Source organism: Miniopterus natalensis, chromosome 13, assembly GCF_054644295.1.
Source record: "Miniopterus natalensis isolate mMinNat1 chromosome 13, mMinNat1.hap1, whole genome shotgun sequence".
Classification (NCBI taxonomy): domain Eukaryota; kingdom Metazoa; phylum Chordata; class Mammalia; order Chiroptera; family Miniopteridae; genus Miniopterus; species Miniopterus natalensis.
In genome coordinates, this window is record NC_142093.1 from 62,031,074 (window position 1) to 62,174,647 (window position 143,574).

At 48.8% G+C, this 143,574-nt stretch overlaps 1 protein-coding gene across 1 annotated transcript; it reads left to right on the forward strand.

Annotated features, from left to right (window-relative positions):
• Window positions 1-40,076: 40,076 nt before the first annotated feature.
• On the forward strand, window positions 40,077-98,273 carry LOC148091739 (protein Daple-like). Its single transcript, XM_087823793.1, is given in 33 exon segments — window positions 40,077-40,136; window positions 40,897-40,997; window positions 43,233-43,341; window positions 46,329-46,398; window positions 51,182-51,240; window positions 52,047-52,130; window positions 53,366-53,506; window positions 53,942-54,126; window positions 54,851-54,932; window positions 55,247-55,405; window positions 63,214-63,360; window positions 64,002-64,146; window positions 67,246-67,424; window positions 71,906-72,043; window positions 73,386-74,035; window positions 75,104-75,229; window positions 76,881-77,024; window positions 78,880-79,050; window positions 79,279-79,474; window positions 79,529-79,696; window positions 80,472-80,611; window positions 82,671-82,760; window positions 91,745-91,812; window positions 93,920-93,991; window positions 94,655-94,792; window positions 94,795-94,874; window positions 94,877-94,945; window positions 97,330-97,453; window positions 97,456-97,567; window positions 97,569-97,960; window positions 97,963-98,055; window positions 98,058-98,196; window positions 98,198-98,273. Coding segments are annotated over 33 exon segments (4,707 nt in total).
• Window positions 98,274-143,574: the final 45,301 nt, after the last annotated feature.

A 143,574-nucleotide genomic window follows, 5' to 3' on the forward strand; every position in this document is an offset into this window, starting at 1 on the left:
AAGGTAGAAGCAACCCAGTTGTCCACTGATAGGTGAATGCATAAACAAAATGTGGTCTCTGCATACAGTGGAATCTTATTCAGCCTTGGAAAGGAAGGGACTTCGATCACATGCTACCATAGGGAGGAAGATGGAAAACATTATGCTAATGAAACCAGCCAGTGACACAGAACACATACTTCATGTGATTTTACTCATGTGAAGTACTTAGAGTGGTCAGATTCACAGAAACAAATTAGAATAGTCGTTGCCACAGGTGAGGGAAAGGGAAATGGGTAGTTATAGTTTAATAAGGACAGAGTTTAACTTGGGGAAGATAAAAGATTCTGGAGATGGATGTGGTGATGGTTGCATAACAGTGTGAATCTACTCATTGCCCCTGGAGTCTACAGCTGATTAACTGGTAAAACTTACATATATTTTTAATTCTTCAATTGTGAGAAAACACACATATTACAAAGAGGAAAATGGTAATGCAGTGTCACCAAAACTTCAGATCTCTGTGTGGACTCCAGCTATTTGCAGGAAGATCCCTGCAGGTATCCATCCCTGCTATCTAAATGGGCTGGATTCTGTGTGTATTAGTAACATAATGATTGATGAAATGACCAATTTATTAACAAAGTCTATCCAATTTACAGAGATATCTGGAACTTATCTCTGAGAAGGTTATTTTACAAACTCTCATTAGGGAAATCATTGTGGAATGGAATTAAAATGGAGCAGGGAGAGACCCATGGTTTCTGATGGGCTCTCTGCTATCTCGCATAATCATACATCCATTAGGTGCGCTGTGCCTGTGGTTACTATCTTATCCCCATCACCCTATCATTATTGCTCAGGAAGAAAAGCTTAACACTGAAATTTGAAGTTTGTTTCTCGATTTTCCTCATGAAATAAGTTCCTGAGTTATTTAAACATAAGCCAAGACCGTCTAAGGATAATTTGAAATACTGAGAAAGAATTCATTTAAATGGAGTTAATCCTCTCGTCAATGGATAGCAACAAGGTATATAATCACCCCCTATCCAGTGGAAGCCCGCTCAGGACCCGCTGGAAGTGGAGACCAGAAAGCTCCCTTCATAATGAGGACAGTGCAGTACTTAAGGCCTTAACCCCTTACTGATAGAAATTGGACTTGGGGCCTTGGCACAATTTTCATGATAAAATCTTGTCCCTTACGGTTTATACATGAGTCAGCACAAGTCATTTGTAAGGCAATTAAATTTCCTTCAATAGTTTTATAGTCTTTTCTTGAAATCTTGACATTTTATATCTGAAGTGATTATTTTTAGTTTAATCTGTTGCTTGGAAACGTATTTTCAAAGTCTGATTTAATTTTAAAAGAAAAGGAGTAGGACCTTTATCATACATATTAGAGCTGCTCAGAGCCTACAATCCTGTGTCTTTGTTTTGAGAGCTAAAGAAAAGAGTATTGTGGCAGTCAAACCAGCACATAGAAACCGTGTGGCTGGGGCCCTTTCACTGGATGGAAAGGGAACAGTAAATTTTGATCTGATATGTTATGTAGAAGTTACATAGTATTCTCCATCAAAAGCTTAGAAAACTAAATTAAAATCATGTATCTTGTCACCATCCCAGTAGGTAATACAGCCTCAGTAATGAAATGAAACTGCATGAACAGATTTCCAATGAAATTCTTCATTGTATGAAAATAAAAATGATACAAATAACACAATTTATCATATGTTTTCTCATCAACACTGCTGGAGTAAAGCTTATATACGCTTGCACAACTTAATAAATCTTTACCCCAAAGTAAACATTTCACAGAATTAAAACTCCTCTGTGAACAGGGTAGGAATTTATTGCATCATGTGACTCCCACATAAGCTGAGTAAGTTACCTTCACATGCCTATAGTCTCTGATGCAGTTTTGGAAAGAAAAAAGAAATTCTTATTTGTAAAGATCAAGTTGGCAAGTATAGCTATAAATATATTTTACCACTTGAGAACATATTAGAGAAAATATAAACAAAGCTACAGCTTGAGAGAGTGCATATTATGTTATTTAAATAACACAGAACTTTCCCATAAACACTGCAGAACTAGCTGTGTGCTTTCCAGTCTTACATGTAGTCAACTTTGGGTATGGCTATCGGCCAACCTTCAGGAACACATGGATGTGACTTGTTTGTTTAGTTTTACTTATGGAACTTTAGATATAGACTGTATTACTTAAGTTATTTTTTTGGACCATGATTCATGACATCCACTTTGACTTGTGATTTAATTCCAAAAGGAAAAGTAGTTCTATTTTTTGTTTGGTTATTAGATACAGTATGCTTATAAAAATCAGCCAACTCGGGGAAGTATAGAGGAAAAAGGGAAAATCAATTATATTCCAAATTTAGTGATCACCACTTCACACTCTGAGGCATATCCTTCCACACTCACTCCTATGCATAACTATTTAACACATACATGCATGCGACATACACTTTCTTACATGGGATTATGCAGTAGCTGTGGCATTATAACCCTGTTTTTTACCCTTATATATTTTTCATATCAATAAAAGATCAGTGTCAAATTTTTGATTAGCTGCTTTATATCCCATTGCAGATGTACATGATTGATTATATCAACATATATGATAAAAATATATGCTACACATGATATGCTTTTAATATAGTGGTATTCATTATAATATGTAATTTAATCATGATTTATTTAAGCAGTCACCCACTGATAGGTATTTTGTTTTATACTTGATAAACTACAATTATAAAGGAGTTGTTAGGTACATGCCATTTGGAAATGAAAATTTTAGCTCAGTGAGACTCGTTTCAGACTTTGGGCCTCCGACTCTGTAAGACAAACTTGTGTTCATCCACCAAGTCTTTGGTAACTTGTGACAGCGGCAATAGGGAGCCAGGGCAGCAGCTCATGTTCAGAGTCAGGCTTCTGTGAGGATTCAATCAGATGCTGTGTGTGAAGTGCTGAGCCCAATGTGTTGCATGGAGTAAGAAAGCAACAAATGGGACTGCTACTAATCTAATTATGTTATAGCATGCATACATCATAACACCAATAAAAGTCAAAAATAAAGACAGCCCTGGCCAGTGTGGATTAGTGGTTAGACCGTCAGCTTTGTGTGAGAGGCAACGCATCAATGTGTTTCTTTCACATTGGTTTTTCTGTGTCCCCCACGCTCCCTTCCACTCTCTCTAAAAATCAATGGCAAAAATATGCTTGGGCAAGTAGTAACAAAACCAATAAAAAAAGAGGACTGAACTGCATTCTGCCAAAAACAATAAGAATTCTTGGACCTACTGGTATGCGACATCCAGGGAGAGATTGAAAACCTTATTGTTTATGGTAGCAGGATATAAACTGTCACAAGCATTAACAATTAGAGAAAACAGAAAACACAGGAGAGACCCAGTATCCTTTCTATGCTATGGAGCACTTTAATGAATATATTTAAACACTTGGAATAAATCTCATTATTTCAACAAAACTTGATGGCATCAACATTCCTCAAGGTGTAAGATACTCAGAATTTTATTTTTCATGCATAGCTGCCCTCCACCGACAGCTGGATATGTCGAGTCTCAGTGGTTTAAGTGTGGAGAGGAGTTGTTCTGCCCCCCAGCCCTGACTATGAGTTCAGTCCATCTTAACAGAACTGTGTTTAAATGACATCCATCATCCACAGTTTCTAAATTGATTATTCAGTGACACAGTTGAGGTTTTCAATTGTTTTAGAGGAAAACATATTTACTTCTATTTATATTTATTTACACAAGAGTATGAACTCAGAGTTCCTGTTGTAGTCTACTGTTCAGTTTCTGTGATGCAGGAGTCAGTATTTTAAGCTTAAAGTGGTCTTTTCTTTCCAGAATTGGGGAAGAGTTTTAAACACTGAGCTTGGTGTTTTTTTGGTGATACACCTCCTTAGAAATATTTTTTTAAAAAAATTAAAATATTGATTTCAGAAAGGAAGGAAGAGGGAGAGAAACATTAATGATGAGCGTCATTGACTGGCTGTCTCCTGCATGCTCCCTACTGGCAATCGAGGCAGAAACAGGGCATATGCCCTAACCGGGAATCAAACCCTGACCTCCTGGTTTATGGGTCAATGCTCAACTGCTGAGCCACCTTGGCCAGGCAGTAAATACATATTCATACCTCGATTCTGGGCAATAAATTCTCTATGGCTCTTTTCCCTTCAAAACTGCAGGGTGAGCACTGCTGTGACCAGCCCCCAGCTGGACTGTGGCGACATGGGCAGCACAGATAATGCCCTGTACTGACTAGAAATTTAAAGGTCAGTTTGCTGTTATTTAGGGACCGTCTTTAGTCTGCTCTTGACTCGGCAGACCACAGAATGTTAAGGACTCACATTGGTCTAAACTGACATAAGCCCTTCATTTATTCATGTATTCACAATAAATGCTACATGAAAACACTTTCCTTGGTAATGTGGGGTTGATCCTAAAGGGAAGAAAGGAGCAGAAACTGAGTGAGTCTACCATGGATAAGGCAGGATAGAGGCAAGCCCGATGCCAGGGTTCATGGTGGAACAGGACGTGGGATACTAGGAATAACTGGAGTCAGGGTGCTGTTTGGTAAGGAGCAGGAAACCCCAGTTCACACTAAAGGTTCTCCAAAGTGTGTTTATGTGCACACATTTTCAGATTCTCAAATTATTGCTGGTCATTAAACATAATTTATAAATATCACAACTACAGTGTCAGGGTAGGTCACAGAGTGTATGAACACCCCTAGTTTTGGACTCCTCTTGGTGGCCCCCTGACAAGGTCAGGTTTTATAAATAACTGTTTACTTCCACAACTCTGTTGTTTACTCACAAGGGTACATTCTTAGCAGCCTTACTTGTGGGATTTCCTTGAACTCATAGCTGTTTAGAATTTTGTATCATACACTTGCTCAATAATGTTCCCAGTCTTCTTAAATGTGAAACGTTTAAACGTCATCGTCTCTGTTCATGGATGCATCTGCTTATTCTATCTGTATAAATATTTTGATGATAGTATTTGCAATTTTCCTCCATCATTTTCTCCCTCACACATTTTTGCTAGTTTCAGATTTCCAATTGTCAATCTGCTCTTCCAGGTTCAGTGGTCTGTCTCGGGGGTCTGGCTGTGCCACCTGTCTCCTCACCTTCTTTCTCCACAGCCTCCAGGTCTTGGGGAGCTGCAGGGGTGGATGGTCACGTTTTTTGTGTCTACTATGTCGGATGATCTCTCTGAGCTGTTTTGTGGTCAATGTCAAAACTCATCTTGCACGTAGAGTTAGGAGTGGAGGCTTTTTTTTTATTCCAATAATATCTTCTTGTTCCAGAATCATTTGTTAATAACAGGCTTTCCTTTCCCATTTTATTGATGTGTCATCTTTGTTGAAAGTCCATTGACTGCATTTGAGTGAGAATGTTTCTGGAGTCTTGATGCTCATCCAGTTTTCCATTTGTCTCTACAAACACTAGGACTACTCTTAGTGAACATGGAGTTTGATATCCCTCCCCACGAGCAGAGGTCATCGCATCCTACCCGATTCAGACCAAGGGGATCTACAGGCAATGAAGACAATGCAGTTTGAGTTTGCACATTGGAGACAGTCTAACGTAGGGATGACATATAAAATACAGAGTAACTGCTGGCAGCAGACCCCATGAGACACATTTCTCATGTCTCACAGTGGAGAGGGTGGTGAGTTTGAGACTGCATTCTGGTAAACACCAGGAGCACATGTACTTTATGTTGATAAGCAGCTTTGGATCCTCAATAATGAAAATGGAGAGCTATGAGTGGAGGTACTCCAAATAGAAATAGTGTACTGTTCCGCAGTGTATCTCAGTGGTTGGGTGTTCTATCAGGCACCAGGAAGTTGCAGGTTTGATTCCCAGTCAGGGCACATGCCTGGGTTATGGGTTTGATCCCCAGCAGGGAATGTGCAGGAAGGAGGCAGCTGATCAATGTTGATGTCTCTCTCTCACTGATGTTTCTCTCCCTCTCTCTCTCCCCGTCTCCTTTCCCCTCTCTCTAAAATAAAAAAAACATTAAAACAAACGAAATACTGTCTTAACAGCATAGGGTGTGGCTAAAGTTTCTTTACTGAAAATCATTGTGGGAAACTTGGACAAAGAAATAAGTTCCTGTGTGCCGGAGCGTGCCGGCAGAGTCGAACGGTCCTGAGGAAGGGGTGAGGATGGAGAAAAGACAGACACAAAAAAGATGGCATCGGGGGGACTGCAGCTCGTGACAGCTGCAGCCCCGAGTTTATTTTCCAAGCTCAATTTATACCAGCACTGTTGTTTTTGCTGAATAGCACCCCGCCCGGCATTCCTTCCCCTTGCCCGATACAAAGTAGTTCTTTCCAGGCTGCACAAACACACTTTCAGCGTAAACATCCTGCCTCTTGCAGGAGCTCAGACCTTGGTAACTATCTTTGACCCGGCTTTTAATGGGAACTTTTTGGGAAGGATTGAGTCCTTGGCTTGGTATGTGTCTTGACTGTCCCTTAACCCTTCAGGCCAGGGCCAGCTTCCTAAGAAGCCTTTCTAGAATTTAAGGCCCCAAACTAAATTAGTATCACCTTGGTGCCTCAAGGTCTGGGTCAGGGAGCAGGAGAGCACTTCTGCAGCTCACCCAGGCAGCTCCTCTATGCCTGGGGCCACAGCAGCTCACCCACATCTCCCAGGGAGCAGGGGAGCACATCTGCAGCTCACTCAGGCACCATGCCTGGGGGCCACAGCAGCTCACCCACATCTCCCAGGGAGCAGGGGAGCACATCCGCAGCTCACCCAGGCAGCTCCTCCATGCCTGGGGCTACAACAGCTCCCCACATCTGTGTAATTATTTAGAATTATTAACTAGGTGACAAGCAAAATGACTAGAGAACAGAGCAGCCAACAACATCCAGCAAGACAAGACTGTGAAAGGAACACCTTCCAGCTATTTTAGTCTTTTTAGAATTACCTAAAACAACGTTAACTTTTCCCCAAATTTTTAAAATTTAAATACTACATTTAGTAATTCGTTTTCTTTTTTGTATTCTAGCTCTAACCTGGCTCTCGCTGATTTATAGAGCCCTTAATATTAAGAAACAGATCCGTACATAAAAGGTAAATTATTATTACCTTTCTCTCTCTTCTCCAGATTCCTATCAATTTATGCCATACACTGTAGAGATTCATTGATCACATAGCTTATCAATTCCTTGTGCAGGGTGATGAAGCCCAGTATACAAATCCATGGCAGTAAATTCTGAGTCTGATCTCTTCATGGGACTTTCCTAGCATCCAGGTTAATGAGGGGCTGTATTGTGCCCGTTTCCAGATACACAGCTGGTTACTGACAGCCGGGCATTGACCAGTGTGTATCCCTTTAAAACTTTGGGTTGCCTGTAGCTGAACAGTTTATGCTTTGGCAGAGTGCACTTTAGCCCCAAGGAGGTCACAGTGGGGAGAAAGCAAGTTGGCTTGTTTTTCTGTTTGTAATACTGGCAAATAAAAACATGTGATTGGATTTTTAAAAGCACATCTGTCCCTTAGATTCAGCCTGTTGCAGTGACGGCTGCCTTATCTGAGTGTCACACTCCCCTAACAGGCCCTTTCAGATTTCAGGTGTTGTCCCAGGAAGACACTGCTTCAACTGTGTACCTGCTGTGTAGACCTCCAGGCCTTGCGCTTAAAATCAAGCCACCTGGTGCTCGGTACCTGGTTTGCCCTGTGCCGCAGCTGCTGCCTGGCCTTGGTTCCCAACGCCCGCCACTCGGAGCTGCAGCTCCAGAGGAGAAATCAATGGTGGAAGTTATAGGGGCCTATTGTGGAGGGGAAGCAATCTAGATGCTTCCCCATATTCCTATAAGTCACGGTTCTGGGAAAGGGAGCCCCCTCTCTTGTATCCTGTGCACAATAGCTGGTGTTTTCTTTCACAGAATTTCAGTTTCAACTGAAAGAGACAGAGGAGAACGTATATATGTGTGTGTGTGTGTGTCTATGAACATTCAAACATATATGGAAAGTATAGTAAAAATAGGTTAAGAAAGCATTCAGATTAAAGAAGAGTCAGGGTTTTCTCCCCATTTTTTTTTCCCACTTGTAAACTACAGACGTAAAGTATAGAGGTATTGTAAATTATAAATATGTTGGAACAAGATATTTAGAGTTAATCTTTCTGTGAAATTGTTTTTTTTAGATTTGCTCTGAGAAAGAAATGCTTTCTTCTAAAGAAATTGAGCTAAGTGATGGACAGGTGTCATTACCGAATGTACTCAGTGGGCCCCTGCACATGAACCTCCACCTTCAAGGTCACTGTTACGAGACCACGAAAAATGGAGCGTGTTAGAAATGGGGCTCCCCAGAGTCTTGGAATTACATGGGGGTGTGGGGGCCTATTTAGGGCAATAGAGATGAGGTTGAGGAAAGGTTTCATTTTCTGGCTGAGCCAAGAAAGCCCAGGAAGGACTCTTTGTTCCCTCAGGAGTTTTGCTCTGTTCCTGTCCTTGGGACCATGAAGGCCACATGTGTCTTTACGATAGTTTTTGTTTGTTTGTTTGTTTGTTTGTTTGTTTGTTTTTAAGTTACATTTATTTAACTGTATTTCATTGTGACCAAAAGTGATTAAGATGACTGCCTCTTTTTCTGAGGCTTAACCTAGTACCAGGAGATACTTTATATAGGAGAAAAAAAAAAAGGAATGTGTATGTTTTAGCTGGATTGTGAATGAGGCAGACAGCGTTTTGGTCAGAGACCAGTTTTCTGTTGAACAGACCCTCAAATCAGCCTCTGGGGGCCACAAGTGTCTTGTGGGCCTGTACTAGACTGTCCGGATGAGTAGTGAGAACACTTAGCCCTATTAAACTTGGTTCTACTTCAACCGCAGTTACTACAGGAGCCTAATGCCTCCCTTTCTTCTGCAGAGGTTATCACTGAGAGATGTTAGATTTTGCAGTCTCGCTAATTAGTTAGTTCATTCTGAGCTTTCAGCGCCAGCCTGTGTTGTGGAGCAGACATACCAGAGCAATAGATTAATTCACATGGTACAGTGGATCTAGAATTATTATTCCCCACAGGATTATTACCACTGAATTCTAAAGAGAGGGTGTTTCCCCACTGAGATGAGAAGATTGTGTTGCCATTTTCAGGGCAATAAAGGTGGGAGGGAAAGGAGGGAAGGAAATAGAAATGTGTATAAATTTTTCAAACAGTAGATTTTTCTGGAACTATTATTTATGTGCTATTTTGCTGACCATTCTGTACAAATAGCTTTTAGTCATGAGGAGTAGAAACCCACCTGAAGGTGTCTTAAATAAAGGGTATGTAGGAATCTTCTAGAAGTGCATGGGGCACAGTAAACCTAGGTGACTTCACTGGAGAAGGCCACCAGGACTGCACAGCTCAAAACCCTGGCAGACCTCCATGCCTGCCTCTTGTGCCCCATCATCTCTTTAAATTTCAGCTCTAGGAAAACTGCTTCTTACAGCACTCACATCTTTGGAAATGGCCTATGATGGCTCTCCCTGTAATGACATCTCAAGGCCCCTCACAGGCAGTGTGGCCATTTCAGCTAGCCGTTGTCCTCCAGCATCTCGGATGAATGGGACTTACTGTGGGTTCAGGAACGCCACAGCTCATTGGCCATACGTGGTCAGGGGAGTGGAGTTGGGGAGTTCACCAGGCCAGATCCTCTCCTTCCCCAGTGACATTCTGTGGGCCAGCATACCCCAAATAGGTCTTTAATATTGATACAAAATGTGTCAGATTTCTGGACCCCAGCTAGAAAAAAAAAGAAAATGCTTCTATAACTGAGTTAACAGCTGGTTTCCATGACAGCAATTAATTCAATTCATAACACCAAGGGAGGGCCTTGGTGCAGAATGCATTTAGACTCTGGATCAGACACTTCTTAAGCTAGTCAGGATGACTAAATCTTCTGATGCTTAGTAATGGCCACCTGTTAACAAGGTGGAAGGAAGACTGGTACAGTGGCAGCCAAATCTTTACATGACACACTAACCCGTGGCCTGGAGCCCCAGACACAAGGAAAAGCCACCTGAGCAAACCTGATTTCTTTCATCCTTCCTCAATCTATAATCTGTAATACAAACATGAATTGACAACGAAAAATTCGGAATGCGATTCAGTTAGAGTTTGTTGGTGTCTTCCCCCACTTCCACATTATCAGCACAACATAGAACCTGGGCATGAAATGGTCCCTGAAGAATTTCTTGTAGATTGAGTTGTTATAGAAGTAAAAACATCAACTGCCTGAGCTGAGGCAAGCCACCGCTTCCTGCCACCCAGATGGTGTCTGTGGCTGCTGTATGTGGTCATTCTCATCTCGCCTCCCCTTTATCAGTCCTCAGCACATTTACCGCATTCCTACCTACAAGTGAAAAAGCAGTAAGTGTTGAAGCTGCTGATAAGCCAGGGCTTACAATTATATACAATTATAGAGAAAAGAAGAAAACAGGGCCAAGCGTAATGCTGTCAAGATCCATACAATTTTACAAAATTTAACTTTGAATAGCTGTGCATATTTCTGTAACTCTTATACTACTTTAGTGGGCATAGGGGTAGCTTAGGAACACCCACACGCTTTGGGCACCAGCATGTTCACGGGAATTTCTGGATGTATTTGCTTCATTTATATCTCTGGTTGTACCAAATATTGAAAGTCCAGGAAAATAGCGTCTTCTTTTCGACAAAATCAGGTTTTGTCATCTCATCTAATTCATCAATTTATAAAATTGTATAAAAAAATTATTAAACACAGATGATAGATCAGCTAGAGAAATAAAATTATGTTTATAGACAAAAATGTGCTTCAATTATCTGGCCATTTGTAATACAAGCTAATTCAGCATCGTATTATTAAGATGATGGATAATTTCCCAGCTTGGTCTATGGCATAAAGCAGAATAAATCAGTGTTTTTCAACCAGAAGAACATGAGACACATTACAGATGTTTGTAGTATATGTAAATAGTGTAGAGAATAAAGAGATTTACAATCACATGCTTATGAAAAATGTTTTCTAATGCCCATATGTTCATCTGTCTTATTTTTTTAAATAAAAATTTTATTGAGATAGACTCCACATAACAGTATGTGCACTTTTAAAGCGTACAATTCCGTTTTCTTTAATAAATTCAAAAAGTTGAACAATTCACTGTCACCACAATCAATTTTAAGGGACTTTTATCACTCTGGGAAGAAGCCCCACCCTCACTCCCCAGTCCCCTCACTGTCCAGCCCCTGGTTGCCCCTGATCTGCTTGCTTCTCTGTTGATCTGCTGATTCTGTATATTTTGTATGAGTGACATCATACAACATGTAGCCTTTTGGTTTGGGACCCTATCACTGAGCATGGTTCAAGATTTATTCACTGAGTGGGGGTTTGCGTGTTCTGCCCATATGTGCTTGGGTTTTCTCCAGGCACCCCAGAGTCCTCCCATGTCCCAGGCATGTGCATGCTAGGTTCAGGAGTGACGGGTGTGTCTGCACTGGCCCCATCTGGTGAGTGTGGGGGTGGGTGTGAGGTTCCGTGCACTGGAGGGCGAGTCCCTCTTGTACCCTGAATGGTCAGGAAGTCTCTGTTACTGATACAGGTCTCAGGAGCAGACAAGGGACATGCCTGGCCACTGAGGCTAGTGGAAGCTTCAAACTTGCAGATGGTCCTCATCTGCCCTTTCTGTCGTCGCACTTGAGATTTCCTGGTAGGAATCACTCTTCATAAAAGGGTGGGATGGGGCAGTGGGTATCTAATACTCTTTATTAATTCCCTTAGAAGGGTTTTTCATTATTCTTTGGTCTCCATTGTCTCAGCATAGCATTAAATAAGATATCAGTGACAGAATAAAATGTTCTTCCACAAAAATTACTTTTAGCTGTTGCATTAACATTTTTTCCATTCCTTCAAGTCCAGTTCCTGATAATTTCTAACTGGCTTCCTAGGAAAGAGCCCATGGACCCCATTTTTTTGGCTACCTTATGAACCTGGATTTGCCTAATGAGGTATTTACTCAGTGTTCTCTGGTCTACAGTTGGTATTTCAAGAGCTGGCATTTTCCTCCCTTGTTTTAGACACTAATATTTAATCTCATAATCACGAGAGCTGGAGATGGATGGGACCTCACTGTTCACTCCCTGTCTGTCTGCCAATCCCGCTGCGTTTTTCCTATCCACCATTATTGATTTTTACAAAACTAATGATGTATCCCCTCACAGCGTTTTAAATGCCATATTTCTGTACACATATCAGGGATATCTACTACCCCAAATTTAATGTTCATTCCATGGCCGTTTCTTTGAGATGGCTTCACCTCTAATGGTAAAAGGTGCTTGTGAGAAGATACATACAAAGAATGCCCAAATCACCAACCAATATGAGCAGTTTAGCACACCTGTTATTTCGAGGAGTAAAACATAAAGCAAGCAAATAGCAAGGATGGAGATGAACAGCCCATTCAGTCGAAATTTCAGAGCCGGGCTCCCAGTTTCACTGTTTTCACCCTATGATTTCTTATTTTTTTTTTTAACAAAAAGCTTTCTCAACATTTAGAAATGCATTACTGGCTTTTATGGCCTCTTCTGAAGAATAGGTTTTCCCGTTTGAAAGCTTCTATCACATTCTGGAGAAACATGGTTCAGAGAGAGGGTTTATTACATTTCAGATGCACAGTGGTAAATGGATTTAAAACATCAAAGCCAATAAGTAGGACATTCATCTCTAAATATTTTTTGCCTGGAATTCCTGCTGTCCTGCCTCGGGCGCTGATCGCACCTCTCAGGCTTCCCATCCACCAAGAAATATCACCTGGGAATATGGCTTTATGAAATGATTCTGATGCTAGAATGTGATTTATATACAGCCCCTTTTTGCAGCTCTTCTCAGGTATTCCTGCAGGTAGAGGACTTTCTGAGCCAGGAAACCAATTCATAGGCTGAAGACTAAGTACCCCCCAGAGCCATCCTCAGCCCAGACCCTAGTCAAGGACTTTGGATGGTGGGTTAAAACGACCCCTTTTCTTCCACACAAATGAGTACTGTTCGGATTTGAAAGCTGGATAATGATGAATCTCTATGAATTCCTTGCTGCTCAGCTGTTAACTGTCCTTGTCACACGCGCACAGACCCCACTGGACTGCGATTCCCTCTGACCTCCCTTGTTCCCCTCAGTGATCTGGGCACCACGCTGTCTCCCCCACTGGATTGTAAGCCACTTTGAGAGCAGGTGCTGTGAAGGGACATGATTTTTCACTTTGGTGGTTCCAGAATTTTTATTAGGAAGAAAAATTGACCTTTCTACTTTATTGTTTTTAATTCTAAGCATTTGTTTCATTTCTGTTCTTCCCCAAAAAGGCTTTATTGAGGTAGAAGACGCACTTATCAAGCATAGACTAGTTACATAATTCTTTAATACAGTTTCTAATACCCAGCGAATATACGACACATTTATATGTTCTGATTTGCAGACATGCTAAAGGGTATAAGTACTTGCTAATAGATAGCTCGGTGATACTGAGCATTAACCACAGACATTCCATTACAGTGTTGCTAATCCTGCTGACCTACTGCCCCTGTGATCTGTTAACCAATAAATATCAGATAACATTTCTGTTTGGAGAAACTCTTACTGAGCCTACTATGTGTCAGCTGCTGCTCCAGGTACTGAGGTCATGCTGTGAGGAAACTGACTGATTCCTGCTCTCCTCCCATATAACCACAGTCTGGTCTAGCAAGTCAGGAAATAAAATAACTAAATAAAAAGTTAGCATCTCAAAGGAAAATGTGAAGAATATATTCCAGGCTAAATTGATAAGAAGGATGTAGGAGGGGTGCTACTGTAGATGGATGTATATTTAGATAAGTATAAATACATATAAATACACATATGCACTTTTATGAAATGTTCTGTATGAAGGAAGGAGGTGGTATTGCAGGGTGAAAGCACACACAGCTACAACTTTAATGGGTGGTGCCAAAGGAGGCCCCTCAGCAGAACTGTCCTTTGTCCTTCACAAACTGACACCAACTTTTAATGTTTGCCCATTTGTAGGCAAAACAATGGATGTAGCATTTCTTTGCTATTTGAATTTAATTTTTCTGATTGTTAGTGAAGTTAAGCATCTTTTTGTTGCTTTAATGACCATTTTTATTTCCTCTTTTGTGACCCTTTGAGTTGTCTGTCTGGATCTTTTGCCCATTACTCTTAGATTTTTATTGATGTGTATGTGCTTGTGTGTATATACATATAGTACAAATACATACTATTTAAATACAAATAATAAACACACCCTAAATACACACACATATATAGTGTTAGTACATACATTGATGTTAACATTGATATAGAATATGTAATCACACAGGGATACATATGCAAAAATACGTATATATATATAGCACCAATATTATCTCCATTGTGGCCTTTAATACTCTTTAATGAGTTTTAGTATACAATTATTTCAATATCTAATTAAATCTATTAATTTCCATGGTGTTTGTGTTACATTATTTGAGTGTGTGTGTATTCTGAAATACTTATTCCTGTTCCGACATTAAATAATGACATGTTTTCTTCTCATTTATTCACAATGTTCCCATTTACATTTCTAAATGTTTATGCCTGCGTGTATTTCCGTCAATTCTGGGGGGAAAGGATCTAATTTATTTTCTCTCTTGAGAGATGATTTACCCACCTAGTTATGGCCAGCACATTGTGTTCCCAGTCCAGATTATGACCTTTCTTGCCCTCCATTCTCCTGGGGTTGTTTTGGGACCATCATCTCTTCATTTCTATGGCAGTATTATATTTTCTTAATCACATTTTATAATGAGTTTTGAAACATGGTAGGCAAATATGTCTTATCCTGTTTATGTTATTTGAATGTTCTTGTGGTGCTTGTGGCCTTTCCCTCCTTTTAAATGAAGCTTTAGGATAATCTTGAGATTCATGAATACCATTAATAGGAGCTTTATTACAGTGCAGTGTATTTACAGAGTAATTTGGAGTTTTTTTATCTGTACAATATGGAATCATCCTATTCAGCATAGGGCATGGATCACCTTTCATTCAAATCTTCTTTTATGTCCTTCAGTAAAACGTTATTATTTTCTTCATATAGACCTTATACTTATTTTTATTAGGGTTAACTTTATGCATTTTATAGTTCTGTGGGTATTGGTAAGCAGATCTTATCATCTGCTATAAATTCTGTTGTTGCCAGCATACAATAAAGCTATGCAAAATTGCCTTGTGGCTATTTTCTGAATATAACAGAATTTTTTCACTCCTTTAGAATATGTATATGACTTATTACTTATTCCCAATATCTATATATTTTATCTTTTTATTTCTTGGCTTGGTGGATTGACCAAGGGCCCCAGTACAATGCTGATTAACAATCTGATAGTGAACTCTCTTCTCTCTTTACTGATTTTGAAGAAATGCTTCCAATATTTCACCACAAATGTGATGCTTTTCTATAGTTTTCTGGTGGATAAAATACATTGAGTCTAGGAAGTTCCTTTTTTACTTCTAGCTCACTTAAATTTTACATATTAAAGTTTTAATCAAAGTTTGGTGGAATATTTTAGAAAACAGCTTTTGGACATAAAATCTTACGTTTTATCATCTGTAATCGTGTAATGTAGCGCATAAGCTTGGTGTGTTTTCTGCTGCTGAACATTCATTGGACAGGACGCACTCGGCGATGCCACATTGCAGTTTTCAGACTCTGCTGTATTAGCTAATATTTTAATTAGGATGTTTATATGCTGTTTATTAGTGGGATTGGCCTAAATATTTATTTGTTCTGTCGTTTCTCATTTTTGACTACTGGTAGATTTTTCTTACTTGTTTCTATAAAATAAACTTTGAATTGTATCTGAATCTTTGATGTGAGCTGTTTATATAATTTGGGGATTTAAACTTGGTTTTTAAAGTATTTTTCATAAATCATAAATCTGACACTACTTTCACGGGTACCTTTCGTGAAAATATATACTTTCATTTTTTTTATTCACTATTGATCAATTTATGTAATGTTTATGTTTCTGAGACATTTTTATAACATAATCAGGTATGTCATCTAAGGTAAGAAATTTGTTATAAATGATGGATTGTCCTGTCTTTGTCACAGATCATATTCTTTTCAAAAATGTTTTTATTGATTTCAGACAGAGAAAGGGAGAGGGAGAGAGAGAAACATCAATGATGAGAGTCATTGATTGGCTGCTTCCTGCATGCCCCCTGCTGGGGATCGAGCCCACAACCCGGGCATGTGCTCTGTCCAGGAATCAAACCGCGATCTCCTAGATCCTAGGTCAATGCTCAACTGCTGGGCTCAGATAATATTCTTTATAATATGTTTTTGGATGCCTCCTCTAATTATGTGTGCCAATTTTTGCATTCATTGTAATGTTTTGTACCTTGTTTCTTTTTATCTTGAAAAAGACTTGTCCAAGTTTTGACTATCTTATAAATCAAGTCAGGAGCAGGCCCTTTGTTTGTTGACATTCCTTCCTTCCTTTGATCGTTTGCTCCTAATTACCCATCTCTGTCTTCATTGAAGTTGCCTTGGAGTAGACAATACAAATTCAGGTTTTTCACTCTGAAGGACTCCAGATGGTTATATTTTCAAGTAATTTTTTGATGGAGTAAGAAGAAAATGTTCACTTTCAAAAGTTTTGTTGTTTTTTTTTCCCCTTTTGTACTTTCAAAAGGCCACATTCAGTCTGAGCTGCGTTTTCTTTCAGTTTCTCACCCTGAGGAGGTGATTTCTGCCTGTACCTACAGCCTCCTTGGGAATATCATTGGTGCCCAGTGTACAAAATGTGATGATTTAACCAAATAGTTGCAGCCACCTGCAACGGTCCTTCAAGTGCCAACTTCAATACAGGGTCTTCAGTGACCTTGATCCAGATAGCTTCACATTTTAGGTTTTTTTTTGACAATACCCCTTTTCTTATATGACTTTTCTACAGCCCCTGTTGAGGACCTTTGCTTCAGATTCAACACGAAGCATTCTGAGCCCTGGGGCATGTTCCTTTCCCTGTATTTAAGGGACTGGAATACAACCCTGGGATGCCCTTGTCTTCCTCACATTGCCTATCTCCTGCCTTCATTCCCCCTCCATCACTCATTGACAATGTTTATAGAAGTCACAGAGGAGGCATGCATGATAGTAACTGGGGAGGGAAGAGAATCCCTCAGTGCATCTCCTGCCCCACCTGGAGCCAAGTGCACTAGCCGGCAGCCCGGAAAGGCTGGCATCTTATCTACAGTAACCTGTGTGAATAATCCCTGCGAAGGAGAATCTAATCCAACCCCCAATATAAAGCAGCATCACTGGAGAGAAACAATGTAAGAGTGAGACACTTAACACCACTGATCCTTGTTCAGACCACTGCAGATGCCTCTTGAGCAACAGTGTATCAATTGTGGCAGGAAGGAGCAGGGCCTCGCTCTGGGGTGTGTCTCCTGCTTACTGCTTGCCTAGACACCAGGAATACTTTGTTGGTTGAAATCATGGCATATTGTGCACCATGAAGAGAAATGAGTAATGTCCCCATGTCACAGCCTGGAGAATGCCTCCTAGTCCCTGAGCTCAGATATGTTCTACCCTGTTGTTAAACTGGAGATAGCCTGTGGGGTCTTCAAATTAATTTTGGATACCTTTAAAGCACGTTCCATATCCAGGTTCAGAAAGTGCAGATGGCGACAACACATGCAGAGTGAAATGATTTGCTTGCCTGTAATTAAATCGTATCTCATATTTCTGGAAAAGCCCTTGTGTATATTAATAACAGGGAATGTTGAATATTTTCTGTTGAGTCACTTCCCTGGGTATTTTAGAGATACTAACGTATTGAAAACTAACAACAATGCAATGATGCCAGCTTTAAAAGTGGGCTTTCGCAGTTTGCAGCAGTCAGAGGATCCTCCACCAAGTCATTGCAGCGCTCAGGTGGGTCCCTGAGACAGCAAGCGTGGAGGGGACGTGCTTGGGTGGGAGTGGCTCTGGTCACTGAGTGTCTCAGGGGTCTCGGCACCAGGAAGGTTGTGGTAGGAATCTTGTTCATGACTGCGGGCCTTGGTACTTGGCACAGAGGTGGTGCTCAACAGATTAAAATGAAGGAGCAGATAATAGGGCTAATGGATAAGGATTATATTTTTATAATGTAGAGTTTAATTAGTGAAGTTGGTTGGATGTATAGCTTCATCCAGATCCTGTTTACCAGAGGAGAATTGGAGAATTCAACTGAGTGACATAAAAGGCACATTTATGAGGTGACTAGATTTAGATCTAATGAATCACTGGGGTTACAAATCCATGTCAGGTTCCTAGAGCTGCCATAAAAATACCACATTCCGGGTGGCTTGAAACAATGGAAATTTGCTGTCTCCGAGTCCTGGAGGCCAGCTTCTGAGCTTGGGGTTGGCAGGGCCGTGCTCCCCATAAAATCTATCAGGAAATCCCTCCCTGCCTCTTTTAGCTTCTCATGGTTTCAGGACAGCCCTTACTGTTTCTTGGCCAGCAGCTGCCTAACTCACATCTCTGCATTAGTTGTCATGTGTGTTCTCCTGTTTATGTCTGCTTCTAAGGACACCTGTCTTGTCGGATCTCATCTTTAATAATTAATCTGCAAAGGCCCTATTTCCAAATAAGGTCACCTTCCGATGTACTAGATTTTGGAGTTAGGGCTTCAGTGCATCTCTCTCTTTCTCTCTCCCTCTTCCTCCCCCTTGCATGCTCTAAAAATCAATGGACAAAATAGTCTTAGGGTTAACAAAAAATTAATTAAAACACATACAAATACAGGTAATTGTGAGAACTGGAAACCTGGTTTCAGCATGTCACTCTCTTCCCTCTCCCAGCCTGTGCTCTGGAGCCAATTCCTCCTTGGTGATAGGGGAAAGGTAAATATCCATCACTGGGCAGTTGTGAGCAACAAAGCTAGATAAATCTGTATACAAAGTTTATATAAAACACAGCATCGTTATATTAAAAGTATTACCATGAATAATTTCTTTTATAGTTGTATGTATTTACAGTAAAAGAAACATCTTCCACATGTCTTCATAGAGTTAGAAGTTACTGTGACTCTCCCTTCACCCCTGGGAGTTCCCAGATCTTTAGAGGAATCACAGATATACACCAGGGGAGGGCTCAGGAGAATTTCCAAATAGGCACCTGCTCTTCTTAGGAGCACAGCCCCCATGACCTGAGCTGTTTGAAGCCCTTTGGAGGAAGGGATTCCATACTTATCTTTTATCCCCTGTGCAGGGTTGTCAGGTACCAAGCCTCCTCTTCCCAAACTCAAATCCAGGGCATTCTTAAGGTACTTCAGAAGGATGGGAAGGCACCAGTCACACACTTTCCAAATCAGACCTTGAAAACAAACGCCCTCCCCCCCCATTTCCATTTTAATGCCCTTTCCTCTTGTTTCTCAGTGTGACAATCATGGGACAATCCCAGTTAAGAAGGGGGATTGTTCTGTGCAGGTAGAATGCACAATCCTCGTTGCCCTCTGAAGTATCTGAGAATGTAGCTTTCTTTCCTTAGTGTTCCTATAATTGCTGCAGCAACACTCTTCAGACTTGCTGTATCCCTGCACAAATTAAACAGAAACCAAATAGGCTCTGAGAAGTAAAGCAGCCCTTCAGAAATGCAAACCCTTCGTGTAGGAATATTAAAAGATTTCCAGTTTTTCCTTCAAAGCAGCATTGCTTTAGATGATAAAAAATAAAAGAGAGGTGGGATTTCTTCAACACTGTCACCTCTAAAAAGAATAGGGGAAAAGGCAACTTGATCTCAACTCCTCTCTACACTTCTGTTAAGCTTTCTTCCCTATGTCAAAAGGAGTGACAGACTCAGGAAGGTATGTAAGTCCCCAGAGAAAAGGTGAACTGCCTGTCTTCGCAGCCAGAGGGATTCTGGGAAAGCAGCACAGACAATGGGGATCCCTTATGGCCAGTGTCCTATCAACCCTGGGATGCCCTGGACCATGGAAAGGACCCCTCAGGCCACAATGGATGTGTCGTGAAGGAAGGGGGGAGGGGACATTGTGGACATGAACAGAAACTGTGGATGGCCACGCTGCCTTCTTCTTGTTCCCGATATAGGTCTTCACTGTCAGTGTTCTGAACTGGTCAGCCTCAGCCAAATTCCCAAGGTTGGGAGGTTTGGGATCAGGTATTTCTTATTCACCTGGGCACTGGAACTGCTGAGTCCTGCAGGGTGCTCATAAGGAAACTGTAAGTATATAACTTTTTTTTATGAGTTTTGTTGTGTTAGTGTATTTCATTCTAGTTCTTCTTTTATAGTCAGTTGGAATAATATAAAGTTTTCATATTTTTATTGTAGGAACCTATATTATATCAAGTTAATATTCTAGTTTTCCCTTTAGTTAGTATAGTCTTATATGGGTTCAAATATTTTATTTGTTGTGACTAGTTTATGTTAAGATTCTTTTTACCTCTAAATTCTCACCAAGTTTAGTATTATTAGTCCTGTATAAGTTCAAGTATATTTTAAAAATGAGGTATATGTTCATGGTTACAAAATGGGGATCTTGTTTCCTCACAGGCTTGCTGTAGAACAGAAAGAATCACAATCCTCCCCAAACTGCTAATAGAATGAAATGAAACTTCAGCAACACCCCAAATGGCAAAGACTAAAACCTGCCTTTTGAAAGGAGTGTGTGCAACAGAACTGGGTATCCCACAGGGCCGGGAGGAACGCTCTCCTTGCAGTTAATTAAAGATTTTAAGATGCTTAAAATGCTATCAAGGTTGCTTTAGCAAAACTGGCATCAGAAAACTAGGGGCGTAACCCCGTGGCCCCACAGTCCTGTGTCCACATGGTGGTATCACGGGAGGTGGGGCTTCGGGCGGGTGGGACTCCCTCGTGTCCACCCCACGCTCTGGGTGAGCCAGTTAGAGGGGACAACGCGCAGGGGGCTGCAAGCTCAGGGCCTGCGGCAGCGGCACAGGGATGCGACAGGTGACCAGGGCCCACATGGTCCCCTGCGCCGCAGGTGCAGCATAGGGCTGTGAGGCAGACACACGACGATGGCGTCCCAGCGTGGCCTCACCTGCCAGCGCCACTGGGGTCGTTTCCTTGGTCACCGGTGACGCACAGCACAGAGTCAAGGAGATGCTGGCAGAGTGTCCTCGCGACCCCCTGCAGTCCCTGCGGCTCAGGCCTGGAGCTGAGGCAGCAGGTCCCTCTGGCTGTTCCTCCAGGCGGGTGGCGGGGAGGCCGGGCTCTGGCAGGGCGAGAGCCGGTGTCCGAGTCCTGGGAGCCATGACCCACGACCTTCCCCGCCCTATCGCGCCCATCCCAGCGTCCCTCAGCCACCCGGGGCTGCCCCTCGTGCCGCCCACTACACGCCGGGGACCCCGCCTCCCGAAATGGTGACTGTGGCCTGAGCCCCTCAACCCGCCGCCCCTCCCAGTCCTGCCTTTTAACCATAACCACTGCCCACCTCACCCGCGTGGGCACCGCTCCGCTCCCGGCCCCATCGCCTTTGCCGTCTGCCCGCGGGGCTGCTGCTGTTCACGGGACCTCTGGCTAAAGGGCCACTCAGAGGGCAGTGCCCGTGTGTGCACGTGAGAGCGAGGGACTCGGACCCCAGCAGGCGCACGGGTAAGTGCGGGGCTTGAGGTAAGTTAGCTTCAGAGATACCCATGCCACTGCAGAGGAAAGGTCTGGGGCATTTTTATTTTATTTACTTATTTTATTTTTATTTTTTTCATTTATGCCACAAAAGTATTTAATTTTAACTTTAAAAAATTATCTCTATTTAGATACTTTTAGAGCAGGCAGTAGAAACCCTCGTATTATCCTTAGGTTTTCTTTTTGTGTGCGTGTGTGTGTGTTTTTAATTTTATTTTTGTTTAAAATATTACAGATGTCCCTTTTTCTCCCCAATGACCCAATTCACCCCGTCCCATCCCCTCCTCAGTCCCAATCCCCACCATTGTCCATGTCCTAGGTTTGGCATATATGCATATAAATTCTTTGGTTACTCTCTCCCCCTCCACCCTCTTCCCTCCTCCATCCCTCTGACATTCGTCACTCTCATCTATGCTTCCACATCATTGAATCTATTCCGTTCATCTGTTTTACTTTTTAAATGTTTCTCTTGGTATTAGAGAGAAAGAGGGATTGAGAAATATAAATTGAATATACAATATTTCAATAATTTTTTTATATATAGGGTGTCCAAAATAAATATACACACACTTTGAATAATTATAAAGGCTGTGTTTATGAAAACACATTTCATTTTCAAAATTGAGCTACCAGCTGTAAAAGTATGTAAACTTTGTTGGAACACCCCATATATGTAGGAAAAAGATAGAAGGAAACCTGCTAGGATGGTAGCTGGTAGCATGGTGATAATTATTACGTTTCTCTCCATTTTGATATTCTCATTATTTTCAATACCAAATATATATTACTTAAAAAGTAAAAGAGTGGGTTATTTTCTGAAATTCCTATTTAACTTTGCTAATTTTACATTTTAAAAAATTGCCAAGTGTTGTTTCCACTAAATAAAATAATTTTATTATCGCTCGCAGAGAAGCGATTTACTGAATGCTCATATTTTATCCAGTTTGGACTCTCATTTAAAAAATACCAACGATTTGATGGATAAATATTTCTTAAGTGACTCTATTGGAATTATAGTGGTGCGACAAAAACAAAATACTCTTCTGGTGGAAATAAAAATAAAACGTGACGAGTCACGGGCTTATGGGGAACTTTGGCTGTATATTGAATATGGTTCTGTATCTGATTGTAGTTTAGTGTGATGTTGGGAGAATAACAGAAATTGTTATTAAAACAACAAGCTGCTAACTACGATTGTCAGCCTGGAGAAGAATTGGCTCAGGAGCCCTTAATGCCGTGCTTCTGGGAATGGCCTTGGATAGTGTGAGCTCATTCCACTCTGTCCCTACAGAGGATGCCTAAAGGAAAACACGGAACAGATTTCCAACTTGGTGTCCAGGGGACAAGAGCCCAGCTCATTCATGACCCTGACAAGATGCGGAATAGCAAGAGCAGAGAAGCTAGAGAACTTTCCTCTTTCTTACACACTTTGACTTCACATCATTTATAGAAAAGAACACAACAGGTATGTGGCTGCTTTGTGAGGACATTGGCAGTGTTCCATGTAGTGTTTGGAAAATACTAAGTCAAGGTGTAAGATGTAAGAATGAGGATGGCCCTGGCTGGTTTGGTTCAGTGGTTAGGGCATTGGCCTTTGGACTGTAGGGTCCTGGGTTTGATTCTGGCCAAGGGCACGTACCTTGGTTTCAGGCTCTATTCCGAACCCTGGTTGGGACACATGCAGGAAGCTACCAATCGAAGTTTCTCTCTCACATCGATGTTTCTCTCTCTCCTTTCCACTCTCTCTGCAAAGCAATGGGAAAAATATCCTCGGGTGTGAATTACAAAGAAAGAGTGAGGACAAGCAAAGGTGTGGTGAGTTCATACAGTGCATACTACTCAGTAATAAGAAGGAATAAATTAATGATACACACAACAAACAATATGGAAGTATCTCAGAAACACTCTGTGAAAGGATCCCACAAAAGAGTCCATACTTCCTGGGAGTGTTCTGGGGTAAAGGGACTTTTCTATAGGTTGATGGGATTTGGTTACACAGGTGCATACAAATGTATATGTAAGATTTGTCCCTTTCATTGTATGTAAATTTTACACTAAATGTTAAACTCTAGTTAGTGATACCATGGTGCATTATTTACAGGGAAATGTATTGACAATTGCAGTTTACTTTGAAATATGTAACTAAATAGGGCTGATGAACGGATGGATCAAATGAGTATAGTATATTAAAATGTTAATGTAGAACCTAGCTGGTGGGTATATGGGTGTTCACTGTAAAATTCTTCCCACATTATTCTATGTGTTCATCCAAAAATATTGGGGAAACTATTACAATTTTATTTTCTAAGGTTACATGGTATTTAAGAAAATGATATTTAAAACAGTCTCTGTTTATTGTAGGTTGATAGTTTGCTTTCAGGGAATCAATTGAAAGGAACTCTAGAAGCCAGTAAAAGGCGAGATATTTACCAAAGGTAAAGCATACGCATTGCAATGAGCTGTGTTTACAGCATTGAAACTGTTTGAGGCATTATTTCTTTCCTTTTTTTTCTTTTTTATTAGTACAGTTAAAAACACTAATAATGAGAAAAATATTGAGGTAACAGTGAAATTTTCAAAATATATTTAAAAAGATTTCTTGCAGTTATCTATATCTTTGTGGTCTAAATTTTGGAATGATAAGATTAGATTAAGGATTACAAATGTAAAAAAGAGGCAACTTAATTTATTTTGTATTCTGTATGTATCAAGTAGTGTGCTCTGCACTGTAAAGCCTTTTGTTTTAATTTTATTTTTGTTTAAAATACTACAGATGTGCCTTTCTCTCCCTAATGACCCATTTCACTCCATCCCTTCCCCCTCCCCAGTCCCTCTCCCCACCATTGTCCATGTCCTTGGGATGTGCATATATGTGTATAAATTCTTTGGTTACTTTCTTCCACTCCACCCACCAACCCTCCTCCATCCCTCTGACATTCATTAGTCTGATGTATGCCTCCATGTCATTGAGTCTATTCTGTTCGTCAGTTTATTAAGTTGTTTAGATTCCACATATAAGTGAGATCATGTGATGTTTGTCTTTCTCTACCTGGCTTATTTCTCTTAGCATAATTTTCTCCAGGTCGATCCACACTGTCCCAAAGGGTACGAGATCCCTCTTCTTTACTGCTGCATAGTATTCCATGGTGTATACATCCTACATCTTTTTTATCCACTCATCTACTGGTGGGCACTTGGGCTGTTTCCAGATCTTAGCTATTGTAAACTGTGCTGCTGTTAACATAGGGATGCATATATTCTCTCTGATTAGTGTTTCAGGATTCTTAGGAAACATTCCTAGGAGTGTAATCACTGGGTCAAAATGCAGCTCCATTTTTAATTTTTTGAGGAACCTCCATACTGTTTTCCATAGTGGTTGCACCAGTCTGCACTCCCATCGGGGTTCCCCTTTCTCCACATCCTCAGCAGCATGAGTCACTTGTTGATTTGTTGATGGAGCCATCCTGACAGGTGCTAAGTGATACCTCATTGTGGTTTTAATTTGCATCTCTGTGATGATTAGCAATGTTGAGCATTTTCTCATGTGTCTCTTGGCCATCTGTGTGTCCTCTCTGGAGAAATGTCTGTTCAGGTCTTTTGCCCATTTCTTAATTGCGTTGTCTGTCTTCCTCTTGCTGAGTAGTATGAGATCTTTGTACACTTTGGAAATTAGCCCCTTCAGATACATCCTTGGCAAATGTTTTCAGACCGTTGGGTTCCTTTGTATTTTGAGGCTGTTTTCTTTTGCTGTGCAGAAGCTTTTTAGTTTGATGTAGTGCTGTATGTTTATTTTTTCTTCTGTTTCTCTTGCCCTAGGAGATGTATCAGTGAAAATTCCACTGTGTGGGATGTCTGTGGCTTACTGCCTATGTTTTCTTCCAGGACTTTTATGGTTTCATGACATACATTTAAGTTTTTGTACATTTTGAGTTTATTTTTGTGTATGGTGAAAGTTGGTGGTCTAGTTTCATTTTTTTTGCATGTATCTATCCAATTTTCCCAGCGTCACTTATTGAAGAGACTGTCTTTACTCCACTGGATGCTCTTGCCTCCTTTGTCAAATATTTACTGACCGTAGTGGCTTGGGTCTATTTCTGGGGTCTCTGTTCTGTTCCATTGACCTATATGCCTGTTGTACCAATACCAGGCCATTTTGATTACAATGGCTTTGCAATACAGTTTGAAGTTCGGTAATGTGATTCCTCCCACTATGTTCTTTTTCCTCAAGATGGCTGCAGCTATCTGGGACCTTTTTTGTTTCCATATAAATTTTCAAAATGTTTGTTCTAGATCTGTGAATTATGCTGTTGGTATTTTAATACAAGTTGCATTGAATTTATGAATTGCTTTGGGTAGTATGGGCATTTTAATGATATTAATTCTTCCAATCCATGAGCATGGTTTCTTCTTCCACTTGTTTAAATCTTCCTCTATTTCTTTTTTCAGTTTCACATAGTTTTCCAAGTACAGGTCTTTTACATCCTTGGTTAAGTTTATTCCTAGGTATCTTATTTTTTTAGTTGCAATGGTAAATGATATTGTTTTTCTCTCTGAAAGTTCATTGTTGGTGTATAAGAATGCCATTGATTTCTGCATGTTTATTTTATATCCAGCTACCTTGCCAAATTCATTTATCAAATCTAATAGTAGGGTTTTCTATGTATAGTATGATGTCATCAGCAAATAATGGCAGTTTTACTTCCTCCTTTCCAATTTGGATACCTTTTATGTTTTCTTCCTGTCTGATGGCTGTGGCTAGGACTTCTAGTACTATATTGAATAAGCGTGGTGAAAGTGGACTTCCCTGTGTTGTTCCTGTTTTTAATAGAAATAGTTTTAGTTTTTGCCCATTGAGTATGATGTTGAGGTGTGATCCCTCTATTCCCACTTTGCTGAGAGTGTTTATCAGATGTGAGTGCTGGATTTTGTCAAATGCTTTGTCTCCATCTATTGATATAATCATATGATTTTTGTCCTTCATTTTGCTTATGTGATGTATCACATTGTTTGATTTGTGGATGTTGTACCAACCATGCGTCCCTGAAATAAATCCCACTTTGTTGTGGTGTATGATCTTTTTAATGTATTGCTGGATCCAGTTTGCTAGTATTTTAGTCAGGATTGTAACATCTATGTTCACCAAGGATATGGGCCTGTAATTTTCTTTCTTTGTAGTGTCTTATCTGATTTTGGGATTAGGATGATGCTTGCCTCATAAAAAGAGTTTAGGAATTTTCCCTCCTCTTGAATTTTCAGCTCAAAATAGGGGACACTCCTATGTATAGGAGATGCTTGATCTGCTCTAAAATACTGTTGCATGTGATCATCATCATAGTTGTTTTTTTGCAGAATTGAGGCACTTAATGAAAGAGAGGAAGGTGATTTTTCTGAAGAAGATGAAGAGGACGATGACAAAGAAAGTGAAGAAAGTGGGTAAGAGGATGAGGAAACAGAAGAGGAAGAGGAAGGGAAAGAGGAACATGACCCTCAGCAACAGGAAGTAAGTAACGAGTGCACTGCTGTTGGAGACTTGACTGCAGCAGGCTGGGGACATTATGTTTAAGGCACGTAACAACAGTGCTGGAGCCTAACCTTGGTATCAACTTGCACACCTAACAGGATGCGGAGACTAACCATTTACCTGCGTTACATATTCCTGATGCCAACCTGTTTAAGTACATTAGTCATATTAATGATTTAAGAGGCCGTAGTCATGTGAAATTCTTATCAAGGTCACATGGTAGTAAAATGGTAAAAGAGTAATACTCTTCTACTTTTTATTTTATATATTTGTTATTCTTTAAGACTTTATGTTTTGAACTGTATTTTTCAATTACAGTTTACATTCAATATTACTTGGTATTAGTTTCAGATGTACCACATAGTGGTTAGACAATCATGTAATTTCAAAGTGGCCACCGCAATATTTCAGGTACCCACCTGGCACTGTACATTATTATCGTACTATTGACTATATTCCCTATGCTGTACCTTACATCCCTGTAACTGTTTGTAACTATCACTTTGACTTCTTAATCCTATTTCACATATTTCACCCATCCCCCAAAACTCCTCCCGCTGGCAAGAATCAGTCTGATCTCTGTGTCTATGAGCCTGTTTCAATTTTGTTTGTTTATTTATTTTATTCTTTATATTCCACATGTAAGTGAAATCATAGGGTATTTGTCTTTCTCTGACTTATTTTGATTAGCACAATACTTTCTAGGTCTATCTACGCTGTCCCAATTGGTAAGATTTTCTTTTTTATGGCAAAGAAATATTCTGTTGTATATATATATATATATATATATGTACTACAGCTTTTTTATCCACTCATGTATTGATGGGCACTTAGGATGCTGCCATACCTTGGCTATTGTAATAAACATAAGGTGCATATATTCTTTTAAATTAGTGTTTTGGGTTTCTTTGGATATATACCCAGAAATGGAATTGCTGGATTATAAGGCAGTTCTATTTTTAATTTTTTGAGGACCCTCCATACTGTTTTCCACAGTGGTTGCACCAATCTGCATTCAGACCACCAGTGCCCTAGGGTTCCCTTTTCTCCACATGTTCACCAACACCTGTTGTTTCTTGATTTCTTGAGGGTAGACATTCAGACAGGTGTGAGGTGATATCTCATTGTGATTTTAATTTGCATTTCTCTGATGATTAGTGACTTTGAGCACCCTTTCATATGTCCATTGTCCATCTGTATGTTCTTTTAGAAGAAGTGTCTATTCAGGGTCTTTGCTCATTTCTTAAGTGGATGGTGTTTTGTTGTTGTGTCATACGATCTTTATAAATTTTGGATATTAACCAATCAGATGTATTGTGAATATATTCTTCCATTAGTGGGTTGTCTTTTTATTTTGTTAATTGTTTCCTTTTCTGTGCAAAAACTTTTTAGTTTGATGTAGTCCCATTTATTTAATTCTTATGTTTCCCTTGCCCACAGAGATATATCAGAAAAGTTATCGCTATGAGAAATGTCCGACATTTTACTACCTATGTTTTCTTCTAGGATTTTTATGGTTTCAGCTTTAACATATAACTCTTGAATGTATTTTCAGTTTATTCTTGTGTATTGTGTAAGAAGGTGTTGTAGTTTCTTTGTGTTTCATGTATCTGTCCAGTATTCCCATCACCATTTATTGAATAGACTATCTTTACCTTCTTGTAAGTTCTTACCTCCTTTGTCATATCTTAATTGACCATGTAGTCATAGGTATGTTTCTGGGCTTTCTACTCTGTTCCAATGAACTATGTGTCTGTTTTTATGCCAATACCATGCTGTTTTGATTAATATAGCCTTGTAGGATATATTCTTTTTTTAAAAAATATATTTTAATGAATTCAGAGAGAGGAGGGGGAGGGGGAGAGAGAGATAGAAACATCAGTGATGAGAGAGTCATTGATTGGCATCCTCCTACATGCCCCCAACTGGGGATCGAGCGTGCAACCCAGGCATGAGCAGTGACCAGGAATAAAACTGCAATCTGGATCATAAGTCAATATTCAACAGCTTAACCACACCAGCCAGGCTTCATTTGGAATTTATTTTTGTGTATGGTATAAGAAGGTGGTCTAATTCCCTTTTTTGCATATATATGTCCAATTTTACCAACACCATTTATTGAATAGACTATCTTTAACTCATTGTATGTTTTTGTCTCCGTTGTCTAATATTAATTGACTATAAAGACGTGGGTTTATTTCTGGGCTCTCTATTCTGTTTCATTGATCTATATGTCTGTTTTTATGCCAGTACCAGGCTGTTTTTATTGCTATGGCTTGAAGTGTAGCTTGATATTAGGTAGCATAATTACTCCAACTGTGTTCTTTTTTTTCTCAAGATTGCTGTTGGCTCTTCTGAGTCTTTTGTGATTCCATATACATTTTGGAATATGTGCTCTAGTTCTGTGAAGTGCACCATTGTTGTCTTGGTAGGAATTCCATGGACCCTATAGATGGCTTTGGGCAGATGGACATGTATATGGTGCCAAGTCCTCCTCTATCATGTAATGAGAACCTTTGCTCTTAAATGAGCACTAGTGTGGTTATTGTTCCCCCTCTTTTGATAAGTTTGTCTATTTCTACACACCTTGTATCCTACCTATAGGGGATTCTCAAGTGTCTGATTGTTTTGTTACTCCTACCTAATGTCCCCAGTTGAAGCTGCCATAATGAAGCACCTTTCATATCCTCTGAGAGCATCAACTATTTTATTATCACTTTCTAAGAAAACCAAGCCCAGGAGTGCATGTACTCTCAGAATGCTCAAGTGTTTATGTGGGTAAGGCTGGGTGAGAATGCAGGATGAAGAACATCTCATCCACACAGCCAGGAGTTTAATCCACTCCCGATATGATATAACATTAAAGGTTTGAGACTTAAGACACTCAATGCAGTTTCTCTGGCATGGCAGCTCTACTATTATTATTTTTTTACAGACCTTAATTTGGAAGGAATCCACACGTAGTGTGTTGAAGGTTTCTGAGCTGGAGTAATCAGGAGCAGAGAGATGGCATGTGGGAAAATGAGAATATTTGTTAGTAACAGCAGTGGCCCAGAATGACTGGAGCAAGTTGTGAGTCAGGGAACAAGAGATGAGACAAGCCCTGGTGAGTGCTCAGTTGATTGGAGCATCATTCCATATCCCCAAAACGTTGCAGGTTCACTTTCTGGTCAGGGCACATGTCTGGCTTGAGAGTTTGATCCTAGTTTGGGGCACATACATGGGCAAATGTCTATGTTTCTCTCTCACATAGATGTTTCCCTATCTCTCTTCCTCTTCCTCTAAAAATCAATAAAAACATATCCTTAGGTGAGGATTTAAAGAATTTTAGAAAAGAGAGAGTGATGAGCTGAGAAAAGAATGATGAAAGCCAGGACTCTGAGTAATGAATTTGAAAAGGCCTGGCAAAGAAGCATCTTTCTGAATTTAAATTTTAAGTTTCAAGATAACCAGTTTTTAAGATTTTATATTATTTTCAATGCCCATCCATATTATGCGTTTGGGTTCATGGTTGTGGGATACAAATACTCCAAACAATAAGTGCCCAAAGGCCTAGTCAGCCTCCTAACAGAGTTCTGAACTGCACTAATATGTGCCAGAGGCACGAAAACAACAGTGTTGGAAACAGCATGCCATCCACAGGCCATCTGGAAAACACCGTTCATGCTTTTATCTTTTTAGTTTATCTAACAGCATCATCCACAGTAAGTTCCTTGAGGTATAAGTGCATTAAAAATCTTCGCCGAGTCACAAGCAGCTCCAAGCCTGCAACTGGTGTAATCATATTGTGATTAGTGACGACACCAGGAAAGATGTCAAGTCAGAGCTGGCAGAGCACACACCACACCTGCGACTGGGACACTCAGGCCTCCTACTCCTCCCAAGACACTGGGATTCCCCTCCTCTTGGTTGGTGAATTGGACAGAAAGGTCAGTCCCCCCCCAACACACACACACACGGGTGCTTCTGCTAAAGACATACAGGAAGGAAAGGAGAAAGCTTCAGGGAACAGGAAGGCCTCATGTCACCCCCACGGCCAGACCCTCAAAATAAGGAACAATCTCTGAGCTTCTGGAAAGGGATGTGCTCAGAAGTGGTGCAGAATTGGTCCTGTCAAACTCCCTCCAGACTTGGAGGTAGAGGAAGATTCCTGACAGTGTTTTGTTCAACTCAGGCTGCTCTAAGAAATTCCACAAAGTATGTGGCTTAAACAGTAGGCCTTCCTTCCTCACAGTGTTGGATGCTGGGGGTCCAAGACCAAGGTGGTGGCAGATGGCGTGTCTGGTGAGAACCTGCTTCCTTGCTTGCAGATGGCCATCTCCTGGTGTTCCTCTGTGGCTAAGACCAGAGGGAGGGCTCTAGTTTTTCCTCTTCTTAAAGGGCCCTAATTCAATCCAGGGGTCACCTTCATGACCTCATATATACCTCAGCACCTTCCATATACTCACCTCCAAGAACCACCACATGGGGATTAAGGATTCAGCAAGTGAATGTTGGGGACACAGGCGTGCCATGTACAGAACAGAGGAACAAGCTGTTCAAGAGGGAGTAGCGGGAAGTGATTCTGTTACCTCCCTTCAGTATCTGCTTGGCAGTTACAGATCCAGCCTGGGTAAGAACAGCCTCCATCTCTGAGAAGTCACGTTTCATCACCCCCTTGGACGGTGCTGGGCAGGAAGCAGAGGTGCACAGAAAGGGGGGCAGCCTTGAGCTCCTTCTCCCAGTCATAGCAGGAAAAAATATCATTTTTGCATTTTCCCATAGTTAAGCTTTCAGTCAGGAAACTGTTTTTTAAATACATGAACATGAAGCTGAAAATCATGAGAGTAGTAGTTAATGAGTATTGGCATCTTAAACAATTTACCAAATTCATAATCATGCTCTTAGGCTCATGGTATCCAGAGGAGAGGAGGGTTGGGGGCTGAGTGAAAGAGGAAGGGATTGAGCGTACAGATTAGTAATTACAGAATAGTCAGTGGCTGTAACCTACAGCACAGGAATGCAGTCAGTTATACTGTCATTATTATGTACGGTGTCAGGTGGGTGCTGGAAGTATCGGGGGCCCACTTTGTAAAGTATACGATTATGTAACCACTGTGCTTTACACCTGAAACTAATAGAAAATAACAAATGTAAACTGTAATTGATCTATAAAATGAAAAAAACACCAATAACACTGCTTCTCTAATCTGTGCCCAGTGTTCAGTAACTTTCAAATTGATCACAGCTTTTTGTGGGCATCAGACTTACAGAGGAAATCATCATTTGTACTTTGCTGTTACTGTTCCTACTGAGCAAAGTTCTGTCTTATAGGTCAGATAAGTAATGGGGCAAATTCATTTAACACGTACATGGACCTATAACATAATTCAGACTCTTCCAGAAGTGCACAGGGTTCTGTCTGGGAGTCCTTTACAAGTGACAGCCAAGGAGTTGACTGCAATGTCTCGAGAAGACACACGCAGTACTGGCACCTGCCTCGGGTACAAGAGAGGGAAAGGTCCCAGGTAGCAGTGCTCTGTCACAGGAGGTAATATTCATAATAAGGAACATCAGCCCTACCCCACTCCTGTCTTAGGGGATCTTACAGAACTGCTTAGAGCATTGCCAGTTGGGTTTCTCATGGTGTCACTAGCTACCGGGATAAAATCAAGCTGTTTAGATTGTGCCATCAGCCAGGGACACTGTCAAACGCCAGCTCTCCATGGTTCCCTGCACAAGGCCCCTGCTTCCCCATCTTCCTTTGGAGCAGGTGAATCTTTTTCTGCTGTGTGATGAACCCTGCCTTTCTCCCCCATCAAGTGGCAGCTGGGTGACCCTGGCCTTCCCTTCACCCCTCATAGAGCTTTCTGATGCTGGCGGACCAAGACAGGGCTCTGGACTGTGGTTGTCCTGAGTGGGGGGGAGCACCCCGCCCAAAGCTGGGCACTGCTTTCTCCAACTCAAACAAAAGTCTCTGCAGCCACTGTGGAAACACTGTGGACTGCCTTATGTTGCAGCCATTCCACTTCTGGGAATACATTAAAGGAACCCAAAACACTAACTTGAAGTAATATGTGACCCCTTTGGTCATTGCAGCGTTATTTACAATGGCTGAGATTTGGAAGCAGTCCCAGTGCCCATCAGTAGACAAGTGGATAGCAGACTCTCTCGGTCCATATGTACAGTGCAACATGACTTGGTCATAAAGAGTAATGAAACCTTACCATTGGTGGCAGCATGAATGGACCTAGAGGGTGTTGTGCTAAGTGAAGTAAGCCAGAAAGAGACAAACGCCATGTGGTGTCACTTATATATGGAATCTAATGAACAAAATAAAATTTGGGGTAAAAGGGTCTCTGGCTCTAAGTGCCCTCCTTCCTAACATTCTTTCTTAGACCCTGCCCAGTACTTTGTCTTCTGAACTGGACTCAGGAGCCCTGAATATCTAGCCTGAGAAACAAGAGCAGTGACCAAGGTGACCAAAGGTTATTTCTCCTTTTGCATCCCTGGTGCCTCTCTCCTTCCTGTTTCCTCTCCAGTTCTCACGTGCTGCCTCTGTGCATGTCCAGGTGTGGGCTCAGTGAAAAGTGAATGAGTTTATCACAGTGTGGTCAGTAATTGCCTAAACATCTGGAACACAGGCAGACAAGTTTTGTGGCAGAAGAGGTTTGGGAGCACAGGGGTCCCAGGGAAGGGCAGGGGTGTGCACTCTTCCTGCTCTCCCAGGACTGCACCAAGGAGCTCTGAGCTCCTCACCCAGTCCCCAGCGGGACCCTGGCCAAACTCTCAAGGGGCCGAACATTAAAGGACTCAGAACTTCAATCTGTGCTCCAGGGAAACTTAGCTCTCCCCAGATCATTTCCTCCTGCAGCCTGATGTCTTCCTTTGTGTTCATGTATTAACATTTCTGATTTATAATTTCCATTCATGTGGAAATAAAATACTTACACCCTTTAAGATTTAATCAGTTATTATTATCAAATTCACCTCTTCTTTTCAGAGTAATAGTTTGATTTAGATATATATTCATATACAGGGGTGGGCAAAAGTAGGTTTACAGCTGAACTAAACAATACAAGGCTAAATAAACAAGAATACACTGTGTTTGGGGTACTCAGAACTGTAAACCTACTCATGGGCCCTGCATATGAATTTGCTATGCTTACATCTTGGTTATTTTGCTTTCATTCTTATCTAGTTCTCTTCCTTCATTTCCTGAATTAATGTTGAGCCTTCTCTTAGTCATTTGTATTTCAGAGTTTAGATAGTGATTTTGAATCCATGAGGCAATATTTGAAAAGACAAATGAACTTGCATCTAATTTTCAGACAGTTAGTCTATAGTTGCATTGCCATGAAACCATTTTCTTTATGCATTTGTTTAAGGAAAAGATTAAATGTCATTTGAGGACACAAACTTGGGATTGTAAATGGTATTATGCACGTTTAAATAGCTCTTTTAATATTTCCAAAATCCTAACTCATTATCACATTATATTTTGATCCCCTGAGAAACAGAGGGGACAGTTGGCATATCATTTCTTTGTGGACAGTAAGGTCCGCATGGGAAGGGAACTGCCTATCCCTAAGTCATATGGTTATATGATGGCAGAGCTGTACTTTCCAAAAACCACTTTGCCTTTGCCTCCCAGGGTCAGGGTTGTTTCACCTGAACCCTCGGGAACTAAAACTCAAGCCTATATGCTCACGAAGAATTCTCTGCCAGTGATGTCTGCCACTTGTGAATTTGCTACTAGATTTCAAATATATGTAAGGTTATGATTGATAAAAATGTGTATATAAAAATAACAAATTCAGAGTAGACTTTTTAAAATCCTCACCCAAGGGTATGTTATTACATATTTTTAGAGAGAGCGGAAAGGAGAGGGAGAGGGAGAGAGAGAGAGAGAATCATCAATGTGAGAGAGAAACATTGATTGGTTGCCTCCCATACACACCCCGACTGGGGATTGAACAAGAAACCTAGGTATGTACCCTGACCAGGAATCAAACCCACAACCTTTCAGTCTATGGAATGATGCTCCAGTCAACTGAGCCACACCAACCAGGGCACAGAACCAATTCTTATGAAAGAAAACCTTATATTACTGTAGAATTTCTGCATACCTGGGTCCAAAAGACAGCTGAGTCATTGGGAGTTCATGGAACAGCTTGACAACTTTGAGGTGACTGGATGAGATATAATGTATGCAGCATGCTCACCACTGTGCCTGACTTGCACTCACTCCTCTGTGGTTTCTGTCTGCCTGGCCCTCTTTTCCACAGCATTGTTATGTATTTTGTCTAACATAGCTCTAGGCTCATCAGTTTTGCATCATTTTTCTGAAATGTTGGCCCTAAAATTTGGAAGCAGGGAGTTTAAAATTTTAGCATCCAGTTAATATCTCATTGGAATGAGTTCATATATTCAACTGTTATTGAAATTTTGATTTGTGTAAGTATAAAAGAAATAATTTTCAATATATCAAGATTCTTTAAATGACATGTGAAAGGTGAATTCGGTGGTGCGGGCAGGGGAAACAATTCATGAACACCCCAATATGTGGTTTACAAACATCTCGATAACTACTGCCAGTTGACTTCCAGAGGGAACTGTTGCTACACGCCTGTCCAGTGTCACTGACAGGATACCTGTTACTCCTGAGAATTTCCTGTTTGAGCTCAGCTCTGAATCTTTGTAAGTTCCTTCTAGAGCAGACTGGAAGTTTTAGAATATTTGTCAAATATATATAATAATTATTATTATCATTATTAATTCTTATTTGGCAAATCTTCCCAGGTAATTTTCAAGCATATTAAATAGGCCTAATTGGTTTAAAAACATAGGAGAGAGGATGAATCCTTGAGGTATTTCAGGGCCCATTGTAATAACTCAAAGTCATTTGTCTGTTTAAGAAAGTCTTTTGAAATTTAAACTTTGGGAAGGCTGTTAAATATACTTAACCAAAAGTTTATATTATAAATCTTTTGGAAATCTAGGTAAAACACAGGTATATATATTATGGTAATAACTTTAAAAGATATGATTAAACTTAAATCGGTTTTGATATTAAACATTTTGTATAGACCAAAGGACCCTATTTAATTTATATAAGTATTTAACCTCTGTAGGCCAATAAAACATTATATCCTAGTGGTGCCATCCAGAGGCAGAAAACACACTACATATCACATACAGACAAATACACGAAGACCATATGCATGATTTAAATTATTAATTTTTGTAGAGAAGACATAAGATCTTCCCCTTGCCTTTGATAACATTTAAGAAGGCTAGAAAAGGGGAGAGAAGTTCCTAAATACCAAGTGGGAAGACCTGTTGAGACTTTCAATGTAAGAGTCAAGGACTGTGAATGAGCAGTGGAAATAAAGAAAGTCTAGGCTTCAATTGAAGGCCTTAAGCAACAGGAGAGAGCCCGGGCAGGGCTGCTTTGGAAACTTACAAGTCAGAGCCCTAGTGACCTAAGATGTGATATTACAAGAGTGGGGCTGTTAGAAATATGAGGAGAGAAGAGGTCCCTTCGATATCAGGGGTGATCAGGTCCTGGCTCACTGGGCCCCGTCACCCAGGTGTCAGTCATGTGGGCTGGTGACTGTGTCCAGAGGACAGATTCCTTTCACTTCCACATTGATGACATGTGTCTCCATAAAGGACTTACTCTGTAGCTGGACAGGTAAGTTTTCCCCACACTGACAAGTGGGAGAGAAAGTGCAATGAAAGCAACTCTAGGTCCACCAGAGAGAAATTAGGTGGAGGAGGGGACTGGGGCCTTCCTGGGGTCTTCCGTCAGACTTCAAACTTTCATAAACTTTTACAATCTTCACAACCTTTTACAAACGTTTTACCCATTCAGAAATAACCATCATTAGAATAACTTAATTTCAATCCTTGTCCTGAAAATATGTGTTTTTATATTTTGTGCCTTCTATTATTAAATTCATATAATGTTTCCCATTTAATTTGAATTCTTAATTTTTAGAAACCTTAATTTCCCAATGATAACCAAAAAGTAAACAACCAGCATTTCTCAGATTGACATGTATGAATACACGTAAACATACTCTTATTTTCAAGCACACCTTTAAAAAAGCACAAGACATTACATCAACAGTTCCAAATCCATTGAGATTTTGTGTGATAAAAGCTAAAAGCAGGTGAATTTAACTTTTGTAGCAATCAATGTTTCAGTATTTCATGTTATTTTAAAATATCTAGATGTTTCATAACTTTTATTATTTAACCCAGCAATGCTCCAAAGCTTTTAAGTTACCAAAGACTTTGGAAAATTAAGAAAAGGCAGGAGGAGGAGCAGACAGGCCTGGCAGGCAGCTTGTCCCCAGAGCTGCAGCTCCCAGGCCTCCTGCACTTTGGATTTAAAGCTGACACTTCTCTCCTTTACCAGGGGAGGGCGGCACTCCTCCCTCTTTGCAGCTTCTGCAGCTTGTGCAACTCCGGTCTTCTGGGAGAGTTTGGAGCATTTCAGAGACTTATTTTTATAAGATTTTCTTTAATGATATTATCTGGAGGCTTAGAAAGACATGACTAAAAGTGAGATTCTTGAGGCTGCAGTTGGGGGGTTGAGTAGCCTTGAGGATCCCCATCCCCCAGGGACCAAACAGGTTTTGGAAGAAAGGGGTCCTGGCGAGTGGGTGAGAGCAGAGCAAGCAGTCTAATAAAAGTGTAATGGGTTTACCTGTCACATCAGGGGTCACCTATGGCTCTGTCCCTTCATAGATGATGTTCTTAGTGGGGGGCCAACTGGATCGTTGGGTCCCGTCAGTTCAAGGCCATGTGTGGTTAGGTTCTCGTCCCGGGGACCCCCAGACCCCAAGACAGTCCACCTTCCAGTGGCCGAACTTGTGACAGTGGGGGAATGGCCCTTGAGGTGACATATGGCTTAAAGCTGAGCTGCCTGTTGCTATAGGATGGCTTTCTTGCTCTTTCTCTGCCCTGTTTCAGTTGTTAAAAACTGGAAGTTATTTCTACCAGTTGGTCAGCGGGAGCCTGGGGTCCTAAGGCTAGTTTATATAATTTTCTTTTGATATCTGGGGCTGTCTGCTGGATAAAATGCATCCCCAAAGTGCTCAGCTCTCATAAAAGACGCAAAGGACTCCTCTAACAGGCTTTCTACTTACTACACCCTTAGGGAGAACATGCTAAGGTTCGGGTGGTAATGAGTCAGTTTCTGATAGTAGCAGGACTGCTAAGTAAGTGTCTCACTCCAGGTGCCTGTGGTTTTGAAGTAAAGAAAGGGATAAACCCAGGCGGCAGGTCTGTGGAGGGGGGTGGTGAGCTCAGAAGAAGGCAGATCAGGGATTTCTGGAGGTTCTAGGGGCCTGGATGTGGAGGCACAGAGGATGTGGCAGGAGGAGCGGAGTTCAGAATAGTGGTGGAGCTCCAGAAAAGGGCTGAACATAGGGAACCTCAGGCCATTTCCCTAGGCGGCATTATTAGCTGTGTGTTCAGTTCACAGCTAATGATTTAACTACATTTATAAATTTGTTTCCCATTTGGATCATATTTTGATGCACATTATTTTAAATCTCATCATGCTTCCTGCAAATAAAGACTGTTAGATTTATGGGATAGGTTTTACAAAAGGAATTGATTTAGGTGGTTATGAAAAAAGAACAACTTAAAGTGGGATTTTTTTCATTTTTGTTCTTTGACTTTAAGTAATTTTATAGTATTTATTGGAGCTGGATAATTAATAAAAATGTTAATCAGTACTTTTTTCACCTCTCTCATAAGTCCAAAGATTTCATTTACTTAATAATTCAAATTTATTTTAAATTAAAATTTAATTAAGCAAAGTAAAACCATTACTGGTTTAGAAAACGATTAAAACACTTTTATCTCATTGATTAATGGCCTAAATGTTTAAATTCTGTTCTGGGGTACCAGCACATTTGTTCTCTAAATGTCTTTCTTGCATGTGCTAATTTAATACTCCTTAAATGGAAAGCTATGTACAAAATCTTTTTGTTAAAACATTTTCCAGCCCTAGCCAGTTAGAGTGGTTAGTGTCAGCTCTCAGACTGGGGGGTCCCAGGTTCAATTGTGGCCAGGGGCATGTGCCCTGGTTGCAGGCTCAATCCCCTGCCCAGGTCTGGGTGCCTTGTGGGAGGTGAGCAATTGATGTGTCTCTCTCACATCAATGTTTCCCTCTCTCTTTCTCTCTCTCTCTCTGTGTGTGTGTGTGTGTCTCCCTTCCACTCTCTGAAAAGCAATGGAAAAAATACATATTCCAAATATACAGGTTTATTTTTTTCATTTTTCTTTCCTATAAATTACATATTAGTTACTATTCTATCACATTGTTCTGCAGGCAGTTGACTGGTGGAGTTTAGCTGTCCTGACGGATGAACTGCTAACCGGAGCATCCCCTTTCCCTGCCGATGGGGAGAATTCCCAAGCTGAGATACTGGGCAAGACTTAGCAAAATAAAGTGAGTGTATTGTTGCCTCAAAGGAACTGATCGCATTTCTGTAATTCGGCTGACGGAAAAAAATAATTTAAAAAAATGGGGATAGACAAAATTAGGTTTCTGTGGTTAATTTCCATTAATAATCATGTAGAAAGTAGATATGTAACCTTTATATTTTATGTGTCCAGATAGGCCTTAAGTTTCATAGGGAGAGTGTCATGATTTTTGCATGTTTCAAAGCACTTGGCATTGGGCCCAAACCGCTGTACATTTGCAATGTGGGGTGAAGGGCAGTTTAGAATGCGGGGCGAAGAGCGGTTTAGAATGTGGGGTGAAAAGCCGTTTAGAATTTGGGGCACGGAGCTCTTCAGAGTTCGAGGCACAGAGCCGGTGGGCACAGAGGTGTGCACAGAGCCGGTGGGCACAGCGACTGGACGCAGCCTCGGGATGGATGTGACCATCTCAGAGCTCATGGAGCTCTTCCTGCAGAGCCCGCTGGTGACCTGGGTGAGTGCCCCTGGCTCCCAGCCCCAGTGTTGGTGCCCGGGCTCCTCTCCCACCCCCCTCGGGTCACTGCAGACCTGACCCGCCGGGGTGGGGGCTGCGGGTGGCAGGCAGTCCGGGGACTCAGGGGTCTTAGCAGGTGTTCCCAGCTGGGGTCCGGACAGTGGCCTGGGGTCCGGAGGTGTTTCCAACTCTGGAGCCGGTGCTCCCTGTGCAGGACCCCTCAGTGCCTCAGCCCTGGCCTGTGGGTACACCTGTCCCTACCGGGGTGCTGGGCTGCCAGTCCAGGAGTGGACAGGGTCGATGTGGTCACCGTGGCCCCTGTGGATTGACCACTCAGGAATAGGACTCTGTCTTCCCAAATATCCTCGTGTAGTTAGTTTTTGAACCCAAGACCAGCCCTTGAATGGCCGTGATGGGTGGGATTGGGGGTCTCAGAGTGGGAATGTGTACAGTCTGGGGTGGGCACAGTGACTTCCAATAGATCAGAGACATGAGACATTTGTTGAAAAGTCCCCTTTACTTTTGTTTTTCCCCTTCTGGGTGCTGGAGAAAAGTGGGGGGAAGGTGTTCCTCCTGCTGCCTCCTGTCTGTCGCCTGGAGAAGGAAGTGAGGGGGCCCTGGGGAAAGGGGGCCTTGCGCCTACTGAAGCATGGGGGGCGTTGGGGGACCCCTTCAGCCCACAGGCCTGTGGTTGTCTGCAGAGCTTTAGGATGTGCTCGGGGTGACTTGTGCTGCCTTTCTCCCCAACCCCTCCTCGCAGGTTCAAACTTGGGACCCATTCCGAAGCGGCAACTGCGACAACTTGAGTTTCTACATGAAACTGGTGGATGGCATCTTTCTGAACCAGGTCATGCTACAAATGTAAGTTGTCTACGAAAGTGTTGCCTTAAGGGTGTAGAAATGGGACCTGCGGTTGCTATGGGAGGGTCTTTCCACTGGCCCAGGGGCGTCTCAGTCCGAGTGCCTTCGCTGCCACTCCTTGGGGCGAGAAGAGCTCCCGGACAGCGGGCTGGCAGCTTGTTTGGTGACGGGGATTTGGAATTGAAGGACTGTCAAGCACTTGGTGTAGGTGGTGCAATTAACTTCCAGCTCGGGTACTGAATGTGGTTTAAGCAATGAAATTAAAACAAAAACCTTTTGGGGATCCAGGAAGAGTAACAGACAGTGTCTGGTTACAGAGGAGTCGGTGGGTCAGGAGCGTCTGTGAGTGACTAAGGTCTCGCTCTCAGAAGCCTGTGATTAGATTCTAAATGACATATCTATTAGCTTTGGCAGCACTGCTCCAAAACCATTGGCGAAAATGAGTTTTCCTGAGGTTGTCCCCTGGATAGTCCAGTTCTGGCTACCCCCCCCCCCATTCTGTTAGACCCTGAAAATTACTGGATTCCATTGGAGCAGTGATGAGTGAAAGTTCAACCTGCCCTTACCCAAGCCCAGGACTGTTTAATTAAGAACATTAGCAGTGTCCCCAGCCTTTCCATTCAGCTTTTACACCCAGGCAGAGGCAGAACAAAGGCCAGGCACTGTTTCTTTCTTCCCTGACATTTTTTTTAAATATATCTTTTATTGATTTCAGAGAGAGGAAAGGAGAAGGAGATAGATAGATAGAAACATCAATGATGAGAGAGTCATTGATCGAGCCCACAACCCGGGCATGTGCCCTGACTGGGAATCGAAACCCGATTGCCAGGATGCCAGGTCGAAGCTCAACCACTTAGCCATGCCCGGCCGGGCTCTTCCCTGACCTTTGGAATTCCTGAAGCTTTTACCACTTGCCTGTAAATCAGGAAAGCCTGTTGGCCGTTCCTTTGAGAAATGCCAGTTCATTGCCAGTTCACACTTGGCCTGAGGCTAAATTCAGTGAAGGGCCTCTCACCCAGTAAATGGCGGGGCTCTTTTGCAGTGTTGTTCCAGTTAGCTGCTGCCTTCAGAACTGATGGGGGAAGCAGAGGCGGTCAGAGCCCGGCCCTACCCTGGGTGCGTGTAGTGTCTTTTAGGTGCAGCCAGCATCCCGGTGTGTGCTGAGGCCCTTTGGCTCCTGGCACAGTTGGGGTGGTCCCATCTGACCTAAAGGAAAGCTGAGGTGACAGTAACAATGAAACAGAAAAGCCCTGCATGTTCTCTAAGTTCTGTTATGTTAAGAAGCACATGTGTCACTTTATGAAATTTCTCAGCACCGTTATCACAGGGCTGGGGACAGATGGAACCGTGAACACAGCCCTCATTTGAATTAGATATCCTTGTCTGTGTCTTGGGACAGTCACGTGGGGGGATGGCTTTGTCATGAAAAGCAGGAGATGTGGCAGCTAAATGGTCCTATTGAGCCCGTTCTCTTCAGATAGGAAACCTTTTGACACAGAATTTTGAGAAATATCCTGCACGTATACAGATGAGTGGAATTATAAGTCACTTGATTCAGATTTCTAGTCTCATCACGACCAGACTAGACTTTTGCCTGGGAGCAGAAAGTAAAAGACACTTTTGGGGCTTCCCACATCAACTACTGTTAGCATTTCTCGTAGGCTGCTCTGGGCACCATAGAGAGCCCAGTTCTGATGATGCCAGTTCTTCCAGGCGACTTGTGTCCCTGGGATGTAAAATCACAGGCAGGACCTGCCTGAGACCCATGCTGGTGACAGAGGAGAGGACTCATGTGAAGTGGAACATTAATGATTTTTACTGATGTAAATCAGAAAATGTTCCTTTTTTCCCTTTTTCTCTCTTGATAGTTCATACATTTTGGTATGTTCAGTTTTTAATCCTTTTAATCTTGAAATATATCTTGGGGTAGGTTATTGATTTTGACACGGTGTAACTTTTGGGGTCTGCACTGGTGGTGGTTTGTGGGTGCTATTAACAGTGGGAATGGCAGTGACTGTGATTAAAGGCCTGAGGAGGTTGAGGGCCTTGTTGTGGGGCGGGAGTGATGGGGCTCATCCAAGTCCATGGCTCAGCAGTGGCAGAATTAGGTTTACTGGAGCCACACTCGTTACAGCCTCACACCCACCTAGACTTGGAGAGGACTATCCGCCGCCAGGCAGGGAGGTGCAGCAAAGCTGGGAGATGCCATTTCCATTCTCCTGTTTCTTCCCCCAGTGATCCCAGGCCTGGAAAGAAGCCCATCCACCGGAATGTCAACAACAATGCGGACCTTCGGATTGAGAACTTGAGCATGCTGGTCAGAAATATCAAGACCTTCTACAAGGTGAGGGCAGCTCTCAGTTCCCCAGGAGTTCTGTGCCCCTGGCAGTGCTGTCACTCACATGATTTCCCCACAGGAAGCCGGGAGGACATTGTGTTCAAGGGCAGACACCTGCGTGCCGACACTTCTTTTGTTTTTTTCACTTGCATGTTGTTTTTTTGCATTGTGAGAAGGGTCGGGTGTTAGGTTGCTTTACTTTGTCCAGGGAATTCTCTTCAAGCGATGTGCAGAGCATTAGTGTCTGGTGCTGACAGAGCCCCAAAGATGAGCCTCAGGTACCACTGTGACCCCAAGCACCAATTGCACTGGGAGTGGTTGCGATGGGCTCTGGGATGGGCACCCTGATGTGGTTCTTGTCCACAGCTCAGTGAGTCTTTGTACAGCAGCAATTCAAGGGGTTGAAGGAGATATGGGAGCACAGAAGGGTTATGTTGGGTTTGGGACTGTAATTGATGAGCCCTGAGCTTGCACACAGGAGCTCTAGAGTTCACCGTGTGGAGTGTCCACTTGTCCAGTGCTCACCATACCTCATTAGCAGGTAGTCAGTGGGTAGGAGGGCCTGATGGGGAAGGGCCTTGGGAAGGCTGGGTGAAATCTTTGATGTTTATGGTGTTTATATGGCCAGCACTGAAGCAATATGGACCTAAACTGTCCCCCAGGACCCTGGTTTTCTTGGCACTGAAACTTTTTCACCCATATGAAGTTTTTTAAGATCAGAGATGAAGTTCAATGATTTTGATTGATGTGAGGGTTGAGGGACCCTAGTGCCTTCTGCTCAGCCCTGTCCTCTCCCTCCAGGGCATCTCTGTGGGTTCCTGGGACCCCAGGAAACATGGTTCAAGAACCACTGAGTGCTCAATAACATGTCCCAGGTTCACCCTGGGGTTCCACTGAGATCTTGGGCCAGACTGTGCCTGGGGCCTGTTCTTAGCGCTCAGCTGTGTTCATTCCATGGCCTGTTGGCAGCACAGCACCGTGATTCCCTGGGCAACCTCTAGGAGGCGTACAACCGGCCCCATCCTTTTAGTTAGAAATGCCAGCTGCACTGAGGAGGCACTGGGGGTCGAGGTGGGTCCTGGGAGAGCTGGGACTGTGGGGCTGAAGTGGCTTCATTTCTTTGGCCAAGGGGAGCCACACTCAGGGCCGGGCATGTTATAGGCTGCTGGGTTTCAGCTAGTGCTGCCCTTGTGCTGGCCACGGGCGGGGGCAGCTGGGTGAAGGGGGTGGTGTTGCCACTGAACTTGGGCCTGGGCATGGAAGGGGCCTGATTCCTGGCTGCAGGACCATTCATGGTGAGTGAGTGCTTTTGATGCTGTGTGCTAAGGGCCAGGAGACGTAAACTGTGCTGACAGGGCCAGAGTCAAGACTCCTAACTCCAGCTGCACGGGGGCAGTCGGGGAAAGCAGCCGAGACCAGACGGGGCTCTGGGTGGTCAAGCATCGGTAACACGTGGACCTTCTGGAAGCTGCGCTGAGCGCTTGAGTTGTGTATAAAGGCAAGAGGGGGGCAGAGCCTCCAGGACTCAGGGCTCATGTGGCAGGAGTCCTTCCTTGTGCTGACTGAGCAGCTGGAAAGTGGATTTTGCTGATTTTGCTCGTGGTGCGTGTTTTGCCCTGGGTGGGACTGTGGAATACTTTCATGAGCCATTCACTTAAGAGTTTTCTCATGTTGAATTTTCCCAAGGCCTGAAGGAGGGCTGAGGCTGTTACACAGCTCAGACTTCTGTCCAAGCCAGGTATTCACCACTGAGACATTTTTAGAAAAACACCAGCCTCTCTGATGCGGCGACATGTGACCCCAGACAATAAAGTGAAACTGCCTCCAACTCCAAATTCAGAGGGGCCCGTTGTGTTGGGGTGAGGTGCACCTCGTGGTAGCATCCCTCCCCCCAAGTTCTGGTGCAGACAGGAGCCACAGAAAGACAGTAAGAGGGGGGATAGAGTCCATGCACAAGCTGTTTGGAGGCTCTGGCATCCCCCGGCCTGCGTGTCCCATGCCGCCATTCTCATCGGATGATCCAGAGAGAGTTCTGGGCTGCTCCACGGGGCGGCTGTGTAATCGGCCCTTTCTTCACCAGTGCTCGCTGGCAGGATGCTGAATGCAGAGATGCAGTGACCTACTCAATAGGGGGACTACTGAGGAAAGTGGGAAACCTTTTAAAATGGCTTAAGAAGAGCTTTTTTAGTGAAGAATTTCTATAGTGACCACTTTCGTAAGGCCAAGAATACTCTGGAACCTCCCCCCTTACTCGTCTCCTATAAAATTAGATTTTTATCTTCTGCTTTGTAAAAACCAAGGCCCATCTGGACAGAAAAGACAACCTGTCCTGGAGGCGCTCTGGGAACGCAGTGGTGGGTCTGGGTGTGAGCCCGCACACTCCAAGGAGGGCTTGTCAGAGACGCCCAGGCATGGGCATGGCTGACGGCCGGTGCCTGGCCCCACTGTCAAAGGCCCTTGGTGTGAGGGCCAGAAGGCAGCTTGTTTCCCACACCACCCTTCTGATGGGTGCAGATTAGCTGTGACCTATCTCTGTCCCAGGGAAGTTGCTGCTGTACAGGATGGAAGTATCCGCATCTATAGCGTGTACCACAGAACTGCTGGGCGCCAGCATCCTGGGTCATCAGGCTATGGAGACCCAGCAGCATCTCTCTCATTTTCACTCTGTATTTTCAGTTGCACAAGCAAACCAAACCATAAAAATAAAGACATCTTTTAAACAGATGCTCACCCCTGCCCCTGCCACCCTGACGTGTAAAGTGTCTTCTCTCCCCAAGGTCTCTGTGCAGAAGCAGACATGAGGCTTGCCTGGTTACGATCGAGGCAGACGTGAATTAGCTTTGACGTTTCACATTTGTTTGTATCCTAAGTAGACCTTCCTCTCTATAGTGTGTTAAAGTCGCCGTGTAGTGGCTGCACGCTCATCCGGTCATCTTAGTCCTTTATTTTTGTTTCCTGTTCTCATTGGTACCTTTTCCTCTTTGTTTCTGTAGGATGTTCTCAGGCAGGTGATCCTCATGAGATTGCCCGATGTCGTGGTGATCGGCAAGGACCCGCTGTCTGGTGAGTGAATGCTGCCTCCGGGGTGCTTGGCAGTGCCATTGGCTCTGGGCAGCTGTTGGACACGGAGCTCCAGCTGCCAGCTTGGAGCCAGCACAGTGAAAACACGGCATCATTTCGATGCGATTTTAAAGGGTGGGGTTGTTACTCTGAGGCATGAAGCCAAGAGCACACTTCTTCCTTAAGACCAAGTCCAAGTGCAGAGGCATGCAAGGCCATTGCTGCGGTGGGCTCTCCAGGGCCTCTCCTCCTTAGTATATGTGGAATCAATGTCACCGTCACGGGATGGGTGCCCTTTGGTAAGAAAGTAAGACTCTGTTGAGGGCCCTGCCAGTGTGGCTCAGTGGTTGGAGTGTCAGTCCTCACACCGAAGGGTCACAAATTCAATTCCCAAGTAAGGGCACCTACCTCGGTTGTGGGTTTGTTTCCTACCCCCAGTTGAGGTGTATGTGGGAGGCAACCAGCCAATGTGACTCTCACATTGATGTTTCTCTCTCTGTCCCCCCTCCCTTCCTTCCACTCTCTCTGAAAAAGCAATGGGAGAAATATCCTCAGGTGAGGATTACCAAAAAAACACGAATCTGTTGAAGGAGCTCACATCTCCCTTCCACGGTCCTTGTGATGCTCTTTCAGTCTGTGGTAGGTCTCACCAGGAATCCTGTCATGTCTCCCACTGCGCCCTGAGGCCTGAGAGGGCAAGGGTTCCAAGTTCTAGCCTCGCACACTCACTGTGACCTTGAAAGACTGAATGAAATGTGCTCCTGGGCATCTTCTAGAAAGTCGGAGCTTAATTTGTACTTGTCAGGTAGCTCCCTGGTGAGTTAAACAGAGCGGCAGATCTCCTCCCTGCCACATTGTGAGCATCTGCCTGCACCACGGCTCCTGGACAAACACCACGTTCTCTTACCTCTGGGCCTTTGCACATACTGTTTCCTGTGCCTGGGATGCTCTCGCTTGCCTGCATCCTAGATCTCTCCTCATCCTTTGGGTCTCAGCTCAGAGGTCAATCCTTTAAGAAACCCTGCCTGATTCTTATTGCAGACTAGATGTCCTCCTTCCAGGTTCCCTTAGCATTTTTCCCCTTTTTTTTTTTTTTTAAAATATATCTTCATTGATTTCAGAGAGAGGAAGGGAGAAGGAGAGAGAGAAAAACATCAGGATGAGAGAATCATTAATCAGCTGCCTCCTGCACGCCCCTGGGCATGGGTCCTGACCGGGAATCGAACTGCAATCTGAATCATAGGTCGATGCTCCACCACTGAGCCATGCCGGCTGGGTTTTGGCTTTTTTTAATTGTTGATTTCCTTGGTCTGAGCTGAGAGGACTGTGTTGATTATGACAAAGCTCCCAGCACCCAGACCACATGGGTGCTTGGAAAGGGAGTTATCAGTAGGTTTGTTTCTTTTCTTTGCCTGCTTAACTGTGTCACTGAGCCAATATCGCTGGCAGGAACCCAGTAGACAGTCTCTTGTATGTTTTGAAACTATTCAAAACCCACAGTCTGGTAGATTTATGAAAATAGCAGTTTTTCTTTCTCCTAAAATCCTGGAGAGAAATTGGGCATCGGCCTCCCATGAGAAATGAGGGAACTTCAGCTTTTCTCTCTCTTTTTATAAGTTTCATAGGAACCTGTAGGGATAAAAATCACAGGATGCGTTTGTGATAAGCGCATGTTTTTACTCACACAGCCTGGTGAGAACAAGCACAGGGCTGCCCCACCCGGAGGAGGCAAAGCGGAATCTCCTAGTGCCCTGCTTATGGCCCAAAAGTTTATTTTGAATAATTTTTGTCCATGAAGATTTTCCTAAAATTAATTCTCTACCTTTAAGCCGTTTCCCCCTCTGCTAACAAAACTCAGCACACAGGAATTCCGTGCTTTTCTAACAGTGCTCTGGGTGGGATTTAGCTTCTCTTGATGCCTAATGGGTGTGAGTGAACGAATGAACTGAATGAATGAATGAATGAATGAATGAATGAATGAATGAATGCGTGGCTCAGGGTTGTCACTGCATGTGACTCAGGTGCTAAGGGAGCAGAACCCTTTGCTCTTTGATTGAGCAGCCTCAGACTGTAACTTTGAGCTTGTGTCTATGTGTGTGTGTCTGTGTGTGTGTCTGTGTTCCTGTGTCTGTGTGTGTGTGTAACTGTGTGTATGCCTGTGTGTGCGCGTCTGTGTACCTGTGTGTGTGTCTGTGTGCCTGTGTATCTGTGTGTGTGACTGTATGTACAGCTTTTCTAGTCTCCTTGCTTACACTCTTGCTATGAGCAGTGGGCCTACCGAACACTTGTTTCCACTTCTAATACGGTTTTCATCAGTTGTGGCTGGGAAAATGGGTCATCAGGGCTGTTTAAGTTATTCTAAAGTATGGTATAATAGGTCCTTTGCGGCCTCTGCTCTGGACAGAATACATAAAGATTTTCTGTGTGAACTCTGCCTTCTTTTTTGGCTGATCCAAGCCCTCCAAACACTTTCTCCCTTATATCAGCTCTGCTGGTTACAGCGCCAAGTTCCTGGCCTGGGAAAGGTGAATCACTGTGGGAGAGGAGCTGGTGATGGCTGGAGGGGACTGTACCTCTAATATCCACCAAGGGCTTAGGGGAGGGGACTGATAGTGCAGGAGGGACCATCACATGGGCATATGGGCTGGGCACTAGCACTGTAGCTGGGAAAGATGTTGGTGAGGCAGACTGGAGGCTTTTAACACTCATGTGTGCATTTCCTTTTCTTTTTATCAAAACTGAAATTGTGACTGATCATCAGCTCAGCACCAATAGAGAAGTGAGTCAGTGTGATGATTATATTTATTAACGACTATGGATTGGAGCCTCCTAGGCCCAATGAAAGCCTCACGGGAAAAGAATTCATAGGAGTCTTTGAGGCTTTTCCATTCCTAACACTGAGGAGGTTCTACACTTAGCAAGGCGAGGGTTTGACTGGAGAGGATGGATCTGCAGCACCCACCCGTATCCAGCATATCCCTAATATGCTAGAGTGGAACCTGGATGGTCCATAGAGACCCTGTGGTCTGGTTCCCGCTCCTCCCGCCCTCCCCAGGCTGGGAGACAGCAAGGAGGGTGCAGTTTAGGTCAGTGAATACCCAGTCCTCAGTTCTGAGACTCAGCCATAGTGTCTCCATCTCAGGAAGGTTGTTCTTAGCGATGTCTCATTTGGGAGGTATTGGGATGAGGCCGCCTGTCACTCCATCCACACTTTACACCCAGGGACCCGAAATGACCCACAGCACTAATCCTCGGGGCACGAGTTTGGGTTTTTCATCCCAGGGTCCGTGGTAATACTTTGGGCCATTTTAGCACAGTGTGAGTGGGTGTGGGTAAGTCTTTCAAGAAGACAATGCCATTTCTGGCACTTTCCTTCTCCCCCAAATAGAGCAGGATATGATTAGAAAGTTAGAAAACTATACTTTTTTTTTTTTTTTTTTTTTTTTACCCCCAACCCCTTCTACACATCACCCAGGCCAGCTGTCTCCATTTCAGAGATGTGGAAACTGAGGATGGGGGCCAGAGTACAGCTTCCTGGGGTCACACTGCTCCTGCTAACCAAGCCAAGTCTAGAGCCCCAGCATCTGACTCTGTTTATCAAGTGTTTGGTTCTCATAAGCACACGAAGATGCATAATCAGATAGACAGTGTAAAATGATGACAGAGGACATGTTTGAGCTATCTGCTTGGCAGAGCTGAGAAAGGGCGTCAAGACAGGGTTGGTCTGGGTCCGGGCAAATGGGACTTATCATAAGCTTGTTGCTTGTGAGACAGTAAAATGGTAAAGCGTTTCTGTGGGGCAATTTGGCAGTAGGAGAAGCTTAAAGGGTGAGTTTCTCCTAAAGAAGTAAATAAGAATCTGCATTAAAAACTTGCCTTTAAGCTCTGGTCAGTGTGGCTCAGTTGGATGGGTGTCATCTCATGCCCCCAAAAGTTGCTGTGTCGATTCCTGGTCAGGGCACATGCCCGGCTTTCCAGCTCTATCTCCAGCAGGGGCATACAGGAGGCAGACGATTGATGTTCTGCTCTCACATCCATGCTCATCTTTTCTTTCTGTCCCTCCTTCTCGCTTTAAAATATATTTTTAAAACTGATTTTCTTCCCTCTTCTTAAAAATTAGCTAGCCGCTAAGGTGTTTAGCATCATTTAGATGAAAACATTGAAAAATTGAGCCTCTGGAAGGGGATTGGTTGAGTAAGTGTGGCCTTTGTACAAAATAAGTGTGAGGCCATCAAAGGTGATGTCTGTATGTTGTCTGGGGTTTTCTTTGGAGCATTCCAGCCAAACATGGAAACGCAGAAGCGGGAGGAGGCCGTGGCAGGGTAGATGTGAGAGTGGGGAGGCCGGAGCAGGATGCCAGGCCTGGGGATGGTCTGTTTGAAGTGGGCAAGGTGAAAGGCAGAGTTGTGCGCTTCCCAGTTCTAGAGTCAGCTTAGTGTTCCCTGCGGAGAGGCCTCTGCCACTGGGCGCTGCTTCCCACACTCACTAAAAAGAGATACTGATGCTGAAGTTCCTGGGTTATCCTGGGACAATATTGATGACGGATTTGAGTAGAAAAGGACCACAGATAGCTATGTACAGAGTTCTCATCTGGCTTAAATAATATACAAACCAATACATGGAAAACAGACGGAATGTGTACACCCAAGTCGAAATCATGGGTAGAGAAATGATTTTTTTAAGTTTATCTGGTCCCCCGCCCCCCGCTCCCCAGCAGACTGGTGTCTCACCAGTGAGATTTTATGAACAGACAAGCCTAATAAAATATGTTGCTCTTTGGATTTAGGCAGAAGCATGGAGGAAGTCAAGAACTTGTTGGTGTTGGTGCTGGGCTCTGCTGTCCAGGTAGGGCTTGGGCAGGGGTGGAGCGGGCCTGCCTTCAGACACCTCGTATTTGGGTTTGTGGGGACAAAGCTCCCCTTAGTGAGGTAGGAATGAAGCTCCCTTCAGCCCAACACGACACATTCCTGGCTTCCTCAGAGAAGGGACCACTCAATAGGTGGCAGTCAATGCTAGTACCAGGGCACCTTTGGCAACAAGCAGGTGGGGGTTCCTCAGCCCAGGGTGCCATTAGCAAATTCTCCCCAGTATAGAGACACCTAGAGCAAAGGTCAGAATCTACACACAGCGGGGGGGCCCAAATGTGACCCACCCTGTTTTTGAAAATAAACTTTCACGGGAACAGAGCCCCACTGGTTTCTTCATGTGTTACCTCTGGCTGCTCTCGCACCACAGTGGTAGAGCTGACACCAAACGACCCCCCCAGACTCCAAGATACTTTTACCAGCCAGCACTTTGAAATAGAAGGTTGCCGCTCCCAGGCTTAAACCCAGTGTTCTTGATCTTTACCAGTTTAAGAATCTCTTGGAGAGCTCGTTTCACGTGCATATTTTAGTGTTTCACCCTATGTCTTCAACCTGATTTTTTTTTTTTTTTAATAAACAAGCAACCCAGGTGATTCGGATGTAGGCGTTCAGAGCAACTTCTAGAGAAACCCCAGTCTCGGGCAGTAGGGAGGACACATTCTTGGAGGAATATAAAGGAGGAAGCCAGGGGCTGGGCAGGCAGTTGGTCTGGAAACTGTGTGCTGGGCTGGGTCCAGGTTGCCTCACTGGCAAAATGCTCCCATTGACACGGGTTACCCTCCACAGTGTGAGAGGAGAGAGGAGTATATAAACCGGATCCAGGAGCTGGACAGTGAGACCCAGGCCGGGATCATGGCCCATATTCAGGAGGTAGGTGTGTCGCTGGCTTCATGGGGCTCAGCTGTGGACCCCACTCCCATGAAGACAGGAGGTAGGCTCTCTCCACCAGGGAAAAGTTTAAAGACTATGTTACTCATTCGTGATTTTACTAGGGGAAAGACACCACAGAAATGTCCATCCTGTTGGGAAGGTTAGTCATCAGCAGGCTAAAATAAAATGGGGGCAAAGATTAAAATATTCTTGAAAACCTCCTCACTCACGTCTTCTGCCTCCTCTTCTTGCCTAATATGGAATCAGACTACTTTTAAGTACTGTCAGGTCATTTGGGGTTCGAATTTGATGTACAGTCCCTCAAAATATATTCTGGCAAATGTCACCCTGCTTCAGATGGTTGATCTTCATGGAGAAAGATGCTCTGTGTCAGTAACGCGGCAGAGAAACAGGCTGGCACCACCTGGGAGGTTAGGAACCACCAGGTCCCAGAAGGGCTGTCAGCATAGACTCTTCTCCTGGGCTGGGGTGAGAAGGGCTCTGCACTGAGGACGGCCCCTCTGCATTGACCTTGGCAGAGGTGGTAACATCAGAGAAGTGGTTTCCCTGGAAACTGGGCCTGTGGGGCAAGCCCCTACCTGAAAATGGGTTTCCCTGACACTCCCACACCCTCCCTTCCAGAAGCAGCCTTGTATGTTTTAAGTATTTTAGGAGATGAGGTTCAGCCTTCAGTCTGATTGGACAGGTGAGATTAAGGCATGAAAAAGACAGGAGCAGGAGCACATAGGAGCAGGTGTGTGACTGGCAGGGGCAGCTGAACACAGCTCCCTATGCCGGTGCCGGGGACAGGCTGGGCTGATGGATCCCCAGCCGCCAGGCACCATGGGTGCTGGGTTCTGGGTTCTGAGTCAGCACTGGAGCAGGAGATGGATGCAGCTTGCTGTAGTCTAGGGGAAAGTCAGCATTGTGGTAAATACACTTAGCCATTCATGTGGGCAAGTGGCCACCTGTCAGCCTAAGAACCATTCTGCCTTTTGATTTTCCTGGTGTGTCCACATGTTTTGAAAATGTATGTACCTGGGGACTAGGTCTGCCACTCATTGTCTTTTCTGCTCAGCCAGCAGGATATTTGTAATAAAAGGGGGTTGCAATGCTGCCCAAAGAGTCCTGAGGGATGATGAAATTCAGGGCTGCCCTTGGGAGGCAGGTGCTCTTGGGCCCTCGCAGCTGCTCCCTGCCCAGCCGCTGAAGCACCGTCCCATGTGTGCCCTCAGGTGACCCAACACCAGAAGAACGTGCTGGACCTGAACATGTTGGAGGTTCCAGACGTGTCCCGGGAGGAGCTGGAGGCCTCCTCGAAGAACATGCTGTCTCACGTGAAGAGGCTCGTAGATGAGCGAGACGAATACAGGGAGGTGTGTTTGCAGGGGGCCCAGCAGCCTGGTGGGACAGGTGGGGAGGGGCCTGGGGTCCTAGTTATGGGCCACTCTCCTCACCCTCACTCTCCCTCTCAATCCCGCACACCACCCCGTCCCCTGACCGAGGTTCCACAGGGACAGGACGTGGGCACTCTCCCTGAAATGAACAGTTACCTCCGAATCACCTGCATCAGGGTAGAGGTTGAACTTGGAGTCGTGCTCCATTCACGCCTCTTTCTGTCTCACTAAATATGTCATCACTTTTTAAAAAATTACATCATTGTTCTCATGTCTCCCTCTTGGTTTTGCAGTGTCGGTGTCGGCTGCCATCTTCTGTTTTACACTTTTTGGTAATTTTTCACCAAGTTCTAGAGCAGGCACTGTGCCGGGCACAGGAGCACGCACTGAGACCCCCTCTCCGCCCTGCTGCAGATAATCGTGGACCTGACTCAGGAGCGGGACCGCCTCCGGGCACAGCAGCTGCCCTGCCCCCTCCAGGCCTCCAGTGCTGAGTCCGCACCCGGCCCAACCAGTGTCCTGTCCAGCGAGCACGGGCATCACCTGGCCCTGGAACTGGCTGACACCAAGGCCAGGGTGTGCCACGTCAGCCAGAAACTGTGAGTCCTCCAATGCCCTGGCCTGTCTGCTCTTCTGTGTGTGTCACCAGCACGTTTCTAGCACATGTGGGTCACTGCCATGCAGTGCAGTGGACAGGAGAGCTCTGTATTGAGCCCAGAGTCGCTGGGTCCTGCTCCCAGCTCAGTCCGTTTGACCAGGGAAGATTTCGCTCCCACCTGGTGCAGCACAGGAGGGGTTCTTCGGGGGCTTTGGGCTCCTGCCAGTCCAGATATTACAGGCTTAGAGAGGCAGCCTGCTGTTTGCCCTCAGGCCCTGTGTGGGGCTACAGTGGCCACACACTGGTATGTGTGTCCTTGGCTGGAGGGGGAAGTGTCTCACCCCTTCTGGTGAGTCTGTTCCCCTTTCCTGCCGCTAGTGATGTCACCTGGCCCGTCGTCTTGGGGGCTGCCAGCCATTACCTCCCTGTCAGTAGGCCTTACTGCCTGCCTGGTGGTGGAGGGGCACAGTGGCTCCTGGGGGCTCCTGACCTGTCCTGCACCCTCAGAGGAAAACTCAGTGTCTGATGTGTGTAGCCCGAGAGCAGGCATTGAAAACCTAAAAGTGACATTTGAGTCGGGAGCTTTTTTGAGCCTCACATGCAAACTCTCTCCTCACCCCCACTAGCAAGGTCCCCTTTCCTTCCCCCTCTGGTCTCTCAAGATGGTGGGCTTTCTGGGTGCTTCTGAGGAAGCCCTCACCAAGCGTCCTCTGAATTGCCCTCAGGGAGCAGAAAACAGAGCAGCTGGTGGCCACCAGGCATGAGGTGGGTCAGCTGGTGCTGGAGCTGCAGCACGTCAGGCAGGAGGTGAGTGGGAGCCTGTCGTGTGTAGAGAGGGTGGGGGCTAGGACACCCCAGTGACTGTGGCCCAAGGTCCAGGAGTGTAACCTCGGGACCTGTTTCCTTCCTGCTCAATGCAACCCTGCCTGAGAGCCAGGTGTCCTGAGAGCTGCTGTGGGGGTGATGTGTTTTAGTGACAGCATGGGGGCCCCCATGGAGCGGCCTGCAGCTGGAGCTCCTTGGCCACCAGGAACTGGCTTCTCTTGGGATTGCAGGGACTTGGCCCTTTCCCTCCCCAGCGTTACCCTGAGTGAGGACCCTTGCCTTTGCCCACCTTCCAGAACTTCCAGCTTGCCGCCAGCGCCCAGTCTGCTCGTGCCCACCTGGGTGAGCCGCATTCCCTGAGGAAGAGGAGGCGCCTCGTGGGGAGGCAAGAGAGACAGCTTGCACACCTCAAGGGGAAGCTGAAAGATAAGGACTTGTACAAGGCCCGCATGGAGGTGAGCCCCAGCCACCTGGGATCCCTGTCATGGACCAGGGAAGGGGAGCCAGCGCCTCTCCAGCTGACCCTTCCCTGCACTCAGCCTGTCTGTGTGACCCCCGAGGGCCTCCCCCTATTAGTGGGAGGAACGGGGTCGGGAGCATGGTCAAAGGGCCCTGGTTCTTTTAGAATTTTCCTTCTCCTGCTTCATGGCCCAGGGACGACCTGTCTATTCACAAATTATTTTTCTAAGACTTCTTGCAATTTCTGTGACTAAACCTTGGCAGGACTGTTTCCTCATCTATAAAGGACAGATAATTGTACTACTTCATGAGGCTCTTACAGTGAAATACCTGGTGTTCGGCAAGCCCCATGTTAAGCTCTCAGTGGTTAGCCTACCCTGACAGCAAGGTCTGGGTCCCTTCAGAGGAGGGTTTCATGGCTGAGGGGGGACAGAGACTGAGACCCAGGCTAGGTTACTTGACACTTTGACCACTCACCCCAACTGCATCATGTCAGCAGCTGGTTCCAGACCCTGGTTTCCAAAGATTTGGGAGTTTTGTTCCCTTTTCAGATCTCAGGGTGTAGAGGCACTGTGAGTGAGCTGGGTGAAGTCAGGGTGCCAGCTCACTGAGTGGGCCTGTTGGATCGGAAGAAATCATCACCATTGCCAGCCAGGAAGCTTTGGAGGGGCCTGAACACAGATCCGGGGAGCACAGGCTGTCCTCCCTGCCCGGCGGCTGCAGGCTGAGACCTCAACATACTCTCCTGCTGCACATAGGCCTTGGGGTCCCTGGGCCAGGTGACAGTGGGTTGGGGATGGCTGTGGTCCGGGCTTGTTTCTCCCGCCTACTCAGAGTGTGTCTGGTCTCCCAGGAATGTTAGTGACACACTTGCCCTTCCCCTGTGAAGAAGGCACCCTGGGTGCTGTGCCAAATCTGCCCTGCCCGAGCAGAGCGGGAGTGGGAGGCCAGCTCTCGGCTTTGTCCTGGAAATGGTCCCCTGGCCCTGCTGGTGGCAAAAGCACAGATCTCAGCACAGACAAGTTCTGGGACATGGCCCACATCATGTCCTGGAAATGCCACAGGTGGGAGAGTCGTAGTGAGCCATGCACAAGCTCCCCACAGCCCTGCAGATGTCAGCAGCCCTCCCTGCATCCCTGCTTGGCCAGATGTCCTGTGTGAACCTCGAGGCCCTGAGGGCAGGGACAGGGTCTCCAACTGTGTGGCTGGGGCATGGCCCACACAAGGCGCCTGGTGGTCACCACACAAGTCAAGTAAAAACCCCTCTCTTGGCAATGAAAAGCCTTGCAGTCTAGCGAGCAGGAAAGGGAAAAGCTATGAGGTTTGGTCTCCTTGGGAATGGTGACAGTGTCCCTGTGACGGGCAGCAGAGCAGAGAGCGAGCATGATTGTCAGTCACGCTGGCTCATGTCTGTGGACACCCGCCATGCAGGGGCCCTCCTCCAGGTTCCGGGAGAGCCACAGATGGCCCGGGGACCTGCTCAAGAGCCTGGCCAGGGTTGCCACTGAGAAACACATGAAAGGGAGAGGGTGTCCATACCACGTGGGAGGAAAAGGACTCGGGGTTCAGGGCCAAGTCAAGGTTAATTTTGGTGAGAAAAATAAGGAGCTCAGATTTCCTTGTTTTGTTTTTAACCTTCAGGCAGCTTCTGTGTGGCTCCTAGTCTGGTTTACATAAGTTTAAAACAACTAGAGCAGCGAGCGACCCAGCCTGGGGAACTCTAGGCGCAGTGGGAAGTGGGGTGCACAGCACGGTCCCTTGACTTCTCTCTGCAAACAGCTGTCCCACCTCTGCTGCCAGGGCACAAGCTGGAGGACACAGGCAGAGAGAGATCCCCTGGGAGGGTCCTCTCATCCCATGTTTTGTCATTGGCTGAAATTCCTGAGAGCAAAGAGCAGACATACAGGTGCCAGGTGCATCCTGAGTAGGGTGAGGGCCAGGGGGCCCTGTCTCAGCCCCCCGGAACAGTTACAGTTTCCTGGGGAGTGCTTGCTTCCAGAGGCGGTGACTTAGCCGGGCACAGTCCCAGCTGTCACCCCTCTTGCTGGGTGTTGGGCAAGCCTTGTCCCCATCTATGAAAGCAGTGGGGTCTAGGTGTCTCTGAGCACCTCGCACCTGGTATCGTGTGGCTTAGGTGGGAGCTTAGGTATCGTTTCTAGTGAGTTTATCCTGGCAAATCCCTGTCCACAGAGGCGGGCCCCTGGATTTGATCCGTGCAGCGAGGGGCTGGGCGGGTTGTTGGCAAGGCAACTAGGAGCTGGGTTAATGATGGGGCCCAGGGTACAGTGGTCACACACTCGTTTTTGTTGTCAATCCACACCTGAGCAGTGAGAATATTTTTTCCATTGATTTTTAGAGAGAGTGGAAGGGGGTGGGGTGGGAAGGAGAGAGAAACATCAATGTGAGAGAGACACATCAATTGGCTGCCTCCCACATGTGCCCCAACTGGGGATTGAACCTGCAACCCAGGTATGTGTTTTTGACTGGGAATTGAACCCAAGACCCTCTGGTGCACAGACCGAAGCTGGAACACTGAACCACACCGGCCAGGGCATGTTCACACACTGTTAAGAAATCCCCCCAGTGCCCAGTGCCGGACCCCACCGGCAGAGTCGAACGGTCCTGAGGAAGGGGTGAGGATGGAGAAAAAACAGACACAAAAACGATGGGATCGGGAGGACTGCAGCTCGTGACTGCTGCAGCCCCGAGTTTATTTTCCAAGCTCAGTTTACACCCGCGCTGTTGATTTTGCTGAATAGCACCCCCCCCCCCCCCACATTCCTTCCCCTTGCCGGATACAGAGTAATTCCTTTAAGGACATATGAATGTTCTTTCAGAGTAAACATCCTGCCTCCTGCAGGAGCTCAGACCATGGTAACTACCTTTGTCTCGGCTTCTAATGGAAACTTTTTGGGGAGGATCGAGTCCTTGGCTTGGTATGTGGCTTGACTGTCCCTTAACCCTTCAGGCCGGGGCCAGCTTCCTCATAAGCCTTTCTAGAATTTATGGCCGCAAGCTAAATTAGTATCACCTTGGTGCCTCAAGGTCTGGGTCAGGGAGCAGGAGAGCACATCTGCGGCTCACCCAGGCAGCACCTCCGTGCCTGGGGCCACAGCGGCTCCCCACAGCCCAGGTTTGGGAGGGAAGATGTTCTGTAGGCTTGGTCTTCCTGCCCATCTAGCCCTAGGAGATGGGGTCCCAGCTCCACTCACCCTCCGGCCAAGGCATAGTCACGCACTGCACCCTGGGCTTCCAACAGCTAAACCCTTCTCTGTCATCTTCAATAGAAGGTGCTCAAGATATATTTATTGATTTCAGTCCCATCCTTAAGATTTCCAAGGCATACCCACCCTTAACTGAAACAAAACAAAACCGTCCCCATTCTGCCCAGTCCCTCCCCAGCTAAATCAGCCCCCCTCTGTCCCTGTTGGGAGGAAGGGATACCACTGCTTCCTGCATTTCCCCGCCCTCTCTGGCTTTCCGCACCCCCCCTCTCAACCACAGCCAGGCTTGAGGATCAGGGCTCACGTCCAGTGAGCGCTTCCAGCCTCCCTTCCCCACCTCTGTGTGGCCTGGACCCCTCCGCCCAAGCTCAGCTGTCGAAATGCACGGTCACCCTCCCCCAAACCTGCCGAGCTGTTGCTAAGCTGCAGTCACCACCCACCCACCCAGGAACTTAATCCGGAGCCTGTGAACCTTGGTTCTTCTTTCTCCCTGTGCCACCCCATGGGTCCAGGTGCTCCCCACCTGCAGAGCCCACCTCCCCATCTCCCAGCATGCCCCTGGCCCGAGGCAGGTGTTGGGAGAGTGAGTGTGGCTGCGGTGCTGGACTCGGGTCCTCTGCTCAGATTGGCCCAGTGCCTGCCCTGGAGCCCTAGTATCGCTAGTGCAGGGGCCCCACAAATACCCGGACTGGCCACTCTGCCTCCATCTCCTCTTGTTCACGCCGGAGCAGCCTTGCTAAGCTCCTCAGGCATCTCTCCAGTGCTCTTAGGTAAACTTCACACTCTGCCCTTGTCTGGCACTCACCCTCCTCCGGTCCCCAGTGGTACTCTGCTCCAGCTACAGTGAGTTCCCGTCAGGTGTCCTGGTGCCCACTGAGGCCTCCTCCGCCCACCCCACCTCCCCCAGTGCAAGGCCAGCTCGGGCGTGTGGGCCAAACTCTGCAGGCTGCATCCCCCAGCCTCCTGCTTCACGCTTCCTGTTCACCCCTTACCTCTGAGCATGGTCACCATGTGGCATTGTCATGATGCATCTTCCTGCCTGTCCCTACCCACACCATGAGCTCCTTGAAGAGAGTGTATTCCTGGCCTTGAGTCTGAGTTCTCAGTGCCAGCATGTGTCTAGCTCAGGGATGGCTGAGCTGCACACTCAGTCCAGGGGTGAAACCCGGCCAGCGCCAGATCTTATGAGTAAAGGCCTATTGGAACCCAGCCATGCCCATTTGTTCACATATTGCCTGGCCGCTTTTGCTACACCTGTAGGGTTGAGTAGTTGTAACAGACTCACAACCTGAAAAGCCAGAAGGATTTACGCCCCGGTCCTTCACAGACGCACGGTCTGGCCCACAGCGGGCACTCAGTGAGGCCTTGAAAATGAGCAGTGATAGCAGCTTATGGAGCTGCTTCCACATGCGGGGACCGTGTGAAGCTCTAACTGCATCATCACATTGAAGCCTCCTGGTGGCTCTATGAGGTTCAGCAGCCACTGTACCTCTCCTTTTCAGATGAGAAAGCTGAGGATTAATAATTTACTCAACATCAGTTGGTAAGGATGTGGCCCTGGCAGTGAAGCCCATCTGACTGCCTCCAGGACTGTGGCCTTGCTGAGTAAGGCAAACATGGGTGGGGTCGTGGAGGCAAAGGTGGTGCAGCGAGAGGAGAAATGAGGGTACTCGTCGAGGGTAGGGGCGGCCACAGCCTCGTTCACACACCTTGATCTTGTGTTCCGCTTGGGACTTTGAGTTTCTCTGTCTCTTGATCACTTCTAAGGCATTTAGGTAAAATTAGGTACACTAAGAAGTGAGAGCAGGATGGGACTGATCTTTGGTTTATGGTTCAGTCCACCACGCTGCTCACAGGTGAAGCTATAAACAGGCCAGTCTTCTATGAAGTTTAATGGATGGCAGCAAACCCGGTGAGCAGGTGGAGCTTAGTGAGGGGCGATCTCCGTCCCCTGAGGACACCTCTGGGTTGGCTTTCGGTTGTCGTGGACACCTTGGACATCCCTGGGTGCTGCGGCCTAGGGCGTGGTGAGGAGAGAGTTGTTTCTTTGATCTCCCCCTGGAAAACGAGGGTCTGTCTGTTGCTTGGTAGATGGTTGCTCGGTGAGTGTTTTATAGGGACAGGAAGTGATTGTAATGGGCAACCCGCCTGTTTGCTGGGCCTCAGGCACCGAGCGCGGGGCATTTCACGTGCATTGTCGCGTCATATCTACACACATCAGCCCCTTTTTCATGTCCATAGTGGAAAGGAGGGATCCACAGTCCAGGGACCTGTACTTGCTTCAGGTCCCACAGCTAACCATGCACATGGCAGACCCAGGAGTCAGAGCCCATCAACCCACGTTCCCAGTCATCACTCCCAGTCACCATCAGAGCTCTGGGCCACTCAGGATCCAACTGTCACGCCTGACCTGTGACTTCCTAAATGTAGCCCCTCAGCTGTTCGCTGGGCTAGGTCAAGCCTAGCATCTGGTTCAGTTGGGGTCAGGCCCTTGGAGGCAGTGGCCGTGGGCAGTTGCCAGAGGTGTGGCTCCTCCCTCCTGCAGGTCTTTAGGACTCAGGCCACTTCTTGGGGTCTAGTCTCTCACTTCTGAGGTGGTGGGGTTTGCGAAGCAAGTTTAGATGTTTCTGTTGCCCAATACATGGTGAAGATTGATGCTGCCAGAAAACTGAGACATATTTGAATAGTAACTATAAATCATTTTGTTCCATGTTGCATTCTGCTTCAGGACACTTGTCCATCCCTGCCTGTCTCCAGATCCTCCAGGGCCCAACTCACTTGCCACCTCTGATTCTCCCTCATGGCGTGATTCAGCTGACAGTGTCATTGAATGCTTCTGGGAGGCCCACGAGAACAGAATAGTCCTGCCCTGTGGGACTAGCTGGCGGGGGGTGGAGGGGTGGCGGACAGGCCCACTCAGTGTTGCCTCATAGTGGGCACTCTGGGAGCCCAAGCATCTGACACAGTGGGTGGGACAGAGAGGAGTTGCAAGCACTTCTCAGAGGGAGCAACTCTGGCTGGGTTTTGAAGGCTGAGTAGGAGTTAGTTGTAAGGCTAAAGGGGCAAGCTGTGCTATGGGAGGTCAGGGCCTGAGAGTATGGTGGTTGGTGCGAGTACTGGTGAGTAGACTGGCTGGAGCACAAGGTGAGAATGCTGGGAGCAGTGGTCAAAGAGGGAAAGCTGGGCCTTCTCCCTGCTTGGAGCCCCTCTATGTGCTCCAGCTCACGTCACTGAGTAGTTGGGGCTTCTTACCCATCTGGGCTTCTTAAAGATGGGTTGCAGGCAGCTGAGGGCAGTGGAGAGTACACAGGTCTTCAGCTCCGCAGCCTGAGTTCAAGCCCCAGCATTATCCCTTGCTGGCTTTGTAACTTGGGGCTTATTCCTTAATTTACCCAAGTCAGCCTCTTCATGTGGAGGAAGTGACTGTCCCTGCCTCCCTCTCAGGGCTGTTGTGAAGAGTGAATGAGGCAGGGACAGAGAGCGCCTAGTGCAGGGCCAGAGACAGGCAGAGAGAGGGTCCTCTGGTGAATCCAGAGTACTAATGACCAAACCCTTCCTGCTGCCAGGGTCTGATCAGAACCATGTCCACTGACGGTGAGGTGCATGGTTTCCCCTCTACCAGGAACCCTGGATTCTGGCCCACGCAGGGAAAATGAACAGGTAGTGGGTAAGCAGGAGCTACCGACCACTCCCAGTTTAGAACCTGTGAGTGGGGCAAGCCTCAGAAAACTGCCCACTGAGAGAAAGGGACAGGATCCCGTGTATGCATGTTTGCAGACTGTGAAGGTGTTCAGGGGAGACTCAGTCCCCCTAATTTCCTGAGTGGTGAAGGCAGTTCTCCGGGGTTAGGGAGCAGAGGTGCAGGAATGAGCTGAATGGTTCCCCCATGTGCTGGGCACCTGGGACAGGAGTGAGTCCAGCAGACACTTCCTGTGAGGGGCCTGCAAGGGACAAGTCTTTGTGTTCCACACCCAGCATGTGCCTGACACATAGTAGGCCCGTAGTACTTATTTGTTGTGTCTTACAGACTCCTCATTTCCAGGAAACTGCGGAGAGCTGTTGGTTTCCCAAGGGCGTGTGTAAAATATTCAAATAGGAACCGTGTATTGAACGAAAGCTTGTCTGAATAGCCTTTTTTTCCCAGGACCCAGATCAGTGGAGTGAATGTTGAATAGAGACCTACACTCAGCCCTGAAACCCGGGAACAACTCAGCCCCACCACTTTGTCGTTAAGGAACCAGGTTCAATGAAGTCCTCTTCTTGTCAGCAGGTGCACTTGTCCAACCACAGAGGTTACACATGCCAGGCACTCTCACACCTCGGCTGGCAAAAAGGGGACACTGAGGAAGTGTTTCCTTCCTGGATTTAAATAGCTTCTTGATTCATGGATTTTTTCAGAGAAAGTCCATTGGCTTGGCCTCGTGGAAAAGGTTCAGGGGCTCAAAAGTGGAGACAGACTTTTCCTGTGGTGGCAGTTGTATCCCTAGGTTGTTGGTTTGGGCCCAGATGCCTGGAAGGATGCTGTCATCACAAAGCAGGGGCTTGAATCTGACAGTTTCGTGTCTGTTTTTGCTGACCAGGGGCTGGTACAAGATAACTTCACGTTGATGGACACCAAGTCCATCATGAAGGAGCAGCTGGCTGTGGCTGAGGCCCAGCTTGACGAACTTTACCAGCTGGGGGAGAAGAACTTGAAGCTGACACAGAAGCTGCGGGACCTGGAATTGGTATTACAAGCTGTTGTGACCCATGTAACACAGATTGGGGCAGTGTCAGGTTATGTGGTGCCCTGCTCTGATTTTCAGCTACTGGGTTGGTGCTGCTGCTGACATGCTGACCCACTGACTGTGGGAGACGCTTCCTAAGTTCAGCGGCTTGAGTGGGCACCACTTTGGGTCCCCCAACCAGATAGGGCTTGACCGCTGTGCTGCTTCTCTGTAAGGATGGATATACATGGGTGTCGCAAAAAGGGTTTCTGCTGGTGTGTGCGATGCGGGCTGAGCTGTGGTTTGTGAGTCCCATGGCCTTTCCGAGTGTGTTAGGCCCAAGGCCTGCTCAGGGGCTTCACAGCTGCCTTCATCACATTACTTGCTTTAAGGCCTGTGCTGTAGCTACTTTGTTCAGACACCACTCAGTTAGAGACCTCAGGTGTCTTCATCACCCAGGTCCCTGGCTCAACATCTCTTAGTGGTTGTAACTCTCACAGCTGGGCCTTGCAGGAGTCATTTCTGTGCAGCTGTGTTTTGGGAAGTGAGCAGGTGCACGGAGGCCCTTCATCTGGGGGAATGAGGGTGGATGCACAGGGGCTGGGGCTTGTCCAGGGGGTGCCCCAGGCTGCATCCTCATGCCACCTCTCTTCCTGCATTAGGCCCAAGATGCACACAACAAGCGCACCGAGGAGCTGCTGGAGGAGAGCACAGTCCTCATGACTGCTCAGCGGGGGAGCTCGAGTGAGTCCGCCCACCTGGGCCGGGCGCTGGAGCAGCTGCCCCAGGACGCACCCCTGTCGGAGGGTAGGCCGGAGCCCCAGGTGCCCAGGAGCCAGCCCAGCTGTGGTGCCTCCCTCATTCAGGGAGCTGAGCCCTTGGCTCTGAGTCTTATGTGTCAGCCCATCCTCACGTCAAGGACATAGGATTCTATTCAAGGGTCGTTTAGAACTGTTTCCTCACAGCTCTCCCCAGGAGAACATGAAGGGTCTGGCATGCAATACAAAGTGTTGCCAGATTTCTCAGTTCCCATATGGACAGTGCCAGGAGCTCACAGACTACAGCAAGCTGACTGCAGAGAATGTCTCAGATCTACCCATGGGTGACTGAAAGCTCTGGAGGGCAGGAGACATCCCAGGGGTGACTAATCTTCACTGTAAATGTCCCCTGGGCATTATTTCCTCTGTTCATTTGCATAATTGGGCAAGATGGATGGTGTCTGTTCTCTGTCTCCCTGGGTAGGGGCTGCTAAGTGGCTGCTTCTCAAGGGACCCAGGCCTCTTCCTCTCCCTCTTGTGTCTGCGCCCTGCCCAACACCCCCGACAGAGGAGGTGTTGAGTTGGCCAGGGGTAGGTGGCTGGGGGGTGCCAGTGCATCAGGAAGCCTCAGCGCCTGGCAAACAATAGCCAGTTCCTGGTTACAAACATAGCAACATGCACCTGAGGGTGCAAGGAATGTTTTTTGAGAACTTTACAGAGCAGGAAGGCTCTTGGCTGGTTTGGGGAGGGGGCTGCTTTTTCAATTCTGATTAACAGTCCTAAGCATAATGGAAAAGCTGGTGAAAACAGCTGGATATTTCTTCTCTTGCAGGGGTCCCATCAGTTCCAAACCTAAAATCAGTTCATCGAACTATCTATTGATCTGTGTGAGATGTTAGTTCTTTCTGTGGTTTATGTGGCTGCAGTCCTGGGGCCGAGGAGTCCCTCAGGAAAACAGGGAGTCCCTCGGGGTCTGGGAGTTCAGGTTCATCCGGGAGGACCCCTGCCCCTTGGAGGAACACAGAGGTGGTGCCAGCTGGCAGGGACCATCTCAGACCCAATGTGTTTTTGTAAGAGACCAGGGTGGCTGGTGGGGCTGGAAAGCCTCACTGACTCAGACTGGTCAAGGTAGTTTGTGAGCCCCTCAGGTCAGTGGCAGTGATTTATTCTCCGTGTTTCCCACTTCTACTGCTTCACTGGAAGCTCATGAACAAAATGGAATGTACTTGTGCGTGGGTGGTATGGTGACTTTTTGAGGCAGAAAGGCCTGGCCTAGAGTCCTGGCTCCTCCACTTGTTAGCTAGGCGACCCCTTTTAAAGCTGTTTTCTTATCTGCAAAGTAGGGGCAATGAAGCTGCCTTACAGGGTTGCTGTGAATATCCTCTGAGAGGAGACAGCAAAGCACACGCTGTGCCTGGCCCACGGGCACCAACAAAAGAAGGCTGCTCTTATCGCCTTGCCTTAGTAGAAGATAACCCATTGCCCTGGTTCTTGGGGTGCTCATGAGCATAGCACCCAGTAAAGAACCATTGATTGTCTTCCCAATAAACTGCTGTCATCATAATAGCCTGAGGCACTGGCTTTTATGGGAGAGGAAATGAGGCTTGCAGTGAATTCCATTGTTGTACCTGAAGAACCTTCACAATGATTTCCATGAGTGCAGAGCTTCGGGTGAGACAATGGAAAAGCTTGGGGTGGGCATTGGTGATGGTTGCAGGACAGTGGGAATGTATCTAATGCCCCAGAACTGCTTGTTTAAAAGTGGTTAAAACGGTGAGCTCTGTGTTGAATGAATATATTTCAGCACAGTTTTAAAAAATGCTATTTTAAAAGTGAATGCTGCAGAGGTACTGTCGAATGACGGAAGTATGTGGATTACAGGTGTTTTAGTCGGTTAACATCATTTGTAGCCTTGTCAGGACGAAGCCCTTCACGTGTCTCCTTGTGTTGATGGTGCGTGTCTGTGTGTGGTCAGCGCTGGGATACAGTCAGGACCATGATGCTCCTTTGCTGCACTGCTGAGCTGCCTGCTGCTGGGGTTTTTAGCATGTTTTGGCTTTTTGGGTCTGCACTGCTCTCCTTGGTGGGAGATGAGAAAACAGGGCAGGATGCAGACACTTTTGTCCTTGTGATGGTCCAGAGTTGCTGGGCACACGCATTTTGTTTCCAGCTTGATGTGCCTGCTGTGAAAGCCGCCCCTGTGTTCTCCCAACCCCTAGGGTGGTGAAGCAGCAGCAGGTGGAGGTGCTGCACTATTAGCAATACAGTGTGATAGGCTCCCAGGGCTGAGCACGTGGCATGGAGGGACAGGCAAGGGAATTACCCTGAGCCCTCCTTCGAGGGCTTTCATATACATTCATTTTTTCTTCATGAAAAAGCCCCGGGACTTACCTAAAGTCACGCACCTGGTGTGGCAGGAAGGGGCCCAGAACCCCCATACTCCTTGGATCTGTGCTTTCTTTTCTATTCTGCATTTAAGCTGTTTAAAAGCAAAGTAAAGTTTTCTATCTTTAACTTATGTTTTTATCTTGCTTCGGACTCTTAAAGCAATTTAGATATACTATGTCATTCCTTTTCCAATGTAATTGTGAAATTACAAAATGAAATCTCTGTCCAAAGGACCTTATATGGGGATGGCAAGTACTGGGCATATGTTCCCCATGGCCTCTACCACCCCTGGCGGACATAATGGTCAATTATTGTGCCCCTCCCCGCCCCAGCTGAGTTACCCAGACTCCCACCACTCAGAGCTGGCACAGAAAATGACATCTGTTTGCCATCTCTGTTAGTCCCTGAAATCCTTGACTTGACAGTCAGGTTAGAACTTGGTAAAAGTGGTTCCAGCAGTTCCATGGCCTTGAACTTTTGCATTGGCTTCTTCACTGTCACCTGCTTTCCGCCTCAGCTCTGGGTCGCCCTCCTGGGAGATATCAGCTGAGCCAGCAGGGGGCCATATTGGTCTGAGGAACCCTCAAGTGCTGATCGCAACAGCACACTGTGAAAAAGAGGGGGTACCCAGATGACCTGTGGGAGACCATCCCAACCCCTCAAGCCTAGGGCTTGGGCTGATGGCTATCTTGAGCCCGGGGGCAGAGAGGGGAAATGGAGGCCCCTGGAATCTGGGTTCTGACACGACTTTGAACTTCAGCCTCCAGGAAGTCTGAATTTGAGCTGAAGGAATGCAGCTCCATCCACATCCTGAAGCTGGAGGAGGGCCAGAGCCTCCAGAGCACCATCCAGGGGCTGCAAGACACGTCCCTGGCACTGCAGAAGAGCAGCCTCAAGTGCAAGGAGCTGGAAAGGGAGAACCAGCAGCTGAGCCAGAAGGTAACCATGGGTGGTGTCTGGAACCCACGGGCAAGCAGGTGGCCAGGTGGAGCCCCCAGGTGCTGGTGAGGCTGCGCAGCTGTGAGAAATGAAGAATCCAGGGCAGCCACAGGGGTAGCAGAGGGACAAGGGCAATTAATCACTGAGAAGAGTCAGGAGGCATCATGATGTGTCCCTGCAGCAAGTGACCAGACAAGATGGACCTCTGTGTGCCTTGTTGCCTTCATCTGTGAAATGGGGTTGACTATGGACCCACCTAATAGGTGGTGTGAGGGTCGTGTGAGTTAGTGTAGATGAAGGGTCCAGCACATGGTAAGCGGTTAATGGAAAGAGAGCAGCGCCCTGTTGGAGAGCCCCGGGTGGGCGTTGGATAGGAGTAGTGATGGGAGACGCGCACCTGAGTGTGGGATCATTGATGGGCCATTTCGGGGCACTGCTGCGGGTGAACAAGGTCCGTGCTCACTCTCCTTCCCATCGGTGGGATGAGGGGGGAGGTGGCTTAACTGCATTTCTTTTCTGGACAGCCCCCGGGTCTCCCCAGCAGTACAGTGCAACACGGACATCTGGGGAACAGGCTTGGTCCTACAGTCAGGAGGACCCCATTCCCACAGCAAGGAGGGCTGGGAGAGGCTAGGATGGCCTCCTGTGCTGGCCACTCTGGGTCAGGGGATCAGTTCCTACAGCCACACCGGGGATGGCAGGGCGGCACTGTGGGCTCTGCACACAGCTTGACCACATTCTGGATGAGGGAAGGGCAAGGGAATTCTTGCTGACCACCTTGTGGGACTGGTGCTTTCAGGTGTCTGGGTGTCTGCCCCAACCTACCCATGAGTCCCGCCAGTGTCATTTGCTGAAGCTGCGTCGGCAGCAGGAAGGACACGGGCTACAGGCAGGAGACCTGGGTCCAGCTCTGCTGGCACTTTATCTCTGGGTGAGGCTCAGGGCAGCCCCTCCTGTGGAGTGGTTTGCCCAGGCCTCCCGTGGGACATCCAGGGTTCCATGACTCAGTCTCCTTGTCCCCTTGAGGCATTGTGTGCCTTGCAGCACAGTAGCTGGCAAATAGTTTGTCCTTTCTCTGTGGGACAGTAGGAAGCCTGACTCATGCCATGTCCCTCGGTGCAGCCCGCACAGGGAAAGCCACTGGACAGTGTGGGGTTCTTAGGCTCACGTGGGCCTGGCACAGGAAATGTCTCTAAATGGCAGACCAACCTCGGCTGAAATAATAAGAATTTTTTGTTAGAAAGATGAGACCTCTGACTCGGCGGGTCCTCCCGGGTCTGCTGCAGAAGGCCTGTGATGTGACCTGTGGCCCAGCGCCCGCAGGCCCGAGAGATGCCGCTGGTGCTTCTCCTCCCTCAGTCCCTCCTCTGCACAAGCAGGGCTGGTGGTGGGTGCCGTCACCCTGGCACGACTCCTTAGCCCCCCATGTCTTGGGTCCCACCCATGCTTCCTCTCTGCATCAGTTCCCTAGTAGGACACCATATGGTCCTGCCACAGCCCTCAGGAGCCATGTCTTGGCTCAGAGTCCCTGGTAGAGAGGCAAGGCCACAGTTCCCAGACCAGAGCTGCCCTGTGCCAGGTGCCAGGAGCCCTGGGAAGGTGGCCGTTGCTCTGTGGAGGGCTCCTCCTTCCATCCTGCGGGCTTCCCTTCCTGCTTGGCTCGCTTGGGACTTGGCTTCATCTGTCCTGACCCAGCAGGGTTGGCTGTGCTTTCTCCCCCGAGCCTGGCAGGTGACTAGTCCCCCTTAACATGGAGTGGATGGTGCCTCTCGGCCATCAGCTAAGTACCGCAGGTGACATGGCCCAACACTGACCTTCCTGGGAGAGGGAAGGCACAGCCTCTGACAAATCTAGACAGCATGGCCACTCTGGGAGTTGTCCAAGAAGGAGGGAAAAGGGTCAGCCAGGACACTGTAGCCTGGAGTCCCTGGCCCTCTGCTGCCAGCTCTGGTCTCCCACCACTCAGCGTGGTACCCAGGTTGTAGGCTCACTTTGGTCTGAATGTCTCTAAACCTTAGTTCCCGAAGTTAACATCCTTCCCTGTAACTCAGGACACTTCTGTGGACCTTAGAGAAGGTGCCATTCCCTCATCTAACCACATTGATGTCCCAAGAGTTCATTTCTTCAACGAGGATCCCTGGTTGTCAGAGGAAGAGAGGCAGCCCCTTGGGGGCCTGTCGTGGGAACAGTAGGGCAGCACAGGGGCTGATAGGCTGGCTCTGGGAACCACAGCCTCACCCCATGAGCCCAAGTCCGGTGCTTTGGGAGGGACGAGAAACCCTGTGGGGCCACTCGCATCTCAGCCAGTGAGCTCTCCAGGGGAATGGAGTCCTTTGGGGACAGACAGCAACAAAGCCTCCAGTGCAGGGCAGAAAGGATCAGACAGAGAGAAAGGGGGGGTTGGCCAGCAGTGTGGGTGTGACGTGGGGCAGCCACATCTCAGACCAGAAGCAACAACAGTCAGATACACAAAGGCTGGAGCAACGTTCTTTCTCTGGGAGGGAAGGGGTGGAGGGTGAGCGAGGTGGGGTTGGGGGCATACTCCACAGGCCCCGGCTGAATGACAGCAGGGCTGGGGTTGGCCCACCACTGTAAATGGAGCTCAGCCACATCCTCACTGTGGGGCTTGGACAAATTACTCGATTTCTCTGACCCCGTACCCTTCCCTGAATGATGGTTGGTGACAATTGTCCAGGGCCTTCCTCCTCAGAGCCACTCTCAGGTATGGGCCCTGCCACTGAGGAGATGCTTGGTTCTCTGCTGAGTCCAGGCCTTGTGCTAGGAAATGGGGCAATGATGAAGAACGACCAGAAAGACGTTTTCACTTCTGAGAAAGACTCAGACACGTGGCATGTTGTAGCGCATGTTGCCATTGGCTCTGGCTGAGTGAGGCTCCCCCGTCAGAGAGTCCCCAAGTTGAGGCAGGGGGCTTGGTATGCTGACAGGGAGATGTGAGGACATGAATGGGAGCCCCAGTGTGCCCGGCCCTCCCCACTCACGCGGAAGAAGCGAGCCTGGCTGCTGTTTCCAGAAGAGTCTGGAGACAGAAACCTTTACCTGTGAGAGAAAGGCAGGGTGGCGCTCCCCCAGACAAGAGGGCAGAGCTGACATTAGAACAGCCATCTTTCTGGGAGCTTTGTAAAGCTACCTGTGCCATCCACACTCCAGACAGGCGAAGAGAGTAGGCTCCTGGTCCTGGCTGCCCACTGGGCCACTCGGGGTCTGAGAGACTGACCCCAAGAGGTTTTAATTGGTGTCCTGAGGTCTGGAGTCCTTAAAGGCTTTGAGAACCATCTTTGACTTTGGAGATCCAGTATTTAGAGCAGTCACCCTAAACCCACAGCATCAGGGTCACAAGTCAACATGCAGATTCTTGGGCCCCAGCCCCAATCGACTATGTCAGAAGCTCTGGTGACGGGTGAGGGGACAGGGCTCTCACAAGGGATCAGCTGTTGCCTCCTACTTGCGGCCTGTGAGCTGTGTGCTGAGCACTTCACACTGACAGAGGCTCCTGATGATGCCTGTTGCTTGTTGGCCCTGTGTCAGTTATGGAAACCCACTAGTGGTCACATTGGTAGCAGGAAGCAACCCTTTCTCCCACCTCCCAGCTGGTGATGAGTTTGGTGTCAATGGGAAGGACAGCAGCATGGGCCTCACCTGGGAGCGGAACCTCAGGTCCCGCCCTGGCCTCCGGAGTCTGAGTCTGTGTCCATCACGTTGTTGAGGTGTCAGGCACAGTGTGAGAGAAGTGCTGATCTTGGTCGTTCCCGTTCAGGGAGGTTGGGCACTGGTGGGTCCCAGCAGAAGAACTTTTTGCGGGGCTGGTGACTGGGCCATTGTCCAGGCAAGATGGAAGGTGGTGTGGCCTGTGGCAGGCAGTGGGCTGTGGAGGGGGGAGCCATATGTAGAAAGAGGACAGGCCTTGGGGACACATTTACTTGGAGGGTGAGAGGAAGGAGAGACATGGCAGAGGACCACTCCGAGAAGCTGGGTGAATAGGAATATCCCCAACCAGGTGGAGTACCTGCAGGATATGCAGTGGGTGTGGCTGCTGGCCCCAGGACATGTGACCTGGCTCCAAGGATAGTAGTAGACAGGACCTAAGATGGAAGCAGAGAGAGTGAGGAGTGGTGAGCTGGGAGGGAAGCTGACCAATGGGGGCCAAGAACTTTTCCTCTACCATGAGCTGAAGGTGCAATCTGTGGGCTGAGAAGAAGTGGTCAAGGGTATGGGGAGGTCACTGCAGAACAAGGCCTGATGTGGGGAGGTGGCCCAGTGATGCCATCAGGAGCCAGCTTGTATCTCCCTGCTCTTCGGGCCTTGGCAGTGGCTGTTGGACCTCCCCAATGTCAGGAAGAAGGTCTTTCCTTGAGAAAAGGCCTGTTAAAGTATCTGTGGGGCTGACAGCATTGGGATTCCTTTAAATTACAGTTCAGTTCATAAAACTAACTCTTCAATGGGCTTGGTCTTTGGCCCTGCAGATTGAAGAGCTGCAGATGGAGCTGCAGAGAGAAAAGCAGAGCAGCCAGGATTTGGAGACCCTCAGCGAGGAGCTGATGGAAGATAGAGAACGATTGCACAGCGACATGGAGATCCTAAAGTCTGACAAGGCCAGACAGGTAGGTCCTCCAGAGCGAACAACTCCCCTGGAGGCCCTGCCTGCCAGAGGAAGAGTCCAGGACCATTGTCATGGCCTGGAATTTATCAGTGGCCCATGGGTCTCTGGTTTCCTCACTCAGCTGCAGCTCAGACAGCAATTCTCAGCCACAGCAGGGTGCTGGGGGCAGATGTTGCTTCCCAGGGACACTGGCCATCTTTCTTTTGATAGTCATGACTTGGAGGAGGGAGGAGGTGCTCCTGGGTATGCTGGGTAGAGGCCAGGGATGCTGCTAAGTGTCCTGCAGCTTATGGGTCAGCCCCACAGGACAAAGAATGAACTTTCTCCAAATGTCCAGTGTCACACTGATCACCCTGGCAAACCTCCAGGGCTAATTTGTCTCCCACCACAAGAAGTCCCAGGGTAGGCAGTCCAGTGGTGGGACAGCATCTCAGTGAGGCCACCAGGAGCCAGGCTTGTCTCTCTGTGCTCTGCTGGTCTTGGCAGAGACTATTGTACCTCCCCCAGAAATGGGCAGGAAGAAGGTAGGGGGCAGGAAGAAGGTACAGAGGGAAGGTCTCCCCAGGACTCTCTATCAACATCTCATTGGCCAGACCCGACACATGACTAGCCCTAGCTGCAAGGGAGGCTCAGGATCAAGCACTTGAGTTTCAGCCTCTCTCATGGTGCTGAAGAGGGTGCTGACAAGGTGCTGTGTATCATCCCAGGGCAGGCGCAATCGCCACCCTGATCTGGCTTACAGTTTAGAAGTCAGAATGACTGGTGACAAGCCAGGTAACTTCAGATGTGTGCTATTGAGGGAATGTGCGAGAGTCCTGGGAGCGCCTTGCGAGGTGCAGGACATTTAGAATAGTGGTTCAGGGCTTTTCTTACGAGGTGACACACACTGAGCCCTGGAGGGTGAAGAGGAGCCCGTGCTGCTGAAGGCCAGAGCTTGGAGGGCGGTGTGTGTTCAAGGCAGAGAGAAGGTCACATGCAATGTCTGTGGGGAGAGGTCTTAAGGAGAGGCCACAGGGGTGGGCCAGCTCCTCGGGCCCCTGCCGACCAGGATAGAAAGAACCCAGGGACATCACTTTCACTGTGTTAAGTAGGAGGAGATGTAGTTTATGTTTCTAAACCAGCCTGGCTGTTGTGCATGTGCTTGACTTTGAACTGTCTCAGTGGGGATCTCCGTGCCCTTCACCTTGTGTCCATATCAGGCCTCTGGGAAATGTTAGAACTTCTGTCGGGTCCACGGTGGCGTGGTCTTTCCAGGCCTACACTTTAGTCCCCTAGTTTGGACCCAAACCCCTGAAATATGTTCACACAGCTGCCTGTGTCTTTTTCATTGTGTTTTCGTGCAGATTGATGATCTTGCTCAAATAAGGGTTTGTCTCAACGAACTGGTCCGGTCCCTGCAGCAGAGGTCCCAGGTCACCAGTGAGGCCTGCATGAAGGACATCAAGAAGGGGAGCAGAGACCTCCACCAGACGGTGGCAGAGACCAGCACCAGCCTCAACAAGCTGCAGTTGGTGAAGCAGCAGCTGTACCGGGACCTGGAGCAGATGACCGAGCAGGTGGAGCAGGTGGCGGAGCTGGAGAAGGAGAAGGAGAAGCTGGCCAGGGAGGTCTCCTCTCTGAAGACAGCCACCGACGCCCTGGAGTGTGAGAACCAGGGCCTGATACTGGAGAACCAGAGGCTGCAGCAGACCCTGGAGAGCAGCAGCCAGAAGTCACAGGCCCAGGAGCAGGAGCTCGGGGAGCTGGAGGCAGAAAGCCAGGCCCCGCAGCAGGGCCCGGAGGCCCAGCAGCTCGCCACCAAGCAGCTGGGGAGGCCCGAGGAGGAGGCGCAGCTGGCAGCAGCTTATGAGGCCCTGCTGCAGGAGCACACGTGCCTGGGCTCGCTCCACGAGCACCTGTCAGGGGAGTACGAGGCCCTCAAGGACGAGCATAGCCGCCAGAAGACGCTGCTGCATCGCACCCTGGAGCTGGTGCACAAGTCTCAAAAGGATAGGTGTGTGCCGGCTGCTGGCGGGCAGACTGGCGGGCTCCCCTGGGCTCCTGTCCCCCCTTCGCTCTGGCCCCTCGAGTTTCCTCTGGACCTGCTGCTTCACAGTGAATAGAAGTACATCGAGCTTCACCTTCAGCGGTGTGGCTTTTGTGCAGCTGGAGACAGGGGCAGGAGGGTCCCCAGGGGGAAGGGTGTGCACACTACTCCCAGCTCAGGGAAACCACGTGTCAGCTTTGGGGGCCCTGCTCCCCTGAGGATTCCTACTCCCTCTTCCTTTTGTCTCCAAACCAAGAATGCCGGGGGATGTTCACCGAGCTGCCTGTCTGCAGTGATGTGCTTCCCTAGCTTCCCGGGCCTGTTCTTCCCTGTCAAAGTCTCAAAGTCTGGGCTTTTTTTTTTTTTTTTTAACTTTTAATTTTGAAAACTTTTGAATAGATAGGAATACACAGAATAGTGCAGTGAAAGCGCTGTGTGCCATCACCAGCTTCAGTCCTTGTCAACACTGCCTTTCTCGGTTCATTGTGACCTCCTCTCTACCTCCATGCACCTTTTCTTTGGGGTAAAACTGATGTATGTTGAAATGCATAAATCTTAACTTTGTGCTCCTGACAAATGGGGGCTTTGTGTGCATGCAGTCCGCCAACATGACCCGAGCTCCTGCCGGGCAGATCCTGATTGCACCAGGCCCCGGGAAGGTGCAGCAGGACCCAGAGCCTGGGAGAGGTAGATGTGCATGGGACTCAAAGGCAGGAGAGGGGGGATCCCCTCAGACACCTGGAGCAGTGCAGGAGGCAGCTGTCGTCCACACATTGTGCTTGTGAGACGTCCCTGCTGACGGTGTTTCCTGTGACTCTGCCTCACAAGACGCGAAGCAGATGCTGGGTCTTTAGTGGGAGCAGCTGAAGGGCAGGAGTTTCCCTCGCAGGGATCCAGGGAGGCCGCTAAGCCAGCCAAGCCTGGTGAGGGCATCTGATGATGTCGTGAGCCTGGGGGTGATGACACTCATGTATTCACTTACCTAGCACTTCCTGTTGACTCTCTTTGGGGCCTTCCACCCCCTTTTCCACCCAGGTCTCCATCCTTCGGGGGTGCTGGCATGTCTGCTCCTATTAGGCCTGCTCCTTCCAGCCAAAATGAGCGTCATGAGCCTCTTGGCATCTCCATCTCCTCCTCCTCCCGCACCCACACTGTGTTCACGTGATGCTTAGTGAGCATCTACTGGATGTGGGTCCTGTGTCTAGATGTGGCGTGAATGCACCCAGCTGACTAATGATGGGAAACTGGTGTGGTGCCCACCCCTCACCAGGTGCTTACAGGCCTCATCCTTAAGGTCCTGTCATATTTATAACAGTGTCATGATATACCTAATGTCCTGTTATATTTATAACAGTGTCATGATGTACCTAATGTTATATTTGTAAGTGTCATGATGTGTTCCTAATGTCTGTTCAGACCGGGACGGTTTGTGCAGGTGGAATCTGACTGGCTCTGAAGGAGGAGTTCATTGCTGTTTTTCCTGTAGCTTCTTGCTCCATAAAACATGCGGACCTACTGTGCTACTCTGCAGGTTTCGCTGGTTGGAAAGATAGCTAGAGACCCCTTGGTATGTCTGCAGCCGGGCTACAGGTTTGTGGTGCAGGTGCCTGGAAGACAAGGATGATGGCTCTGCATTCATTCCATTTGACACAACACGGACACTCACTCGTTCCCCAGCACGCGCTGGCTGATGTCAGACCCCGTACTAGGGATTCAATGGGAGCAAGACTCACTCAGTGTCTTCCCTGCAGCAGGGCAATTACTAATGGCTGGAATATGCTTGACCAGTGTGCTTGTCCAAGACACAACTGGGAGGCAGGAGTCGGGACCCTAATGGTCCATGGCCCTCTTTGTCAAATGGGGATGAGTTTTTCCAGAATCGTTAGCCTGGATGAGAAAGATCACCACCCTGCAAGCCAGGCAGAGCCCACCCCCACTTTTCACCTCCCACTCGGGGCAGCCTCTGCCCGTGGCTAAAGGCCATATGCACATTTGTCTTGAAACAGCCGCCTCAGCTGGTTTCCGAGTTTGAGTCTCCACAAGTGTTGGCTCCAGGCAGATGGTACAAGGACAGTTGATAGGGGGTGGGTGGAGGGCTGCACACAACTCAGTCAGCACCTTGGAAGTGGGGAGCTCCCAAGCCATCCCTGGATTTGGAAGGTTCCAGCAGGCAGGAAGGTCAGCCTGGGGGAGAGCTTCCTGAGCCATCCCTGGACACAAGAGGTTCCCTGGACATGAGAGGTTCCAGCGGGCAGGAGGGTCAGGCTGTCCCTGGACACTAGAGGATTGGCCAAGGGCTGGTCAGGGCCTCCCTCTTGTGCTCTACTGCCCTCCAGAGACACTGTTCTGTAATGAAGATTGAGGCAGGAAGAAAATAAAAGCCCCAAACTGAGGGGGAAGTTATGGGGGAGGTTAAGGGCTGGATTGGCAGTGCCTTGAGGAGCAGGATGTGTCTGTGTGTGTGCATGTGTATGTGCAACTCGCCCCTGGCAGCTTCTTGGGCCCCACCAGGCAAGCCTCTGGTCAGTCGTGGTGTTCTCAGCAGACTAGCAGAGGAAGGCTGCTGAGACAGGGACTAGAAGGGACCATGGAGACCCCTCAGGTGGGAGGAGGAGAGCTCAGCTCCGCAGCTGGAGGAGATACCCCAGAGCTGGCCCCAGGCTGTCCCAACTGCCATTCTCCCATTTCTCAGCTGCCCAGGCCCACTCCCTGCCCATCCGCATCCCCCTCAGCGCTGCAGAGAGAAGCTGCTTTTGGGAGGCTCTGCAGTCTTCTGGGTTGTCTGTTCCTAGTGGGTGTGTTCCCTCCACAGGCATCACGACATGGTGAGACATGGGGCGGCGCTGGGGCAGCTGGAGAAGCTGCTGAGCGCTGAGCGGGAGGCTCTGCAGCTGGAGCAGAGGGTCAACGACAACGTCACAGACGAGAACCGGAGGCTGCGGGAAGAGCTGGACAGGTAACCGCCCCGCCCCACGCAGCGGCGTCTGCCAGGGTTTCATTCAGACCAACTCACTCACACCCGCTGAGCAAAGCTCCAGAAAGTCCTCTGGTGATGGTATATTTTTACCAACCTTGTCAACTGCTGGATGGTAAGAAGGTAAAAGGGGACGCCAGCTGGTGGCTGGGATGGAAGGACTAGGGACACCTGGGATGGTGCCCTGTCTGGGCTTGGACAGCCTCACCTCCCACACTAGTGGTGATGATGGTGGCATCGGGCCCGGGCACCCTCAGCCTCTAAGTCCAGCGATCGGGCCCGTGAGGGAGAGGGGGAGAGCCAATCCTCATTCACAAAATCCCTGTGTATGAATCACCTACTGGCTGAAATGTCCTTGTAACCCCCAGACTGGCACCTGTGGCCTTTCATGGATGTGCCCAGAGTGCAGGACACTGGTGTTGACTGATGCGCACATTTGCAGCTGAGGCCGACAAGGCCTTTGACTCCTGCCTTGTGCCAGTGCTCACACTGCAAATGACCGTCCTGCTCATGGCCCAGTTAGTGCCATGATTTTCTCATTTTGTGCCTTTGGGTGGCAATTTTGCTGTTTGAAATGGCCCCCAAATGGAGTGCTGAGTGCTGCCTAGTGCTCCCATGTGCAGTGCTGCACCGGGCCTCACAGGGAGGACACGAGTGGTAGATAAGGCTCCTGCAGGCAGGAGTCACAGTGCTGTTGCTGTGAGTATGTTACACAGGCATCTTTATGTCTTGTTCAGTTGACACAAGTGTGCCCTGAGACTTACAGGGACATGGGGAACCAGTTCAGTGGACACTGATTCTGTGTTCACGGTGATGATAGAACATTATACTGGGAATCATGGGAATTGACTGAGCTCTTGAACAGGTGAAGAAACAGCTCAGTGAGATTAAGTCACTTGTTCAAGGTCAGTGCTCCTAGTTGACACAGTCAGGTTTCGAGTCCAGGTCTTGTCTCAATCCAGAGTCATGACTGTAGGAAGCCGTCCTCCCCACAGCCTTGTTTTAGAATGTCCTGAAGGGCTGCAAGCTCAGGTGCCTCTGGTGGCCAGGCAGGTCCAGGACATGGGGGAGAAGTGTCAGCGACAGACCAGACCCTCGTGGAGAGCACACACCATATGAAGGCATCAAATGGGAGGCTGGCCAAGGGCTTTTGTTTATGCTTTTTTCCCCCAAGAAGCTAGACATCTGAATGTTGATGTGAAACTTAAAAATTTTTAAATCTTAATAAACCAATTAATTAAAAACAACAACTGTGTAGGCCAAACTGGACACATCTGTGTTCAAACTGAGTCCATGAGCCTCTGGTAATTGGAGTTTCTGGTATAAATCTTCCCCCAGGAAACCCAGTGGGGTAATTATGATGATGACCATAATTTCACTGGGTTTACATAGTACCCAGAATCTCATCTTTCATTTATCTCAGGAGTTGAAATTAGAAAGGGACTTGGAATTGGGGAGAAGAGCTGGGCATAGGCATAGAGTTTTAGAGCAAAATTGTTCTGGCTCAGTGTTTTTTAAAAGTGTTTTAATAGAAGAACCCTTTATCCGGGTAGGCAGGGATGCCAACGCCTTAAGTATAAAGAGTGCTAATAGTGACGCTCTGTTGAAGTGGTGTCCGAGCCTGCCTGTCCTGTCCCCCAAGCCAACAGTGGGACACCAGGGACAGCCTTATAGAACCCCAACAGACAGTTTGAAAATTGCTGATTTTGTTCAACCTTCATTTACACATGAGAAAAACTGAGGCCCAGAGAGGTTGTGGTTTTGAGTAAGGTTGTACAGCTGGGACAGAGCCTGGGAGTGCTCCTCAGCCCTTGGCCCTGTGTCTCTCCATCCCCAGGGTTGATATCCGGCACCAGCAGCTGAAGAAGGAGCTTGAGGAGCTGCAGAGCCACAACAAGGAGCTGCAAACCTCACTGGAGAGCTCCCAGCTTGAGTCAAAGCACTGGAAGGCCCACTACCAGGAGCTGAAGGAGGAACAGGAGGAGCTGCGCGCCCATAACATGGAGCTGCAAGCCTCCCTGGACAGCTCCAAGCTGGAGGTGGACCGCTGGCAGGCCCAGTATGAAGAGCAGAGGAGGGAGCAGGAGGAGCTGAGCGCCCACAACAAGGACCTGCAAGCCTCCCTGGACAGCTCAGAGCTGGAGGTGGACCGCTGGCAGGCTCAGTATGAAGAGCAGAGGAGGGAGCAGGAGGAACTGCGTGCCCACAGCACAGAGCTGCAAGCCTCCCTGGACAGCTCAGAGCTGGAGGTGGACCACTGGCAGGCTCAGTATGAAGAGCAGAGGAGGGAGCAGGAGGAGCTGAGTGCCCACATCATGGAGCTGCAAGCCTCCCTGAACAGCTCCAAGCTGGAGGTGGACCGCTGGCAGGCTCAGTATGAAGAGCAGAGCAGGGAGCAGGAGGAGCTGAGCGCCCTCAACAAGGACCTGCAAGCCTCCCTGGACAGCTCAGAGCTGGAGGTGGACCGCTGGCAGGCTCAGTATGAAGAGCAGAGGAGGGAGCAGGAGGAACTGCGTGCCCACAGCACAGAGCTGCAAGCCTCCCTGGACAGCTCAGAGCTGGAAGTGGACTGCTGGCAGGCCCAGTACCACGAGCTGAAGGAGCAGCACCAGGACACGGAAACATCGCTCACCAAGTCCCGCAAACAATGCGAGGTGAGGCCCGGGGCTGGTGGGCCTTGGGACGCCGGGCTGAGTTCCCTGGGCTGACAGCCTTGGTCTCGGCCAGGTGGGAATGGGCCCTCATTGGGGTCTGTGCTCAGAGGCTGTGTGAATGTCACACAGAGGCCGAGGGGAAGCCAGGAGTATTTGAAGGGACGAACTCCATGACTGGCAGGGATGTGTTAGGAAACACCTTTCATCAGGCCGTGGCTCTTTGCAGGGTCGGGCAGTGCATGGAGACAGCCCAGTACTGCTTCATGTCTGTCTTCCAGCTGAGCACTTTGCTCAGTGCTGACCCGGGTCCTCTCACTCAGTTCTGCACGTCCCCCTACTGGGGATCCAGCCTGCAATGCAGGCGTGTGCCCTGACTTGGGAATCAAACTGAGACCTCTTGGCGCGTGGGACAGTCCTCGTCCAAGTGGACCACACCAGCCACCAGCATATTGATGAGATATGTAACATTATTTTTTAAAATTGTTAAGTCCTCAGAATCTGTTGTATATTTTGCCTAATGGCACATCTCAGCTCAGACTGGCTGCATTTTCATAGCTCGGCCTCTACGCGTGGCCAGCGGCTGCCTGATTGGATGGTGCAGTGACAGAAGGCTTGGCCGTCCCCAAATCATTGACCGCATTAGTCATTCTGACTGGCGTAGAAAATACTGAAATGGCCATCTTTGTGCACGTGGCTCTCTTCCTCTTTGGAAGTAGATTCCCAGCATGAGTCACGGGGTGCATGGCGTTTGAGACATTGTCGATCTGTGTTTTAGATGCTGTTTGATCTCAAGGGGGACTTGGAGGAAGAAAATCACTACCTCTCGGAAAAGATCCAGATGATGGACCAGAACCTGAGGCTTCTGGAGCAGAAGTTGGATAATCAACTTCAGTACCATGAGGAGCAGCACAACATGTAAGGGGTGTGGGCGGGCTGGGACCTGTCCACAGAGGGGTCCTGGTTTCCAGCTCCAGCCTAGACCCTGACATTCAGGGCAGAGAACCCCTGGGGCGCATCACATCCCAAGGGTGAGGGGACAGACCATCCTACCACAGCACCCTCCTCTCGTTTTCCCTGGGATGGTCCTAGGTTTCTGCAAGTGGGGTGATTGGCCTTTGCTTTTCAAAGACACTGCCCTCTGCCAGGCGCTTCGTGATCTGCTTTTGGAATGAAGTTCACTTTAAAAAATAGGACAGCAGCAAAGAGAGGCCCCCAGGGAAGGAATTCAGGTCGAAGGCTAAGCCCTTCCTATGTCCGCTTTTTCTTCATGGGCTGGGCAATGGGTTGTGGTGCGCTGTGACTGTCCTCCCTCTGCCAATATCTACAGGGTCCTGGGTTTGCCGGAGCCCCTACAAGGTGCACAGGACCAATTACCTGGTCGCCAGGAACCAGAATGGGAGATGGGATGTGAGCAGAGCTACATACACACCTGACATGTGTTGAGGGGCTCCATGGGGGCGTAGAAGGAAGTGTGGTGGTGGGAGTTGGGTGCTGCTGCTGACATGGATGGGGGAAGGCTAGCCAGTGGGGGGGCACTCATGAGGGAACCTGGTACCCAAGGGGATGATCTGGCGACGGTTTTGCATTAGAGGGTATCTGCACGAGGCCAGGGCTTCCTGAACCCGCTCTGAGCAGACTGTTCCCCAGCCCTGGGAGGGCTGCGGTGTCTGCCCTCCATGAGTTTGTGCAGCTGGCAGGGGGGCAGGGTGCAGGCCGTCAAACCCAGACAGGAAAACGCTCTAGCATAAGGCCAAGCAGCATGGCTGTGGGAGCAGAATAACACAGACGAGAATAGCAGATGTGGAGCCAAGGGCACTGGGAGCAGAGCAGGGACGATGGTCAGGGGCCCTGTGGTTTGTGAGCTACCACCTTTCAAGGGGGCTCACCCACGGTGAACTCCTGGGAACGCCTTTGGTTTAGGCAGGACTGTGGCAGCGTCATGACCGGAGCCGCCTGAGCAGCTGCCTTGGTCCAGAGGACTCATTTTCAGGCGAGGAAACCAGGGGTCTGAGCTGCCAAGGCCACACCAGCTGCAAGAGGCAGGAGTAGAACAGGAGCCAGCAGCCCCCTGGGATGCATTGTATGGATGTCACCACGTGCTCCACTTGGGGACAGGGTAGAACAAAAGCAGGCCATCTGCCTCAGGAAGGCCAGGCGCCCTCTCCCCATGAGCAGGGTGCCCTCTTTTGTCCTTTCTGTGTTTTTGAAAATGTGAACTGATTTCCAGCATTTAGATATTAAGAGATTTTGCTTCACACCCTGGGTTTCTGGATCCTTTGGGAAAATGACTAGAAGTTCCGCCTCCTCGGGAGCAGCGGTCCTTTGCAGGGGCTGAGTTCAGTCCCACGCAGCACCGAGCGCTCAGCCAGGGCAGCCCAGCCACTCTGCCTGGACCTTCCAGGCCCGCTTTGCTCCTCTCCTCCTTTTTCTGGCCCCAGAGAGGCTCTGAGTTTGCTTCCGTGGGAGTGTTATCAGAAACCAACATTGGAGTGGGTCGAGGTCAGAGGTCTGACTTTGCTAAGCTGACTTTTGTAACCTTGATGCCCATCTAACTGACTGAGGGCAGACCCCTCCCCACCATGGAAGGTCTTGTAAGTCTGCACCTGCAAATGCCAGCTTAGCCCTGTATCTGCCCCTGAGTGCACAATTTCCTGAATTGACTTGGCCTGAGAGTCCTCGGGGTTTCCAAGCTTGAAGTTTCAGGTGATCCGGGGTTTGCTCTCCTAAGATGACATACAGCCTGGTCCTAGGTGTTCCAGCAGGTCTCCTCCAGGTGTCAGGGTTCCTGGACCACGTCTGATGCTTCCATTCACACACCCCCACCTCTGCGACCGTGATGGTCATGCGCACCATGATGCCTGAACCCCAGAAAACTACGGGCTCTTCTGGGCCAGGTCCCAGGCTGGGCTGATGGGTCAATTCATGTGTTTTATTTTAAAAGCCAGATTGTTTTTTCTTTGTCCTCTATTTACAGAGACGAAATAGATGCCTTAGAGAGACAAAAGGAAAACATAGAAGATAAATTCATGGCTCAGCATCAGTTCTCTGATCCGGCTCCAAAGCAGTGAGTTGACTTAAGTTCCAGTGACTTAAACAGAAGAGAGGGCTTGCTCTCTCACGAGGAGGGGACGCTGTAGTCACCTGGAGCGGTGGCCAGTGGGTGGGCCCGTGTCTTCCACTGTATGACAGGTCACCTGTGTGCAGGTCCCTTCCAGCACAGACAGGATTTAGGGTTTCTTTCAGTTCCACCCTCCATACTCATAGCTATCCTACAGGGTATGGCAAATGCCAGCTGGCCATGAGCCTGTGTAAGGGGGAAAGGGGTCTCTGGTTTTAGAGCCATTAAAGCAGGAGTGTCAGGTTTTGTCTCAAGATTTCAGGACATAGAAAACCATGTTTCTGTTTTGGGAAGGAATCTTGGGTCAGACACCTGAACCAGCACACATGATCTTCAGGCACAGAAACCTCCTGGCCTTGAACCTAAATTCTTCTGGATTCATGGGACCCCAGGGATTTCCACAAACACTTCCTTTCTCCAAAGAACAGTAGGCTGGTTGTGGGCTGGCTCGGTCCCTGTCCAGCAGGGCTTCCCCTGGTCCCGGGCCTGAGCCCCAGGAGCTGGTCCTTCAGACGGTCCTGTCCCAGCCCAACTTTGAAGTCCGATCCCCGTGAGTCCTGCAAGGCCTCTCTGTGGAAGTCACAGAACCACAGAATTTCAGAGCCTCCGCCTGACCCCTCTGTTGACAGGAATCGAGGCACCGATGAGGAAATAGAGTGATTTGTGTGCACACAGTGCTGTTTCATGCAGAGCCAGGATTCAAACCCAGATGGGGTTGTTCTGTTAGGTCAGAGGACCTCCATTTCCAGTCAGCTGCAATGTATTACCCTTAAATTCACTGTTTTTATTTATTTTATTTATTTTTAATCCTCACCCGAGGATTTTTTTTTATTGATATTTAGAGAGTGGAAGGGAGGGAAGGAGGGAGGCAGAGTGAGAAGGAGAGAGAGAGGGAGAGAAACATCGATGTGAGAAAGACACATCCATTGGTTGCTTCCCATGCACCCTGACTAGGGCCCGGTATTGAACCTGCAACCCAGGTACATGCCCTTGACTGGGAATTGAACCCACTACCCATTGGCGCACAGGCCGACGCTCTAAGCCCTGAGCCACGCTGGATGGGCAAGGGGCACTGTTTTCAATTCAAACAGCCCAATCTGCCCTGTCTCTCCCCCCACCCTGATTCCTCAGTGCCGGGAATGGGCAGAGTATCCCAGCCTATTGCACTTATTATTAACCATGGCAGCAAATGAGAAGGTCCCTGGCTCTTCCTGAAAGTGGCATTTTGCTGGGGACTTGGAGCAAACATGGGTTAGATTAGCGCAGAACCAGGTCCTGTACTCGGCACAGGCAGCCAAGAGCTGGGGGCTGTGTTTGAGGTTCTGTCTCCCGAGAGGCTAGCGTGGGTTTCTGCCACGATGAACGCTTCTCCCCATCCTGGGTCTGTGCTCATTAACGGCAAATTACGTTCCACCTCTGAGCCCCAGATACGATCATTGTGGCGATGGCAAAGAGGGCCCTCATTCTGAACCCCTAATTAACAGCCAACTTCCCAGGCGGGTGATGGAAATCCCAGCTCACTGTAGGGCACCCAGTGACCGTTGGAGGGGTGGCCAGGGTTGGCTGTGACCTAAAAATCTACATCTAACTAGGAAAACCCGCTGGACAAAAGCCAAAGCTTTTGTCAAATTCATCAAGCCAAAGAAAAAGCATTCCAGAGAAGGACCAAAGTCCCCCCCAGACAGTGCCGCGTGTCCGCAGGAGCCCCTCGAGGCCACCCCATCGTGCTCACACTGGGCAGAAGTGCAAGACCCCCCCAGCGGGCCCGTGAGAAAAGGTAGGAGGGGCTGACCCGGCTGCAGGTGAAGTGAAGGGGGGGTGCCAGGCCTCCCTCCTGGGCAGGGTAGAACCAACGGGACGGCGTGCTGGGGGTGCACACGTGTGCATAGGAGCCTGAAGAGGGTGTGCTCCATGCAGGCACATCTGGCTCCTTAGGTATGTTAACAACCAAGTAGGAAACACAAACCCACCACAGTGTTGTGGCAGTTCGGTCCCAGAGCAAGGTAGTCACTTTAGCATGAGAAGCCTCATGCACGGTGTGCACTGTGGTAGGGACGTGAGTACCCAGAGCTGGAGCCCACAAGTTACCGCAGAGACAGGCTCCATAGTGTGTGTTTTTGGGTTTCCTCGTGTCTGCCAGGCCTAGAATAAGCGTTTCTGAAGGGAGATCCCAATGCATTTAACACGTAATGGACATACGCAAGGTCTTCAGCAAGGCCGTGTGTGGCTCTGACCTTGTCGTCACAGTGAATAGCAGGTCGGGTTTTCTTCTCCCACCTGATCTGTGTTCTGGTCCTGACACCGTGGGGTGCAGGCACCTTGTCATTGAGGGTGTCATCCGGAGTCTGCCAGAGGTTCTGAAATGTGCTGTGCGTATTTCACCAGGTCTAAGAAGCTGTCAGTTATAAGCTGTGCAATTGTGCGCACATGAGAAGAAAATAAGTTGGTCGTGGCAGCGACTGTTTTGTCAGAATTGCCACCTTGCCGACAGTGACTGCAGGACATGTTTGAAGCTAAGTCCTGATTTCAGAGAGGCTAAGGCTTGGGGAAACAATGTGCATCTTACCATCGATTAAACAAAGCCATTGCCTTAAACATGGTTTAATTTTGAAATTTGCTTTTAAATATCATTTTATAGAGAATTTACCTATAAACCTGCCAAACGTGCACCCTGAGAAATTTAAATGTTATGAAGGACACTAGGACTTTCTGAAGACCAGGCCCATGCCTCAGACTAGTGCACTTTCAGGGGCCGACATAGCAGCCCAAAGGCGGATGATAAGCCACCTCTTGAGTGTGACATGTGCACACGCCTTGCTAGATGACATTCACCACTTCAAGTCCTGGTGTGTCACTCAAAATGCAAAAGTGAAGCATGCACACAAACACACAGTTTGGGGACTAATGCTTGTATTCCCGGTCTTTACAGGAGATGAACTGGTTAAAACATTCACTGCAGATTGAAGCTTACTGGTTCTGTGGCCACAGGTTTTCATGCTGGCTACTCAATTTTTTTTATGTTTATTGCCTCAACTTGTGTATTGTCTAAGGTGAGCTAGTGAACTAAAGCAGCCTAGTTGAGGTAGCAAAACTTTCAGAGAAAAAAATGCTTGACTGAGCCAAACTGTTGTTTGGATCCATCAGTGAGCAGGTTAGTGGTAAATATTAGTAACGGCAGCCATGGAATGGGTGTTTTCTCTGGGCTCAGCACCCCTTTAGCTCGTTTATGCGCTGTATCTATTATCCAGTCCTAACTGCCCTGTGAGGCAGGCACGCTTACTGTCCCCTTCTTGACAAGGTTAAACACTTGCCCAGAGAATATGTGCTGGAGCCGGGGTCCGAACATGGGTCTGACAGATTACGGAGCCTGAACTCTTAATCACTGTGGGCAGTGCCTCCAGCTAAAGCTGCTTTGGTCCCTGAAGATGCTGAACAGACCTGGGCACCAGCATTGAAGTCTGTCCCTTATCCTGTGGTGTGAGCTGTGGCCACCAGGGGTGCTGTGGAGAAAGAAACAAGAGGTTCCACCATGGACTTTAATCCTAAATCAGAAATGGGATAAATCAGTTATGTGAATGTATAGGGCATGTTCAGAAAGTGAGACCAGGTTCAGGAAGTTAGACCAATTGTCTGCTCTGATAAGACTGATTTAAAGGTCATAAAGTGTAGGTTTGGATTAGAGGATGCGTAGGGGTCTCAATGTTGAGGGTGTTTTGGTATCAGAAGGAGGTATTTTCATCATTTTCAAATTCATCTTGCCATGAGAGGTTATTTTAAATGTACAAGAATTATTAGTGGCTCTGGCAGGTTTGGCTCAGTGGTTAGAGTGCGGGCCCTTGGACCAAAGGATCGTGGGTTCAATTCCCAGTCAAGGTCACATGCACCATTGCAGGTTTTCCGTCCCTGGGCAAGGTGCTTGCTGGAAGCACCCAACTGATGTGACTCTCTCACATTGATGTTTCCCTCCCCTCCCCTCCCCTCCCCTCCCCTCCCGTCCCCTTTCTCCTCCTTCCCTTCCACTCTTTCTAGAAATCAATAGAACAAAATTTCCTCAGGTAAGGATTAAAAAAAAAAAAAAAAAAAGAATTCTTAGAGAAAGGTTCAGGTGGACTCTCTCATTGCAGCAGGCCAGGAACATATCACAAAGTGTTCCAAGGTCTGTACCAGGAGCAGGAGCCAGTTGTGTGTGAGCTGAATTGTCTGGGAGTCTGTCATTAAAACAAATGAGAAGGAAAATGAGGTCCTAAATTTATATGCGTTCTCATTCAGCAATTCAGCACATTGGGACTGGAAATAGCCTAACGGGTCGGCTCCGTGGGGAACATGGAGTTCTCCTCGCGCTCACTGAAGCACAGGCTCCGGGACGCCGGTGAACTCACTAAACGGAGCCCAGGCAGCAGTGGCCCCGGGCCCTGGCTCTGGCTCTGCCCTGGGCGGCGTTTCCTTCTCCCTTGGGCTGGACGGGATTCCGATTTCCCTGCACACTTAGCTAATGTAGTGGCATTTGCTGTTATTCATTTCATTTATTTGCCGTTTTGTGTGTTTTTTCCTTCCTCTCTTGGCTTATCCAGGGGATGGCAATGTAGGAACAAGGCGCAGAAAGAGTCCCTTTCTGAGAGGCAAACCCAAGGACAAAGACAAGCCTCCAGCGGCCCGCCCGGCTTTCTCTAGACGCCTGCGGTTCTGGTCGGCTTCTGTCCTGCCAGCCTCCTCTAAATAGCCTCTCCCTTCCTCAGACACTGGAGATTTCCAATATTTACCTCTACCAGTGTCTTCTCATGTCCCCTCCTTCATTTCTGAAATTCAAAAAAACCGACAAATCAGTACCTAAAGGCCAGATGACACAGAGTGGACCCCTCCTCCTGGCCCCAATTCCCAGCCAAGCTGAGAGCAGCCAGTGTGGACTCCGATTTCAAAGAAGATGAGCTGTCACCTTCTGGATCGTGCTCCAGTGCAGCACAATGCTAGGGGAGCCTCGGGACATCACCCGCAGGTCCTCGGGCTGGGATGTCCATGCTCAGTCACTCCCCTGGCCAGGCACTGACCCTCTCTCCCACCGGCAGGCTTGTATGTCCTGCCCGGCCGTGTGCAATGCAGAACTGATCAGCCCAGAGTGAGACTGTATGACCCTGTTGAGGTCCCCTGACATCTTGGGTGCAGGTGTTAGAGCTGCAATGGACAGACAGAGCATCAGCACGTGGTCACCGTCAGGGCCGGGACACGGTCCACAAGGGCCACTAGCTCCTGCAGTGTTTCCTGTCGTCACCATCCTTGTGCCATCTTGCGATTTCTGGCATGTCTGTATCACCTCTGTGATTACTCACATATTTTCCCTAAAATCGATTCTTCGCTGCCACTTAAATTTATTTTATGACTTACACCATGTTGAAGTCAGTCGAGTGGCGCTGACTTGGCCTCACGCACCTGCTCTGACTCCTGGGCTGCTGCGTCCTGTCCTCCGTCCACATGTCTGTCCGCCTGTCTCCCAGCAGCTGTGGGAAGTGCGCGGTTTCTCTGCCATCGCCGCCTCTGCCCATCTCCGCCTCTCCTCTGCTCCTCGTGTCACCTTCACCCAGTGGACGCCTGTCTGACTCACTCCACCAGACTTGCCTTGCTTCCCATCAAGGTTATCTTTCAAAATCCAAACTTTCCCCTGATTTCAAGTTGTGAGACTTGGGTGCTTGAGACTTCCCAGTGAGTCCAGACACTGAGTGGCTGAGGGGCGGGGACAGGTCCCTGGGAGAGGGTGGGGAGGGGCAGGAACCTGATCTTGGCATGGCTCTGGGTCCACAGCCCATGGGCTGCGTGGAACAGGGCACTGTGCAGACAGCGCTGTCCTGATGCTCCCAGGAACTCCACCTGCAGAAACTTATGACTTGTACTTGGAGAGCCCGTCCCCTTTCCTGATATTGGGTAGTGAAGATCTTTTTGTTTATCCCTCAATGTTTTTTTAAATTAGGGTTTTATTTAACTTTGAGGAGAGTATGTGTTCACAGTAGGAAATTCAGAGATGGCAGAAAAGCACAACTACAAGGTAAATGTCATTTTTGCAGGCGGTGTCACCATGCAGAGATGGAGACATTGGTGTCACCATGCACAGATGGAGACGCCTCAGACAAGTTACTGGGTGGCAACAAACTCCTCTCTCAGATCGTAACGGATGCCTATTGGCAGGGTGCACATTCTGGGCCTTGAGGGCCTTGACCATGGTCCTGAGCAGACACCTACCTGTCAAGGTCCTTTTAAACCAGGGATTCGAGTGACACACAGGTACACAGCAGGTGTGCCCAATAGTTAAAGTTGGATTTTACCAATGTTTTGTTGAGCCTCTTGAGTTTGTTCTTTTATTTTCTCCCAGCTGCTTGGGGCTCACAGTGGGATCTATCCTTGGAGCCGAGGCCGGCCTCCCGGGGACCCCAGCACAGGCCTGCAGCCTGAGCCTCCTGTGCAGACCACAGCCCACGAGGCGCAGCCCAGCTGTTCTCCCTGCGGTTCGTGTGCCCTGCTGCCTCTGCTTTCAGGACTCGGGGTGACAGCCCCGCCTTGGCATGGGATCTTGCGACCCCATTTCTCACTGTCTTTCTCTGCCCCAGGCCCCAGGGACCTAATACCGAAGCCAGTGCCCTGCACAGAGGCAGCCTTCACCGCACGGAGGCCTTGGCTCCCCCACCATGAAGCCCCGGCCATCAGAGCTGGGCTCCCAGACCTGCTCCTCCTCAGCCATGACTACTACCCCTTCCAGCTCCACCCCCATCTCCTGGGACCAGGCCACACCCCAGGTGAGTCACAGGTCCCTCCAGAACCAAGATGCATGAGCATCTGGGGCCCAAGGTCATTCCTGGAGACCCCAGCTCCCAGAGGCGGGAGGGGTCTCTCAGACTGAAGGGTGGTCAGCAGATGGGCTAAGCTGTGGACAGGTTTGGTGTCACACAGACACAGGTCCTGACCTCAGCTCTGCCTGCAGCTGTGTGACTTTGCACAGATAACATCACCATCTGGAGGCCCAGTCTTCAGCCCCTAGTGGGAAAGCCCAGAACCCACCTCTGCCATGCAGGAATTGGTGGCACCAAGGAGCTCCAGAACGGAGGTGAGCCAGAGTTTGGGCTAAACTCAGGCAGCACTGGAGGTTTATTCTCCAGGGAGGAGACCTAGCAGAATCTCTGAACTGGAGGTTGGTTGATAGAGTGGAGGGCAGGTGTCCTAAACTGAAAAATGGGGGGACTCAGGGAAGGGTTTACAACTTGAACGTCTCCCAGGATGCCATAGCCATGCGTGTTCACACCTGTAGATGTGATAGTCAAATGCTCCTCAAGTCACCTGAGTAGGTGGAGAAATTCCCAGCAGAACAGTCTAGCCCCATCTTGCCAGGCGAAGCCCATGAAGGTTCAGAGACCCCAGACACATGAGGAGGACCTGCAACACCAGAGAGAAACTAGTGTGAGAGGTGACAGAGTCATGGTCAGAGACAAAAGCTTTAAGATGCCTGGAGCAGGACACTGTGCAGAGCAGCGCTGTCCTGATGCTCCCAGAACTCCACCTGGATGTTATTAAATGGAACAGTCGGGGAAAAGCACTTAAAATATGCAAACAGAAAGGGAGAAATAAAGCTTAAAACTGAAAGAGACACTCTGCTTATAACTTAGAGATGAAAATATCTGAAGACAGCAGGAAGAGCTGAAAATGATTGCCCCTGGGGTGTTAGAAACTGATGAGAACATGAAGGGATATTAGTTTTCATAATGATATCACCCACTGGACTCTTGGAAGTATGGCCTGCAGAACCCTGGTTTGACAAGCCAAGAAAAGATAGGGCCCCTGCCCCCAAGGCAAGCCTAGGTTAGCTCCAGGACCTGGTCCCTGCTGTTTACAAATCAGAAGCACCCCTGGGAGAAGAAGAGTTGGGTGAGCACAGGCAACCAGACAGTCCTCCTGCGCTCCTGACCAGACACTGAGAATGGCAGTCCCTCACTGTTGGGTGTCAAGGAAACTGTGCCATGTATGGCTGGGCAGCCATGCTCAGGTGTCCACTGTCAGCAGTCAGTAGTCTGCCCCAGTCTCCCAGGCTCTGTGGTTCAGAAACCCTGCCTGGCTGGAGCAGGAGCTGAGAGCACCACCTCCCCTCAGACTTGCAGCGGCTTGTGGGACTCCAGGCCTGGCCCTCCAGGCTCACCCAGGGGCTGTCTCCACCGGGATCCCACCCTGAGCCAGAGCCCACACTTGTTCATATGCCTGCAGAGCCTGTCCGAGGGGCTGTCACACTGCAAACAAAATGCTGCCCACTGTGATTCCCTGGCAGCATGGTTCTCATGCTCAGGTGGATGCAGAACTGTCTGCAAAATCGGGGAGACCCCGGTGTCATTTTGGAGGAAATCCGGGGCTGCTGTCAGCACAGGGCAGTGTAGTCCTTCCCAGGGAAAGAGCAGTGCCTGGTGGCCTATGGGTTCCGTCTGTTTCTGGTTAGTAGCTGCTGGTGCAGGGCTCCCTCTCTAGGGACCCAGCATCCTTCCTCAGGTGGTGGATTCTTTCCTTCTGCTTCCTCCAGCCACCTGAAGAGAACAAGGCCCCAGGAGAGCTTTGCTTTCACAGCCTCTGCTTTAGGTGCAGCCCCCCTCCCTGTTGGTGGGGCTCCCAGGGTACTAAGTATCAGCTCCTGCTGCTGCTTTATCCTCAGGCCAGACACTGCTTCCATTTGCTGTCCCAGTCATTGCACAGGAAGAGAGCAAGGCTGTCCCAGCAGGAGCAATAGGGGCAGGGAGAGTACAGACGAGAGTACAGGCAGGTCCTAAGGGTCCACACGTCTCCCTCTTCCAGGCGCTGGACACAGCCACCACTCAGGTGCTGGGCAGGAGTCAGAAATGGCCTCTGACAAAGGACCGCAGTTTCCCCATGGGTGGTCCAGGTCCCCTGACTCAGCCTTATTTTCACCATAGGCTAGAATTCAGATGGCAGCTCTGTGAGTGGTCCCTGGAGCTCAAGTTCCCCAGCCACAGGCAGCACAGTGAGTAGTTGGTGCATGTGCCCTTCAGCCTGGGTTCTCAGACCTGTTTCCATCAATAGGATTTGTCCTTTAAGCTGTTCTCTGTGGAAGTCCACACACAAAATAGGTGGAAGTGGAGCTGTTATGCTGAAGTGGGAATAGGGGACCCACAGTTCCTCAACACTCCTTCCCTGCCCTCCTATGGGCCTAAGCATGCAGCTTCTGCTTACATACCTCCAGTGATGGTGAAGTCACTACCTACCAAGTGCCCTACTTTTAAGGCTCTGGCTTCCCTTGCTTGAAGAAAGGCCATGTGACCGATGCAGAGACCACTGATTGCATGGAGGTCACGCTATCCTCACGTGGAGTTTAGTTGGCCAGAGTAGCTTCAAGTTGTAAATTTGATCTCAGAAATTGTTAGAAACACTTGCCATCTGATTTTGGCATGTTGTCAATTTCTGCAGAAGGGAAATGGTGAATTAGACCAGCCTTCTCAAAAATTAAGTTGCTTTGGGTATTTGCAATTTCTGAAAAACAAACTCCTAGAAGGGTGGGAAGCTAAATTTTTAATTAAAACAAAGCCTCAGAGAGTTCACACTGGATTCAGCTTCTGGAGTGATCAACAGTAAGCGTAGGAGCGAGCGTCATCTCCTGCCCTCTCCATTGCCTGAAGCGGTGAATGGTGCTGGCTCTGATCACTCAGACATAGACACTTACAGCTTCAGGCAAGGGCAGGCTCTGGTGAAACTGCTGGACACCACGGAGCCCTCCCTCCTGGCCCTGGGTGGAGGGTAACAGGACGGAGGAGTCGCCTCCCCTCTCGTGAGCTTCCCTGAGCAGCCAGGTTCATGCTTCATCAGCTGAGGAAAGGAGAAGGCAGCAGAGGGCTTTGCAGCAAGGGCTCGGACAAACAGACATTTTCGGATCCCGTTGATTTGTATCGTGGTTGCCTTTCAGTGGCACGTCCTTTTCAAAGAGAAAGGTGGATTTTTTAGTTGAAACTTTCCCTTCTCAAAGAGGGGACTTGCTCTGCTTCTATGCGCTTCAGGAAAACCAAGTATTTGGGGCTCAGCCCCACGCGCCATTGCTAACAGGTGTTTTCCAGAGGCCTGCTGTTTGCGGGGCCCGCCGGCACTTGGGACCTGGGTGCCCTGTGGACCCGGTCAATCCAGAGCAGACTGCTTGGTGGGCCGGGAAGCAGAGCATCTCCTGGTGAGTCCCTGGTTCTCAGTGCAGCTCAGCTCTGCACAAGGTGTGAGCAGGGATGATGAAGCGTGTCCCTGTCCCCCAGCTGTCCGTGTGCAGCAGGACAGACACTGATGATACTTGGGGCAGGCCCCTGATTCTGTGTGTGCTGGAGAAGTGGGCCAGGAGGGGAGGTCTGCAGGCCTGGAAGGGACAGCCTGCCCCTGGCAGGGGCGGTGCCCCCTCCCTGCAGCTGGTGCTCACCCTCTGACCCGAGGGAGCAGAGGGTGAGCCTGGTTCCCCCAAATCGTCACTGTGAAGGTTGATTTCTTTCCCCTCTGGGGCAGACGTAAACGTGGGACAGAGAGGAGTTGAAGAGCAGCGAACAACCTAGAAGAGTACAGACTTCTTTCCTCCTGAGGGCCCCGTCCCCGCCCCCATGGACCACGGAGCGGAAGTGGGCTGCCCACAGCACAGGCTACATTGTCCACACGTGGACGCATGACCTGCCATGTCCTGGCCCCTGCCCTCACCAGGCGGCACTGCCCTGGTCTAGGCAGGGTGTCTCCACCTGTGTTCCAGAAAGCTCCATGCGGTAATAATGGTGGGCTCCCCCCAACCCCCAATCCCAGAGCAGACCTTTTGTCTATACTGGAGTTTTTGTGAGATTTTCTGTATTAACAAAACTGTTTGAGGCCACAGCCCTAGACCTCACACACATAGATAGAAGTTGTTGTTCCTGAGAGCCCACTGTGTGTGGTACACACCACTCAGGTGAGGCTGGACTCCTCCTGGGAGAGTCGAGAGCAACTCGAAATCTGTCCTTCCTGAGGCCATTTGCCAGAACTTGGGCAGGGTCATTAGTTGTTTTCGGATTGGATGGTTTAATGTGGGCTGTACTTGGCATTAGCCCTGTAGGTTAAGTGTTGTCATTTCCTTTCAGTGCCCTGGCCAGGTAGCCTAGAGAGCAGCTGGAATTGGACCAGTGACAGTTCCCCTCCTAGCCTGAGGGTAAGTCCACCTTGCCTGCTGTGTGCTTTTCAGCGGACCTGGATCTTTGGTTCTGGGTGTATATTGTTTGTATGATTTAAAAAATACAATTAGTGAGGTTTTTCAAAGCACGTTGCGTTTGCATTCATAGGGCCACATCACGCAACTTCAAGCTCAGGCCTGGGGGTTTGAACAGATTTGGGTTCAAATCCCTTCTCCACTGACCAGCTCTGTGCACCTGGGAAAGCAACCCATTCTCTGAGTCTGAGTCACTTCAGCTTCGGGATGGGGACAGTGCCAGCAGTTCCAGTACATGGTGCGCAGAGGACATAGTGAGTGACTTTGATTCCTTTTTGATGTTTAAAGTTTGTTTATTGGTGCAGAAAGTGGTCTGCACTGTCCCAGGCTAATGAGCATGGTACTTACAGCTGTTGATAAATTAAGCTTTAGAGGGAACTTTCCACTTTTATCCCAAGTTATTTTGTTTTTAAATGCCAGTGTAAATTCTAGAGAATTCCAGAATGCCCTGGACGCCCACAATGCCAGCATGGGAGAAGTGTGCTCTGGGTTCCTAGGCAGGGCTCTCTCTGTGCTCAGGGAGCCAGAGGCAGCACAGAGCCCACTGGAGGCCGGCAAGCGAGATTAGGAGACTGAAGTGTGTTCCTCTGTGTCCCCTCCCCTGACCCAGTTTCCTCTGATGAGCTCCACTGCAGATCCAAGAGCTTCAGCAGTGAAGACCTGACTCGCAGCAGGGACACAGCCACCCTGCCCCGGGATGCCAGCACCCCAGGACGCACTGCCCTCAGCTGCCATGAGTACCGCCACCCCGGAACTTACCTCTCCTCCAGCAGGGCATCCAGAAGAGGGGTGCGGCCCAGCCCCAGGCCTGGGTGCAGCCCTGTACCTCCCTGAGCAGAGCAGTGAGATGCTCAGCCTGGAGGAGTTCCTGGAGGAGAGTGACCAGGGCTCCCCCACTGCTGTGAGAGGCCTGGGAGCACTCTCCTCCCTCACTCCCTCAGATGGACCAGGACCAGAGGTAGGCACCTTAACAACAAAGTCACAGAGAGGGATGGGACTGGGGGTGGTGCAGCCTGGCTCAGATGGGGAGCAGAACCACTAGCCAGAAAATCACAGCGTGCTGTCAGCCAGCCCAGACCAGGAGACTGTTTCCTCCCCTGTGAAGTGAGTGACAGAACTGTGTTGCCAGCATGGGGGTGGGAGGGTGTGCGCCCACCCCTGGAGCTCCCCTGAAGATGTGGTCAGCACCCACTTGAGAGTTAGCATCTCCCACTAGGTGTGCGGCAGAGCCCTGAACACCTACCTATTCTGAACCTTCACCAGCAGAGTTTGGCAGGTTTTTTCTGTAAAGGGCCAGATAGTAAATATTTTAATCATTTAAAATGTAAAACTGTTCTTAGCTCACAGGCCATACAAAAACAAGGCGCAAGCCGGAGGTGGCCGCAGCTCGAGCGCCCTGAGGTCTGTGCTGCAGCTCTTTCCCCGGCCGTCAGCTGTGGGGACACCCTCCCGGCTCAGGGCAGCTTCCTGCAGCCGCAGGGGCACCTCACACAGCTCTGGCCAGGAGCTGCCGGGTCACCGCTTCTGGGTCACCCCATGGGTGAAATGCGTGCCTTACAGTCTCATTCCCTTAAACACACACAGTGGGACTTTCTCTGGCCACACTGTAAGTTCTGTGGCCTGCGTTAGTAGAGCCCAGTGACACAGCGAATTCAAAGTATCTGTTCAGTCGGTATTTCTGGAGCGTGTCCTGTGTGTAGGCAGCCCGGGGGATGCCTGCTCTCAAAACAACAGAGTAAACCGGCTCGTCAGCAAGTTTTATCATAGACTCGCCCTGTGCCTGGTCCTGTATCGGCCTGAAAGGAAATATGTATCCTGGTCTCTGCTCTCCATTTGTTTCTGTCTACAAAGCACTCTGTGCCTGGAGCTGCAGAAAAACCAAAGCCCTGCCCTCAGGAAGGTCACGGTCTGAAGCCGTGGCTCCCACATGCAGGCCTGAGCCACACTCCCCTGGGCTGCCTGGACCCAGGCGGCCTGCAGTTTCTGAGTCAGGAGCGCTGAGGGGGGCTCCCTGAGAATCTGCATTCCTGCCAAGTGCCCAGATGATGGCTTGTCCTTTTCAGCCTAAATGAGACCAAAGCATCCTCCCTGCAGGAGCTGGTTGTGGAAACGTATGCTCCTCCCCTGAGAGCCGCCCCCACCTCCCTCCATCTCCCCACTGTGCTCACCCCACTAACCTGTCGCCCCCCCTTTCTGAACAGGCCTGAAGACGTGGAAGTCACAATGGTGCCCGTGCCAGGCCTCCACTCCGTGAGTGTTGATGCTGGGAGGGGTGTGAGAAGATGGGCCCTCTGGGTGGTCAGAGAGGGCAGACTCATGAAGCTGGGTGCCAAAGGTTTAGAAATGTGCAGAGAGGGGCTGGGTGGTGGGAAGATGGCTGCAGAGTCAGACAGCTGTGGGTTCCAGTCCTCAATCTGTCCCTTTCTCAATGTGGGACCTGCTTGACCTTTGTGACCTCCATTGCCTTACCTATTACAGGTTGTCCTAGTACAGCCTTGCAAGGGTGCTTTGAGAACTGAATGAGGTTTTGGGGGAGGGAGGGGGGATGGTTTCATTCTCTTACGATTACACCTGTGGCTTCTAGCATAGTGCCTGGCACATGGGAAGCAGCTGATACGTGCTACCTGTTGATATTAATGACCACAGGTCTCACTGTACAAAAACCCTGGATATGTGACTCCCAACCTGCACTCAAAACAGCAGATTGTGTCTCTGTCAAGTTGAGCGTCCAGATGTCTTCCTGGGCCAGGAGTTGCTGGTAGGTGCAGGTGGTTCTGTGCTGCTGAGCCGTCCCACAGACAGACGCTCCCTGACATGGGTCCAGCGGGCCGGGGTCTGACTCCATCCTTGGTGAACCCCAACTCCTCTTCTGCATGCACTCACTGCCTTTCCTCTTCTCATGGTGTCCATCTGCCTCAGGAGACACCTCCACGAGGCTCCTCCAGGCTCTGCTTGGTGGGAATGAGGAACAGATGAAAACCATTGCTGTGCTCAGGCCTCCAGCCCTGACCGTCCCATCCAGTGGAAGCGTCTGTGGAAAGTCCTCTCCCTCTCTGGGTCTGTTTTATTGCTGGTGAAGTTAGGGGGCTGCCTGGCTTTTCTTCCTGATCCGTGTGTGGCCCCAGCCCCACCATCCTGACCATGGGTAGTGTGTGTGGAAAGCAGGAGCCAGAAACTTCAGTCCTGCCCACATGGCCTGCACAGGGGTGTCCTGGGTGAATGAGCCTCTACCAGGACTCTCCTGGCCTTTCTCCAGCCTCTCAGTTCTTCCTCTCTTCTCTGTAGGACACTCTCAGCTGCCGGGATGACCTGCTATGTTAACTCTTCAGAAAGGCCGATGTCCCAACCATCCGAGGCCAGCCCGGGCCACCTGCCAGGAGGGAAGGGGCTGGGATGCCCGCCAGCTCTGTAGCCCCACCATCAAGATGGTTGTCAGCACCTCCAAGAGGAAGCTACTGGAACTGGAGCAGCATGTGAAGCCCAACTTGAGACCTGCTGAGTCTGAGGCCCCACCCAGTGCCCCCTGAGGCAGGCCCAGCCTGCCAGAGCCTGTCTCTGGGCAGACCCCAGCAGGCCACAGTGCCCCCAACTTCCCACATGCCTGCCATCCAGAGTGTGTCGCTGAGCTGGGCCTTCTGTCAGGCCTCAGCCACCCTACTTCTGGCCAGTGGGCCAGAGGCTTGCAAACTGGAGCCCCCTGAAAATCCAGGGATTCTGAGGCCTCAGGGCACAAGGAAACAAGCAGCCACACCCACAAAGCCCCACACCCCCAGCTGCCACAGCCTAGCCCAGGAGAGAACCCCACTTGTGGGAGAGACTGCTAGCTCCTGTCAGGGCCCAGGGCCCTGAAGCCGACCACTGAACACGAGGTGCTTCTTGTTGGCTCCCCCAAAGGAGGAGAGGCTGGCTCCCCCGCAGCATCCACCACAGCCCCAGCCATTGCCACTGGCGGTGGTGGCAGCAACTCCCAGCTCCAGGACTTTACCTACTACAGCTGGCATGATGGGTCCATGAGAGGGCCATGGAGGGGCTCCCTGCCAGGAGCCCGGGCAGGCCTCCCCACTTGGCTCCCCATGCCAGCTGGGTCCCTGAGGACTTCAGTCATGGGAACAAGTCAAAGAGCACCAGGCCGGTGTCCCCAGAGCCGGGTGGGCCAACATACAGTGTGGAAAAGTATGGAGTACGGCTGTGTACCCCGCTCTCCTGGACCAGCAGCTCCTGAGCCTTAAAACCACCCATCTGCCTTTTGACGACGGCCTTCTTTCCGTTTGCCCGCGGTGTCCTGAAAGGACTCCCATCAGGAGTCTCACCTGTGAAACTTTTTGGGGGGACACCCTATAGTTATGTTCCACTGAACTTTGCCACGGGGAGCCTCCCCTGCTCCCGTGTGTATTTGGCCAGCTTCCTGACACACAGTTTCCTGTTTACTAAAGGTGCTCTTCTTGAACGTACTAAACCCGGTGGTTTTGGTTTTATAAAGATTTTTTCCCTTTGAGTTCATATGCTGGGAAAGAAATGGGGTCGATTTTAGGGGCGCTTTGGGGTTTGTATTAAATAGCTACTCATGGTGGACACAAGGGTGGGGTTGTAAAAATATGAGAAAGAGTGGAACTGAGTCCTAGTTGTCCTCACTGCTCATCCATGGCAGTGTTGATGGGTGTCGGGCTATCTGGGCTCTCGGGACTCCCTGCATCAGCCCCCAGTCTCCTGGCCCCTGGAATCTACAGCTCCCTTTGCCACAAGGTCAGAGAATGTGAAAGTGAGGTTTTCCTGTTCACCATGCAGCGGATTTTTTCTGGACCTGTGTTTATTTTAAGTTCCTGTAAGTCGAATACCATTTTGATACGGGATTTATGTCACAACAGGAGCTCAGCTTAAAGTCATCCTTTGGATTTTTCCAAGGCCCATCCACCAGGGAGAGCTAGATCTGGAGTTTAGGCCTTGGAGGCCTCTCAGAATAGATGCTCAAAGGTGAGGGTGGGAGGAAGGCATGTAAATATCCTCACCGGGCCCAATCTTCTAATGGTTTTTTGTCCAGCTGCTGCCTCCATGTCCCTTCCTTCCTCACCAAACCTCTTCTGTACAAGTGTCCCCTCCTGCCTCCTTTCCCCTTTCCCGAGGTTCTGCAGTCTGTCCTAGCCGACCGCTCCGCGGGAGCTGCCACCGAGAATGCTTTGAGCCAAACTGAGCAGCGGCACCTGCAAGCTGTGTCCCATGCAGGCTTTTGCAGGACCTGACCACTGGCCAGTCACTCCTTGGAGCTCTCAGCCTCTCTCTCATGGTTCTCACCCCTCTGGAACAGCTCTCCAGAGCTCACACTTGCCAGTCGCTCAGCCATTCACTCCTTCCTCCCACAAACATTCATTGGAAGTCCTGGGAGCTCACTCCTGGGTTCCACTTTCCAGGCAGCTCCCTCCATGCCCCCTTCAGGGCTGACCCCACCCTACTCCCCCTCTGTCGGTTCCCACTCTGCCCCCCCCCCACTATTGAGTGTGAGTGTTGGGGGTGGAGATTAGGATGTAGAAGCCCTAAGGGAGTGATCAGGCCCATTGCTGAGGGGCTGGCGCTTAGTGCCTCTTTGTCCATAACTGGACACAGTGGGCAATTCCAGGGCAAAAGGAAACCCCTCTTCCACACATGCTCACTCATGGTTCTATTACACTTAAGTTCACACACACACACACACACACACACACACACACACACACATTTATAATCCTCACCTGAGGACATGTTTTTTTGATGATTTTGAGAAAGGAGACATCGATGTGAGAGAGAAACATCCATCAGTTGCCTCCCATACACACCCTGACGGGATGGAACACTCAACCTTTTGGTGTACAGGATGGGCCAATCAACTGAGCCACCTGGCCAGGGCAAGTTCACTTACATTTAAAAGGCAATTCTGTTCTACTCGCAGAGTGGAAAATTAGTACCCCCTGCCCCAAAAGGAAGGTACTTAAATGAAAACAACTACATAGAAAATCAAGAAGTGTTATTAAATTTTAATTAGCACCAATTGCCTGCAGAACAGCCTCTGGGTTACAAGGGAAGATTAACAAGAATTAACGTGGCGCTCAGGACATACTAGCCTCCAAATGACACTTTCTCCTTAGTGTAAGAAGATGGGTTAAGAAGGAATTGGACAGAGAATAGCAGACTGTATGGCTAAACTACCTGTCAGCACCTACTGAATTCAAAGTACCACCAGTGCCCAAAGTGATACAGAACAAACCCTCAGTTTATCTTGTGTCAACTGAAGGGCCACTTCCTCCAGGAAGCCCATCCTGACATGCCCCCTTAACAAGCTATACGTCTGCTGTAACACTTGTCAAGTTTTATTGCAATGGCATATTGGCCTCCACTGCAGAGTGTAAGCTCCATAAGAAAACCACCCATTCTGTCTTACTCCATTCACTGCGCAGGGGCTTCCCACAGGGACTGGAGCACAAGGGTGGACGTGATCCTGCTGGGCCCCTTCCAGCAATGCCTTTCTTCCCTCCTCCTCCCTGTCCAAACCCCACACCCTCCACCCTTTAAAGCCCTGCCCAGGGCCCAGCTTCTCCAGGAGGCCTCTTTCAACCCATGGGCCCACCCTGAGCTCTCCTGCCCTGAATGTCCCAGCTCTGGCCATGCCTGTGCCCAGGGGACACTCAGTTCCGTGGTCTAGTGCGCTCCTACGTGTCCACAGGGCGAGCAGTATGGGTGACGTGACAGGCTCAATAACTGCTGTGGGGTGACTCACTGTGGTTCTTCCTGCAAGGATGCAGCTGTGTTGGGTCTTGGCAGCTTTATGGGTTCCCCATTGTGCTCGGAACAAATTACCACAGACTTAGTGGCTTAAAACAATCCAGTTTTATTATCTTACAACTCTGGAGCTTAGAAGTGGGTCTTGGGGTGTTGGTACAGCTGAGTTTTTATGGAGACTCTAGGAGAGAATCCATTTCATTGCCTTTCCAGCTTCTAGAAGCTGCCTGCCTTTCTTGGCTCATCTTCTGGAGTGGAGCTGGTACGCCATTGCAATAAAACTTGACAACTCCCATCTTCCAAGCCAACAGTGGCTGGTTCAGTCTCAGATTCTCTCCCTTTCCTGCCTGCTGCTGTCAGCTTTGTGATGACAGTGGGCCCACCTGGATAACCCAGAACAATCTGCCAATCTTGAGATCCGTAATCACACCTGCAATGGCCCTTTGCCATGTCAGGCAACATATTCACAGGCTCCAGGATTAGGACCTGAACATCTTTGTGAGGGCCACTATTCAGGCTACCGCAACAGCTGTCCCCGTAGTCAGAGGGCACCGTCGCGGGCGGCATATGAACAACAGCCGACACTGACCGAGCCCGCCTCTGGGCGAGGAGCTGTTCTGCGGATGTCACGCGGCTCTACTTGGCAGGTGAGGTCCCGAGAGCTGAGTCAGGTTGGCAAGTGGCGGGGCTGGGATGAGAACCCAGGCAGTCTGGGTTCCGAGGCTACGCTGCTCTCCAGCACCATTCTCGCCCCAAGACAGCGGCTGACAGCTTTGCGCAGGCCAGGCGAGGTCTGAGGCCCAGCACAGAGCGGGGATTCACCAAGATGTCCAGGTGAGGCCCCTGTCCAGGTCACAGAGCTTTGCCAGGCTTCCCCCATCTCAGTTCTTTCTCACCATCCTACCTCCACACCCCAGGAGAGACCTCACGCTTATCCAGGGAAACTCCAGTGGCCTCCAGGGCTTCTCTGTAGGGGCTCGAGGCAGAGGTCCTGGATGCCAAGTACCACAAACTCACCCTCTCCTCCCCCAGCATCCACATGCCAAAGCAGTAGGGGCCCCTTAGGAGGCAACTCTTATAAGCACGTTGAAGAAAGTGAACCCCATTTCCAAATCTTGGCTTTTCCACTTATTAGAGCTATTAACTTGAGATAACCACCTACCCTCATTTGAAACCTCAGTGTCACCTTCTGGGAAATGGGCATAATGGCGGAGCCTGCTTCCTAGGGTGGTTATGAGATCATGCAGGTAAAAGTCTTGCCTTGAAAGCCGTGCAGTGCCCCCCAAATGTCAGCTGTGGGGTTCTTGATGTTTGATCATGCTGGACCCTTCTGGGTACAGTGTACTCTCCAGGGAGAGAAGACTCAGCTAACAGGAAGCACAGAGTGGAAAACAGGTTTCATCCTTCCTACCTGGCTGGTCTCAAACAAGGTGCCTTACCTCTGACTAGCTCATGGAAAAAAATGGAAATCATTGTACCCACCTGGCAAAGTTGCTATAAACATAAAATAAAATGACCTTATGAATGAATGCAGCACATGACAAGCCCTTAAGTGACTTTGGAGAAAAATAATACTTGTGCCCCAGTTACCTGTTGCCTCATAACAAGCCGCTTCCGAAGATGGTGGCTAAGCACTCGTCTGTTCCGCTCATGAGCCTGGGATGTGGGCAGGGTTTGGTGGGGATGGCTTCTCTCTGCTCCTGCAGCATCAGCTGAGATGGTCCAGCTGGGCCTGTTGGTCTTCTTCCAGGGTCACACCACACATGGCGAGGCCTTGATCCTGGCTTCAGCGGGGGCTGCTGGCCAGGGTCTCGGTTCCTCTTGGTGTGGCCTCTCTAAGAGGCCACTTGGGCTTCCTCCCAGCAGGGCGCCTAGTGTTAGGAGCAACATCCCAAGAGACAGGTGGTGGGAGCTGCCCATCTCTTCAGACCTGGACTTGAAGCTGGCACGGTGTGGCTTCCACTTTATTCTTCTGGTCAAGTAGTCACTGAGCCCCCTAGATTCAAGGGGTGGGGACTTAGAACCATCTCTCAGTGAGAAGAGCATCAGTTTCCAACCATCTTGAATCTACCAAAACTTGAAAGTCTTGCTTTTTGCTTTTTTACTGGATGCCATGGTAACAAATGAAGTCATCTTTGCTCAAAGACCAGCAGACATACAACTATCCCTGCCTAGGGCCTAATCACAGACCCAGTTTGGGTGACCACCGCCATCCTCGTCGTCACTGCATCCTCACTAACATTGATCCGGAACCTAGTAAGTGCCAGGAACTTGCTGGACCTCATTTCTCTGATTCCCACAGAAGTGCCCTGGCCCTCCAGGAACGCGATTTCTCAAGGTCACATAGCCTGTGGCAGCTCAGGGACATAGCCTCCTCAGTCTGGCCCACATCCTCTGCTTTTAACCTCTATCCTGTGACCACAGGGTTGCAGCCATGTGACCAGGCCTTGTGTGGTGCCACCAGCTCAGGGAAGACTCCAGGGTCTACCCTGTCATGTCACCCAGGCTGCCTGGACCTCTGGGGGCCTGTGGGTTCCCTAAGGCTTTGTGTCCTGGGGCTGTAACCCTCAAGTAGCCTCCAGAACAGTTCAGGAAAGTGCACCAGCCCCTCAGAGCTTAGGTCCCTGGAGCAAACGTTTACACTGGGTGCAGACAGGGACACCCAGGGCTCAGGCAGCCTTCAGGTCTGTCATCCCAGGGGGTCTGCAGTGCTTCATGACACTGTCACTGCTGCTGAGAGACAGGTGGGGAAATGAATTCCGGTGGTGGGCTTGGCCCAATTTCGGCCCTTAGGTCTTTGCAGGATGGAAGGAGCCACAGAAGTGGTCCTGGCAGCCCCGTGAGGTCCTTTCCCCTTCACTAAGTGCCCTTCTCTGCTCCGTGGGGGCCCCAAGTTTCTGGCACTTTAAGCTTCAGGAGAGAAGTTTGAATGGGGTGAGGGCCCAGGGGCTTCTCTGGAGGCTATGTTTTGATTACAAAGTCACTGCTTTGACTTAGTTACAGGTTTTCTTGGAGAGGTTGGGTGAGGGTGGGGCAGGGGTCAAGGTTATGTGTCTCTAGCACCCCTCGGGCGACTGCTTGGTGCTTGGTGTTATCACCATTTCTCATCCTACCTTCCCATTTTAGATCAAGGATGAAATCCTAGCACCAGAGTAGATCACAGGCTGTTCTTTCTCTCCCTGAGCACGCATTTCATGGGGGACATGGGCTCAGTGACTTGAGTCAACCTGAAGCCAGCTTCTGCAGTCCCAAAGGCCCAGCGAGGAGGGAAAGGGTATCCCTGGCCCTGGACAGAGGAAGGCTCCCCATTCCAGACGAGGCAGTGCACACTGTTGGCAGCGGGGGCTGGGCGGCTTGGGCAGCTTGGGAGTCTTGAGGAGGGGACACAGTGTCATCAGTGGTTTATTCAGGCATGGACGCCTGTGTGAACACATCCTGTTAGGCTGGGCTGCCATTCAGAGAGATCCAGGGTGCTCTCTGGCTGGCGTGTCCTGGGGAAGGCAGGACTTCACTACTAAGTGGACTCGCTGTGTCAGCCTCAACCCTATGTTGTGTCTGTCGATCTTTCCTCTAAGGTGAGGACACCCTGGCCGTCGGCAAACAGCCTACGTGTTCTGGCCGCTTGATGGGGTGTGTGTCAGCCTGAAAATTTGAGTTTCATATGTGTTGTGTTCTGACGCCTGACTCACTCCCTAAGTGATTGTCCCCAAATGAGAGTCTGGGCACCCGAGTGCCACAAATGGAAAGGAAGGGGAACATCAACACTTTTCACAAAGGCTCTCTTTGGGCATGATGCAAAAGACCACATGTCTCAGAAAGTTTCTGGGTTTTAAAATGGTACGTTCAGGTGTTTCGCATGCCAGCTCTCAGTCCCCATGGCTTCTCAATAGTGAAGCATTAGCCCCTGAGGTCAATACTGCCTCGGGCGGCCTCCCCGCTGCTCTTCCTGTTATTAAAGAGCAAGAGCGGGGCCTGCCCTGGATGCCCAAGATCCCCCTGTGGGCCACCGAGGACCTGCTCTCTGCTGTCAACTTCACCATCAGGGCCACACTGAGCCCCTCTCCTGGGGCAGGAATCACATGCATTCTCCCCTCATTTACTTTTTCTGTTACAATGAACAGAATTCTATTAAGCCACCTTCGATGAGAGACTATTTATTTTTGATTTTTATGTCGCTTGTCGTTCTCTCTGCTGGCCAATTTATTTCAAGGCTACAGGTGGACTAGAGTGTGATTCTAGGAGCCTTTCAATGCCCCCGTGGGCAGCTGCTGCCTGTCTCCCTGCTCGTATCTGCATGTCCGTGTTGTCCCTCTCAGCACTGCCCTGTCTCTCCCGAGGCTCCAGTGGGGGCTCTAGACTGGAGACCCCGAGCCTCCCTCTCAGCTAACGCAGCACCTCCCCTCTCGTGCACTGGGCGTTGTGGCGCCCACTCCCGGGGCTGCTCCACCACTAAATGCTCTCTTGTCAGCTGTGATTCTCAAGGGCACCTACATCCCAGAATCTGGTGCAGATTAAACATGGTGACTTATGCAAAGCACCTGCAGGAGGGAGGGCACATAGCAAGTGCTCAATGAAGATCAGCCATTCTTCCTTAGTCTTAAGTATGGGTCCCAAGCAAGCCTGGGACTGGTTACCTCAGGGTCAGGGGCCACTTGCCCGATGGCCGCCTGGAGCAAATACCCCAGTGCTGGTTCCCCAAGGAGGTCACTGTCTATGTTGTCTGCCAGACACTGTCCCTCGGGGCACTGCCCTTCTCCCTCCTTTGGTGACCCTGGTGGGCTGTCCAACACAGAACCCATTCCCCTTCACAGCTGGGGTGGGACTGTGGCCCATGCTAAGCCAATCAGATTTGGGATGAGAGAAAACCCTACATTTCCTTTTCAGCTTTAGTCTTCTTTCCCACGTACCAGTTCAGCACTGGGCTTACTCACCCTGCCACCCTCCCTCCCCCTTCCTGCCCTGGCCAAGCTGAGCTCTCATCGCTGTTCCCATGTGCAAAGCAGTGGAAGACGGGCCAGGGAAACAACAGGGAGGACTCCACTCTCCTAACCTGTGCTAACTCCCATATGGGGTGCTGCCCAGGGCCTGAACACATCTAGCAGCACAGTCAGAGGTTCCCCAACATGGTCACAGAGGGACTGAGTCATCCTGCTCCCTGAGCAGAGACTTGGGTGTTTTGCGTGCCCTGCTCGGGGGCAGCTCAGTCCATTCCCTTGGTCTTCACCACAGTTCCTGGTCTCCCAGGGTTTCACCCTCAGTGGGCTCCTCACCCACGGAGCCACAGATGGTGGGTGGTTTTTGCTACTACAGACCACCTGCACTGGCTTCACATCTCAGACAATGGTTGAGTCTCACTGTCCCTCCCATCTGGGCCCAACTCCAAGAAACTCACATTTGTTCCTCTGAGAGTCTACAGGAGGCAGCTTATCCACTAGCTCCAGTTTCTGCATTTGTTAGGATCCTGGCTAACTTCCTAGAAAGGACTGTCTATGGAGGGGACTGTGTCGCTTATGGATTAAGTTCAGGGAGACCAGGAACCAGGTTTCTCAGCTTCAGCAATCTATCCTCCTACGAAAACCTGCCCTTTGGGATTCAAACTCCAAGGACAGAACGTCTAAAAGGAGATGTAGAAATGTGCTCTTTACACACACACCCAAATCTGGGAAATGTTGTGGAAGTGGATCTTGAGAGTGCTCAGTCAATGAGTATGGAATATAATTTGCAATTGGGCTGAATATATGGCATGGCTGCATTTCCCAAAGAGGCTGTGTTCTGTCGACAGCGGGCACAGCTGGCTAGAGCTCTAGCACTTCACAGGATGGCCAGTCCAGAGCTGGACGGCAAGCTGGCCACGGGAACTGACGCCAAAAGGCCGTGCTTCCTCTCCCATAATGGGAGTGAAGGAAATCAAACAGCGGGGAGACAAGAATACTTGTTTGCTCTGCCCACATCCCCCAGTCTTCTCTGCTCCCCACAGTCTCCTTCATCCAGGCCTTAAGGAAGAGATTGGTGCGGGAAGTGCCAGGGTATTTTATTTTATTTTTTGGTGGGCCAATCAGAGCCTATTCTCCAGAAATTTGGAATTCAGTCTTAGTCTGATTGACCTTTTTTTTTTTTTTTTCTTTTAAATTTCACCCAAGGACTTGATTAGAGAGAAAGGAAGAGCAAGGGAGGGAGCAGGAGAGAGAGACACAGAGAGAGAGGAACATCGATGTGAGAGAGAAACATCGATCGGTTGCCTTCATATGGGCCCTTACTGGGCATCAAACCCACAGCCCTGGGGTGCACAGGACTACAGGGCGATGCTCAACCAACGGAGCCCCTCCAGGCTGGCTTTTTTTTTTTTTAAGTTTTTATTTTAATCCTTCCTAGAGGAACACAGATTTGAATGAAATACATTCACTCTATAAACACATTAGCAGCAAACTCTTCCCACCAGAGTCCTAGCTACCCCAGCCCAGAGGCTGTGCCTCAGCGAGGAGAGCGAGTTTTACCAGCCGTCCACTCACGGATGTCTGCTTCATGCTAAAAGCAGGGTATGCATGGAGACCAGGTGAAAGACCAGATGGATGGAAGAACTAACAAAGCTGGGACCCTGAAAACACTCCCACGTGGTGACCTTAAGCCTTCTGCCTGCCAAATCCTTGGGTATACTCCATGCTTGACTGGTGAGGTCTCCACCAGACTCCTGGGTGGGCCTAACCTCGCAAATGCCCCACTGTGTTTGGAGTCACTAGTCCTTCTAGATCCTTCCCAGAGCCTAAGCCAGATGTAAAGGATGATTCCCTCCTTCCTTCCCTAGATCGAGGTACCACTTTGCCCTGGAGCCCAGGTGAGCTTGTCAGGAGTTAATGCACAGCCATTATCTGGCTCTGCACCTCCAGGTCCCCTTTGTCTAGGGGCCAGAAGCTCCTGGAGACAGAGATATGTGTAAACCTACACAGTTCTCTAAGGAACAACCAGGTCCCCCACCCTGGCTTCCATCAAAGCTAGTTTCTTGGACAGTGGCCCAGACATCTCTCCTTTTCTTCCCTCCATCATGGCCTGTTGCCTGGCTGCTCATTTTTAATCTCCCCTCCAGACAGCTGCTGAAACTTTGGGAAGAAAGATCTACCCTATATCCCCAAGCACATTGAGGCAGGTGGTGCTTTAAACTTTCAAGCTGCAAAGGAGCTGACACTGCTGTACCCAGTGGGCTCCAGGGTGAGTAAGTCACAATGTCCACATAGCTAAAGCACTAGAACCACGCTCAGCAACTGGGGTGACTGTGAGGCAGGGACCGAGGTTAGAGCACTGCTTAGTCATGGGACTGGGAAGAAAAGGGAATCATGGAATAATTTAAAATAAGTCTGATTCGTTTGGGCAGAGGGCAGCTTTGACTCAGGCATAAATGAAACACAAATTATCATGTACATAAAGAACAGATCCCAAAAGTTGACTTTCCTCCCACACATCACTAAGGAATAGGACATGTGCTCTCTTTTCTCAGCCTGTTTTAGGGTTTCCATCAGGACACTCCCATGAGTGCCTTTCCCATTCCCCTTCAGTCAGCCTCGATAGTCAGTGCCCAGTATTTTCAAGGATCTGAACTGGCTGTTCTCACTGGGCTGTATACTTGCCGGTGGGGGGTTCGGGGCAGGCAACTGAGGGGGTTTCAGATGGCAGGGAAGAGACGAGGCACTGGGGGTGGCATCAGTAACCACTGAGGGTGAGGAGGTGGAGGATTCTGACAGTGAGGGACATACGACTCCCTCCACGCCCCACCCAGACCTCAGGGGCCTGCACCAGCCCAGAGGCCCTGCCTCCACCACCACACTGGTCCCCCACACAGCAATCTCATGGCTTGGACCCTGAGAGCAGGGAACGGCAGGTCCCTTTAGAAGCTTTGGTTAGCTACCTGTGTGTTACAGGAGAAAAGATAACTACAACAGAAATAGAGGCGCATCCCAGTTCAGCTTCTAAAGCTCCAGAAGGCGAGGCCTACTGAAATATCTGCCAAAGCCAAAGCCAGAGGCTTCACTTGGATCACCGCCATGGAGCACACTCAGCACTTACCTGCCCTACGGGAGGGTCATGAACGAAATCGCTTTCTGGACGGCCCACAAAGCTCCCCTGGTCTGAGCTACAGAGCAAATTCTGCTGCTTGACCCTTTGGTATTAGGTGGAGGCTCTGTTACTTGAAATGTATGTTAAATTGGCTAAATACCTCATTTCAAGGCCTGTGGAAACTGAAACCGTCCCTCAGATTTCTGAGTGTTCAAGGCCAGTGTCCTCGCCTCGCCTCTGGTTCAGGGATTTCCCTCTGTGCTGTCACTTATTTCCGATGCTTTCAAATGGTTTCAAATGGTAAGACAGGCCATCCCCTTGCCTGTCTTACACCTAAAACCTTGAATGTTAAAACAGGGCAAAATCACCTTTGGACTGGGCCTAGGGCCACATTGTGTCCCAAAGAACTCTTTGCAAAGATAAGAAAGCAGGCATTGTGACTACTGGACTGATGACCACTGGACTGAAGATTAAAGACATCGTTTAGAATTAGCATCACTGTGAATGTTAACCTGCACCGGGAGAGGCGTCTTCCTTCTACTGACGCCATTGCTCCCGCTCCCTTTCTCCTAAATACCCACTGCCTCTGTCTCCTAACTGGGATGCAGTGATTGCCTAAGAGCTATTCTTTTATTTTCTTCTTACTTTGAAAGGCCTTTATTTTTAGGCCAACAGTGACTATGACAGTCCTACTAGCAGCAAGGCCTGGCTTATCCATTATCTTCCTTCTCATTCCAGTTCCATTTTCTTGAAAGCATCTCAGCTGCCAAGACTTGTCGATCAGGTGGCATGACTGAAACCTTCATTCTCAAGGGTGTGAGAGCTCGATGGTCCCGGGGCTGGTCTTCATTATCAAGGGCGTGAGAGCCCAGTAGTCCCCCAGCTGGTCTTCATTCTCCAGTTTGTGGGAACCCAGTGGCCCCAGGGCTGGTCTTCATTCTCAAGTGTGTGAGTGCCTACTAGTTCCAGGGCTGGTCTTCAGTTTCAAGGGTGTGAGAGCCCAGTGGGCTCAGGGCTGATCTTCACCCACAAGGGCTGGACTTCATTCTCAAGGGTGTTACAACCCTGTGGTCCAAGCGCTGCTCTTCATTCTCAAGGGTGTGAGAGCCCAGTGGTCCCAGGGCTGGTCTTCATCCTCAAGGGTGCGAGCACTCACTGGGGTTGCTATAATTTTTTATTAGCTTTGGTCAGTGAACTTGCTGTACTGAGAGCCATGCTGATGATCCTTGAGTTCCAGAAACACTCTGCCTGCACTGTGTCATGGCAAAAAAAAATATCCTCCTTGGTAATCAAGATCAGCCACCATGGCCAGCATGGTCACCCTCTTTTTGGCCTGTTCAGTCAGTGATCTGTCGACAGACTACACCACTATGTGGCCCAGTCCATGTAAAGATCAGACCCTTGGTTTAAAAGTCAGGATTTTTAAGAGAGTGATAGCAGAACTTTAAGCCATGGTGTGTGTCTCTAGTTCCTGTGTGCACCACGCAGTGTCATCCTAAACCACGGGCTCCAAGCACCAGTGGAGAGCCTGAGATCGAGAAGAGCTAGGAGCCAGACGTCACTCTCACCCAAACATCACTGGGTCTCTGCAGGGGTCTGCAAATCTAAGTATATAATTTTTCCTGAATTAACTGCTTGGGGAATGTGCTGCGGTCTGCACATTGGTGCCCCCCAGATTCCTGTGTTGAAGTGCTGATGACCAAAGCAATGGCATTAGGAGGTGGGGCCTTTGGAAGGCCAGCAGGTCAAGACAGTGGAGCCACATGAATGGGGTTAGTGCTCTTATAAAAATGACCCCAGGAAGGTCTGCGGCCTGGAAGTGGAGCCTCACCCGACCACACCTCTGCCTGACCTTGGACTTCTAGCCACCAGAACCATGAGAAACACATTTCTGTTGTTCAAAAGCCACCCAACCTGTGGCATGTGTCACAACGGCCCGAACCAACCGAGACAGGATGGAAATTGGATCCTCTTTTGTAGGTGCTGAGCGAGGCCAGTGCTGTGCTTCCTGAGTCCCAGGGGCTTCTTGACCCTTTCAAAAGTGAAGACATCAGAGCCTAGGGGCTGAACTAATCCCTCTCGAAGGCCCTGAAGGCAGTTCAAGAAGCAGTCCAGGCAGCAGGTGCTGGGAGCCCCTTGGACCCAATTTCACAGCGTCACAGACCCGTGGCTGAGATGGAGCCAAATGAGAAATGAAGACGATGCCTTTTCACCCCGATGCCTTCAGACAGCTCACAGGGAAGAGGGTTTGAGTTTGAACTTTATAATGTGGATCTGCAGCAATTTCATTCCTTGTCCCTGGGAATGAACATATTTGAATTGCAGGCTTCTCTGCCTTTGGAATGTTAGTATTGGAATAGCTTTGAGCATGCATTATCGGAAAACCACTGTTGCTATTTAATCACATTCCAGAGATCTGACGTCATAATCTGGGGCAGGAAATAAAATCAAAAGTCAGTTTCTACTACTATATTTTATTATTTCATATCTAGTCCATAAATTTAATTATTTAACTCTGCCGACACTTCTAGAACATTCTGAGGAGTAAAATTGCAGGTCCAGGAGGAAAAAAAATGAGCAAGAGTTGGGGATCAGCGTCACGAGGATGGGGAGCTGCCCTGAAGAGCTCCTGAGCAGGGACAGTGGGGACGTTAGTGTCACCTCTCGCTATGTTGGAGCAGTGGTCCTCAGAGCGCAGCCCAGGCCAGAGGGAGCACATCCCCGGGAACCTGTTAGACATGCGGACCCCCAGACCCCAGCCCAGGCCAATTTATTCAGATCCTCTGAGTGGGCCAGCCCGGCGGTGTTTTCAGGAGCTCCCAGGGGATGAGGGTGCGGCTAAGGCTCCAGAAGCCTAAAGTTAGAAGACGAAATGCAGGGGAAGCTAGGACAGGCACGCTCTCCCCCATCTCTGATGCCCCCTGCACAGGGAGGGAGCTCTGAAGCCATGGTGACAGACTTGTCCCCATTTGTCCTGGGTTGTCTGGGTTTTAGAACTCAATGTCTGTTGCCCAAGGAACCCCCCCTTCCCAGACGAACTGGGGCACTGCCAAGCCCAGCCACATGGGAGAGAGACCAGGCCTCCCTTCACACTCCAGTCGCTCCCTTGGGGGTGGGCCTGGCTGGGGGCTTGAAAAGAGACACGTCCTGTGCAGCCGAACCTCCGGGCTCCTGCCTCCCTGGGCTTTGGCCCCGGGCTCTCTGGTCCTCCTGCAGGTGACTCAGAGAAGGCGCCCATGGGAGGCTGGTGCCGGGTGGCAGGGGTGCGATCAGGTGGGTGTTTGGGATCCCTTTGTTCAAGCGCAGTCTCCAACACCGGCTTGTCTGTAGTGAACTCTAATGACCGCCACAAAGTCTTGGCTGACTTTCTGGGGGACGCAGATGCTGTTTGTTGGGTCCCACCTAATTCTGTCAAACCTCAGAAAAATCTAAGCAAGCATCAGATATAAAATTTCAAAACAGAAACTGTGGGAGTGTAAAATCAAGAACACAACTTAGACAAGAATAACAAGTAGCGTGAGAGGGAGTGTTGGAGTAAAATGTTAAAAGCCCACGCTGAAGTCGGACTATATTGTCCCAATGTGATTTATTTGTCTTGCTGGGGCCATAGGGTAAAACCATATTCCAGTGGCGTTTTCCTGACGAAGTGCGTAGTCCCACAGTCAAGCATCCCAGTAAGACAAATGCGATTCAGAAAATAATGATATAAAAATATACTTTAGACTAAGGCAGGAGTGGGGGATGGAGGGGGAAAGGATGAGGGGGTGGAGTGGAGGAGGCACTATAGACTGAATGTGCTCCCCCAAACTCATCTGCTGAAATCTAACCCCCAAGGTGATGGTATTTGGAGGCGGGGCCTTGGGAGGTGGTCAGGTCATGACAGTGGAGCCTCCTGAATGGGATTAACGCTCATATAAAAGAGACCCCAGAGAGATCCCTCAGCCCTTCCACCCTGTGAGGACACAGGGAGAAGATACCGGCTGTGGACCAGGGAGAAGGCCCTCACCTGACCATGCTGGCGCCTGAACCTGGCCTTCCAGCCTCCAGAACTCAGAGAAATAAATCTTGGTTGGTTATAAGCCACGGAGTCTGTGGTATTAAGTTATAGCAGCCCAAATGGACCAAGATGGATGGATAAATGAAGGGTGAAATAATCAACTTAATCTTCTCAATTTTTCTACAAATAATGTTGGCTTGGTATTATAACAAACGTCTTGGTATTTTTCTAAAGAATCCACATGGTTAACATGCTGCAAGTTCTCAATAAACATGAGTGGATTACGGGATGAGAGCCCTTTGTCCTTGCTCAGAACCTATTACTCTTGTTTCCCCTTTTTATTGAATGTATTGGGGTGACACTGGTTAACAAAACTGTGCAGGTTTCAGGCGCACAATTCCACAACACACCTCGTGTACATGATGGTCCACTCACCACCCCAAGTCAAGTCTCCGTCCATCACCATTTATCCCTCCCCCCACCCCCCGCAACCACCACACTGTTGACCGTGTCCATGAATTTTTTCTCTTCTTTTCTCTTTTTTTGTTCAGTCTTTCCACCTCCTGAGCCTCCAACCCCCACACCCCGTCCTCAACATCTGTCGGCCTGTCTCTATCTTTGAGTCTGTCTCTATTTCCTTGTTAGTTCATTTGGTCCACTAGATCCGCATATAAGTGAAATCATATGGTCTTTGTCTTTGTCTGCCGGGCTTATCTCACTCAGCATAATACTCTCCAGCTCCCTCCATGCTGTCCCAAAGGGTACGAGCCCCTTCTTCTTTACAGCTGCATAGTATTCCATGGTGTGAATGTCCCACAGTTTTCTTATCCACTCACCTACTGATGGGCGCTTGGGCTGCTCCCAGATCTTAGCTATTGTAAATAATGCTGCAGTGAACATAGGGGTGCATAGATTCTTTCTGATTGATGTTTTGGGTTTCTTTGGATATATTCCTAGGAGTGGGATTGCAGATCCATTTTTAATTTTAAATCCAAAGCAGCAGTTAATTTTTAATTTTTTGAGGACCCTCCACACTGTTTTCCGTAGTGACTGCCCTAGTCTGCAGCAGTATTCAGCAATACCACCTGTTGTTTTCTAAGTTTTTAGATGTGGGTGAGTTTGTTTCTGGAGCCTGTTATGTGCCACTGACCCATGTTTCTATCTCTAAGCTGACTCCACACCCTTCTCCTTATCACTTTAGTAAATCTTGGTATTTGGCAAGTTCTCTCACTTTGTTCTTAGAGTCTCTTGGTCTGAGAAAGAAGAGCATATTTTGCTAGTTTATTGTAACTGCTAGATTTAACCTGGCAGCTCCATGGGGAACCCAGTGTGTCAGAGATTTCAACATTGACTGTCCTGACAAAATGATTCTCATTTGAAGGGACCAAGGTTGGCACTGAGAGCACTAAGTCGTATTGACATCATGGGCTCTTGATAGGCGTGTTCTCTGTGATCTGTCATCCTCTAGTATTGCCCTGTTCCAAACATTCTCGACCTGCAGCCTGAAGGATCTTTTGAAAATGTAAATATGATCATGCATTTTATTGAAAACTTACGATGATATCCGACGGCCTTTAGAAATAAGACCAAAATCCTTAGCATGTCCCTCCTGGCCCTCCATGACCTGACCTTAGCTTATTTTTCCAGTCTTGTCTCTCCCTCACCCCTTTCCTCTGGTCACACTTGGGGACTCTCATTGGCATCATCCTCTCCTTCAGCTTAGGGCTGTGACATGCCTTGTGACCCAAAGCTGCCCTGTGGAATAGCTGGAAGACTGCCGACCTTCTTTCAAGCATCTCCCATTTTCCTCTGTGCTCTCTGCTCCCACACTTCAACATTTCCTGAAATACTATGAAATGACGCAACCTTGCCCACCTGTTATCGAAGAAATGCATGGTGGTCTTTCTCCATTGCTAGTGGGAGTGGGGTTCTTTGGGTGCCATTGGAATAATCATTTCCGGAGGCCCCTACTGGAGGATGAGAGTGGTAGAAAGCTTTATTTGCCGTGGGATTACATCCTTGGCTTTCCAAAGCCCCACTTCCCTTAATCCAGTCCTAGGAGATGTGTAGCTGGGCATTTGGTAGAGCTAGAAGCAGAATCAGAGGCCAGAGTTTCCAATCCATGGTGGATTGAGTCCGGTGTAACACCAGGCCGGTTGCAGTCCATCAGTGCATCGTGTGGGGCCCATGTGGGCAAATCCAGGGGAGCCAGGAGAGTGAACCCCCAGCAACAAGGGTCTTAAGAGTCCCACAGGAACCAAGAGAGCTGACTCCTTTGTTCAGGAGATTAAGCACCTCAAATCTTCCCCTGCTAGCAGGGGCCACACCCACTCTAGCCAGGGACCTGTTCCCAGGTGTGACTGACGGGCAAGTGCTTCTCTGTGTCACCCGGACTTTACCGGGCACGCGCCTCTTCTTCCCCTGCCCAGTCCCTTCCCCAGACCAGTGGCTCCCTGGGCCGTGGTAAGTTGCAGCTTCCCGGCAAAGCTGCGCAAATGAATGCCTATGTTATTGGGCCTTCCTTTGGCTCCTTTCCTTCATTCCTAACTGGGCTATTACTAGGGTATCACACCCTCAGGAGTTCTAAGGATCTCACTCAGTGTGAAGCTGAGGATTGCAAGCAACACAATACTGACTAAAGGGGCTTTAACAATAGGGATTTGTTTTTCTCACAAAAGAACAGATCCACAGGTAGGTGGATCCAGGATTGATCAGCTGCTCCGTGATGTCAGGGTCGGCTTCTCTCTTTTCACTGTTCCCTCAAGGTCACAAGGTGGCTGCGAGCAACAAGAGGTGGCAGCAGCTCCCAGCATCAAAAAGAGAAGAACCCGGCCAGTGAGGCTCAGCGGTTGAACGTTGACCTATGAACCAAGTGGTCGATGTTCGGTTCCCGGCCAGGGCACATGCCCGGGCTGCAGCCTCGATCCCCGGTCAGGGGCGTGCAGGAGGCAGCCGGTCAATGACTCTCATCACTGATTTTCTCTCTCTCTCCCTTCCTCTCTCTGAAATCAACAAAAACTCGTGTGGTTTTTTTTTAAAAGGAAAAATGTCTTCACTATTGTGCTTTTCATCAGGAAGGAAAATATTACCTCAGAAATCATCTATGAGACTCTTTCATGAGCCCGTGGCCAGAACTGTCCCAACTGCGAGGGACATGGTCAGTTTGGCATCAAATCGCCCTGCAGGCGGCTGCTCGGCCCACGAGGGGCGGTGAGGGGAGTGGCCGTCGGGACGCTGACCGTGACCTTCCCGTGCCTGCTGTGAGCACTGATGGCCCTGCCGTTTCTCCCGTATGGACTTGTGGAGGGAAGGTTCCTGGAATTCAGGGACGACTGTTCCAAATCTCTTTGCTAGTGCCTTGAGTCACTCTGTCCACTATGGTCACCGTTATCCACATATAGCTTTCAAAATTAAATTTACATTAACTAAAATTTAAAAGTCACTTAGAGCTTTAGGTTACTTTTTCTGGATACCTGGGGAGTCTTGGCTTGGTTTATAGACCAGCTGGTTTTCATTCTACACAAATGTGCCATGAAGGGAAGGAAGTGTCTCCCCCCAGAGCCAGAGTGTAACAGGAGAGTGGCCCCTCTGGGGGACTCGGCCTCACCTTTGCAAGATCCCTCTCAAGCAGCCCTCTTTGGAAGTACTCACCTGCAGGTCGCATTCCAATATATATATTTCTGCTTCAAATTTTTTGACATGCTGGTTTTAATTTTAATTATAGATGGCTCCAGTTGTGCCAGTGAATGAAGGCCCTTCCCATAGGACTGGGTATGTGACCTCGTTTCCGCCCCACCCTGGGCCAGTGGAACCATCATCTGTTCCTGAACTGAGTTAAACCATCTGTTAAAATCGGGCTCACTGAGGAAGGAAAAGGGTGAATAACTGTTTAGTGGAGGGAGTCTTTGGAATTATTTTAGTTGCAACCAAAGCAATGCTCTTTCTATCTCTGGTAACTTTAAATATTGTTCAGAGCTACTCCAGTGGTTATCGCTGCTCAAATAACAAACTAAACATTGAGGGAAGCAGAATGTAGCCCATCAAGTAATTTTTTATTTTAGTGAGACCATTTCAAGACATAAAATGGTGCTTGGGAAAGTTTAGAAAGACATTAATAATGGCGAGAATATTGAACTTGAAAGACTCAAAGTGTAATATATAAAAGTATTTAGTTTTTAGAATGTCTTGTGATGAATATATGATCATTCTACAAAACCCAGAACCTAGACTAAGTAAAAAGAGAAGCAGCCGTCCCTTCTAGGAGGCCCACTGCTGGAGTTTGCTAACACTAACATGCTGGCGTACCCATTTCCAAATTTTATTTCTCCATTTTATCACTTTATATTTAATTACCAGAAATGTTAAATGTTTTAGAAGTTATTTTAAAATGTATTGTATAGTGAGCATCCTTCCACATCTACCGTATATATGTATTAAATTATATTTTGTATTTGTACATGAGTAAGTATTGTCTACATATATTTTTATTATAATTTTTTTAAATCCTTACCTGAGGATATTTTTCCATTGCTTTTCAGAGAGAGTGGAGAGAGAGAGAGAGAGAGGGAGAGAGAGAGAAACATCGATGTGAGAGAGACAAACCTATTGGTTGCCTCCAGCAAGCACCCCAACTGGAGCCAAGCCTGCAACCGAGGTACATGCTCTTGGCCAGAATCGAGCCTGGGACCCGTCAGTCTTCAGGCTGACACTCTCACCACTGAGCCAAACTGGCTAGGGCTACACATATTTTTAATGCACAACTTTATTTCTATTTGTTCCAGAGTACTTAATGAATTATAGTTTATATAAACAGAGATGATCATACTTTGCTATTATAAATATATTGCTGGGGTGTATTCCTCTTATTTATTTAGGGTAATTGCCTAGAACTCTTAGGACAGCAAGAGAGGAGGCTTGGAGGGCACAATGCAGCCACCTCCAGAGTGGCATCAGGTAGTGCTTCAGGCAAGGCCAGGCCAGGGCGAGGCCTCTCGCTGGCACACAAGCAGGTCTTTCTTCTGGCTCCAGAGTGCCCTGGAGCTCTGCAGGTGGATCTGGAGCAGGAGAAAGAGACAGATTCAACCACATGCCTCCCTTTGCTGTGCCTTCCCAGAGACTGGAGAGATGCCACTGCCTTTAAGGGAACTCCGGCCCATGAGCCTCCTCTCCCAGGTTATTATCCCAGACTGAGGTCCCCTCACCTTGTGGCACTGCCTCAGTGGGCTCTAGACGCTCCAGCTCTACCCAAAGGAGGTGAGTGTGGCCCACCTCTTGTGAGGCAGAGAGGCGGACCTGCACCAGGGCCTGCTTCAGCTCCAACCAGGGACAGCTGAGGGCCTGGCCGAAGCCCTGCACCTGGTCTGGGCAGGTTCCCATCATAGAAGTGATGGCCCTGGGGAGAGTCAGGTGGGCAGTAGAGTTAGAGTCCTGGTCTTTCCTTGCTCACTGCCTTCCCATGGCACCCTTTTTTGTGACTGAGTCACTGTGCATGCCCCTGCCCATCCAGGAGCCAGCCCATGACACCCCCGACCCCTGTGTGGCTATCCTGGGAGTAGCAGGCGTGATGATCCAGCAGGTTTAACACGGAGTTTGTGTGAGTCTCTCCCTCCCACTGACATCTCTGCTGAAGACCCTGTACACTGCCCAGCCCAGCCCTCCGTGCCCCTGGGCATCTGGCGGAGGACTGAGACCGGCATGTGAGCAGCCTGCGCACCACAGTCCTGTTCTGAGCCTGGCCATGGCACTCAGGAGAGATTCATATGGAGGGGGGCAGGCAGAGCGGGACGGGACTGTGTTGGGTTTGGGACCTTGTCCCTCCCCAGTTTGGGGACAGTGTACAGGATTGACACAGTCTATGTAAACCACTGACTTCCAAAACGACACTTATGTTTCTTCCTTTTACATTAAAGGGTATTGTGAAACCCTCACTATGGAGACCCCAGATTCCACAAAGAGGCAAATGCCTGGAGACCCCAGACTGGAGAAAGGCGATCACCAGGCAGGAAACTGAGCAGATGACTTGGAACAGAGCCAATCCATGTGGCCTGTGGAAAGCTGCCAGGTGAGTCAAAGTCCCAGGGAGGCAATTGCCAATGAGGGAACTCTGTGATTGCCTTTGGACAGCTTGACATCGGATTGGTATAAATGTAAATGAGTGAGATATCCCTTGGCCAGGCTGGGAGCAAGCACAGCTTTTGTTTTGACCCTGGTGATGGTGGTCAGGAGAGATGACTGTGGAGCGGGGCAGGAACAGCACAGTGGGAGTGCAGTGGGGTTGGGATTCTAGCGGACAAGTCAGCCCAGCCTCCCCTTTGGTTTTGCGAGGGCAGGGACCCCATCCACAGTCCTCTTTGATTCCTCTCCTCCTGCAGAGAAGCCACCAGAGCTCAGGCTTCTCTTGGGAATTAGCACATGTGTAAGATCAAGGCTCTGCCAGGCTCTCCCAACCCACAGTGCCACTCTGCTGACACAGGAGGCTCTCTCTCTGGATGCAAAGGCCACTCACTTTTTGATTTGGTTCTGCGGTGTGTTCTCCTGGTCGTTATAAGGAGGCATGCCTCCAGATGTGGAGAAGACCTGGATGGCATCAGACCTGATGGATGGTGGACAGGACCTGCGAATGATATGCAATGTGACTGTCTGACTCTCTGACTAGAACTGAGGCCCAGGGATTGTAAATGAACTCCAACCAGAACCATCCCAGATACCTGACTGGGCCTGGGCCCCCTGCTATCTGTCCCCAGAGGTCCCTAATCTGGTTACACCAAGGACCAGGACTGGGACCAGCTAGGTGAAATCTCAAACTGCTTGACAGGCTGTTTTCCCTGTGCTTTTCCAAACTCAGATGCCACAGGCTGCTGATGGGAGAGTCAGGGGACTATTCATGGGACAGAGAGAAATAATTGACACAAACAATCACAGCATGTCCAGCAGCCCTTTCTGCAGAGCCAGGCAGCAGGTAAGGCCAGCCATGGCTTGTCCTCACGGTAGTCCCTACAAGAACCCTATGAGATTTCTCCTCTACCGCCCCACTTGTCAGAGGAACAAACTGAGGCTCAGACAGATGTGGTGATATTTTCAGGATACACAGCTAACAGTGGAGAAAGGCTATCACCAGGCAGGAATCTGAGAAGATGACTCGGGAAGGAGCCAACCCATGTGGCCGGTGAAAAGCTGCCAGGGGATTCAAAGTCCTCCTGAAACAATTGACAATCAAGTAACGCTGTGATTGTGTTGGACAGCACTCAAGTGGTCTTTGAGTCACCAGTGTGCACAAGAGGGGGCTTGTGCTCACCTAGTAAACAGCTCATCCAGGACCTGCTGGGCTCTGGAGAAGGCCGGGTGCATGGGCATGAAGCTGCAGATGTGGGGGATGTTTCCACCGGGGAAAGCTGGTACCATGGACACCGCCTCCTTCCCCAGGCAGCCTTCCTGGAGGGCCCGCATCCTGCAGGCCTCACGTAGGTTAAAAGTTAACTCAGCCGCATACTGGGTGGGACAAGGAGGGACATTCAGTCAGTGGCACCACCGTGAATCCCAGGAGGATTCTGGAGCCCACCCAGGAAGTCCCTGCCCCTCAGCGGCATGTGCAAGGGGAGGGACAGCAGTGCCCAGGCTGAATGAGGTTCTAGGTTTTCAAAGTACCATTTAAAGCCCTGGCCTGGCAGCTCAGTTGGTTAGAGCATTGTCCCAATATGCCAAGGTTGCAGGTTCAATCTCCAGTCAGGGCACATACAAGAATCAACCAACAAATGCATAAATAAGTGGAACAACAAATCAGTTTTTCTCTCTCTCTCTCAAATCAAAAAATAAAAATTTTTGGAAAAAAAATAAAATTATTTAAATTTGGTGGGTGGAGGGGGGATGTTCATACAATTGTTAACATTCTGGGCATGTTTTCTTTTTTTAGCTGAGGAGCATCAGACTTCCTTGTATTAATAGTCCATATGAAGAGAGCATTGTCCCCGTGAGTCCTCAAGAAACATCCCCATTATAGAGATGAGAACACAGAGGCTTAGGGATGTCAAATGTCTGCTCAAGGTCATGCAGGTGAGAACTGAGAACTGTCCAGAGCTAGGGCTGCATGACTTTCCCTCTCAGCTACCTGACACTTCCCTGCTCCTGACATGGATGGAAAGGGTCTGGGAACCTTGTCCCTCCCCAGTTTTGGACAGTGTACAGGGTAGACATAGCCTATGAAAAGCACTGACCTCAAAAAAGACACTTATGTTTGTTCCTTTTACACTAAAGGGCGTTGTGAGACCCTCACTATGGAGCCCCCAGATTCTGCAAAGGGGCAAATGCCTGGAGACCGCAGACTGGAGGAATCGGATCACCAGGCAGGAATCTGAGCGGATGACTCAGGACGGAGCAAACCCAGGCGGCCTGCGCAAAGCTGCCAGGTGAGCCAAAGTCCCCGGGAGGCAACTGCCAATGGGGAACACTGCGATGGGCTTGGACAACCTGACATCGGATAGGTAAAACCTTCCGTGAGTGAGAAACCCCCAGGCTAGGCCGGGAGCAAGGCGGCGGCCACCATCAGAGACTGCCGTTGTCAGTCTCACGGCTACAGCCTTTTTCATTTGGAATCTGGCTGCAGATCTTAACATTTTACATGTGAGCCCTGGCTGGTGCGCTCAGTGGCTGGAGCTCCAGCCAAAGGGTTGTGGGTTCAAATCCCAATAAAGGGCACGTATCTAGGTTACAAGTTCGATCCCTGGCCCTGGTCGGCGCATGTGTGGGAGGCAACCAATCGATGTGTCTCTCTCACATTGATGTTTGTCCCTCTCTCTCTTGCTCCCTCCCTTCCACTCTAAAAATCAATGAAATAAATATATTCAGTGACGATTAACAAAAAAACTTTATATGTCCATGTCCTTCCACCAGCAGGGGGGTCTGTCTCCAGCGGGAGATACTACACATTGTGGCCTGAATTGTGTCCCCCAAATTCCATGACTTTGGAGCCCTTGGAACTTCAGAATGTGCCTGTATGTGAGCACATAGTTAAGGTTAAGTGGGTTCAGTGGTGTGGGTCTTAATCCAATATGACCAGTGTCCTTAGAAGAGGAGGGGGGGACACATGGAAGCACAGAGGGGAGTCCATGTGACAGAGAGAGAAGACGGCCAGTTACAAGCTGGGGAGAGATCCCTCAGGGAAACAGCCCTGCTGATGTCCTCAGCCCTAACTTCTAGCCTCTACAATTGTGAGAAAATGAATGTCTGTTCACACCACCCAGTGTGGTCCTGTGTCCTGGCAGCCCGAGCACCTAGCACAGTCCACAGGGACACACTGAAGTGTTCCCGGCAGCACTGCCGACCTGGCAGCTGAACTGAATTAGGGCGATGTCCACAGCACTGAAAGGCTGCATCCCTGTGACAAATGACCTCTGTGACTGGACAAGGTCAGCAAGGACAGTGGAGCTGACTGCTCCAAGGAATATTGGGGAAGGTAGTTTATACAACACAGTCAGCAAAATGCAAATGCGCTCGTGGTCTACTGTGAAGTGAAACAATATACTTTTTTCTCTAATATTCCTACAAATGCATGAGGAGTGTCTTTCTAGCCTCCCGCGTAGCTGGAGGGAGGAGTGGAGGTCCGGATTCCTTTGCATGGGGCTGTGGACACTCTAGGGAGAGCCCTTGGAGGCCCTGGGGAGCCCCCAGATTTGAGTCTGGGTTCTGGGCACTGCCAGGTCATCTCGGGGTTGTGGGTGCCAAGACCCTGGAGGCCAGCTCTCACCTCAGTCCGGCACTGGATGGTGTCTGTGGCCTGATGCACCTTCCCCTGGTCTAGGGAGGTGGAGTAGTTGAACCCACCGACCAGCTCTTGGACAATGTCCTTGTTGGAGCCCTACAGAGAGCGAGCCCGGCACCGGGCCAGGAGGCATCAGGAACCCTCCACCCCCTCTGTGGCTCTATCTCAGGGCAGCCCTGGCAAACTGATACAGTCCATTAGGACACAGTGAGGATGCTCCCCTCAGCCCTGCTGAACTAGTAGCACCGTTGAACCATGTCACAGTCAACAGCCCCGAAAGGCTGGGTCACTGAGGAAAACTACGTCCTTTACGGGGTGATAGGGAGATGAGTGAGGCCACGCTCCAGACCAGCTGGCCTACAAAGCTTTGCTGAGCTCTGGGAGATGACAAGTTGCAGAGGAAGGTATCCAATACTTTGATCCTCCCATCTTTTTGACAAACCACCCAGTCAAGTGTGATGATGTGTGAGGCTCAGAGAAGGTCTCCAAGGACAGTGGAGCTGACTGCTCCCCAGGATACCCAAGCAGAGAGTTCAAACAAGAAAACAGCAAATGTAAATGTGCTCGTGGCCTCCTGGAAAGTGAAACGACAGATTTTCTCTCTCTAACATTTCTACAAGCATGTGAGGAGTGATTTTTTACTCTCCTGGGTAGCTGGTGGGATTCCTTTGTCATGGGACTGTGGACACTAGAGTGGGAAAGCCCTGGGAGAGACCTGGGGGAGTCCCTAGATATGAGTCTGGGTTCTTGGCCCTCCCCAGTCATTTTGGGGTCCTGGGTGAGGAGACCACCCTGGGCCAGCTCTCACCTCAGACCAGCGCTGGATGGGGTTTTCGGCCAGGTGCACCTGCATCCTGACCCGGTAGGTGGCGTAGTGGGGCCCTTGGACCAGCACCTCAATGATGTCCTCCTGGGAGCTCTGCAAAGACCAAGCAGGGTACTGAGCCAGGAGGCATCAGGAACCCCCCACCCCGCCTGCAGTTCTATCTTATGAGGGGCCTAGCAAACTAGCATGCTGTCAATTAGCACACAGTGAGGATGTCCCCAGCAGCCCTGCTGAGCTAGCAGCACAACTGAACCATGTCACAGTCCAACCACAATGAAATGCTGGGTCACTGAATAAAACTTGCTCCTTTATGGGAATAGAGGGCGGTGAGTGAGGCCACAGCTCCTGAGCTGACTCCTACACTGGTTGGCCATGCTCTCTGAGAGGACAAGCGGCAAAGAAATGTATCCAGTACCTTCATCCCTTCCCATTTATTTAAAACCACCCAGTCAAGTGTGATGATGGGTGAGTCTCGGAGAAGGTCTCCAAGGACAGTCGAGCTGACTGCTCCTCAGGATCCCTGGGGCAGAGAGTTAAACAATGAAAGGAGCAAAATGCAAGGACAGCAAGAATATTTTCTACACTATTCCAGCAGATACATCAAGACTGGATTTCTACCCTACCAGGGACCTGGTCGGGAGGGCTGGAGGTACAGATGTCTTTGGGAGTGGGCCTTTGAAAATACTGAGGCCCCTGATTTGAGCCTGGGTTCTGGTCCCACCTCAGTCACCTGGGGGCCCTGGGTGTGGGCCACCTCTCACCTCAGACCGGCACTGGCACTGGAACTGGACGCTTTTCCTGGCCTGGTGCCCTTGCACCTGGTACCGGTTGATGGCATAAGTGAACCCGTCAGCCAGCTCCTCTATGACACCCTCCTTGGAGCTCTGCAAAGACAGGGCCCAGTCCTGGGCCAGGAGCGTCAGAGGCCTCCCTGGGCACTGTCAGTGGGGGAGATGGACCACAAATGCTGCTCCCCAGATCAGGCACAGAGGGGCATCTGCAGAGACCTCCAGGCAGGGAGGGAACAGGATGGCCCCTGGAGGACTCCTGAGTAACAAGTAGGTAAAGGAGCTTGGTCCCCAGCCCTCAGCTTCTCTTCCTGTCAGCCATGACCTGGGACATGAACATGACAGTCCCTCGAGGCTTCTGACACCTAACAACCTGCTCCTGCCCAGGATGAGCACCACTTACCACCCCCGACACACACACACACATACCCAGGATGAGGGGTAAGATGTGTGGGGCCCCCCAGGTGGGATCCCAGTTGGGACCTGGCTTGGATGGGCCTGCCCTGGGCTGCCCCTGGCTACCTGAGGGTGTCTCGGGCCAGAGGGCAAGGAGTGTCTGCTGTGGCCCTTGCGCCGATTTCTACAGAAAGAGAAACATCTCTCACTCTGGGCTTTTTTGTGCCCAGAGCCTCGGAAGCAAGCGTAGCAACAGAGAGACATCCTAGTCTCCTGACCGACTCCAGTCAAGTGAGCAGAAAAGGCGGTTTTCTCTAGAATGTGGGTACCTGGTTACCGGAGTTCTAATTTCTATTGGGGATCTGTCACCAAGGAAGTGAGGTCACCCCTCAAGGTTCTGTGACCTGGGCCCCTTCCTCCAATCAGAGCCACCCAGAGCCCCTCTGGGCTTCTGCCAGCTCACCCTCCTTGCCAGGTCCTGTCCACACCTGCACCCCAGCCCTCCCACAGCTCCCTGGGGATGGGCCAGGGCCCTGCTGGGAGGGGAAAGCTGAGCTCACAGCTCCTTTCCCCCCAGTTCCGTGTCCTGGGGAAGCCTCTGTGCCTCTCAGGGCCTCCCCAGTCTCCCAACCCATGCAATGAGGATGACGCTAAACACCATTTCCCAAGGACACCATCAGGTGTGGATGACACAATGTCCCTAACACCTGGCCTCCCATGAACCTGCTGCACAGTGTAGAGATGGAAGAGGGACAAGAATGTGGGGGACGTGGCAGGGAACCTCCTGCAAATCAGGCCTGGGTCCAGCGTGTGGTCTTGGGGAAGTCAGTGCCCACTTTGGCCTCACTTTCAAGTTTGCACCTTTAAGAGGCTGAAATGACAGGAAATTCAGGTACTGTCATTCACTGGCCTAAAACCTTCCAGATCTCTCTCTCTCTTGCTAACCCTCACCTGAGGATATTTTTTCAATTGATTTTCTAGAGCGAAGCGAGGGAGGGGAGAGAGAGACAGAGAGACAGATATGTGAAAGAGACACATAGATCAGTTGCCTCCCACAAGGACCAAACTGGGGCCTGGAGTTGCTGGGGACAAAGCTGCAACCCAGGTACGTGCCCTTGACTGGGAATCAAACCCGAGGGATCCTTTAGTGAGAGGGCCCACACTCTAACCATTGAGCAACACTGGCCAGGGCTAGATCTTTAGATTTTCAGCTCATTTAATTTCAGAAATATATGCAGAGAGAAATTAAAATAGATCCACTCCAAGAGAGGAATGCTTTAACTATGAATTTCGTACAAGAGACCTTTAATAGTGTTTCCCTCCCTACAAGTGAATTTCTATTGCAATTAAAATAAAATAAATTTTAAAGCATCCATTCTCATAGACTTAATGTATTAGTAGCCAGAAGTGAATGACAAAAGTAAAATTCTCCGAACATTATAAATAGAAGTTAGCAGGAAATACAAAGAACAGATTAAATCTGGGGTGGGTGAAGCAGAGCCTGAGGACCAAATATGGCCCCAGCCTGGTTCTGATGGCCTGTGGGTCAAGAATGGCTTTTAAAATATTTTTAAATGGTTAAACAAATTTTGAAGAAGAGTGATATTTTGTGACATAAAACTGTATTCTAGTTCCATGCCCATAAGTAACGTTTATTGGAACACAGCCTTGCTCACTCACAGCAGAGCAGAGGACGGCCTGCGGGCTGAACACACCTGCTACCTGTGTCTTTCCAGAAAACAGCCGCTGGCCCTGGATGAAACGACAGGTGGTGCCTGTAGTGGCTCATATTCAGCCTTGAAAAATCATGAAAAACTTTATTTGATTTTCCCCCATAACTGATATACTTCTCGATAATATTAGTTGGAATAATGACCTGGGAAAAGCAAATTCTGTCTATTCAAGTTCATTTCCTTTTCAAGGAGTACTTGGTGGGGTGGGGCAGGCCCATGAATGCATACCTATTTATAAATGTCCTTTTCTGTTTATTCTGTGAGCAATTAAATTTAAGAAGCCTGTCTTGGTTTGTTTTGAATAATTATCTTGCTGATGTGATGTTTTTCATTCATAAAAGTACAGACCGTCATGTGCAAAGCCGTCTGTGCCAGCAGAGAGCGCTATAAAACTCACTGTCTGCTCTGCTCCCCCAAAAGCCCAGAGCAGGGATCTCCTGTGACTGCCTTCATTCAATCTCTTCTTGCCTGTGGAGCAGCTGGGCAGATTCAGACTGCTGTCCAAGTCAAGCAAGGGGCACTCAGACCCATGTGAGTGGCCTATGCATTCCTGAAGGAAAGTAGAGCAGCATTTCAAAATATAAGCACATGATTTCTTAACTGTTTTCTTTCTGCTGTGTTGCCTGCTCTTTGCTATTCCCCGATTTTCTCTGCCTCACTTCCTCATGCCCCCTCCAGGCCTCTTCCTCGTGCCCCTCTGTGTCACCGCATCCTGCATTGATGCTGCTGCAGGCCACTCGCTCCTCCCTGGTGTGTCCTGCTCCCCTGGGCTCCTGGTCAGCCTCAGCGATGCACCTGAGCGTGGCAGGTGTTGGCCTATATGATGCAACAAAGCAGTTTCTGCTCCTTTCTTCTGTCTCCCTGGTTTCCCACCCTCTATTCTTAGGAATCAGGGTCTCCTTTCAACACAGGGACAGATGGCACCCCAACACGAGAGCACTGGGTTCCTGAGGCTGCACGCAGGAAAAGAGAAAGTAGGACCAAGCAAAGGACAGGCCTCCCCCACTTCCCAGTTTGCCTGCAGAGCATCCTGTTCCTGGCTTCTGTGCATTTCTCTTTTTAATCCTCAGTCAAGGATACTTTTCCCATTGCTTTTCAGAGAGAGTGGAAGGGAGAGACACAGAGAGAGAAACATCGATATGAGAGACACACATCGACTGGTTGCCTTCCCACATGTGCCCCAACCAGGACCAGGAATCAAGCCTGCAACTGAGCTACGTGCCCTTGGCCGGAACCAAACCGAGACCCTTCAGTCTGCAGTCCTATGCTCTAACCACTGAGTAACACCAGCCAAGGCTTTGTATTTCTTTAAGACTGTTTCCTCTTGATTTTTTATGTACAAGAAAACCAGCATTTGGGGGCATCTGTGGCATTGCGGGCACAGGGGTTAGTGCTGTGCAGCTCACAGCTCAGTTATTGTTACAGTTCTTTATGTGGCAGATGCCTTTGTCCCCATTTTACAGATGAACAAACTGCTCCTCAGTCTGTTAGTAACTTACCCACAGCCACAAGCAGAGACTGGGGGAGCGGGTCCCAAGGCCAGGGGCAGCTGTCTGGTGGCAGCTGAAAAGGCCCCAGCACACAGGTTCGGCCTTCAGGTCTGCATCCCAGAAAGGAGCTGGTGGGCCATGGACCCTAGGGGGCTGGGGAGGCTGTTACAGGGACATCCTGATTGTACAGGGAAAGCTGCTTGCAGAAGTCAGTCAGATGAGGAGAGTTACTAAGACGTGGTTTTCGGTGGACGTCTTTAACTTCTCTGTTTGACAGAGAGGTCAACAGGCCAGAGGTCATGGGAAACGACATATTGAACCAAGTGAATATATATATATATTCCCCACCAATTACTGAAGTCTGCTATAATATGAATAATGAAATAATCCAACCTGGAGGGATGATTCGAATAACCAAATAGATGTTCACGTAATCGCTTAGAAATTACTTCTTTAAATCTCTTCAAATTGTGGTGGTTTTTCTGGTTCACAAACTATTTCATGCTATGAGTTAGAGAATGGTTTGTAGGCTTCCAAGAATTTCCTTCTTAAAACTCTGTGATTGTGAGTCTTTAAGGACTTCCTCCCTTATTTTCATATTATCTTCCTATGACCCAGATAATTTCCACGTGCTGCTTTCACTCTAAAATGTATGACACGCCTTCAGGATGACCCACTGCTGCCTTGCAAGTAAGAGGTGTCCTCACTGAGCCCTGCCGGTGGCCCGCTTGTGCGCAGTTACTCCCCATGTGGCCCATGTGCTGGTGCAGCCGTATTTCCCTCCTCTCTTGCTGCTGTGGGCCGCTCCCTAACGTGCTCTCTGCATTAAAGCCACACCTCGGCCCCACCACCAGTTAGGGCATAGGTGCCTTTCTCCACTTCTGCACCCCCTGGGAGGCTCCCAGGCCTTCTCCGTGAGCTGGATGCCCGCCTCTCCCGCAATAAATCCCTCCAGATGCAGCCTCCTCCCCGTGTTCTCGGCAGATTGCCTCCTGCTCTGTCCCACAGCACCTGGTGCCTTGTGTTACCGTAGGTCCTAAACACGTCTGTGCTTTGCCTTGACTGGAAACTCTTTGAGATTGGAGATCATGTGATTTCACATCCCCCATATAGTAGTTACCCGTGTTCTTTGGATGAATAGATTTGGTTGTCTCTGAAGGAGCAGCCATCAGAAAAATTAAACATATTCAACACCCAAATGAAAGAACCTGAAGTTAAATATGTTAGATCAGTTACAGACTCTTCTCAGTACCAGAGGTGGCAGCAGTCATCCGAAAGCTGGCAGGTGATCTGGGTACCTTGGCAAGACCCTGTGTCTCTGAACCTCTATCTCCACTTAAATAAGAAAAGGGTTGGCAGTATCTGCCTGTCTAGCCCTTCAGGTTCTTATGAGGATGACATGAGATAATACATCAGAAAATGTGCTGGGAATCGCAATATTGCTCCAAATATAAAATTGCATTGTCTTATTTAAGAAAACTATTGGAACTTAGACACAAATTGGACTATATATTGTGTACCTACAGCAATCTATTTCTGACTTAAATTTAAATTTGTACCTGAATGTACTTTGTGAATAGCTTCAAAGGGATCATCAGACTTTTCCATCATAATCTGGAAAGCCTGTCTATAGGCTATTATACCGACCTGGGAGATTCTGAAATAGGACCATTGGTTCTGTCAAAGAGAACCAAGTTGTCTTCTCCTGAATTCCTGCTTCCATGTCTCTGGATCTATTTTGCTGCTTGAGAGAGTTTTAAGACAGCTAAGTTACCTCAAGTAACAAAATCTACCCCATTTATCCCATTAGTCATTGACACTGAGTAGTCATTAACCGACCAACCTTAGATTTTAACGGGGAAACTGCATAACACTGACAATGTTTATAGCTTGTTCTGATTTCCAAAGGCATCAGGTTCCATGTTGTAGTTCTGTTTGGTCATATGGATTTTCCTTGTGTTGAGGGAGACTTGGGAAGTTCAGTGTGGAATTCTTGGATTTAGTGTAAAGAAAACTTTACAAAGAAGTCATCACATCTTGCTGTTTCCCTCCAAAACAGGGTAGTGGAGTCAGGCCAGTTCAGAAGGATGGGCCATGCCCTTTTCTCTTTTGAGATTTCTCACTCAGATGCCTCAGGGGTCCTTTGAGTTTGTCAAGAATCAGGTCTCAGGAAACCATTAGACTAAACTCCTGTGGAAAGTATGTGAAGGCCTGGCCTTCCAGAGGCACATCCTGTGTTTCCCATCAAGAGACGCAGAGCCATCAAATGTGGTTCTATCGGTGGGGGGGCTGCCCCAGAGAGGTCCAGGGCCCACGTGGAGGCCTTCCATCCCAATCCCAATCCCAATCCCAATCCCAATCCCAATGCAGCGGGGAGGGCAAGGCAGGGAAAGGGCAGGCATGGCTGTTCTTTAGGTGTGGAGGCCTGATCACAAGGCAATGCCTGTAAGTCAGAATGACTGTTACGGTCACACATGACAGAGCCTTCCTTGTAGGTTACATACCCGGGCTCACCCTTAAATCCACACCTGCAAGGTAAGGGGACCTGCCCAGTGGTTTGCCTACCTACTGCTGAAGGATAAGCTATTTCTTTCACTGAACTGGTTGAGTAGTGGGTTGAATTAGAAAACTGGCATGAAATTTATAAATTGTCCCCTAGTCAGTGCCCCCAAAGTACAGAGGTGGAAATGTTTTATGGAAGATTTTTTGACTCACTCACCTAGTTTTATCTCTAGGAGTGGTGTAAGGAACTCATGGAATACAGAAAGGTATAAAAACTATGGGCCATGCCCTGGCTGCTGTGGCTCAGTGGTTGGGCATCACCTCATCCACAGAAAGGTCTCCAGTTCAATTCCTCCTGGTCAGGGCACAGGCCCTGGTTTCAGGCTCAATCCCTGGTGGGGGGCAAGCAGGAGGCAGCTGATTAATGTTTTGCTCTCACATCTATGTTTCTCTCTCTCTCCCTCTCCCTTCCTCTCTCTCTCAAAATCAATTTTAAAAAATAAACTAAAAAAATAAAAATTAAATAAAAAATTCTCGTTCATATTGGAGATGATTTTTAAAAAATATGTGGGCCATACTGTATACAGTGAAAATGATGAATTACTAGAAGGGTGAAGGTTAAAAGAGAGAATTAACATTAAAAATGTAGTCTAGAGGGTGAGTGAAATCCCAAGTAATGGTAAATTAAATATTGAGCTAGAAGAGTTGAGGGGTAGAAAACCTACCATAAAATGTCTCAAAGTAGAGAAAAATTTATAATATATGATCGCAGTCAAACTCTTTGTGTTATTGCCTAGGGCGATAGATTGGAATTAAGTGGAGAAATGACAGTCAAAAAAATAAAGGTGAGATTTTCATTGGATTTTTGTGCTTTCCATTATAATGAATGTTTTAGGAAAACATTTAAAATTTCTCTTATTAGGCAAAGATTGTTTAGGCTTCAGTAAACTGAGAAGTCCTATTTCCGCAGTAGTTCATAATAAAATGACTTACTATATGACAATGTCCAACATCATTTCTAGAACATGTTAATACAACCATCAAGTATTCTAAAACATTTTTCTAAGAAGACTGAAAGTTTCTTCAATGTACCATAACTGGGCTTGAATAGGGAGAGCTGGCTCTGTGGGAAGAGACCAACGATGCAGTCCGATGGCCTAGTCACTACGCACTTGCTGTGAGGTGGGGTTTAACTTCAGGAAGCCAGGGGATACATGGTGACCACTTGGCCCTTTATTTTACTTTTGCAAATAGCAAAACAGATTTAAAATTCTTCATCCAGAAATGATTATTCTTGGCGTTTCACATCAGAAAAAGTGACCTAAAAGCTATTTTCTGGAAAAGAAATATTTTGATAAAGGACTCTGAATTGTTTGAATCTTTGCATCATAGTTTCACTGCATTATTGAACATTTTAAATCTGAAATCTCGAGTGCATGTCCCCATTGTAGTCGCTTTACTTCCTTTGGGACGCTGGGCCAGGGAATCCAGTAGAATGACTCACCTCTTATAGAACTAGTAATTTCTTCCACGTTTGAATGGCACTGGGTTTAGAAATTCCTATCATACTCGTGCTAATTGCACTTTCTTTTGCAATTTGCAAACACATTTTAAGGTGAATTGGAGTGAAGGCATGTGACTGCTGTGCTGAGCATGCTCGGTACCCTTTTTTGGCTTAAGAGAAATGGGCAACCGCATGGAAAGCAAAGTGGGCCCAGAGGTTAGGCAACTGGTGACCTGAGAGGAAGGTCAACACGCCTCTCTGGATTTCTAAAATGTGGAGCAGCCAAAGGTGTTCTAGGGAGCTTTGCATGCTAGTCCCTGACTCCCTCCCCTGCCTAACCCCACCCATCTCTCTTTCATCTCCCTTCCTCTCCTGCCTGCCTTTAGGGTGCCTGACCACCCTGTGCTTCAGCTTCAGCTCTGTGGGCTCCTGGGCAGCCTGTTCTAGAAGGAGGTCATTTACCGAGTGGGTGGTTAATACGAAAGTCTGATAAGAAGGAAAGTCCTTCTACATAACAGGAGGCTTAGGTCTGGGTTCAAAAAGCAACTGGTTGTTTTGGTAAGAAAGTGCTGAGCAAGGCTCAGGCATCAATTTCTCCAGAAAGATGCCAGAAGCAGTGCGCCTCGGGCATTCACGAAGTTACTGTTGTGGCTGTTTATTTTTTTGTCATGAAATTGTGGTTTGATATGATTTTCAATGACAAAAGTAACTTAACTTATGCAAGGTGGAATTAGAGCCGTCTCCTCCTCTGTCTGATCAGTTCTCTGGAAGCTGACTTGGGCACTCTTAGGCTTGGTTTCCCTCAGTGGGTTCTCCTCATGATTTAAACTTAATCTAACACTAAGGCATTATTTACACTCACGTCTCCCTGTGTTCAGGAGGGTTTGGCTACAGACACCAAGAGGGTAGATGAAATTCCCTGTTTCTAATATACTCCTGCTCATTTCTATGGGGGGATACTTTTTGCAGTAGGGAAAGTGTTTGTGTGTGTTTGAATGTGCCCAGGTGGGTGTGTGTGTGAATGTGCACTTGTGTTGTGTGCACATGTGTGTGCATTTCAGGTGCATTTCCGCAGCACTGCAGCTAGAGTTAAGGGAAAGTTTTCATAAGTCCCCCAAAACAGGACACTTCACATCTCAGTGGCATCGGCACCTTTGAACCTCACAGCACTGTAGTAGGGGACAAAGACGTAGCTAAATGATTGTTGAGGTAGCTAAACAAACACATCTCATCTCGTGTTTTTGGCTTCATTCAGAAAAATGCTCAGAAATAGAACACTGATGACTCCCGTGTCCTCTCTCGTTATCCGAGGACACTGACAGATGCCTCAGGTGATGCCTGGACTCATCACACCACAGTGAACTGAGACTTTCTTCCCCGTGGACATTCCGGCCCGTTTCTTGCCTTGTCTTTGTAAAAGTAAAACATTACAAATGTTATTAATCTCTTTTTGTCTGGATTTGCTCTGTAGACTAACTGAAGATCAGTTATGTGATGGTCTGTGAAGGAAACACAATTTATACAGCTTGTGAATTCTCAGGTACACGAGTCATACACAGTTTCTAATTAGGTGTTTTAAGGTATGTTAAGAATGCAGGAAACAGCACCTAGAATATTTCATAGTTCTTAAAAACATAGTACAAAAATTAAAAATAGCTCTCATAATAAATGCTACCGTGAGCATGTTTCATTTTGTGAAATTCACTTTATGGACTTCTTTTTAAGAACAAATGGATAAAATGGTGTAATTTGGGCCTCCCTCACCAACGCCCTGCAGGTGCCTCTCAGGTGCGTCATCTCCAAGCAGCTTTATCAGGTCAGCTCAAAAAGACACTTGATTTCTGATGGAGGCAACGAACCAAACAAAAAGCCCAAAAAGAGATCTAATCCTCCATTGTTGAAGATGACCAGGGAGCGATTTTCAAAGCCAGTCTCTCCAAATGTCCTCACACATGTTGACTACAGGTTATCAGGGAAAACTCAGTTCTTCAAAGCACAGGATGGTGGTGGGGCTGGTGAGGCCGGAGTTGTGGCCTCAAGGATAAGATAAGTGCATTCTGGGGGGACGGAGAGTGTGACAGAGGCTCCAAGGTGAAATGCTCGGTCACAGCCCAGGACACCCGCCAGGGTGGTGAGAAAAGTGGTGCCCAGTCTTGTCCTGTAAGCAGCCCAGAGCCTTGGGAAGCGTGAGGAGAGAGGTGACATGATGTGGGCCTGTTTCTATAGTGGTACACGGCTGGAGTGCTCCGCAGCTTCTTACACTGTCACATATAAAACTGGTAACATTTCCTGGGACTCGGGGGGTAAGGCTGGAGGTGGTGACCTCAGGCTCCCTGGAGGCCCCGGGACTGGGACTCGCTGTCTGGCAGTGGGTGACAGCCTCGGTAGAGACTGGGGTAAGAAGGAAATATGTGAAGATGCCTCTATTCTAGTCCAGGCAAGAGAAGGTGGGAGCCTGCACACAGGGCCAAGGAGTGAGAAGTAAGAGAGGGGAAAACAGGTGGCAAAGTGTAACTTAGCCCGCAAGAGGCTTCGAATCTGATGTCATCCCTTACTTTCACTCTCTAAGAAAATCTTAAATAAAACGATTCAAGTTGCAGCTCTTTTATTCATTTATCTTTCATCCCCTGAACCTTCGGCCTATGCTTTTAATGATCACACGCAGACATGGAACGGGGCCAAATAGTTTCACAACATTCTTCCATCAGTTCAATTCTAAGCAGTTCAGACCACAGAGAAGTCTCCTTGTTGGGAATGGAAGTTACAGAACTGATTGCCCTTGAAAAAAATCAAAGCAGCTGTTACTTATAAACTGAACTAACTGAGGCGTGGCTTCACCGTATATGTGTAAACACAGACGGGATGGGTATTTTTATCTGCACAGCTAGAAATCTGCCGTCACTGCCCACCTTAGGTGCAGATGCCTGGTGCCTTCGGTTGAACAGATCGCGGCCACCTAGGTGAAGGGTGTGGACTTTCATTAAGCTGGACTCAGCCAGCGGCGGTTTAACACTCACTCAGCACCAGGACAGGCAGGGAACCAAGCTCAGCACGCTGCATGCCAGCCCTGCCCTCTCAAAGCATCATCCATGAGCCCCACGGAAGGCCAGCTTCACTGGCCGCTGGGACGCAGTCATGGATACGACAGAAAAAGTGTTGGCTGGAATTTTCTATTCGGAAAACAGTCAAATGACAGGTCATGTAAATAGAAAGTCTGACTTCCCCCCACCCCCTCAACATATTAGCTGAGGTGGCATTCGCTGGCCTGAAGTTTTTCTGTGCTGAGTTTAGAGTGACAGAGTGATGAAGAAAACCTCAATTGCTGGTAAATGTAAAAGCCACTGATTATAGTGCTTCAGCTTCTCTGTCTCTAAGCTGGTGACAATCACCATCCTTTTGTGTTAAAACATAATGTGAGGCCAGATAATGCTGCAACTCCTCCTGGCAGTGCCAGTGCTGAGCAGTGGCTCCTGAGCTCTCCTGCACCCCGGGGCCACCTTCCCTGACCAGCAGGCCCCACTCTCCTGCCAGGTTCCCTAGGGTCACCCCAGAAAACAACTGTTTGCACCTTGTCTCTAAATTTGCTCCCAGGAAACCCAGACAAGAGTATAGTGTCTTACCTCGCAGGGACTTCCTGCAGGGACACAGGTGCAACCCCAGCCACCCTGGGACTCTCCTCCAGGCTGAGCAACAGGCCAAAGAAGATTCCTCTACTTCCCCCACCCCCAGTCAGTCAGGGACCACGTCCAATGGCTCCTTTCCTCAGAGAAGGGCAGGCAAGGCAGTCAGCATGGGCACTCCACTGCCCACTGCCCACGTGCACCCACAGGGGCACAGATGTGCTGTCCCCAAAGGAGGAAGGGCAGGCTAATTAGCATCAACGTTATGCCATTTAACCCTCAGAAAGGCTCCAAAAGCCTGTAAGATGAAGGACCTGAGACTCAACCAGGCTACGTAAGTTGGCAAGTTCACAGCTAAAAGCTGGGAATCAGACCTGGGCTTTCCGACTTCACAGGTTCGTTGCCCTGCTCAAGTGGGTCTCACTCCCAGCCTGGCCCACGGGCCAGCAGCAGCAGCACAGCCCGAGAACTGGTCAGAAACACATTCTCAGGGCCCGAGACCTGCTGACTCAGAAACACTGGGGTGGGGCCAGCCTCCCAGGGGAGCCTGATGGCCACTCGAGGGTGACGCCCAGGCCCTGCACCATGCTTTCTCCCACTAGGAGGGTTATTTTTCTTTTTTAAAGGCCTAAAAGAAGGAGATTCTACACTTTGATGAATATTAAGATCTCCACGTCGTAGTTTGATTTACCTCCATTTGCTTGAACTTTATTGAAAGAAAAACAGGCGCCCACCAGGCAGAACTGCTGTAGGGTTGGGGCCTCGCCTAGGAGTCCCAGGCATGGCTAAGATAACAAACTTGTCATGAAAGGAAATTTACCTACTCTGTGTCCCCACTTACACAAGGGGTGGGGAACAGCAGCAAGCAGGTCTTCTTACAAGGTTGCTGTGAGGTGTGCAGGGCTCAGGAGTCATCTGCTGCACAAATACACTCATCTTACTGCTCAGAGGCCAGTGTCTTGCAAGTGAGTTTCTCAGTCCCTCCATGTGTCACGTGAGGGATTTAAGCTGACAGACACAAAAATGCTTTGAACGGCAAGTAACATGGACACATTGTTCTGCCAGGTGACTTGGAGCAGCAGGATAAGAGCAGCATGGTGGTTCAGTGAGGGCTAAGAGCTGAGGTTACCTGTGATCAACCCCAGCACAGCAGGGACTTAACCTCTGGCTGTTTCCTCATCTGAAAATGAGAGCATAGTAACTACTGTGAGCTATCAACTGAGTGATACCTACTGTTTGAATATCACTGAGAAATTTTTCCTGGCTCCCTTGGGCAGAATTAGGGCCTGTCCCTTGAACTCCAACAATGGTCTAGTCATGTGACCGTTACAGTGGGTGCCACTGGAATACAGAATAAAGTAGAATATACCCAGTTAAGTTTGAATTTCACATACACTAGAAAAAAAAGTAATATAAATATGCATGGGGCTTATACTATATTATAAATATTCTAAAATAAATTTCCAAGTTCAAATTTAACTGGGCACTTTTTTAATTCCTAAAATTTTAACCCTAATTTATCACCCTAATTTGGGGGGGAAAGAACCATGTCTTACTTAACTTTACATTCTCAGAACCCATCAGAGTTCTTGGCACACAGTAGGTGCTCTTTAAATCTTTGATAAATGGATGAAGAGGAGCTACTTCCAGGAAAGGCAGTACCTCCCTCAGTGAGCAGCAACAATTATTTTGTTGTTGTTCTAACGAAGCTACGTGGCTTGGTTGCAAGACAGGCAAAATTTTTTCTACAGAATCCTGTTACCTGAGTGAACAGCTTTTGCTCTGTAATTAACACCTGGAAATTATCAGGAGTCTATGTCTGCCCAAATTCCACACTGCTCATGCATTTACTTTCAGTATAACAAGGGCCACCATATTAGAAAACAGAGCCAGAAATCTTTTAAGTTTGTTGTCATTAATTTTTGAGAGAGAGGGAGAGAGAGAGGGAAACATCAGTGGAAGAAAATCAACATCAGTTGGCTGCCTCCTGCACACCCCCTACTGAGGTTCAAGCCTGAAACCCAGGCACCTGCCCTGACCAGGAATTGAAGCAGTGACCTCTCAGTGCAGGGGTCAGTGCTCAATCACTGACACATACCAGCCAGGCTATTTTGGCATTTTTTAAGAGCTTCCCAGGTACCATATATTGGACTAACCAGCAACACAAAAACAGAGAAAACACAGTTCATGTCCTTCAACAGCAGGTGGTATCATCTAAACATTAAAGTTCAAAAAGGAAATAAACAGGAAAAGCGTTGGCATTGAACTAAGGGGACTGGGCCTAAAGGGGGTCACATGTTAGTACAAAGGAGAACATTTTTCTCTAAAAGGCAGAGAAAATTCCCTTTCTGTGCAACAGCCTCGCGTTTGCGTCCTTTCAAAACACAGCAACTTGGTTCAGGTCTGTGGAGCTCATCTCCCTCCGGAGACCTCGAAACTCAGCTACTTCACCGAACAGACTTGAGTCAACCCTGGGAATCAACGACATTCTTTGTACTGAACTTTTCTTATTTTAAGGCGGTGACAAACCAGTCTCTGGAAACTAGATTCTTTCCAGGCTCCATCAAGTCAGGAGCCCTTTGCTTCATAACTCCTTACACTGCTTCAAAAATGTTTAGATCTTGGGTCCTAAAGGCCATGGGAAGGAGGGCAGAGCCTAGCAAAGCCATCCAAGAAGGAAGGGGGGAGGGGCCGTGAGAACACAGAGAGCTTTGCTTTGCCATCAAGACTAATGAGCAGCCTCATCCATGGTGTCCTAATTGTGCTAATCCTCAGGGCCTTGCAGGATCTTGCTTTCCTACATTAATTATATCTTCTCTTCTTGCTCCCCAGTCCTCCTGCCAAAGAAAGATCCCCAGTGTTTCCTATGGGATCCTTTCCCTTTCCAGAGCCCCTGCTTTTGCAAGTACTTAAGGGTGATCCAGCCCAAAGTGTACGAGGAAAAGAGGTACTTGTGCTTTGAAATTCAAGTCAGGTGGTTCCTGCTATGCAAGGCCCTTGGAAGCAGAGATGTGCTGGTAAAAACCAAAACCAAAAAAAAATAAAATCTGATTTGTAGCAATTGCTCAGTTCCATGGGATAACTGTTAGAACAAGGGTCTGCTCGGTCAGGGCAGCACTTACTAAATGCTGTTCTTGCTAAATGTTAAAATGTAGCAGTATTTTGCAGACTGAGCTGTAAACAGGATAAGCTTGAGGGAACTCAAGCATAAGTTAAGCTAAATGCAAAAAGAAATCAACATGCAATTAACCAAATATAAACAATGGCTAAGTCTCCTTAAAGACAGAGATTTGGGTATGAATTCCTCTCCTTTTCTTGCTGGAAGTAAATAAAATTACCTGGTGACAACCATGTCTCCTTGAATGGAACACCCCAAGCTACAAACTCCTTGAGTTGGGTGACGCAAATACTCCCACTGAGTTGCTAACATTCAGCTTGGGTGAGCCTGTACCAGCTGACCCCGAGGGCACACTCCCTGGCAGCAATGTCTCTCTTGTGAAATTCCTTAGCCATCCACCTGAGCCTGTCCCACAGCGCTCACCACTCTTTACCATGAATTATAATTGTTTCTGCACATGCCTTCAGGAACAGCATTCTCATATAGGAATAAGGCACGGGTTCAAAAGGCAGCCCAGCACTCACAGAAATGTGGACACTGAATCCTCAGAGCCTCAATGTCCTCACCTGTTGAAGACAGCAGCAACCCCACATCACAGGGCTGGTACAGAATTAAATAGGATCACATGGGAAAGAAACTCACATAAACAGAAGTTTAATAAATTCTAGTTTTCTACCCTTCTTAGGCTTTTTACAAGCTGGGAGAGAAGCCATATTATGATTCATTTTTAATTACCCCAGGTATCAAGAACAGTGCCGTGGAAACAGAAATTGCTGTAAAATATTAATGTTAACATATCCATGGAGAGAATAAAGTAGATAGCAAGGTGAGGGTGGGGCGGATGAGAGCCCAGAACCTGATGAGGGGGTGGGGTGGGCTGGGCTGGCTGGAAGAAGAGAGAAGAGAGGAGCACCGAGCGTGGACTTGCCTCAGCCCCAGGTTTCCCTGATGAGCCTGCAGGTCGTCCTCGGCACCTCCTTCCCTCGGGGGTTCACACGGCCACGGGGTACATGCTTACTGTTGCTTACTCCGTAATTCTGGCTTTGGTTGAACTGGAAATCAGGGTCATGGGTCACCGACAGTTTTCTGGGTGATAATGACGACAGCAGCAGCATTTCCACCTGCAGCTGCTGATGGTATTTCGTATCCTTAACCCAGTGGGGCAGGAGAAGTTGGCCACAGAGTGCGGTGGCAGGAAGAGGGCTCCACTAGGAACCTGGGCTTTAGGGTTTTTTTACCAAAATAGCATGCATTTCACAATTTCTGGCCTTGAATTGATAGGTACCTTTCAACTAACTCCCACCGACAACTTAATAGGCTTGGAATCTGCTTACAGCTTCACTGTGACATTTTTAATGAAGGTGAGGAAGGGCAGCAGGTTGAGTTTAGCAAACGGCCTGGTGCTCAGAGGTCTGCACACAGCTGCCTGCTGCGCTTTCTCCCTGTGGGGAAGGTCAGCCTGGCTCATCAGCAGCTCCCCAATGCCCCCTGGGGTCTCTCCAGACAACCTAGAGATCTGTGGGGACCCTCTCTGCCCTCCTGGGGACCAGTGTCTGTGGATGGGGCGATGGTGTCTGTGGGCCCCTGACACAGCTCCGAGTGAAGCAGGCGTTCAATAAATGCTAATTGAAGAAATAGATCCAGGTGCCCTCCCTGCAGTCACTGCGCCTCCATGACTCGCCCCCTCACTGTTAAAACACAGCCACTCGGCAAATTGGGCTGAACCCACACGCAGCCCCGTCAGTGATCTCCGTGAGCCAGGGGCAGCGTGAGGCACCCTTTCCCTTACCCGGTTCGCCCTAATTCCACCACTAGCATTACTTTCCTGTAATAACAGTAAATCCTTTGTTTTTAAAAGACATCGCAGCCGATACAGAGCAGTGCCCGGGGTTTGCCATGAGCAGTGTTTCGGGGATTAATGATTTTCTCCGCTGCTCCTGTAACTAAAGCCAACAAAGCAGCCCAGGGAGCTGGTCCCTCCGAGGGAGCCTTCAAAGCCCTCACAGGCGCGGCCTAACTTGGCGCAAACGCTTCTTTTCACGGCCTCATTTGAGTGCCCACCGCGGCCACCGGGTGGGTTGGGTTCGGAAACCTGGCGACCAGGGCCCCGCCCTCAGCCTGGAGACGCCCCTTCCTGCGCCTGCGCCAGGCGCTGCTCTGGGGAAACACGCCGCAGGCGCATGCGCAGAGCCCGCCCCACCCCTGCAGCTACATTCTTAGGAAACCGAGGGGAGAGCCGCCCCAGGGCGCCCCAGGACAGAGGTCGAGGAGGAGGTTGGAAGAGCGAGGGAGGCGGGGCTGGGGCGGAGTCGCGCCTGCGCAGTGGTTCCGCCGGCAGGAAACCCGGGGAGGAGGCGGGGCCTCGCGGACGGCCAGGGGCGGGGCTCTCTCCTGCCCCCCGCGTCGCGCTTTGTGCCGCAGGCGGCGGAGGGGGGCAGGGCCCTGGGCCCGCGCGCTCCTGGGGATGGTGAGCAAGGCGCTGCTGCGGCTCGGGTCTGCCATCAACCGCGGGAGGATGAAGCTGCTGCTGGGCATCGCGCTGCTCGCCTCGTCGCCTGTGAGGGAGCCCGGCGGCCAGCGGGGAGCCTCATTCATTCCCGGGCACCGGGAGGCGGTGCGGGGCTGGGAGGGCCGTGTGCGGCCCGAGGGCGGCCCTGCTGCCGGGTCGCCGTCCCTGCTGGGATGTGCGCTTCCCGCTCCCACCCTTTTCGGGGTCTTCGGGTTCTCGCCCTTTCCGCTTTCGGGGCAAAGCCGCCGTCCAACTTGGGCAAAGACCGTCAACCGGTTAGGCCCGGAGCGGACGCCCGGCTGCCCCGCGGGGGGCCCTGCCCGGAGCTCAGTGACCGCGGGCGGGCGGCTGAGTCGCCACAGCCCTTAGGCAGCCCAACCAGGGCTCATTTGCAAGACCGCTAATCAGTTCCCTTACGTAACCACTGTCTTTATTTCATGAATGCGGTACCCTGCTGTATACCATTACACTTATCTTGAAAACCTGTTCTTGGGCTTTATTAGGTCTCTTTCCTTGGAAGTAAGTTCTTCCTTTTTGATGATGTTGATTGTCACACTTTCCTGGATTTTGTGCTTCTGACATGGCTGGTAGCGCTCAATGTCTGTACTGTGTTTGTAGCTGAGATTCCCTATTTAATTGTCCTTTGTCTCTTTGCATATCTCCTGCTTAGTGAGGGTGGAAGCTAAAATGGAGTCTCACATTCCGCCTTGTTTTCCTTAGGAGTTGGGGCTAGATAAGAATTTTAGCCAGGATAAGGGATCTCAGCAGCTGGCCTTCTGGGCATGAGTGTCTCCTGTTTTCTCCAGATTTCACTAAATACTCGTGATACCATAGACAGTTGGAGCTCAGGCAGCCTGCAGCGCAATGGGCGTGAGTGGCTGTCCACTACTGAGGGAAGGCTGGCAGGGACCCAGGGTGCCCTGTAACCTACAGCTGGTTTCCCTCGCGGTGTGGGCACTGTGTCCACTGTGGAGAGGCAACACGAGGGCTGCGGCATCTCCAGGATTCCTGATGGCAGGCTCTGCAGTACACTCCCCCACATACACAGTGACCCTGGTGCCTAGTCAGGAACAGTGGGGAGTCTCCACATGGGGCAGGGGAAGGTTCTGACATTCAGTGTGCCAAAGGCTAAAGATGAATGGATAGGGACTGAGCGCTCCAAAAGCCAGGAATATAATTGGATATAAACAAACAAACAAAAACACCTTCCCCTCCCTATTCCTGTAAGAACTGTGGTTGAGCATGAAGGGGAGACGCTCTTTGCGATGGGAGTCCTCCCAGGTCCCAGCACCTGAATCAACCTTTTTTCTGCACCACCAGCTGTCTCACCAGTCTGGCTTTGGTCTTGTGGCAGGCAGCCAAACCGAACTTTCAGTTACACTCAGGACACTTGTGTGTCTCCAGCCCAACCTTCTATACAACCTCCTACCTGCAGGCAATTAACCCCATCACTCATATTACACCTAAGGGAGTTACATTCTTGCTACTGCGACTGCAGAACTACAATTAATCACTCGGGAAATCCTGAGTCTTTTCCTGCTCTCAAGTTTATTAATTTTAGATGCAAAACACATTTCATACTGTACCCAGCAAGTATAGTAAGCAGTAATCTGCAAACACTGGTAGGTGAGAGAGCACAGAGAAGCAAACCAAAGCCAGGGCCAGCTAAAGAAAAGCCAGGAGGTCCACACACCAGCTGCAGCCAAGGGTTTTCCCTAATTCCACAGGTTTCTCACCGTGTTCAGTGGTCCCAAGCATTTATTAGATGCAAAATCCAGCCCTTCTACCCTTCTTAGTGTTCCTCAAGTTCAGAATAAAGGATGACCCTATCTCCCCACCCCACCCACCGAGGAGAAAGCTGGTCTCAGGCCCTCATACTCTTTCTTAAAATTAAGTAATTCTTTCCCACGGCCACCAGGGGCCCTCTCTCAGGGCCCAGGCTCTGTCCTGTGTGACGGCATTTGATACTAGGATCTAAAGGAAATACTTGCAGGCTAAGTCCAGGCTTACATAAACAGAAAAGTGCACAATGACAATGGTGCATCAGATCCTTAGACAAGCAAAGACATTTGGAAACATTTAACATAAATTACTGAGTTTAAAAGCAACAATGAATATACAAATATGCATTGTTCATGGACAGAGGCAGTGTTGTTAAGGGGGCTCACTTTAGGCTTAGGGTTTGGGGGGCAGGGGATGGGTGGAGGTAGGCAAGAGGGGGATTGGGGGACATCTGTAATAGTGTCAATAATCAAAATCAATCAATCAAAACAAAAATAAAATTCTCAGTAAACTAGGGATATAAAGAATCTTGAACTTAATGAAGACTCAGAAAACCACAAGCTCACACTGTAAGAAATACCAGAAGTCTTCCTATTAAAGCCAAAATGAATCAAATACCCCTGATTTCACGGATTTCATTTGATGTTCTGGAGAATCTGAGCTATAAGAACTTCATGGGGCGGAGCACTTACAATGAAAAGGAAAAAAAAAGTCATTT